Consider the following 125,697-nt stretch of genomic DNA (forward strand, 5'->3'; position numbering starts at 1 on the left):
GAGTTACCCCAATCAGCCGGGAGGGGGATAAGGAGGAGCCGGAGAAGCCAGTTCGAGAGAGAGTGAGTGAGAGAGATGCATGCAGAACTGTGTGCATGCGCCAATGTTTGTCTTGTGTCTGATTAAAAGTCTTCGTGATTGTTCACCCGGTTCCCACCTCCTCCTTTCCAATAAGCAAGAGACATTTTTGCCACACTGGTGCCGAAACCCGGGACTTTGGAGGAGGACCACACTGTCCTGGAGACTTCGCTGCTGGCTCAAGTACATGACACTGGGGATACATGATCTGGTGGTACTGGAGTGGTTCGCCAGGAGGCGGAGGAGCCCGCTGCCGACCGTCAAGAGGCAGCGGCCAAGGGACAGCTGAGCGAGTCCAGTGTCATTACCCGGCATTTCTAACAGAGGTGTTCCAACTGGCTGAGGACCGGATGGGCGGTGTGGTCGGGAACCGGAGATTTTTTTTTTCCTTTTCTCTTTTTCTTTTCTCTCTCTCTCCTCTCTCTTTCTCTATGGCTCTCCCACTCTCTCTTTCTCTCTCCCTTCTCCCTCCTCTCATTCCCAGGAGACGAGGAAGACCAGCTGGCAGCAGAACAGCTGGAAGGGCAACACCTCCCCTCCAGGAATGGTTGGGGAGTGAGTCAGGAAGGATGGTTCCCTGGCCTGAATCAGGCATTGGGGGTATGTGACAAGGAGGAGGCTGTGGCCGGGCCGTAAGGATGGACGCCTGGTGTTGAGTTACCCCAATCAGCTGGGAGAGAGAGAGAGAGAGAGAGAGAGAGAGAGAGAGAGAGAGAGAGAGAGAGAGAGAGAGAGAGAGAGAGATGCACGCGGAGCTGTGTGTGTACGTCAGTGTTTGTGTTGTGTCTGATTAAAATTCTTCGTGATTGTTCACCCGGTTCCCGCCTCCTCATTTCCGATAAGCAAGAGACCTTTTTGCCACAGATATTTGATCAATGTTTTGTCTGTGGAATGATCCAAAAACACTTTAAACTGCAGTACAGCCCATTGAAGAGATGGTAAGTCTATCCCTCACAGCCTCATTGTCATTACCATTAAAAATCAAAGATGGCGCTAGCCTACAATCTGAGCAATTCAAGCTTGGAGTACCACCTGTTTTCTCCAGGGGGCAGTAAGTGAAACTCTATCTGAATAGGCAATATTCAGCTTATACAGAGAACAGTTCACACTTACTGATAGCAGACAGCACAAGATGAGAACACGTTCTTGCGTTTAAACACAGCTTGATGGAGTGCAAATCTGAATGCAGAGATCTCAAGACATGTTTTTCCTAGTTTCAATCTACATTTAACTTGACACAGCGACCTAAAACATTTGTTTATGATGCGACACAACCGAAGTCAGACACTCCAAAAGTGTTTGACTGACGCAGGTGTACAATAACACGTCCTAAGACAACACATAATATCTCGGACTGATTGACAAATTAAATTGCAAAATAGATTGCAGTGAACTGTAGGCCAATGATTGGCTTATGTTCAATAATATGGAAATAAACAATATATTGGATTCTAAAGCCACTTTTTGTGTTGTCTTATCAAAGCTTTACTTTGCCACAATAATTAAATGAATTTTAATTATCTGAATTATAGTGTTTTATAATATCTATATTTCATATATTATCTATATTTATAATTATTTAAATATATCTATTTATAATTATTTACTCATTTTATGTTGAAATATTTTTATTTGATGGGCTTGCTTAGCAAATATTTATATATGTGATTAATTTCCTGTATTTATATATTAAATACAAATATTAAATACTTTTGGTGGTATTAATATCTATTGTTTTAGGAAATACTCCACATGTTATGTTTATTATTTTACCATATTTATGGGTAATTCATACTGAAAAATGACATTTGAAATTAAAAGCAACACTTACCATTCAGCACTTATATGAGTTTCTTTGAATTTCATTCCATTTTAACTACCTCAAATTAGTATTACAATTCTGCACCATGTTTGCTATCCTGATTCCAGTTAAATTCAAATTCAGGAATTTTAAAGGCATTCTCAGTTCAACTTTGAATTGCGCTTAACCCTGGTGGACAGCATAGTGATACTTGTGACCCCTTAACCTTTCTGCATTTTCAGGTTTAAGACAAGGAAGGGCGTATCGGTTTGGAGTGTTTCTTATTCCATGAGTAATATCCACAGAGGTGGATATGTGTGGCCTGAAGTCATTGTCCTCTCAACAACCACATGTGTGTGTGATCTCACAGACTCGTGTTCGATCTGATATTCAAAATGTTCATGGTTTTTCTAAATATAAAACCATGATGTCATGACCCTCCCTTATATAAGATGACAAGCACTATTCCAGGTGCAGAAAATCCACCTTGACAAATGGGATCATGTTTGGAGAAGTAACCAAACGGAATGCAAATACACAAGCCAATGGGAAATTAGGTGGGTAAGAAGATAGCTGGGATTCTGAAGACGTCAAACCCATATGATCTAAGCTGATTCCATACAGGATTACCTTGTAAAAAGTCCTCAACGTGTGTTTGGAGACAAATTTGTGTCAACCAGTGGTCCAAAGGTACTTCAATGTTGCTTCTACTTTCCCATATTTTCTCACAGAGGATCACATTACTGTGGTGGTGTTGTGAAGAAGTGACAGACCTCCATCCCCAATGGCAGGGTATCACAAATGGGGATCTAAGCGCTCTGATTAGTGGGTAATGCATGTAATCAGGGAAAGTTGGTGAATGGAATTGTCTCAAACCAGAGAAGACAGTAAAACAGATGACATGCTTCCTTTATTATGCTGTAAAATTCCTTGATGGTGACTGTGAGTTCCAAGAGTTTCACTGGGTGGCACATAGTCAGGGTTGGGAAGGTTACTTTTGAAATGTATTCCACTACAGATTACACAATAAATGCTGTAAAATGTAATTTGTGACATATTCCGTTAGATTACTCAAGGTCAGTAACGTATTCTAAATACTTTGGATTACTTCTTCAGCACTGGTAGATTTTTTCACTTGTTTTGACTATAAAAACAAAATACACATGTTAAAAATACATCCTCTGAAAAACCTAAATATCTTATAACTGATCTTGTTTTAAGGATTTTTAGATATTTTTACAGGAAAACAATACAAAGATTATTATCAAGAATACGATTTTTGACCTAATATCAAAGGTCTTACTTGAAAAAAAGAAATTATGATCGAACGTGAAATTTCTTGAAAAAAAAAAATATGATTGTGCCTGTTAACGTGCATGTAAAATAGCTACAAATAGCATTTTAGCTTAGCGTAAAGCTGACAATTTACACAAGGTTTATTTCTATTTCTTCTGCTCCAAACTTACTTCAAACTTACTTCTCTGTCTGCTCATATGAATGTAACACATCATAAGAAAGTGTTTCACCGCTGTTCAAATGCACTTTGGATCGCATCATTTATATGTATAAATGACAATAAAATGCAAAGTAATCTCTTCAGTAATCGAAATACTTTTTGAATGTAAATGTATTCTAATTACCAATGATTTAAATTGTAACTGTAGTGGAATACAGTTACTTATATTTTGTATTTTCAATACGTAATCCCATTACATGTATTCCATTACTCCCCAAACCTGCACATAGTTCACTGCAGGCTTGATTTTTAATGGATAGTGATTTGCATAAGAAACAAACTGCTGTTGGAGCCATGGCCAAGTGGTTAGCACATGTACTCCAAATACATTTCTGGTCGTGCAGAAAATGCAGGTTCAAATCCAACTTTTATTGCATCCCAATCCCACTCTCCATCATTTACTGCCAAATTGTTATCTTTAATTACAGTAAAATGACTGTGCTGAAGTTTCTTTTGAATCAGTTTTAAAGCTAAAATGTGTCGCCTCAAGTCAGAGGTCTTGATAATACAGTTGCAAATCTTGAACCTTAACTGAACGTAGACTAAGGCCCTGCTTTACTAAAGTTTTGCGTGTATAAAAACACGTGCAAACATGATTGCACGTGCAAAAAATGTCAGAGCTTATCCACTAATGCAGTCTTATGTGGACTGCGTCTTTCAGATGCGCAAAATAGCACGTCTTGGCAATTTTTGCCCGTTTCCCTGAAATGAATATGCAATTAAGAGGCGTGCCTCCAAATGAGCAAAAAAAAAAAAAAAAAGGGGGGCGGTGTTGATGCAAATGAATTAAATCGCTCCCACAAAATGATTTATCAAGCCTGAAATTCATTTCAGAAATGCAAACTGCAAGAGTAAATGAATACAAATGAAAGGCAGGTATTAATCTGATTTGCACTGTGTATCATGCTGTCATTGTCAAAACAGAGTCTTTAAAAATGCAGAATACATAGAAACCCATTTATGACACACAGTCATGTTATATTAAATTATTTTTTTCATAAAAAATGTTTGAATTTTAGAGATTGTATTTGGTTATTTTAGAACTCGAAATCATAACTGAAAACATATAGGCCTTCTGATGATCATTCAACTCTTAATTCTAAGATAAATATAGCCTTCTAACAATTTACGCCCAAAGTATGTCTTATTTCAATGTTTTAAACATAATTTTTAACTGGCAAAATATTTTAAGTGGCAGTTCTCTCCAGTGCTCGATAGTTGAGGGCCGGTGCACCCAATAGACCCACGCCGAACAGGTGTGTCTTTCCCTCCGCAAAACAACTTGTGAGTGTCGCTTCTCTCTCGTGAAGCCTCCGGTTTCTCCTGAGTGCAACTTCACCATGGTCAACATATCTGCGGTTTGAAATTCAGATTCCGTTTTAAAATACACCAGTGGCTTAACATGTACATAATGCTGTATTTTTTTCTTTGTGAATTATGAATTGAAGCAATTTTGTCCTCTGCTCCGTAATCGTTCTGAGACATTTCAAGAGAAGAGTGTAATACAGAGGTATTCTCATCAACTGCTCTACACTTGGTAAATATCAAACAAAAATTGAATAAAAAAATAAAATGGTATCTAGTGAGAGCCGTAATGTAGGTGAGCATGCATTTGGTGCAGTTATCCCTTGCTAAAGTCTTCTTTTTCGAGGGTGTGTCTAAAATATTTGCACGTGCATTTATTTGCAAGTTTTTTTCTAAGTAAATCACCCGCAACACACCCAAGACGTGCACATGCAATTTCATAGATTGCAAAAGCAAATTAGGACCTGTTATTTGGGAGCTTAGTAAATCAGGGTCTAAGTGTACAATATTTTCCATGAAGTGCTAATATGAGGCTTTTACACTTAATAGATACCTACAGAATACTGTTCATCAAGTATTCAGTTTCGAGCTGTTGGCAGTTTGATTGATCTGGGCTTCCCAAAATAATAATGTTGTTAGATTAAAGATTTAGAACACTAATTCTTGGAATTAAATGTATTTCCCATGGCTTCGTAGCATGCAGGTTCTGTTGAGGAACAGGAATTGTGTGTTGACCTTAGCGTGGGGGTCAGATGAGGTATGGCTCCCGATTCTTTGTAAACACTTATGAGGAGCAGCTCCTCCCGTGGCCTGCAGAGATAAGAGACCCACACCAGCAACCACTTGTTTTAGTACAGCCTTGATCAGAGAGATTAGGAGCACTAACCGAGTTGAGAACTTAAACATTCTTTCTTCTGAACAGGCAATTAGCCAGAGATCATACATCAGCAAGTAACTGGGATGGAGTCAGACTACACACGCAGGGAAACAGCACACTACAAGACAGATCGCCTGTACAAGTTTATGTTGGGAAAAAGTCAAGTTTTATTGCTTCAGTAGTCTGCAATGAAGATGAGAATCCAGTTAAAGCGTTTACTTAGTCAGTGAAGCTGTTGATTGCAATTTAATAGCTAGTATTTCACAATGCTTACTGCTGTGTGACAAACTCTTTAAAGTTGATAAGCATTGATAAATTCAAATTTGAAGCGCCCCTGAGACGGATGACCCAGGGGCGAGGAGACCCGCTTCTCTGGAGCTGGTGAGCAGACCACTCTATCCCCCGGTGGAGGGCTGGGAGGAGAATCTTTTGTTTCATTTTCATTTAATTTTGCAGCATTTCCAAGAGGCTGCGGTACCCAAAAATTCAACAAAAGAGCGGTTTTCTTGTTCCCTGGGTCACATGTCCGGTGCACACGGCCGTCATCACGACCACCGTTCACCGTCCCATCTTTGCAGGTATGGCGCTCCAGTGACAGACCCCCCGCCCCTGTGCGCCCAGCTGTGGCACAAACACGCCAACACGGGATTGTTCTGGTGGACTATGGGGACGAGACCCCCCCCCCCCCCTCGGCCAATCTTATGGTGGGCGGCAGGAGCCAGGTAAGTGCTTCGATGTTCCTGGACTCAGCACGTCCATGGGGCTCGAATCCCCTCAATGTGGCAACTCGAGCTCCGTCCCGCCACGAGACCCCACCCGCCGGTACGTCCAACATGATCATTCCCTTGGTCCCCTTCGCCCGGAGTTTGGGCATGTGGCTTGCACTTTCCAACCCGTCGCTATGGCTGACCCAGACCGTCCGACTCGGCTACGCGATTCAGTTTGCCAGGCACCCACCCAGGTTCAGCGGCGTCCGTTTCACCTCGTTGAAGGGCGAGAACACTGCTACCTTGCATACGGAGATCACTACCCTTCTGCGCAAGGGTGCAATAGAGCCTGTCCCTCCAGCCGAGATGAAGAAAGGGTTCTACAGCCCTTACTTCATCGTACCGAAGAAAGGCGGTAGGTTGCAACCAATCCTGGACCTGAACGAGCGCGCGCAGTCGGTGCTGAACTGTCTGAAGGTGTTCAGGCGGAGGACGGCGGTTCCACTGAAACTTTTTCGGAGGCTCCTGGGGCCTATGGCATCCTCAGTGGCGGCCACACTGCTCAGGTTGATGCATATGAAACCGCTTCAGCACTGGCTTCAGACTCGAGTCCCGAGATGGGCATGGAACCGCGGGACACATCGCGTGGCCATCACGCCGATATGTCACCGCCTCTTCAGCCCTTGGACCGACTTTGCATTTCTACGAGTAGGGGTTCACCTAGAGCAGGTCTCCAGGCACATAGTGGTTACAACAGACGCCTCCAAGATGGGCTGGGGCGCCTTATGCAACGGGCACACAGCCACTGGCTCCTGAACTGGCCTGTGGATGCGTTGGCACATCAACTGCCTAGAGTTGGCAGTACTGCTCGCCCTGCGGAGGTTCCAGCCGTTGATCCAGGGAAAGCACGTGTTGGTCCGGATGGACAACACAGCGTTGGTAGCGTACATCAACCGTCAAGGTGGTCTACACTCCCGTTGCATGTCACAACTCGCCCACCATCTCCTCCTCTGGAGTCAGCAGCACCTCAGGTCGCTGCGAGCCACTCACATCCCGGGCGACCTCAACACCGCAGCGGACGCGCTGTCACATCAGGTTACCCTCAGGGGAGAGTGGAGACTCCACCCTCAGGTGGTCCATCTGATTGGGAGTCGATTCGGTCGAGCACAGGTAGACCTGTTTGCTTCCCGGGAATCCTCCCACTGCCCGCTTTGTTACGGCCTGACCGAGGTTCCCCTCGGTATAGATACACTGGCACACAGCTGGCCCCCTGGACTATGCAAATATGCATTTCCCCCAGTGAGCCTACTTGCACAGACCATGTGCAAGGTCAGGGAGGATGAGGAGCAGATCATCCTAGTAGCACCCTACTGGCCCACCCAGACATGGTTCTCAGATCTCCCGCTCCTCGTGACAGCCCCCCCCCCCCCGGGGAATTCCCCTGAGGAAGGACCTTCTTTCTCAGGGGCGGGGCACCATCTGGCACCCGTGACCAGACCTCTGGAATCTCCACATCTGGCCCTTGGATGGAACGTGGAAGACCTAAGTGGCCTACCACCCACGGTGGTAGACACGATCACTCAGGCTAGGGCTCCCTCTACGAGGCGTCTGTATGCCTTGAAGTGGTGTCTGTTCGCTAAGTGGTGTTCTTCCCGATGTGAAGACCCCCAGAGATGCGCAGTCAGATGGGTGCTTTCCTTCCTGCATGAGAGGCTGGAGGGGCGGCTGTCCCCCTCCACCCTGAAGGTGTGTGTAGCTGCTATTTTGGCTCATCACCATGCAGTAGATGGTAAGTACTTGGGGAAGCACGACTTGATCATCAGGTTCCTGAGAGGCACTAGGAGGTTGAATCCCTCCAGACCATGCCTTGTCCCCTCATGGGACCTCTCTGTAGTCCTTCGGGGTCTACAGGGAGCTCCCTTTGAGCTCTTGGAGTCAGCTGAGCTTAAGGCACTCTCTTTGAAGTCTGCCCTCCTGACTGTGCTCACTTCCATCAAAAGGGTAGGGGACCTGCAGGCGTTCTCTGTCAGCGAATCATGCCTGGAGTTTGGTCCGGGTTATTCTCACGTGATCCTGAGACCCCGACCAGGCTATGTGCCCAAGGTTCCCACGACCCCATTTAGGGATCAGGTGGTGAACCTGCAAGCACTGCCCCAGGAGTTGGCAGACCCAGCCTTGGCGTTGCTGTGTCCGGTGGGAGCTTTATGCATGTATTTGGATCGCACGCAGAGCTTTAGAGGCTCCGAGCAGCTCTTTGTCTGCTTTGGTGGACAGCGGAAAGGAAGCGCTCTCTCCAAACAGAGGATCGCCCACTGGTTCATTGACGCCATCGTGATGGCATATCAGGCTCAGGACATGCCACCCCCTGCGGGGTTACGAGCCCACTCTACCAGGAGTGTGGCGGCCTCCTGGGCTCTGGTCAGTGGCGCCTCTTTGGCAGACATCTGCAGAGCAGCGGGCTGGGCAACACCCAACACCTTTGCGAGGTTTTACAATCTCCGGGTTGAGCCGGTCTCATCCCGTGTATTGGCAGGCACGAGCAGGTAAGTTCCGGGACAGCTGGCCGGGTGTACCGCTTGCACATAGCACCTTTCCCCTCCTTTGAGGCGAAGACGTGCACTCTTGAATCCCAGTCGTGTTCACGGACTGTGATCCCTGGATGACTTTCCTCCTTAGCTCTCTGGCAGTTGAGTTTGCGGAGAAACTCGCTGCCGGCCCAGTACATGTGCTAATGAGACCCTGTACTGAGGTAGGTGCTCCACATGTGCTGGTGCTCCACATGTCAGCAAACTGCATCTTCCTTGGGCAGAGACCCCTCTGCCCCGGTCGCCATGCTCTGTAGAAACTCCTCCCCCTTCGGGTAGGACCTACCATGGGACCTCTCCACATGACATACTTCCGACAAGACTCGGTAAGACCATGTGACGTATTCCACTCAAAATACCCCCCCCCTTTTTGGGTGGGGTGTGGTCTCCACGGTGTCTTCCCCTTGGGAGGGACACCCCCCCGACGCAGACACTTATGGCTCCCAGTCGGTTAACAAATTCCACTCTTTTTGGGGAGAAAAGAGAGGGAAAGAGGCCTCGGCTGGGCTTGCCTGTCCCTATCATTGGACAATTGACTTGTTCCTGAAGGACCGTTCGACGCTCATAAGTGCGTTGGGGGAGGTTACGTGACGGCCTGGTGTGCTGGCTACGAGGCACCCAGCAGTCTGCCCATCACACACCACCAGTTCATGTAACACAGTTCAGATAGTTGTGGCGTTTTGTATAGGGACCTCTGGTGTCACTACATCGACACAACGTCGAGTGAGTGACAGATAGGGAACGTCCTGGTTACTTTCATAACCTCTGTTCCCTGATGGAGGGAACGAGAAGTTGTGTGCCTCTTGCCACAACGCTGAACTACCCGCTGAAATGGCCGGGACCTGGTCTCAATTCTCATTGGCCTTTTTTTTTTTAAAAAGCAGAGGTGTTTGGGGCTCCCAAGAGTTACCCCTAGTGTCACTACATCGACACAACGGCTCGTTCCCTCCATCAGGGAACGGAGGTTATGAAAGTAACCAGGACATTTTTTGTCTTTGAATTTGCTTGCTGATGAAGAAAATAGAGGCAAAACAAAATGACAGAAATTATTTGTTTATGGATGAAAACAAAGATATTGTCATAACTTAATAATAAAAAAAATATGCAGTGCAAAATGGGTTAACTCATTCCTGATGACACATTATTAATAAATTTGCAGGTATGAGAAAAACCTATTCCAAGTGTCTTTGTTTTTATATATATATATATATATAAACATCTTCAAAACAAGATAAATTCACCTAATAAAAATATTTTTAGAGCATGTATCTTGAAAAAGAAAAGTGATTTTTATAACTGCCTTATTCTTTCACTTGTTTATAAAAACTGCACTTATATTCATTCAATATACATTCTCTGAAAATAAGCCTTTAGAGCTTCCACCTTTTGCTTATCAGGTGAATTTATCTTGTTATTAGGATGTTTACATAATTTTACTGGAAAACAAGACTTTTTTATAAATTTATTTTTTTTTTCAATAAAAAAAAAAAAAAACAAACAAAAAAAAGGTAATTGTAAAGTAATATTGTAATTGTAAGAATATTGTAATCTAGTGATAGTGCTGCATTTGACGATTTCTTCAATTGCATGTCTCTACCACAACATCTGGGCACTGTAATAAAAACTTTAAAATAAGTCGTGCAATGTAGCACTTGATGGACACGTGCGAGCACATACATTCTGTAAACTTGACCTGAACTTTACCATCAGTGAGGAAGACAGAGGATTGCTTTGACATATATAGACTTCAGTATGTGCTGTTGGTTTTGCCCAAGAATTGTAGCCTGAGACAAGCTGTCCACAGCAGGAGTTTGAGGGTAATTGCTGCTGGTGTCATTCTTCTAGCTGTCTTCAATTGATGACATCATCCCTCTTGCATGTGCCACACTGGGCTGTTTAAAGAATCAATCAAGCCATCTGTCCCAGTGAATTAGAGTAAGGTGCAAGAAAGCAGACTAAACATGTCTTTCTTCTTCTCATTTCTCTTTCTTTTCCAGACTCATGGACATGTCAAATTCACTCTCAACCTACGATGAGCCCAGTGACAGTCCGTAAGGAAATTTCCTGAAGAAGCCGATATGTAGCTCAATATTAAAAAAAAAAGTGAACCCCTGCACCCCCACCCACCCACACACACACACACACACACACACACACACACTTACACATGAACCCTCCCTGTTATCTTAAAATAGTCTTGGAAATTAATATCTTTCTGATCACATGTTGTTCACTTTTTTAAGATAGGGCTGGGTAAAAATATAGTTTTTTCGATTAATCGCAATCTTCATTTGAATGAACCAGATAGTGATTCTTAAAATCCCAGGATAGGTCTTATACTATGCATATTTGTAAAAATATTTTTGTATCGCACCAAGTTAGAAGGTTCCCTAATTTTCAGCATTAGCTGAGATAATTTTTTTTTTCATATTCAAGTAAAATGGATATTATAACCCAAATAAAGATAAAGATATATATAAAGATATATACCCAAGTAAATCAGAATTGAATCATATCATATCATATCATATCAGAACTGAACCAAGAGCTTGTGAATCAAATCAAATCTGGAAATCTGTATCGGTTCCCAGTCCTGTTTGAGATCCTTCAACAATTTGGATTTGACTCAACAATGAGTCTTTCTCCTTTATTTATCTTTGCCTATACCCCTTTCTTTTTTGTCTTTTTTTTTTTTTTTTTTTTTGGCAATCCAATTGTTGGTCTGAGTGTCCACTATAACAAACTTAGGCACTTGTGCATCTTTGAGTGTCACTGGATTCTTCTTGAAGGCGCTTGCATAGTCACTGCATGACATCCTCCCTGCTTCAGCATTAAATATTCCCACAACCATTGAAATGCCACTTTCAATTGGATGTGTTCAGCTCCCCAGGCCTGATATGCTATCAAAAGAGCCTTTAGTATGACAAATTTGAATGAGGCTGTTTTGGGGACTTGCATTCCCCCTCGGGGAGCTGATGAGCTAAGAGGCCTCAGTTATAGAAGGGATGAACTGGTCCATTGAAGCTGGAAGAATGTGACTGTGTGACATATTAGTGCTTGGTAATTATCTATTGAACTGGCTGAATAAATGCGCTGGCATTGGTTCAGCGCCGGCATTGACAAAAAAAGTCTCTGTGAGTAAATGTTTTGCCAGGCCCTCGCCGCGGCAGGATAGTTAAGACAATGAAGTGCTCATCAGTGTGTAGTTCGCTCAGATTGTCGTTGTTATTTTTGGCGGTTTTGTTCTGGCTTCTTAATCTTGTAGACCGAGTAAACCCATATGGTATGTCTCCCCCAACCCCCCTGAAACACAAAAGGAGGATTTGAAGAATCTCCAGTCCATGCAGCTCATTTCCAAACATCAAGAGTTCATAGTGACTACGGACTGTCAAGCTCCTAAAACTTGTCCAGCCTGCACGTATTTGATTTCATATTTGATTTCGGAGCTGGATGATGATTTGCCTGAAAGTGAATAATGACTTAAATTGCAGTTTGCTCTTTAAACAAAGTGATCATAAGCATCAGAAGACTTGGAATAGTCTATAGCTCACGAGTTGTATGAACTACTTTTATCGTGCATTTATAGTGCTTTTTTCTTTTTTTTTTTTCTTTTTGGTGCCTGTCCACGGAATAATAAACAGCATACTGTTTTGGAACGACATAACAGTGAGTAAATAATGACAGGATTTTCTTTTGGGTAAACTATTCCTTTTATAGTTAAATGGAGTATGTTATTGCATTTTTGTGGCACAGTCATAATCACTTTCTGTGATTTCTCCGCCTGTTTATATTCTTTAACGTAGATTACATTTATCATTAAAAATTCTGTTTTGAAATAATAATAATAATAATAATAATAAAAAAACCATCTGTCTGTGATAAAAGTTTTGAGAAACTAAGCAGTTAAAACCAGCAGCATGAATAAGATGTTTGTTTTATTGTAGCATGTTCAATGTTTACATTCCAGTAAAGACTTTGGTGCGTAGATTACACAAATCAGTTATGACGGTGTAAATATCCACAGCTTGTGCATTTCCCCGAAAACTTGAGGTTTCGCCAAAATAACATAGTGTTCGTCTTGTTGGTCTTTGAAGTACTGAACTACTACACTGTAAGCATGATACAGAGTCCCCCAGTTCAGTGGGAACCTAAAGCATTAGCTTTTTCCCTATTTCAAAATTCACTATTTTTATTTATTTTTTTTGTTTTGATTTTTTCCCCTTTTTCTCCCAATTTGGAATGCCCATTTCCCAATGTGCTTTTAAGTCCTCGTGGTTGCGTAGTGATTCACATCAGTCTGGGTGGTGGAGGATGAATCCCAGTTGCCTCTGCGTCTGAGACCGTCAACTTGGCATCTTATCACATGGCTTGTTGAGTGCGTTTCCATGGAGACATAGTGTGTGTGGAGGCTTCACACCATCCACCGTGGCAACCACGCTCAACTCACCACGCACCCCACCGAGAACGAACCACATTATAGTGACCACGAGGAGTTTACCCCATGTGACTCTACCCACCCTACCAAGCAGGCCAATTTGGTTGCTTAGGAGACCTGGCTGGAGTCACTCAGCACGCCCTGGGATTTGAACTAGCCAGCTAGCCAACTCCAAGGGTGGTAGCCAGCGTATTTTACCACTGAGCCATCCAGACCCCTTTTTATTTTTATTTTTTTAATAGTTAGGCCTATATTGTGTTTTACTTATATGGTAGTGGGACAGATGCCTATAGTTTGGACAAGGGGGTGTGGCATCAGCCCGATTTCAGTGAAATGTTTACTCATGCTTTTTACAGCAGGAGTAACCAGTCAATAATCAGTCCCCCCCAATAATCAGATATGGCCAGATTGTCCCCCCCAATAATTGATATCCTTGAGCTGTTCTACTGCAGTTCATTATGCACCACTGTTTAACTGTCATTAAGTTGTTGCAGGAATAAAATAATGGTTTAAAAAAACGTTTCATTTTTACCACACTCAGTAGTCTAACACTGCTCATCAATGTCATATGAGATTCAAATTTAAGTCAAATTTAAGAAGCTGAGCAGGAACCTTGTGGATTATTCCAGCGCCACACAGTATGCACGCATCAGTGTCAGCAATTCAGGTTAAGAGTGTTAGTGTCATGTATGATGTCAGTATATAGCTAAAGATGCAATATTTGCCCACTGTTTTATGACTGAAATGTTGTACCGACCAACAGTAATTTCCAAGGGTGCAAACTATTCACCATTTGGTGAAATTTTCCATTTTGAATTAAAAATATGTCACGTACTGTACTTGATTCATATGCCATTCATAATTTTGAATGTGAAAACATTAACAGAGCTGTTTTCAGCATATCAGGCTTAAGACAAAGAGCGAATGTGTGTATATTGTAAAGGAATTGAATGAATGTGGTTAACTGGTAAGTTTCTGAAGTACCTTTTTAGAAGATTCACTTGATATTGTCTTAGAAAATTATCTATAACACCAAGTAGAGCATTTTCACCCTAAGATTAAAACTAGAACATGGTAAGACCTGTGACTGAGTTTTTAGGTTGTGGCAAGGACAGTGTCATATATTTTTAATACAATTATTATTAGGTAATAGTTTAAAATCAATTTAAGATTTTCTAAATAATTTCTTTATGTCTTTAATTAATTCTGAATTTTGTACAGCATCTCCTAAGGATCTACTTTTAAAAGAGACACTTTTATTTTGAGGATGAGCCACCAGTTAAAGGAATAGTTCACCTGAGAATGGAAAATGTACGTTTACTCACTCATTTACTCTCCCTTATGTTGTTCAAAACACATATGCTGTTGCTTTTTCTTGGAACATAAAAATAGATATTTTAAGCAGCTCTGTTCGATAGAATCACAGTTTATAGTGAGCAGGAGCCACTGAGCTTCAAAAAGGACAAATACTATAAAGCACTGTTAAAGGTTCAGTATAAAGACATCATAAGAGTAGTCCAAATGACTCGTGCATTATATTCCAAGCTTTCTGGGGCCATACAACAGCTATGTGTTAAATGGACTACTTTTATGGTATATTAATAATGATTTTATTCTTTGGACCTTGACAGTAGTGCTCAATATGAGCTGTTTTTGTATGGAAAAGAGCAGCATTAGCATTTTTGAAGAAAATATTGTGTTAAGATTCTACTAGGGAAAAAACACAATGTGGGACAACTTGAGGGCAGTTAATAATTTTGTGTATTTTTTTTTTTTTTTTTTTTTTTGCTAGCCAGCTGACACAGTCATGTCATTTACATCAGTGATGAAAAGAAATTAAAATTACATTTGTCTTTTCTTTGATACAACACAAAAAAGAAAGAAAAGATGACTAAAACAGGCAAACAGTGGTAGTCTTGTACTGTGTGAACTTATGTGTGGAAAAAAAATTATTCAGAAAATTATTGCATTCAGTGCCTTTACTATTTTAAAGTACCAAAGAGGACAATTATATTTGTGACCTCAACATCCGTGACCCCCCACCCCCAAAATGGTTTGGTCCGCCCCAATGTTCAAGACATGGTTACAGCCTTGGATCAGGGTTATTCTGGGCCTGTTATCTTGGATCACGTACATCCAAGTTAGAAATGGCAAGAAGGTGGGCAGTTATGGGGATTACTGCACTACAGCGTTGTCTCAAAGTCAGTGTACTAAGAAGTGTTCAGTCTTTATCTGCCAACTATAGGTTGCCATAGTAGGGGGTGAGAAAAACACTTTGGGACTTTAATTGGAACTTGACCTTTGACCTTTTGTCTCCAAACACAGAATCCTGCCACCCGCTGAGTTGTGGTTTGAGGCCAGCTCTTTGTTTTTATCTTACAATAGTTGAAAGTTAAATCGTTGGTTAGGAAGCTGGTCCGATATCAATGAAAATAGGAAGCGTGCTCTAACACCATGCTGTCTCCTCTGATGATGCAGCTCCTCCATCAGGCCAGAGCTGGATTTCAGGTTTGTTTTTCTGAAAACAAGAGGGAGGTGCTGTGAATCGCAGACTTGTGTTTTTGTTCGGAGCAGAGTTTCACAATGTCACATTCCATGTGCTGTTATATATGTTTTATGAGGGTTTAAAAAGAAGCCTGAGAGATTAACTGTTTGTAATGTTCTTCTTTAGTGACCACTGATGAGAAATTAGACATTAAAACAAAGAAACACAAAGTTGGTGCTGGTCATGTAAAGTGCCAGTAGTTCAGATTTTAACTTGCCCTGTCAACATCTTGATGGGCCCCACCACAAACAAAATGATAATTTTTTATTTATTTTAGCTATATATTTGTATATGTGCCAGATAGAATTGTTACATTTACCTTTTGAAGGCTAAGTTTTCATTACCAAAAAAAAAAAAAAATGATTGTATCATTATTTTTCACACATTCTTACAAGACTTACAAGACTATCACTAGTCATTCTCACAATTTTTTAGCTTTGACAAATCCTCATCTAACCATAACAGGCCATTCTTATTTTTGAGCTCTGTAGAGGCTTTAGGTGCATTACAGAAATGAACCATGAATGGCTACTTTCTAGTTGGTTGCAGGTGGTATCAGGTGACGAGACATTCTCATTTTAGAAAGAATCTAATTGGGCAAAAATATGTGTAGTGCAAGATGAGTCATCAATATTTTTGGTCCATATTTCCGAAAAAGGAAGACCATCCATTTTAAACGCATATATCTATAAATAGTGGGTTTTGTGAATGCAGTGGAGTGCGGTAACATTGTCTATGTTTTGGTTGGTTACGTCAGAATCACTTTGTAATGCATGGCCAATGGGCATTAGAGTATTTAAGGCTACCTAGTATCCATCATAGTCGAGAACCTGCCCCCTTCCTGTTCACCGCTTTCGTGGGAAACTGCTTAAGTTAATTGAAACGTACTGTGTGTGACTGGCTGCTTGCTTCCAGTGTGCTTCATATGTACGGCGCTCCTGCTGTTTGCTGCATCAGTGCAATGTAAATGGTATCACACCCGCTCTTCGTTGCACTAAATCAGATAAAGCAGCAGCCCTGGTGTGTGTGCAAATGAGTGTTGGTTGAGCAACAACACTGAATGCCAGCTTTCCCCCGCTCTTTGAACAGTGCTGCTGTTTTGTTCTTGTTTTGTTTTGATTTTGTTTGTTTTTCAGCCAGTGCGAGCCTGACTGTTTCGGTGCTTTTTCCCTCTGGGCAGACTGTTGAGTATATTGTACCACTACTGTGGTAACTGGGCGCTTTGAAATCTTATGCAACCGTCTATCTGACCAAGTTTTCTTGGTCTCATTTTTTTGCACTTGGCTGTGTGACTACATGTTTTTGTTGTTTATTGATTTAGTGATTTTGTTGATTTTTAAGTTATTTTTGTTAGATATGTGATCTTTATCATTATTATTACTGTGTATGTGTGTGTGTGTGTGTGTGTGTGTGTGTGTGTGTGTGTGTGTGTGTGTGTGTAAAAGGTTTTTTTTTTTTTTTTGCATTTTTTTGTAATTGGTGGTTTTCTCTTTTTATCTTGCAGGTGCTGAGGGCCATAAGGAAGCGGGCTAGTTTTCTTTCTGCGCTGTATTGGTGATGGTAACGTTCTCTCACAGAGTGTTGTGTTTTATCACCCACCTTCAACTTTACAGTGTGTAGAGTGTGTGTGTGTGTGTGTGTGTGTGTGTGTGTGTGTGTGAACTGTGTGTAAGCTTGTTTCATCTGATATTTTTCTGTGCTCAGAGTGGTAATAACTAGCCTGCTCTTCCCTACTGGGAAGCCTCAGTCCTGCATTATTTATTAATTTCTGTATAACTTTTTTTGGGGTTTGTATATGTAAAACTGTTCCAGACTACTGACTAGTTAATGCTGCAGCAAGTGAAACATGCTTGTACATCTTGTCTGATAAACCAATATGGATTTTAAAGTTGCATATGCGACAATGAAATATTTGTATTTTTGTATTGAAACCCAAATCTATTGCACATTCCTTGTAGAACGAACCTGTGTGACCTTTTGAGTTAAGGTTTTTGTGATCGGGAACCTGTCCCTGGGTGTAATTCCCAGGGTGGCGGAGTCTAGCTCATCAATTGTCGCTTCTCTAGTAGCCTGCTTTTAACATCTCCCTCGTGTCACCACAATCAGATTTGTAGTACACTAGCATAGATCTCAAAGCTAAAAGACATTTACTAAAAACCACCAAATTCCAGTTTTGATTTAACTGTTTCTAATGTTCTTTGTTGGTGAACACCAATGAGAAATGAGACATTAATGCAAATGAATGCAGAATGATAAATTGTTTAATGAGTATAAATAGTTGCAAACGGAGATAGTGAAAGTGGATAATAGTTCATGTGATTGTGTGCACTTGTGTGAGGAGGCAGGGCTACTGCTCAAACGCAGGGCCAGAAAGCTTGTAAAACGATCCCTAAGCACTGGGAACATCCTCTGTGCTGGGGTCCCGCTATGCTTCACTTTCTTTTTCATTCTCTCTCTCACTTACACTCTCACGCACACATTCCTCTACAGTCACTGTGAGGGGCAGGCTCAGAGCATGCTAGAAGCCCAGAGCAAAGTCACTGAGTCGCTCAGTCACACACAGCAGAGGAAACATAAAGAGAGAGAGAGAGTGCCAGGGGAGGTCTGACAACACTCTGCAGACTACATCTTCATGGACGCTGTCTTGCTTGCTTCATAATCTTGACTGCACAGCTGTATTCTACATACATGCGGTCCCAGCGCAACCCACATGTTCAGTTTCTTAAGACTTGAGTCCTTCCCCAGAAGACCAACTTGATATTCAATTCTTTAAGACAGGAAGTGGTTGTAAGTGAGTGACAGGATCTATAATGACCTCAAGGCATTGTCTTCCACAACGGTCCAGTACGGACACAATCACCACATGCCCGGGGGCGTCAATGTATCTTGGCTCACATTGATTCCACCTGACTTTGGGAAACATCAAACGAACTTGACCTACAGCTTTGACATTTGTGACCTTGCCTCCAGCTCCTGCCATGGGGTGGGTTTGGTTTCTTTGCCACTGCTTGTCCCTGGCAGCGTTGCTGGTGGTAGCCGAATGTGGAGGGGGTGAGCAGAGAAGAGGAGCTGAAGAAGGAACCCGAAGCTCCACAACGAAAGCCGGTAGCAGCAGTAACAGTGGTCGGAAATATCACCGGATTCAACATGGACAGTGTAGCTACACTTTTATCCTTCCAGAGAGTGATGGGAGCGCTGGAACTTCGTGTCGAGAGTTTAAAGCGGGCACTCAGCATAATGCCAACGCACTTCAGCGAGATGCACCTCCACCTGAAGCGGACTTCTCCAACCAGAAGATCCAACAGCTGGAGCATGTCATGGAGAACTATACACAGTGGTTACAAAAGGTAAGTCCTTCGTAAAGTTGAGCGATGGATAATCACACAACTATCAGTTTGTAATTGTGTAAGCTGAGAGGAGCGCAGGGACAGCTGTTCTTCTAGTTGGTAGAGCAGTTAAGTGAAAAGATTATACAAAAGTGTTTTAAAGTATGTACTAAAGTTTGAAGGATGGTGTGTGAAACATACGCACAGATGCAAATGTAAGAACTGTTTGTATGTCTTAACTCATTTTTTAATCTGTAATTTTTTTTTTTTTTTTTTTTGGTTGACTAGATGTTTTAAAAAATCTAGAGTGCAAGTAGACAACTTTTGGAAGAACCTCTGACAACTTGCTAGATATTGTGTCTTGTTGTGGTGTTTAAGTCGTGCTGCAATTTCTGGGTGTTTATTTAGATATGCACCTGCATGGCAGCTTCAGTATCCAGTGGGCAAGCCTGTTTATCTCAATCTTTGCATAGGTTCCTATAGGAATTTCTAAATTGAGATATGTTGCTGTATGTAAATCAACTTTATGTGAAAATATATAGTAGCAAAAGAACTTCACAGTATGTTCTTATGAAAGATTGCACAAATAATTGTAATTAATACATTATACATTCTGGAAAATAACTCGGCTTTAATGGCTGACAGGGATCAACACTGTTCATGTTGCTGAATATTTTTGTTTTTCAACTCTCTTCCAAAGTTGTTGAAGCAATAGTGAGACTTATCAGATGTTTTCTAACTGTATTTCTTGGCTGATTTTCAGACATGTAGTTTAAGTGTGTTTATGGTATTTGCTCAGACTGTTATGTTATATCAATGAACATGTTACACCAAGGCAGAGGACAGTCTTATTAAAAACATTACCTTCCCCACTTTAGCTGTCAGAAACCTAATTTACATCTACAGAGATCGCTCTGTTGAGTCTATGTCCACTTACTGCTTGGCATGGGTGTCTCACTCGAGCAGTGTCTAGCTGATTTCGCAGATGTTCAGGTGGACTCCACACATTGTGCTGATGCTGTGTGCTGTGTTGGTTTGTCAGTCACCCAGATAGTAGTCGGCTGCACTGTCTCTTTAATGACAGGAAGTTAGGCAGACCCCTGGGAGTGCTTGAAGGAAGAGCGAGGGGGATCTGTCCTCAGATTATGAGCTAAACTTTAACTGTCCTGGCAGATAACACCACTGCTTCACAAGTATCTAAAAATGATCTGTGGCAGTTTTTTCCCTGTGCATCACGCAGAATTTTTATGAGACCTCCTACGTGATTTAGAGTTTTTTTGTTTGTTTTTTAGCCATGTATATGCAAAGATGATGGTAAAGAAATTTAAGTAGCAGCCAAAAATATTTTTACATAAATGTCTTGATCATAGGCAGGAAGCTTATTTAAGGTGTCTTAAAGAAAATATAGGCCTATACTCTTTATAAGTACAGTATAAGTACAGTGGGGACAAAAAGTCTGAGACCAATCTCAGAGTTCTCTCCGTTCTACTGACCAGCTGCTTTTTCTGTCGTGGCCCCAAGACTGTGGAATGATTTGCCTCTGTTTATCAAAAGTTTTTCTACTATTGATGCGTTCAAAGACGACCTTAAGACTTATTTATTCTCACTGGCTTTTGAAAATTTATTTTAATACCGGGTTTATTGTCTTATTTAATGTGATAATTGTTTTTATTCTATTTCTTTTAATGCAAAGTTTTATTTGATCTTTGTACAGCACTTTGGTCTACATTTGTGGTTTTAAAAGATTTAAAGCTTTATAAATAAAGTTTGAGTTTATTTTGAGTTAAGTTGAGACCACATTGAAAATCAGGTTTTTATTATTTTGTATTATTATTATTATTTTTTTTTTCTCTTTATACCTGGAAATAAACAATATTTTATGCTTGAAGAAATTTTAGGATGTAAGAATGAAGTATTTTCATTCATATATATTTAGATTTTGCACTATTCTTGCTCACTAATCAAATTTGTGACATTGACCATGTTAACTCCCTTGTAATAAAGGTCAGATTTCCATGTTTCCATTGAAGTGCACAAAATGCTCTTTGGAACATTCTCAAATTATTCTGAGAGAAAAAATTGATCATCGGGTTTATCGCAAATTTGTAGTGTCCATGCCATCTCAAGTGCATTATTAACGCAGACGGGCGGCATACTAAATACAAAGACATTCTGAAATTCATATTCATGTTTCAATTCAACATTTTGCTCAAATTGTTATGCTGATAATTTATAAAATCTTGTTTTACATTAGAAAAAAAAAAAGGAAAACAGAAGAATTTTTACAATAGTGGTCTCAGACTTTTAGACCCCACTGTATGAAATACACATCATATTTACAAATAAATTATTGAAATGGCATATTTGTAAAGATAGCTGCCTGCTTTCATAAGATGCTTGATATTTTCATTTAACAGAAAAAGTGTATTAAGATCATATAAATTATTTTTTTTAATTTTTTTATACTATAATTATAATTGTAGTTCTGTTTAATTATAATGGTTTGTGCTGCATTTGTACTTGTCAGTTACTAAGTAGTTCATGATAATTGCTTCTCAAACAGAAAAAACTACAGAAACAGCCTGAGGGTATTTGGCATGGAAAACTAATCTAAGATTGACATCACCACTTTTATTAGTCATACAAATTATACCTGTCCAAAACACACCCTTATTTATCAAAAATTGTGATCTTGGTGGCTAGACTAAGATTAATCCCTCAAACCCATCTTATTTTCATAAACATAACCTGAACCACCTGCTTTTAGTGTATGACGGATTACATGCATGTTTTATAATTAATTGTCCTTAACAATATTACTCATTAGCATAGATTTCTCAAATGTTGTTAATAATCAAGGGATCTGGGCAAGCGGCTGTATATTGCACATAAGTTTAATGCCCACTGAATGTAAACTGAAATGTTTTCAAAGGTTGTTCCCATTTCATAACTCCTTTGAAGGTTTCTGCTGGGTACTTTTTGTGTGGAATAGAGGTGATGATTGAATGTTACGTAACAAAAGAGTGGGTGGCCCCTGTCCTTCTTTAAAAATGATCTAGCATGATATTTTTAAGAATAAGTCATGACTGCAATGTAAGCAGAATGCTAATTGATCTAAAGAATTCTATCCAAACTTTAAAATCCCACATACTGTTCATAGCATTTCTGTTTTCTTCTTCATTTTACAAAACCATCACATTTAATTATTCTGACAGACATAAAACAGCTACAGATTAGTATTTCTAGACACTTGTGAGATCCCTTTTAAAAAACAAAGTCAGAAAGAAAGAAAAATAAAAATCCTTATTGAACATTCACCAGGACATGTAAACTATCAAAAGATGTACAGCATTTCAGTCTGTCGGCTCATAAAAAAAGCAGTTTGGCTGTGCATGCAGTCTGAATTCTACACCAATGAGTAAGTGGCTTATCATAAAATATACTGAAAGTAAGAGTGTAAGCAATCTTCTAACATTTGAAATGCCACTATTCCTCCTCACTAATACTGAGACCTCAACCATTTTTCATTTCAAAAAGCTAACTGGAAAAAAATACCTGCACAGTTTTACTTCAACTAGACCATATTAATAGATCACGACAGAGAAAAGTTGTATTGTTCAGTAGCTCTACTTAAGTCAAGTGAGATTTTTTCGTATTTAAACTATAGCAGGACGTATAGCACAAGAAAAGCTTTAGAGGGATGAGATATATCAATATATGGACAAGCTACTCTATTTTGAAAGCAGCTTAGATTCTTGAATAAAAGGGATAATTCACCCAAAAATGAAAACGCTGTCATCGTTTACTCACCCTTATGTTGTTCCACACCAGTATGACTACCATTCATCTGTGGAACATAAAAGGAGATATTAGGTACAATATCGTTAGCCTCAATCAGCATTCACTTTCATTGTATAGAATTTTTTTTTTAATAAAAGTGAATGGTGACTGAGGCGTACAAAATTCTGCCTAATAGAAATGGACATTTTGAGCTGTTTTGTAGTCTAGTAAAATTTTAAAACGAGCAATCAATTACTGGAAATTTAGAATTTAAATTTAACCTTCAAACTTTTAACCTGTTTTTCTTATGAAAAAAAAGAGCACTATGCATGAACAACAACTAAAAAAATAAAAAATAAAAAATTGCACTCACACATAGAAATTAATATTTCAAGTCTTCTGAAGTGATACAATCACTTTAAATAATAACATTTTGGTGTGAACTATTCCTTTAAATATGTCATGCATCCACAGCAACACCTAATGCATTGAGTTGATTTCGGTGAGAGAAACTGTTGCATTGTTGTCCATGGCAGGTAAAGACACAAAGGAAAATCAAATTGCAATATTCGAGTTGTATTTTTACTTGTCATATATTTAAAAGCTGGAAAAGTGTTTGATTAATCAGTTGCTTTTGCACAGCTCTACTGCCTAATATCCTCTTTTTGTGCTCCACAAAAGAAAATCGTATTGATTTGAAACAATATCGGAGTGTATAAAATTCAGGTGAGTAAAGTCATTTCTGGGTGAACTATCCCTTTAAGAAGTGTTGCTTGTACACAGTCCCAATTCAACCTAATTGTTCTAGTGGAACATGAGGATGCAGTTAACATATTTCATCGAACAGATGATTAAGTGTCCAGGACTGACCTATCTGTCTTAATCAAGTGAGCCATGACTGTGGAGTAATTCTTAATGCCACTCAGGCTGTAGGCTGATGAAAGACTGCAGATAGTGACTGGTCTGTTGGAGGTGCGGAGGGGTCTGTGTGGGGTCGAGTCTGTCCAGGCAATACGTTCAGTGTGGAATTCTGCCATGCCGGGGTAAGAGCATGCCCTGATAACATTCTTGTCCAGTCAAAGGTGGCTTCTGTTTGTCCAGGGATTATCCCAGGAGCAGACATGGTCCAAGAAAAGAAGACCATTGTGAATTGGCTGTGATCTTTTATCATTAGTTACAGGAAACTGACCACTTATGGACGTGGCTAGCTAATCTCAAATGTGGATTCTTTCTAAAAGGCCACTATCAGCAAAAGAATAGTTCACTCAAAAATAAATATTCTGTTATTGGTAGTAAAACCATGGTTAATTTTTGTAAGGAATAGTTAGGCATAGGGGTTGGTGTAGGGTGTCTGTGGGACTCCAAATAAATACAATAAAAATGCTGCAGTGATGCCATTATACTGTATGTTATTATTTAAACAGGGTGTAAGAGTATCTGCCACTATTTGCTCTAGAGTGCAAATAGCATCTAACGCTATTTGCACTTAGTGAAAAGAAGATTCTTTTTGTTGCTTTTTACACAGTGAAAATAGCATCTGTCGCTATTTGCACTTAGTGCTTAAGTGTATCACTTATATCTAATTATGTAACAATTTAAAAATAGATGCACATTGTTCTTAATGGGGGAAACAAACACTGTATACACCTTAACTACCTTTTATACGAATTGTTGTTTTGATAATACTGTATTATTTGTAATGAAAACATTTACATTAAATTATAAAAGAGTTTAAAATTCTTCACTGTGGCTTGAAGATGTCACAGTCACCGTGTTTCCAAAGACTCTTATTTTGAAGTTGTTTTCGTCCTCTGTCTTCTGTTTTCCCCGGACTACGTTTCCCAGTATGCACTGTCCTCATCACTGCCATCTATTCCCCATCATTGTCACCTGTTCTCGATTCTATCATCAGCCATTTTGTGTATATACAGGTGCATCTCAATAAATTAGAATGTCGTGGAAAAGTTCATTTATTTCAGTAGTTCAACTCAAATTGTGAAACTCGTGTATTAAATAAATTCAGTGCACACAGACTGAAGTAGTTTAAGTCTTTGGTTCTTTTAATTGTGATGATTTTGGCTCACATTTAACAAAAACCCACCAATTCACTATCTCAACAAATTAGAATACATCATAAGACCAATAAAAAAAAACATTTTTAGTGAATTGTTGGCCTTCTGGAAAGTATGTTCATTTACTGCATATGTACTCAATACTTGGTAGGGGCTCCTTTTGCTTTAATTACTGCCTCAATTCGGCATGGCATGGAGGTGATCAGTTTGTGGCACTACTGAGGTGGTATGGAAGCCCAGGTTTCTTTGACAGTGGCCTTCAGCTCATCTGCATTTTTTGGTCTCTTGTTTCTCATTTTCCTCTTGACAATACCCCATAGATTCTCTATGGGGTTCAGGTCTGGTGAGTTTGCTGGCCAGTCAAGCACACCAACACCATGGTCATTTAACCAACTTTTGGTGCTTTTGGCAGTGTGGGCAGGTGCCAAATCCTGCTGGAAAATGAAATCAGCATCTTTAAAAAGCTGGTCAGCAGAAGGAAGCATGAAGTGCTCCAAAATTTCTTGGTAAACGGGTGCAGTGACTTTGGTTTTCAAAAAACACAATGGACCTACACCAGCAGATGACATTGCACCCCAAATCATCACAGACTGTGGAAACTTAACAGTGGACTTCAAGCAACTTGGGCTATGAGCTTCTCCACCCTTCCTCCAGACTCTAGGACCTTGGTTTCCAAATGAAATACAAAACTTGCTCTCATCTGAAAAGAGGACTTTGGAACACTGGGCAACAGTCCAGTTCTTCTTCTCCTTAGCCCAGGTAAGACGCCTTTGACGTTGTCTGTGGTTCAGGAGTGGCTTAACAAGAGGAATACGACAACTGTAGCCAAATTCCTTGACATGTCTGTGTGTGGAGGCTCTTGATGCCTTGACCCCAGCCTCAGTCCATTCCTTGTGAAGTTCACCCAAATTCTTGAATCGATTTTGCTTGACAATCCTCATAAGGCTGCGGTTCTCTCGGTTGGTTGTGTATCTTTTTCTTCCACACTTTTTCCTTCCACTCAACTTTCTGTTAACATGCTTGGATACAGCACTCTGTGAACAGCCAGCTTCTTTGGCAATGAATGTTTGTGGCTTACCCTCCTTGTGAAGGGTGTCAATGATTGTCTTCTGGACAACTGTCAGATCAGCAGTCTTCCCCATGATTGTGTAGCCTAGTGAACCAAACTGAGAGACCATTTTGAAGGCTCAGGAAACCTTTGCAGGTGTTTTGAGTTGATTAGCTGATTGGCATGTCACCATATTCTAATTTCTTGAGATAGTGAATTGGTGGGTTTTTGTTAAATGTGAGCTAAAATCGTCACAATTAAAAGAACCAAAGACTTAAACTACTTCAGTCTGTGTGCACTGAATTTATTTAATACACGAGTTTCACAATTTGAGTTGAACTACTGAAATAAATGAACTTTTCCACAACATTCTAATTTATTGAGATGCACCTGTATACCCTCTAGTTTAATTCCTTCATTGTCAGTTCTTATTCGTTGATGGCTGTTACACTGTTTATGTTAACACAAATGACTGTCTTGTTTTGTAGCTTAAGTCATCGTCTTCTGTGTATCCTCACCTTCTTGTCATTGTCAATTAAAGGATTGCCGCACCTTGATCCCGCTCTCTCGCCTCATCCATACAACACGTGACAGAAAAACTGACCAACAAATGGACTTAGCTGGTTTCTCCTTTATTCCTTCACAGTCACCTAGCACATTCACCAAGTCATGGAGCTGACCGGTTCTTTCTTGGAATTATTCAAACAAGACCTTCCTCTCCTGCAATACACTGTCAAGTTCTGTCAACTCATCTCATCCACCACTATCTCGGACACCTACATCAGTGCCATCTATGGAATGGGCTTGAACTTTCACCGTCCCACTGCTCCTCCGGAAGTCGAGAATCTTCCCTTCTTGGAATACATCTGAGCCATGCATTTCATCCATCACCCCTCACTATCTTCCAAGGTAACTCCTCTCCATTCCTTCCCCCTAAATACATTTTCAGGGGGGCTCAATGTCTCCAAGCTCCGGTGGTTGATTCCTTGCCGCAGTCAGTGGTAGCAACCACGGAGGTGACATTTCCCTCGTACTCTGGTATTTATGGCAGGAACCCCAGGCCTCAACCAGTGCCCATGCCTGCCATGGTTAACGAGCCAGTGCCCATGCCTGTCACGGTTAACGAGCCAGAGCCGATGCCAGTAGCACTGACCATCCCAGAGCCAATACCTGTAGCCTCGACTGTCCCAGAGCCAATGACTGTAGCCTTGACCATCCCAGAGCCAATGCTTGTAGCCTTGACCGTTCCCGTAACAAAGCTCCCAGCTGTCCGGAAAAGGAGGACAAGGAAAAGGACACTTTCTTCCCAGTCTCTGCCCATGTTCACAAACACGGAGGTCGTTCCCCAGTCTCTGCCTGTACTCACAACCACGGAGGTCTTTCCCCAGTCTCTACCCATGTTCACGACCATGGAGGTCGTTCCCCAGTCTCTGCCCATGTTCACGACCACGGAGGTCGTTCCCCAGTCGCTGCCAGTGCTCACGACCACAGAGGTCGATCTCCAGTGTCTACCTGTGCTCTCAACCATGGGAGTTGTTTCCCAGTCATCCAGGGCTCTTAGTACAGAGCCCTCCATGGCTCTTAGTTCCAAGCTTTCCTCGGCCTTGCCCCTCGAGCCTCTCATGGCTCCGCATCCAAGGCTTCGCCCCTCGAGCCTCTCATGGCTCCGCCTTCCAAGGCTTCGCCCCTCGAGCCTCTCACTGCTCCGCCTTCCATGGCTTTGCCCCTCGAGCCTCTCATAGCTCCGCCTTCCGTGGCTTCACCCCCCGAGCCTCTCACGGCTCTGCCTTCCACGGCTCTGCCCTCAAAGTCTTCCATGGCTCCGCCCTCACCTCCTGAAACTCCACCTCCTGACCCAGTCTCTGTCCTGTGGCCACCTCCCAGGTCTCCTGACCTTGTCTCTGTCCTGTGGCCACCTCCCAAGCCCCCTGACTCGGTCCCTGCCCTGTGGCCGCCTTCCAGGTCTCCCGACCCTGTTCCTGCCTTGAGGCCGCCTCCCAGAACTCCCGACCCTGTCCCTGCTCTACTGCCACCTCCCAGGTCTTTTGGCTCTACCCCTGTCCTATGGTTACCTCCCTGGCCTCCTGATCATTCCCAGACTCCTCCCTGGCCACAAGATTTTCTGCCTATCCCTCCTGGACTCCATGGTCTTCTCCTGGATCCTCCCTAGTCACCTGGGGGTTAATGTCAGTCACCGTCAGACACCGTGTTTCCAAAGACTCTTATTTTGTAGTGGTTTTCGTCCTCTGTCTTCTGTTTCCCCCGGACTACGTTTCCCAGTATGCACTGTCCTCATCACTGCTGTCTATTCCCCATCATTGTCACCTGTTCTCAATTCTATCATCAGCCCTTTTGTGTATATATACCCTCTAGTTTAATTCCTTCATTGTCAGTTCTTGTTCGTTGTTAGTTGTTACACTGTTTGTTAACACAAATGACTGTCTTGTTTTGTAGCTGAAGTCTTCGCTTTCTTGTCATTGTCAATTAAAGGATTGCCGCACATTGATCCTGCTCTCTCGCCTCATCCATACAACACGTGACAGAAGCATTTTTTGTGAATCCCGCTGCATATTTGCTAGAATTGTTTTTGTTTTGTTATTCAAATAAAAAAAACACAAAATAAAAATAAATGCTGAATCAACAAAATTGGAGTACACACATAAATATACAAATAACAGTGAAATATTTTACACTGTGTCGGTCGAGTGATCTTTAATCTATGTTGATGTAATTTTGGATGCGAGTGATTCCGGATTCAAAAACCTTTCGTGTATACAGCTTTTTAGTAAACTAAGCAAAATCGCTACTGCATATCAGTGGATCTAAAATCTGGTGAGCAGTCGATTCCATATTATGCGGTTTCTTTGAAACAGATATCGGACCACGGCACGATAGAGAAGCTATCGATACCCACGATAGGGGTGCGCGGTGCGCGGTCTCGTACCACTCTCAAATACGTTGCCTCTATACCAGTGTCCGCAACTGACTAGAACGAAGCACAATGAACTTGAAATATTTTTACACTCACTAAATAGAGACGGAATGTGTCAAATGGATCAAACAAAAACCCACCTGAGAATACAAGAAATGGAATGGATTGACAAACAAGTATTTTTTTCCTGTTCTTTTTGGAAACGATGGTGTCGGAACACAGTTCTGGCCCAATGTAACCCCTGATTAAGTCAGTGGTGAGTTGAACTCAAGAACAGATCAGTTTGATTTGTGAACAAATCATGCATACCAGTTTGGTGAACAGGATCAGTCAATGAATAGAAAAGAATGAACTCAAAAGAATCATTTGTTCGTGTGTTCATCACACAAAGTATTTGTATGACTGTAAAAGATTTTAAATATCGCGTATCAATTGCTCAATACTTGAGCCAAGCTTGACAGACTGGAATCACTATTCACTCATTATATGGCAAAAAACCCCGTGAAGACTTTTTACAAATTCACCTTTTGTGTTACACAGAAGAAAGAAGGTCATGCAGGTTTGGAACAACATGAGGGTGAGTAAATAATGACAATAAATTGTTTTTGGTAAAATATTCCTTTAATTAGGGGCGCTTTTATGTGTATATTTCTCAGAAAAGAAAACAGGTCCTTCGATATCTAATCACATTTTTAAGTATACGCGTTACATAAACCTCCTTTCAGAGACTACAAAAGTCTTGATTTTGTCTAAAGCCAAAGGAATTCAGTCCGTCAGTAGGGCTTGGCCCGAGGTCCATTTTGGGCAGAGCTCAAGCTTCTGTCATGTGACATGTGGAAGTTCTCAAGGGAGTAGAAGTAATAGATCTTTACACTCTCTGTGTTCAAAGAAAACTTTTTCCAGTCTCATGTTTCCGAGGATGGTGCCTCTTGCCAAACAGCACTTTAGATTTAAAAGCATCCATTCGAACCCTGGCCCTGTGAAATTCCCATTATTCTGCTTTACCCTCATCATGGTGGCTGGAGTAAAACAGAGAGGTTAATCCCAGAGCTCAAGAGGCAAACCCATGGTTTTCCTGCTCTGAGGGTATTCATGAAGACTGGACCATCACACGGCCACACAGCATGTCTAAGAAGCCAAAGCAGGACTGAGCTATTTTAGAGGTGACTTCCTTTGTATCAGAGTTTGTTTATGCTGATAGAAGCAGCCAAAACCAACAAGCTGGATGAGGCAGTGTGAATGTACACTTAACTGACTAAAAAGCTCTTCCTTCCTGTTTGATGCATCAGAACAGTGCCACATTTATTTCTGTGCCACTAGTACCGTTGTTGTGCAAGATTCTACCCCTGCAGAATCCTATTCCCTTTGGACCCCCAAGCGATTTAATGCTAAAGTGTGAAATTTGTGTGCCACAAGCGCCACCAAATAGAACGGCAAAAATAAACATTGTTGAATGAATGAATGAATGAATGAATACTCTTTCCCGAATACTCCCCTCATCTGCTTTTGACTGAACAAACAGAAAGTCCCACCTCAATCCTATGCCATTGGTTGATCCAGTGTTGCTGTGTCAGGTGGTCCGTACGCTCAAACAAACAGAGCAAAGTTTTTAGTTTTCAATGAAATTAATCTACGAATGACTTACTTATAGTTGTCTCTGCATATGAAGCTGAGATAGGAAAAAGTAGTTCAACATTTTACACACTTCTGCTTTAACTGGCTGCAAGAAATTTTAATGGGTACCTAATTTGGTGTTTGATCAGAAATCGTACAAAATTGTATGAGTCTTTTGAAGTCATACAATATATCATAGACTGTAATTTAAGTCATTGGTAACACTTTACAAACAGGTTTTATTTGTTAACATTAGTTAACATGAAATATGAACAATATTTTACACCATTTATTAATCTCGGTTAATGTTAATTTCGACATAAACTAATAGTAATACATATACTAATATACTAATATTTTAAAATAACAATTTGTATTTAATGCACCATGAACTAACATGAACTAACAATGAACAATTGTATTTTTATTAACAAAGATTAATAAATGCTGTAAAAAATATATTGTTCATTGTTAGTTCATGATACCTAATACATTAACTTATGCTAACAAATGTAACCTTATTATAAAATGTTTCTGTTATGAAGTCATTATTTGACAGATTTTTTATGTGAACTATTTTCCTTCAAACTAACATTTTAAATATTAAATAATGAACATAGACACTAGAAATGAATGAATTTTAATTTCTTTAATGGGCCATTGAGTTTTTACACAGAATTTGGAGTGGGGCAAAGAGCCTGCTCAGCAGTGTTATCTGTGTAACTGTGTAAAAATGGCTTTAGAGTGATTCAATCTGTGTGAAATGTGAACGCAAAACAGTACACCCTGATTAGCATATATGGGGAATGAAAATGAAAAACAATGTGCCACTGTCACCATCTTTCAGAATAAATATGAAAACTGCAGCCAGTGCTGAACATTTCCATGATTTTTCAGTAAAAAGCAGGGGGAGTTTAGTCGGTTGTGATATACCACGCTGCTCTTTTTTAAAAGTAATTCACAGAAACTGTATGTCATCTGGGTCATTAGGCTATACTCTGGCATGTCTGTTTGATAAAGGGCAGCAAAAACTGCCGAAATCTATACCCTGCTCACAAAACCCAAATGAATAGGCCATTTAATGTCTTCCTAATTTTGTAAACAGACCTGAGCTGTCTCCAGTCTCATTGTAGGCAACATAATGTATTTATGAGGTCAGATTTCCATGTGTGACTTTAATGAATAATTCTCTGCTGCACACTGTATTCAGGATTAATGTGGATTTAATTGCGATTGCATTTTTGCTAGGTGTTTTGGACTTTTCGGTTTTCCCTGTTTTTGCAACAGCTTGCCGACGGCCAAAGACTAATGTGTTATGAAACTGGGGATATTCTGTTATAACTTTCGGCATTCCTGTTGCCCTGGAGCTTGTTTATTTCTTAATTTTTAATGCTGGTGTTAAATGTATCCCCTTCATTTTTGATTAAAATGTGGCAAAGCTAGCAGTTTCATGAACAGCTGTAACGTTGAGACAGTCAGGAGCAGAAGAAGACGATGACAAGGTTTGATGATGTTGAACTCAAGTGCAGTTTATTTTAAAGTGAAAAGAAAACAAATATAAGAACTAAAAAAATAAATAAAATAAATACAAAACAGTACACTAAACAAGAACAGACAAGACATGTTTCAACAATGCAGTGGTTAGCAGATTAATATAAAGTAAAATAAATGTTTTTGAAAAGAAATAGGTATGGACATATTTTTCAAATATTTGCTTTTAATTCTCTCACCATATGTAAAAGATTAACATTGGCCTTCATTTTCCATTTGCTTGGTTAAAGAATTATGGATTTTTTAAGCATTTAATATTTAATGTGTTTATCAGATACAGTATAAAATCTATGTTATAAAAGAAGTGTGTAATGCAAGTGTGCTTTTTGATTTTAGTGCTCATCAGAAGACGTCACTCCAAATTTCATATAAGGTCAGGATTTATGATTTACTGGCTCTCCATTCAGAGTAGATTTATATGGATAGTTCATCCAAAAATGAAAATGGATCATCATTTACTCATTCACATTTTGTTCCATACCCTTAAGACTTTTTTTATTTGGTGTCTCACACACACACACACACGCACGCACGCACACACACACACACACACACACACACAATTCACTATGGAAATAAGATGAAAGTTTATGAGTCATACAGAATGTTGTACAGGTTTGCTGATAGAATGAGTGTGAGTAAATTATATTAGAATTTAATTTTTTGAGGGGTGAACTATCCCTTTAAGTAGAATCAGTAGTAAAAAGTAATTAAGAATACTGCTTTGCATCAATTTATACATGAATTTCAATGCAGATTTTCATAATTGAGTTTCACATTTTGAATAGATCATTTAAATTTGCCCCAATCTACTGAAACACAGATGGAAGAACAGTTTCTCTTAGTTAACGTCTTCCGATATTATACTTCCGAGTGTTTCTCTGCATCATGAGAACTAGAAAACAACAACCATCTGACAATAATTAATCCAAGAGAAAAGAGGGACTCCATGGGATGGGATTTCCTGTATCAGCCCATGTGTGGATGCTTAATAAAGATGTTGCATTCAAAATGACTGTCCTCGTCAGTCTGCTTTAGCTGAGCAAGCTTGAGTTGTCAAGAACAATGTTTTGTCTTATCTTGAGCTTAGGTTATCTTTTCCATACATTCAAATCAAAATATCAAATTTGAGGATGCAAGTGAACTATAGACTCTTGAGCCAAACTGCAAAATTGTTAAACAAAGAGAGGCAGAGTAATGAATAAAAATGTAACCCTCCCAGTGGGAAAACAAACGGACGGCATCAAGCAAGAGCAGGAAATCAAAAATGTGCGTGTATGAGCCTATGATTGCGTGGGGCAATGGATTTGGATGAATTATATTTTCCTCCCTGCTTATCATTCTCACATTACGGTTTTTGTAACACTTGTGCTGTATCCGAGCCACAGGTCTTCCTTCTTACCAGATGCTTCCATGCCAGAACTCAGGGAGTAGTTTATTTTATCAGGAGGGTTTTTATCAGTTACTGATATTCTAGATGTTCTACACAGTGGGGTGAAAGCACATGCTAAGTTAACTGACGCCAATCTTATATTAAGATCACCATTAGCCTTGGAAACAAGAAAACTGGAGCACAGAGAGTTTTCAAATGGTCTAAAACTGTCACAGCTTGCAATTGATGAGTGCAAGGTATTTACAGAGAACTTGTCTCAAAAATTTAGTGATTTTAAAACACTCTGGTCCAGCATGTTTGCAGACCTTTTCCATTAGAGCAATGATTCTCAACTGCTGGGTCACGCCCCAAAAATTGGTTGCAGGTCTGGTCTGGGTCACGGACATCAGGGGGAAAAAAGGGCTGCTTGCAAAAAATAAAATGCAGCTAACCATATAATTGTGCATTGTTAGGATAGAAAAATAAACAAGCTTACAAAATTCTACAAGGGAAGTAAAACATTTCCTATATATTTTGTTGTTTATGTCAAAGGCCGTGCGTCCACTCTACTGTATATTGGCTGATGTCCCTTGTAAAATCTGGGTCCTGAAGCAAAACCAGTTGAGAACCACTACATCAGAAGAGATCTTTGTTGCCATGGCCTGGTTTTTTGGAACCCATAATTAGCCTTTAATGCAGGCACAAGCAACAATTGTTCACCTCATACCTAAGTACCCTGTGGTTGGATAGTATTTCTGCGTTGTGGTTTTGTGGTTTTTGACTATAAATGGTGTGATACCCACAGCCCCTCACATCTGACTCCCATATCCCCATTCTGGGGTTGGTCTGAACCCTGGCTGGTGTCATGTTTACCTTGTCTGGGCCCCCATCCAAGCTTCTCAAATTCTGACCAATACCAGGGGTGTGGCTGACAGGATGTGCTGCATATAATTGCTGAAGACGGAGGTGTAGCCCCATTAATTTGAAAGCCACCTGAACTTGTGGTTAATAGTAGCAGGTCAAAGATCATTCCATATTATACTACCAGAGGTGGAAAATGACTTAGACTTCAATAAGTAATAACTGCTTCTAATTTACGTTCAGTTACCCTTGTGATGGAGGCATTTTAAATTATTGATGTTGGTGAGAACTGTAAAAGCACAGGTAAGGGTTTGTTACAGTTAAGGTCTACAGAGCAATTGCCTCTTGCCTCTGGGGGCCAATTAGATATTAGAATTAAAGCTGCTGTGAGCAATTTCTGCACTACTAGCAGCACAAAACTAAATGGTAAAAATAATGATCGCTTCCAAACAGGTTTCCCAAACACAAACCCCATCTTCCATTATTCATGCAAACAGGTAGTCCCACCCCAAACTCGTGCTATTGGCAGAAGATACATTTTCTGATTGGCTAACATGCATGGGCCATGGTTAGATTAATTAGATTGGATTAGATTGATGAAATGAATGAATCATACTCTAGTGCACACTCTTTTTAGGATTAATGTGGATTTGATTGTGATTTTATTTTTGTTAAGTGTTTTGGGCCAAAGTTTGCTGAAGTCCAAAGCCTGATGTGTCCAGAATAAAATGAAAATATTCTGTTGTATCTTTCGGCATTCCTGTTGCCCAGGAGTATTTAAAAAAAAAAAAGGCGAAACACAGCATTATGACATAGTGATTAAGAAATATTTAGGAATCTGCAGTATGTTTAGCTCACAAATCATATGTAAACAAATTTGTGACATTTGCAAAATTGTGACCATGTTGACATCCTTTTATGAAAGGTCAGATTTCCTTCCAGTATGATCTTTGGAAAATTCTCAAATCATGCTGTAGATCTTCAAGTTTAGCACAAATTTGTGGAATCAAATTTGTCAAATTTCCAGTTTGTGCAACGTGCGGGCTGCGGACAGATTATTTGATGTGTACATAACCTAGGGCTGTCACAAAGATACGTAACTGTTAATTTTAATTATATTATTGTCAATTTCATTGTGACTATTATAATTTAATCGATTTGTCAGGTAGTAGGGATATATTATGTGTAATATTCTGAAATATACACTACTGGTCAAAAGTTTAGAAACACTTGACCAAAATGTTTCTTATGATCTTAAAAATAGTTTGATCTGAAGGCGTATGCTTAAATGTTTGAACTTAGTTTTGTAGACAAAAATATAATTGTGCCACCATATTAATTTATTTCATTATAAATCTAAAACTTTATTAAAAAAAAAAAGTTTTTGAAATTGATGACTTGGACCAAATAATAAAGAAAAGCAGCCAATAAGTGCCCAGCATATAGATGGGAACTCCTTCAGTACTGTTTAAAAAGCATCCCAGGGTGATACCTCAAGAAGTTGGTTGAGAAAATGTCAAGAGTACATTTCTGCAAATTCTAGGCAAAGGGTGACTACTTTGAAGATGCTAAAATATTACACAGTTTTGATTTATTTTGGATTTTGTTTAGTCACAACATAATTTCCATAGTTTCATTTATGTTATTCCATAGTATTAATGACTTTACTATTATTCTAAAAAAAAAAAAAAAAAAAAAAAAAGAATATATATATATATATATATATATATATATATATATATATATATATATATATATATATATATATATATATATATATATATAAAGAATGAGTGTTTCAAAACTTTTGACCGGTAGTGTGTGTGTGTATATATATATATATATATATATATATATATATATATATATATATATATATATATATATATATATATATATTATGAGCTAAGAGTAGTTTTAAAGGCCAATGCATAAAAACTCAGTTTTTAAAAACTAGTTAAAATAAAACTAAAGTCTGTACAGACTAATAGCATGGATATCAACCATCAGATGTTGGCAGAGAGCCATAACATCATTTACTACACTCCTCTTGAAACACTGAGAGAATGCATGAGGAGAGTGCATTACTGAGTGGAGTATGTTTGTGAATGGATCCCTGGCTTGTGTCTGTAAGACACAATCTTCTGTGTGTCAGTGTTTTGACACCCCTGTGTCATGCACTGATGTGTTCCTGTGCTCATGTGAGTGATACACGTATAACAGCCACACTAATAGCTGTAAAAGAGCTTGTGGGCCTTGCAACTGAATCATGGAAAGATCTGTTTTAATCATTCTGTACTATTTGGGTTAATTATGGCCTTGTGTACTAATGCAAAGGCCTTGCTCTTTTTTTTTTAGGTTTCTCCCTCTTTCTCTTACTCCCTCACACTTTCTTTCATTCACTCTATTTTTGTATCCATTTTTTCCCCTCTTCCCACCCTCTGTTTGGCTACAAAACAACTTGCACAGACACAAAAGGGACCTCTAAATTGTACAGTGTTGAATAGTATGACAACACAATGCCACAAGCTAGGCAGCCAAGTTTGTTCCAGAGCTGCCCTTGCAGAGTTCAGATAGGATTTAGAAGCCCATCATTTCTGAGCTGTGATCCCTTGTTTTAACTTTCTCTTATATTGAATATACTTTTTAAAATAATTTTTCTCAGTGAAAGTGCAGCAATGTGTATATATGCATTGACTAAGGCTATGTTCACACCGCAGCTGAATGTGTCCCAAATCTGATTTTTTCACTCACATGTGACAGATCTGTTAATTGGATGATCATGTGAACAGCCAAAAGTGCTATGAATCTGACAGTTTCATATGTCAAAATAAATCGGATACGTATCTGATTTTTTCCAATGTGTCTTCGGTGTGAACAGCCAGGTCAGATTTAATGTGATTCTTACATGAATCTACCTCACATTCATCATTTGCATGCTTGATTTCCAGTGTATATTTGCCTGTTATATTTTAAAACTTTTAAGTGTGAGTCATATCTGTCTAGTTAATGTATTCAGTTTCTTTTTAAAGAAAGAAAATAAAAGTATAGGCATCAAAAGTTGGGTTCAGCAATTCATTTAGACTGCATGTTAAATATGCGTATGAAAGGATACAGATGTAGATTTACATAACGACGCATTTTGCCTTTGCTCTCGCTCAGAAAACACAGTTTCTATAATATGTATTTCTCAAACTGTATTAAAATACGAATGCAAACCAGTCAATGGAAATATGAAATAAATAAAGATAACTGTTCTTACCTTACGTATATGTAATGCCATTTTTCCTGCTGTCTTTTGATTTTATGGTGCGTTTCGCTCATAGGTAATATTATACTTGAACTTCGATGATTATTTAAATTCCACCATATGAAGGCAAATGACTACATAAAAATACTTTCTCCATCACTCGCAGACAAATTATCAGATAGGCATGTGTCCTATCTGCATTGAAAATGGATAATTAAATTTTTCATTATTGTTTAATTAATTATTCTTACTATAATGATTAACATGCTGGAGTTTGTTATACGCATGCTCAAGGAGTGCTACACGCATGCGGGTTGGTTTAGGAGTGTCGGCTGTTCAGACCAGTGTCTGATATGGGCTACATTTAAAATTTCATGTGAACAACCTAACAAAAAAATCTGATTTGAGCAAAAAATCAGATCTGGGCCACATTCAGCTGCGGTGTGAACTTAACCTTAGAGTAGTTATCTCTATGCCAATGTAAATGCATATGTGTGGCATTTTGCTACACTTTCTCAAATAATAACCCCTTATTTAAAACTGAGACAGACTAAAGTGAGTAAATACTAAAGTTTTGGGCTCTTTATTTATTTACATATTTTTTTGCTTACAAGTATAAGTTCCAACAGGGTTTTCAAACATTTCAGTGACCACAACAATTTGATTTCAAACTGGTCGTAGAACATATTATTCCTTGCCTCCAAGTAGATGTGCAATGAACAGGAGACATGTTCGCCTGAGGAGGTTACCACAGAACAGATCTGGTATCGACAGTAGTTTGTGCAATCTACTAATCTATTATCTGTTTTTTTAAGTATTTATGTATTTTTTTGTCTGCCCAATAGCAGACAGGAGGAGTGCCCGGGAAACCTGTTTGAAAACAGTAAACAATTCAGTTTGATGATGCTAGTGCCGCAGAAATGGTATACCTCATCTTTAAATTATGCATGCATATTGCGGCACTTAATGACAGCTGCTTATTATGTTACATAATACTAATGAAATGCTGGTTGTGTTTTCTTTTGTCAGAACAGAGTCCTCTGTCTGGAATTGGCTACTTTTGTTTTTAGTTTTCTTTTAGCAAATCACGCTTGGAATTTATTGAATTATCCTTTCTGCCTAAACTATAATCCAGGATATTGTCTGCTTAGATATTTTCATACTCACAAAAGACAGCAGTTTTCTGTGGGGTTTTCTGGCAATTAGCTTAGATGTGTTTGGAATTGGAAACAGACTTCCAGACTGTTCAGTTCGGTATGTCTTCCCTTTAAAATTTGCCCAGATACCTTGGCAACCATAGAAAGAGAACTTCCAGTACAGTGTATTAAAATGTTCTTTATGTTTACCATGTAAAGAATTGAATTTAGCACATAAGCTACATAAAGTATGAACACAGCAAACATAAGAGTTATAGGCCATACACATCATACCAAGCTCAACAAAGCAGATAAAATGCCATCCATCCAACTGCCTGGATACACTGGCATAGTCACAGCTCGCACTGACATCAAACTGAACCCAACAACATTGCAAGCTTTCTGTTTTGAGTTCTGCACTAGCTGTCCATGTAATTCTCCACTGGGACCAGTTCTGCTTAGTGCTTTGGTGATGTCTGTTTTCAGCATGGCTTTCAAGTATCAAGACTGACTGGCCATGACAACAGGGATGCATGCCTCACCCTTGCCCACTGTTTGGAATAAGGCAATCAGGGCCCCATGGCCAAGTTTTGATGTAAGAGACTGTTGTTCTAGCCGGAAAGAGTTCAGACTACGTGCAAATGGGCCATGCAGGAGACCTTGCGTGAAGAGTTTGCCGTTGTAATTCCTTCATATGGTTAAATGACATCATTGTAACTGTGGTTGACGGAATGACTAGATGTTGGCCTAAAGGGATAGTTCATCCAAAAATGATAATTCTGTTATTATTAACTCACCCTCATGTTCCAAACCTGTATGACTATCTTTCTTCTGTTGAACAAAATGAGAGCCTCAGTCACCATTCACATAAATTATTTGAACAACAAATGCAATGAAAGTGTTTGGAATAACAAGGGTATGAGTTATTTATTTATTTATTTATTTTTTTATTTTTTTATCAAATACACTGTACACAGAATTTTATATCGCCATGGATATCCTTGAAAGGAAATGATTCTTTGGGAAGGTTCTCCCAAAAATAGAACCTGGATTAGACACCTCTCTGAAAATCTTTTTTTTTTGAGATAATATTCTTCAGTGTCCCTATGTGATTCCTTACTGGGTAGAAAGCATCCAAGGGGATTACCAGGCCATTTTGAGTCACATTCCTCCAGTGATCTATCATGATAGAAAAGTTCCCATGTTCTGAGTTCGGCTGTTTAGGGCATATGATTGGTTTCCAATTTTTGTTTTGTTTGTTGTGTCCTTCCATATTTTCTAAGCTTGGGTAAATGCTGACATTTCCTCTCCCATACATTCAGATACACATAATTAATCGGAGTATTTCCAGGAAATAAGAGTCATTTGAAGAACCAACTAAAATTTGCCCAGACAAAAAAAAAAAAAAAAAAATGAAATGAAATGAAATGAAATGAGTGGGGTCTTGTAACTGGAGGATTTGAGCAAATATACAGTCACACACAATCTCATTTGGAAATATTTATTCACTGTCAACATGATTTCACATGAGAGATGGAGAGATGCAGAGGAAACGTGGATCCAGATTGACGCAACATGCTATTTGATATTATTCAGATAGTTTGTGTACCACTGCATACTAGAATTGTTTTCAGCTCAGCAAATTGATAAGCTGTGGCAACTGAAATTATATTGATTTTGCTCATTTAAAACTGTAACAATTTGTTTCTTAAACTATGGGCTTTTTAAACTATGGCCCTGTTGACTTAAAATTTGAAGATTTGGAAATGATGCTATACTAATATTCTGTTTGCAAGTGATATTTACCTTGTTTTTTCTTTATTTTCTTCACACATCACATGGCTCATATTTCATCTCAAGCATATGCTATTGACTGACGCTGTTGTCTCCTTGGTAACCAAGTGCATACAAATAAAAAAAAAAGAAAAAACTGAGTATTAGTGCCAAAGATCTTGGTTGTGAAGGAAATTATGTCACAACTGTGGGACAGTGGCTTTGTTTAGAATAAAGTTTTAAAAATGTAATTCATAGTTATATTATTAATTTTCATATTGAGATTTGAATGTCTTGAATGAGGTTAATATAGAATATCTATACATAAAAGGCATTTGAAAAGTATTAAAAATAAAGCATGAAGGCATGGTAAAAGGTTTCCTAGACCTTAATGTAACCTTTTAATTTAATCTTCATAGGAAAAAAAAAAAGTTAGTTCAATCCAGGGCCGTTTCTGAGCATATGGGGGACCTAACTGAAATCATACAGGAGGCCCCTGTCACATCTAGCTAGAACTCTCTCCTTGCAGTTTCATTCTCCCTTCCCTCTCGGGCCACAAGGGGGCCCCTTATAGCTGTCTAATTGAGCTGTAGCACTACCTTGCTTTGTGGGGGCCCCTGGTGGCTCAGGACACCTAATACCGCTTATAGCTAGAAATGGCCCTGGTTTAATCAACCCCTGAAACATACTGTAAAAGTGCCCATGCTGTGCTTCAGTGTGTGAGCATAATCATTTTGAAAAGACCAAATAATCTTTATATACCATGTCTAGACAGACACTAAAAATCCATTTACAAAGTATTGATTATAATAACAAGCACACTCACGCAACCAAAATCAAAAAAAGGCAAAAGCAAACATTTCTCTTGAAAGCTCTTCAAAGCAAACAACCTCTCCTTTCCACATCTTCCTTCTATGCTGCACGTAATTTTGTTTTAAGTAGGGCTGTCAGTCGATTAAAATTATAATTACATTAATTACATGACATGTAAATTAATAAAAAAATTATTAATATAATATAAATTATAAATATAATAATTAAGATAACTAAAATCTATTATATTATTGTGGCAGACGAGTAAAGCATTGAACATATACACAATACAAAAAGTGGCTTTAGAAGGCAATATATTTATGGCCATATTATTGAACATAAGCCTATCATTGGCCTACAGTCCACAGTAATCAATTTTGCTATTTAATTTGTCAATCTGCATCATAAACATAACGTTTTTAGGTCTTTTTTTAAGTTAAATGTAGTTTGAAACTTTGAAAAACATGTCTCAAAATCCCTGAATTCGGAATTGCGCTTGGTCCAGCTGTATATAAATGCAAGAACGCGTTCTTATGTTGTGCTGATGCTAATGTCAAGAAAGCCTGTGATTTGTTGTCTGTACAGCTGCGCGATGCCTAAACAGCTGGAGTTTCGCTTACTGCCCCCTGCTGAAAACAGGTGATACTTACATTTACATTTATTCATTTGGCAGACGCTTTGGTCCAAATGTGATATTTTTTATATAATTAATCGCACTGAATTAACGTGTTAAATCTACGGCCCTAGTTTTAAGACAGAATATCAAATATTAAGGATTTTTTGATTTTGTTAAATGAAGTGTTCACTCCAAAATGAAAATGTTGTCATTATTTAATCACCATCATGTTGTTCCAAACACACATACCTTTCCTTTTTTCATTCTTCCATGAAGGGTGAATTTTCGAAGACCCTGACCACTCTTTTCCATATAATGAAAGTGTTTGAGGTATTGGGTTGTCAAGCTCCAAATGACAAATAAGCACATTAAAAGTATCATAAAAGTGGTCAATATGACTTGTGGTAAAAAAATTACCTTTTATGTTCCACAGGAGAAAGAATCATATGCGTTTGGAACGACATGAGGGTGAGCAAGTGATGGCAGAATTTTCATTTTTGGGTGAACTATCCCTTAAACCTCTGCCTTCTCTCTTGCTTTATTGGGTTAACGAAACACATTGGCGGTCTCATCAGATGGGCTCTTGTTTTGTGTTTGTCCTATTAATAGAACAGTCCGTATCAATTACAGTGGTCTTTGGTGTCTGGACAAATGAAAATGAATGAGTTGAAAGAACAGAGTGGTTATGGCTTCCAAAAAGTGATAAATGATTAAGATATTATGGATTTATGGGTTACTTGAATGATCAAAGTTGATTCTATGCTATTTATTTAGGAGGAGATCTATCCTCTCTAAATAAAAACTAATTGTTGGCAGTGGATTTGTGCAGATTTAGTTACCTTCTCTCTTGGCATCATTGTTTATCCATGCTGTGTTTGGTAAGCCCAGAAATTTTAAATAGATCAATCCAAACCATTTTAATGTATTATCACAGAATGAATTTATTTCCTATGATCAGTGCCTGTATTGTATGACATCTTTGTGGTTTATGTAAACATATTCTATAGGCTTTGTATACTTTTTATAGGTTTATAGGGTTCAGTTAGTTTTAGCGGTGTGAAGTGTGTAAATACTATTGTGCTATTATATACATTTGTGGTGCAAATGTAGGTAAAGGTGTACTACTACACTGTAACATTGAGGCAACTAATTTAAATGTAATTTTTTTTCCTTGTTAGATCTCACTTAAATATTTTGCAGTTCAATGCACAGTTCAGTACACTTCACAAGCTTTGATATAACATCAGCATTTGTTTTGAATACCAAATTTGTGGTTAGATTTCTATCTAAATTTGCAAAGCATATCTGACACAGTAATTAGTGGCCTACTTGCATAATAATTAAAGGTTGCCACAATCATGCATTAAAATGGAAATTTATTTTATTGGGATTGACATTTCAGGCCTTTGTTAGATATCTCAGGGCTTTTCAATAGAAAACAAGAGAGGGGGAGATTGTTGGTTTAGATTTGTACTTCTTACACAAATTGTAGTCTTCAAACTGTGTGAACATATAATATAGTGAAATGAACACTCTTGCATCCATAACATGCCATTTGTCATCTGCAGCAGTTTGATTGGTTGGTCACAAAGTTGGTACACACACATTCCGTGGATGAATTGATCCCTTGGAATCAGGACCTATCTATTGCCCAATAATGCACATTCATCAGTAGGCAAAATACTATGCACTGTCCACCTAAATAGTAGTATAAAAGTATATGGTCAAATACTACAAATTGAACAACTTTGTGACAAATGGACATTTACAGTGGATGCCACATGAGACCACTGGTGAACATACTTATATTTTGTTCTGTTTCGTACATTGGATTTCATTACAAATTAGCATAACAATTTAAGTTAAAAGCTGATGACATGCATTTTAGAATTTATTAGTATAGGTACAGTATGTGCCCATTTTGCACATGCACTCAAGCTGGCATGGACTCCACAAGTTGGTTCAAAACCAGATGATCCATGTTATCCCAGCATGATTGGGGAATGTTCCAAAGAGCATCAATGGCAGCAAGGAAATCTGACCTTTTGTACAAAGGTAATTAACTCTGTCAATGCCAACAAATTTGCTTATTTGTGCCATAGAAATAGTACAGAATCTTAAATAGTTTTTAATTAATTTTACTTCATAACACTTCTTTGTTTTAAATTATATTTTGAATCCCAGAATTTCAATGTGGTCTTAGAGATTTTGACTTTTTGTGTTGCGACTCTTTAGAGCTTTAGAAGATCATAATGAATTGAAAACAGAATGAACGTGAATTTAAGATTGTGTCATATTGTCTGTTTGAGTTTGTGTGTGTGTGTATGTTTTAAGAAAAGAGAGAGTTACTCAAAGGGGTGTTTGTGATTAAATGAGCATCTGTAAGCAAACCTGGGGGATTGTGGTAACAAAGGTTAACTGTGAGTGCGGCTTTAGCTGTTAAAGCAATAATCTTAATTTTCACAACATTGTCTAAGGCTAAAACTGAGTTTTATAGATCCCTACTAAACAAGAATATATAGCCCTTCCACAAAACTAGAGGTATGGTTTAAATACGATCTGTTACTTGATATAGTCCTGCATAGGTAATGTCTAACTGAACAAGCTCTCTGCATACATGCCACTGAGTGAATAATAGCTTTTTTGGAAAACCTAGTCTTAAATAACACTCTGGGTGTGCCTGCTAATCTTACCCTAATTAGACATACAGTAGTAATGGATTCTAATTTTCATCAAGCAGTAATTACTCATTCTCTGCAGTCACACATGGGCAGAGGAGATAGACCAGGCTTAAGCTCATGGTTTTCCCTTGGAGACTTCACTTATAGGTCGAGCTCCACTCTAAGTACTGTGATGTATCTCACTTTACCTTACACTTGAATATTAATTTATATCCCTGGTCTTGTGTTTAAGTGTGTTACTAAATGCTTTTACAGAGAAAACACTTCATTTATGAAACATTATAAGAAAAATTATTTATGATTTTCCAAAAGTAATTTTAAGATGCCACAATATACAATTTATTATGAACAATATTATCCGTACAGAATAGGATTCTGAGATGCTATACTTCTCACCACAATTGTACAGAGCAGAGTTACCGTAGACTTTGTCATTTCGAACCATCTGGACATTCTCTGTTGACCTCTCTCATCAACAAGGTGTTTCCATCCGCTGAACTGCCCCTCACTGGATTTTTTTTTTTTTTTTTTTCTGGCACCATTCGGAGTAAATTCTAGAAAATCCCAGGAGATCAGCAGTTACAGAAATACTCAAACCAGCCCATCTGGCACCAACAATCATCCATGCAATTATCTTATCAGCCAATCATGTGGCAGCAGTGCATAAAAGCATGCCGATACGTGTCAGGAGCTTCAGTTAATGTTCACATCAACCATCAGAATGGGGAAAAAATGTGATCTGTGATTTGGACCGTGGCATGATTGTTGGTGTAATGAGATTGTGTTGGTTTATCAGAGCTTAAAGGTGCACTCAGAAAAATGTTTGTTGATGCACAGCGGAAAAACAGAAGTTCAAAAGTTCCAGATGTCATTGTAAAAATGCAGTATTCGCAGTCAGCATTTATTAATTTCTTATGGAGTTTTTTGTTCCTTGCCAAAGTCTCCTTTGGCTGGCTCACTGGGAGATCTAAATACAAATATTGTTTAATTAAGGCACAATCAACAATCATATTTGTATCAGATAGCACAGTGATGACCAAGACATTATTGGCTTTATTTGCTGTTATAGCATAATTTCCTGTACAAGCTGCTTTGAAACGACATCTGTTGTAAAAATCGCTATACAAATAAATTTACCTTGACTTGACTTAATTTATTCCATGAGAGAAAGCATCCAATTACACTGGATTATTAGAATAAATTGAGTAATATTCAGATGGTCAGATGATCAACATGGCAGTACTCATGAATGTGCATAGAATAAAGCAGCTTTTTCTCTAAGATTGATAATGACAAGAGTCTTCATCTCTTCGTCTTAGATAACTTTAAACATTTTTCAAAAATACTATTCTATATCCCTATTTCTTTCTGTTTAGCAATTAGCAAAAAACTGAGTGCACCTTTAATGTAGCTGATTATTGCTTAAAAGAGATCATTTCAGAATTAACAGACTCATAACAGTGCTTTAAACACTCATAAACCACACTGGACAGGAGCAGGGATGAACGTGCCACTGCAGCAGTAAGAAAGGCAGAGGTTGGCATCACAGCACCAGCCATAGTCGTTATCACTGACCTCACTGTTCATCATGTGACCTGGCCCCTGTAATTCACAGACCTCTAAAGTTTTACAGCCCCATGTCAACTAGCAGTTAGGGAGATATTCCAGTCTGTTAGGCGATTATGTCCAGCACACAGATGTGAGATTTAGAGGCTCTTTAAGCAAGCTTGGCTTTGTATGGGTAAAACCCCTTTGTCACCTCCACCGCTTGATTAATGTGTATTTTTTATGATTCTGGGAGTGAGTGTTTCCTTTTTCTTCTGAAAGACTAGAATTGTGAAACCCATATATTTTCTTTTTTTATGTTGGAAAGCACAGATATTTGATGAAATAATAATCATATAATAAAATCTTCTGTGACGACTGTGATGACTGACCAAAGGTAGATCAGTTTTTAGGGGTATTATTATTATTATTTTCTTTATTAGATTATTAGGGATATTTAACATGCATGTGAACTTTGACAACCATTGCAAAGTTTTGTTTGAACTACATAAATTCAAATAAAGTAAGCCTGTCTAAAGATGGAAACCATTGGCTCAATTCATGTGACTCAAAAGGCCCTTTCCCACCAACAGTCCTGGACTTCCCGTAGTAAATTTGCAGATGAGAACTCATACAAGGAATGGAACACCCGAGGAGACTTTTCCCCTATTGCATTCACACTCACAAAGTAACCACCATAGTGACGTCATCTAGTATCGACCATTATTATTCTGACGTTATTTGCATGCACGTTTCAATAGCAACAACAACAAAATCAACAACACCGATGGAGGAAGCTGAGATCGGAGCTACACTTTGTTTGTTTAGGGCTGTTTTATACAAACTTTGGCTGCATCATAAAATCCATCCTTATGCAGCCTCCGAAGGCAGCATTTTCCAGTTTTCGGATGCAGCCTGTGTCTTCAGGTTACAGTTTAAACTGGGCTTGTGAGGTCTGCATGCGGTGCTCCATGCAGCAGCCACCAGCCGGAGTAAGAGATGAGACCAGGCAGTGAAAGCGCTGTTTAACCATGCAGCACACACTGACCTTAGTGGACAACATGTTGAAAATTCACTATAAACCTATTTATCAACACGATCTTTTACATTAAATGCTTTTATGACTCAACATAAATTACTGTACTGAAATACTCACTCATTGGTGTTTTGATGCAAGTTAACCACACAGTAACAGGCACGCAATACTTCCCTCACGTAAACGGATTTAATGATGGTTTAGTGTACAATAAAGTTCAATTACCCACTCTTGATAAGCATCTGATTATTTATATCAGTCATCCCAGGAAAAAGTTGATGTAGTAATCCAGAAATCACTTTATTTTATGTATAGTCACACAGTACAGATGCAATAAACTCATCTCATTAAAAAAAATATCGTGTCTCCCCATGAAGTCACACACCCACATAAACACATCTGAATCGGTTGATTCTCTTTGGATGCTTTGCTTGTTATGTTTTTTTTTTTTTTTTTCTCTGTTAAGGGAATTGTATAATAAGCACAATCTTCTGAGTAGCAGGCTAGCAGCTAGTAGTCTACTAATGGTGGCTATGGAGCTCCTCTCCTTTCTTAATGCAGGTTTTTGACCAATCACAGGCTGCAGCACCTCACACAGTCCCACAGTCCCTATATGCCCCAAAAATATCTACCCCGGAGTAGGAGCTAAAAATGTCCCCTAAAACGGCTTCGAGGAACTACAGTTCCTTAGGTGTGAAAGTGAGGAAAAGCACTTGTCCTGGGGAAAAGTACCTAAAACTGGCTTTAGTACTGCCAGTGGGAAAGGCCCTAAGGTCTTAAAAATGTTTTTTATCTAAAGGCTTATGCTTAAAATGAGTGCAGTAATTTTTAGAAATGTCTTTAGATAAATATAAATTGTCCCTACGTTTCTTTATAAAAATGACATTTATGTTTAACATAGCAGTATTGAACTCCTTCGACTGTTCAAAATAAATTCCTGGTGCATTCTTCATAAAGTTGTTTGGGAGACTGCCTAGAGTGTACAAAAATGTCATTTAGGCAAATGGACAAGATCTTTGCATACGAGAGTTTTGATTTATTTGAAAACATTTTTTTTAAAACTACATACTTCCCATATTTCCATTTGTGGTATTTCATGGTTTGGATGACTTTACTTGTATTCTAAAATGTGAAAAATAGCAATAGTTGTGTGCAAACTTTTGAAAATTAGTTTGAAGGTGCACTACTAAGGAAAATACCAAAATAAAAGTGTATCAGTAACTAGGGTGCAATGGGTGTGGGAACATTTTGACCTCTTAAATTTTGGTCTCTTGAACATCACTCAGTACAGCTGCCCCATTCACCTTCTCACGTTTGTGCACTTTGCAAATAAACACAATCAATCCTCAAGTCACTCAGTAAACTCGGCTGGCTTTAAACATCATAGTGATATTGATATAGACGTGACTGCTCTCAGGTCAGATTGTTGAGCGCTGATATGACTGACCTTGCCTCATTTGGCATGACCCTCTGCTGGTGGGCAGCTGTGAGATGTAAGCCAATCCCCCAGGAGCAACTCTACCAGGTTCAACAGGGTCCTACTTGATCATGCTTGGTTATACCAAATTCGCTCATGTGTGTGAATATGTCTTTGAGACAAAATGCAGGTGGCAGGTCTCATTCTGTCTCAGTCAGTTAAAGTGGGTCTCATTCAGTAATAATTGATACAAGTTGCGTACTTATGTGTGCAGAAAAGGTTCTCACAAAAAAGTGTATGCTGGATTCACAACAGGCATGTAAGCACATAAATTTGTTCTTCCCTTTTTCTTAGTTATTCAATTCTTAATAATAATATGTATGTATATATATATATATATATATATATATATATATATATATATATATATATATATATATATATATACTGTAAATAAAAATTTTGGCCTAACACATTCCATGTTTCTAAGGCTACCAGGAGTCTGTAATTTATGTGTATATACTGTATGTATGTGATCATTTGTTTCTGGATTTTTTTCCCTAAATTTAGAATGCGAACATATTGATGAGTCACGATTTCTGCGTGAAAATGTTCACACACATTTTACACACAAACTGTTCTTTTTGTTAATATTTAGTTCAAAATATATGTATCCACTACAAAAACAACTTTCGTTTATTTCTGTTTGCCATTACCTGTTTGCCATATTAGTGGGCTTATTTATGACTTGGATAAAAAAAAGAACATTACCTAATATTCTTTCTCTGCAATTCCTCATCTATTGTCTTTGGGTAGGCAGGTTTATTTATGAATGGAAGTGGGAAATAACTATACACCCACTAGAGCTCTTTTACGGTTTCCTCTATGGTATTTTTGCATGAAGTTTCTGTTTGTGTAATCTTGATTCTCCTTCCTTTGTTGCTCACATGAAACCCTAGTTTAAGACATGACACAGCCACATTTCCAGAGAAAGGCAAAGCAAAGGATCTCTGGGCTTATGTTTCTGCAGGCCACCAGAATAGAGCCCACACCCTTTCAAGGTGACTCAACTAGCTTTAAGCGCTTTGGCCAACATTGTAACATTCAACAAGTGAGCCTTCTATTGGAGCTGATTCCAAACCTCTGTTGCCTCTTAAAACTGGATCGAAGTCAAACATGTAATCCATAGAGATGGAGCTTAATGTAAGACACAGACCCACAGTGGGAAGCTTAATGTCATTTCAGAGACATAGTTCAAATGTCTCATCAAACTACTGATCAAATTGCAGCTAAACACCTCTAATGCCTGCAGTGTTTAACATTGACTTTATAATCAATGCCAAGAATGGATATTGGCCTGCAATCCTAATTACGTATGGCAAGAAGTTGCTGATGGCTAAGGCAGTAACATGTTGAATGTAATAAGCATACTGTATATTTGTTTTGTCTATGAAAATATATGTGCATTCCCAGTTGATTGTGGAGTAAGAATGCAGCAAAGTGAAGGGATTCCACACCCTTTCATATAGGACACAAATGGTTTTCCCTTTCTTGTTTTTCATATTTTAATATTTGCATCATATACATTAAACTGACAGACTCTTTTATCCAAAGTAACTTACAATGCTTTCAAGGTATACATGTAATCAGTATGTGCTTTCCCTGGGAATCGAACCCATGACCTTGGCAGTGCTAGTGCATTGCATAGCCAACTGAGATACAGGCCCACTTAAAACTTCGACTTAATATTACCTCGCCCTTGTATTTTTGTCTCCAGGATGAAGTCAAATAGTTTTTACACTTCAGCCTTGCAGCCTCTCCAAACCTTGCAGTCACAGCCGATTTCTCTAATTCAAACTCATCTTCCATTTTCTAAACAAATGTGTTTTGCTTTGCCAAGTGATTCGTTCAGCTTACATTGCATACATGAGTTTAGCTCTTTGTTACTGAACAACACTCATCGATTAGACATACACAGAACAGAAAACTTGTTGGAATGACTAATGCGGCAACACATATAATAAAATTATTAATTGAAATGTCATTTTAGTATGTTTAAGACCCATAAAACTGCAGCATGGTGTCAATCAGGTCCTTGAACTGCAGTTAAGTAGGATATGTTTGAAAGACTGGATCCTGACAAGCCATGGACAAGCCAGTTAAAATTCTGCTCCCTGAAGATCTTGCTCAAGTCTTGCTTTGTCTGTTCATTTTAATGGATTTACAAGGAATCACTCATGATGTAATAAGTGGAGCACCTTGGCCTGCTGGAATCATGGAAAAAAAAAAAATGGAGTGGGCGATTCAGTTGTCACTGTAGATTTGCACAAGTGTCTTGCAGCCACATATTTTCCGTCACACCTCAGTGGGTATAGTTTACACTTGGTGACATATCCGGATGTACACATGAACCAGTTGCATTTTACTGCTACGTTAAACAGGTTAAGAGTGGGACATACATTTCTAAGCTCTATCAAATATTTATGGATTTGAGCCAAAGCAACAAGGTTTGGAAACTGATGTGGCTGGAAAACCTGCTGACAAGACCAGCATTGACCAGCAAAAATGTCCATTCTAGTTCAGGCTGGTTTATGCTGATTTGAAGATGGTCTAGCTGGTGAATCAGTAAAAGCCAGCTAACCAGCTAAAAATGCTGGTCAACCAACATGGTATTTCTGTTGTAGCTGGTTCACCATGGAATTCTTGCTTGATAAGGGAATATTCCGGGTTCAAAACAAGTTAAGCTCAATCAAAAGCATCTGTGGCATAATGCTAATTCCCACAAAAAATTATTCTGAAATTGACCCTCCTTTTTAAAAAAAAAAAAAAAAAAAAAAGCAACAATCTGAGTTATAGTGAGGCACTTACAGTGGAAGTGCAAGGGGCCAATCAGTAAACATTGCCACAAGACGTAAACATTATGCATGCTAACATGATTTTAGTACAATAAAATCGATTATTAACCTGTGTAAAGTTATATTTTACAACTTTGTTGCCATGACGAAGTAACACTGTGAACCCTGTAATCCCGGTCAACTTTAAAGCTCAAATAATACATGAGTATTTAAGAATTAATGTAAGTAAATCATTAACGGAAGTGCTTTTATAAAATGAAACACTTTAGATTTCTGCATTTAAACCCCCCTTACTGTAACCTCGATTTGTGCTTTTTTTTTAAACAATTTTTTTGTGGTAATCAACATTATGCATTAAATGTTGCCGATTGAACTTAACTTATATTGAACCTGGAATATTTCTTTAAGGTAGTTAAGAAACCTGTTGGGGCACCAAAAAACCAGCATCCCATGCTGCGGACCAGCATTTAAAATACAACAAATGCTGGTCTTATCATCAGGGAACACATGATTAAGAACACAAAGATCCAATGGTGAAACACTTTGTCATTTCTAATGCCCTGAAAGTCAGTGTACATCTCTTGGGGTTTCATCGATAGAAGTAGTTTTGTTCTAGCCTTGTCACTTCTCCAGCAAGAAGATTAGCATGAAAGTACTAATGATAAACCTAAGCGTCCCTTGTAGCTTGATATCTACATCTCTTCCTCTCTGAGCAAATGACCTACATCTGCTTCCACCTTCCTTGAAGACTAACTTTACAAGAGTTAGTTAAAACTGAGCCTCTCTGCCTTAGATAAGAAATTCCTTTGAAATTAAGCCGACATGGAAATATCCTTTTTGTTGTTGTTGTTGCAAGATTCAACTTTTGGCTTCCTCTGCAGAGTTTATTTATTATTATTATTATTATTATTATTATAGGTTTTCTTAGTTTACGGAAGCCATATCTGTGGTGGGTTTGATTACTCCTGTGTCCTTGCGCTCAAATGGTGTCTCCTTTCATTTTATTAGCCTCTTAAAAATGTGTTAAACTCTCCCTGTGCTCTGGGTGTTAAATTGTCTGTAGGCCCATTGGAGTTGTCGAGTTAAAGGTGTTTTACCTCTGAATGGATTTAACAGTTACTGGAGTGTAGATTGTCAAGGCCTCCAAGGTCACGAATAAGCAGACACATCTGAGCTTGAATTCTTCTTTTCTTTTCTTTTTTTGATTGATTATTGGCCTTTTGATATTTTAAAGTATTTAAATCACTGGAAGTCATTGAGTCTCTGTAATATTGGTTGGCAGTATATGTTCCAAATCGACTGCTGTATACAATTGCACCAGTAGGTGGTTCACTGTCTGCACTCCCATTGGCAGTCACTGCATCTCGTTGCTGCTCATTTGCATAAAATTAAACTTGATTACATTTTGTTGACTTGCTAACAGTCACTGTCACTCATTTTGCTGGAAACCACCAACTCTTATTGAATAATAAAAGACAAAATTTTACCAGGAATTTCAGGATTTTTGCAGCCGACTGAAAATAGGTTTCTCCATATATTTCTACTATATCTATTAGTATTAGTAGTAGTTATTGATTTACAGTATTGTGCAAAACTCTTAAGTGCATTATATTTTTCACACACACACACACACACACAAAAAAAAACTATTTTACATATTCTGCTTTTAGTGTATCAGTAGAAAATATTAATTTTAGATTTCAACATTCCCTTTGCAATTGAAGTGAATAGTTGAAGAACAAAGAGCCCTACAACAGATGGTATGGCTCCCACAGAGCCCGGATCTCAACATCACTGAGTCAGTCTGGGATTACATGAAGAGACAGAGCAAATGAGACAAACTAAATAGATAGAATAACTGTGGTAAGTTCTCCAAGAAGCTTGGAACATCCTTGTGGCAGACAAGCCTCTCGTTCATCAGGAAAGGAGGAAGCAGGAACAGGACTAACAATCAAAAATACTTTAATTCAACATAAAACACTGAACTGAAACATAACAAAAGCGCACACACAAAACACTGTGTGCATCTCTCCCTCTGTTGTCCCCGGCTCCTCCTTTTATCTCTCTCCCGCTGGCAACTCAGCACTGGCGTGAATCCTCTCGGCCCAGCCACGTCCTCCTCCTCGTCACAATCCTATCTGCCAACAGCCAAGAGTGTCCAGGTGTATCTAGGAGAATTGGTGTTGTTTTGAAGGCAAAGGTTGATACACAAAATATTGATTTAGCTTTTATGTTTACTGGACTTGAATGATGTAAATTGATATATGAAAACTATTTATGGTATTATTTTTGAAGACATCCTCACTATGCAACATTTTTCACAGTGCCTAAAACTTTTGCACAGAACTGTATATATGGGTGTAGCGCATACATAGAATAGTTTGATCCATGCTTTGATCCACTGACTGATGTAATTGATGCATTGAAATTGCTATAGGCCAACACACGACACAACATTATGTACTCTCGGGTGCTTATATCTTTATGCAGCTGGATGGTAAATAGGCTAATAGCGATAATGAAAATGTGTTTAACTATTTAGGAAACAAACATTTTTATGATTGGCAATACTCTAAATAATTTTTTCACACATTTTTATAGATTTTTTTAGATTATTAATTTCAGTAAATTTCAGTAAAGAGTAAAATTTGCACTGCATGGTTGTAAGTAGGGATGTCCCGGCCAATACCGATACTGGTATCGGTATGGAGTCCGATACCACACTCATGTACTGGTACTCGTACTCGTAAAAATACTCTGATACCAAAAACGATACCATCTGATGTACGAATGTCATTACGTAAACATTCAGACCACAAATTAAAATCACATTATGTCCTAGTGAGATTATTTAACAGCAAAAGCTGCAATTTAATGAGATAAATATATAGTTTGCATGCAATACAAATTTGAGCGCTTGTGAATGTGTGGAGACAGTGTTGTGCTGACTCATCCTTTTAAGGCTCCTCCAATGCTCATACAGGGAAAACACCATCATGAGCATTCCACGCTCTGTTTGTAGCAGATGACAGTAAATGGAGTGCAAATTCACATTGTAGCACGAGGCATACAGAGTACATACTTATTTAATTAAATAGCAGCCTTTTGCGGTTTAATAATCACTTTGAGTCACGTAGCGACCGGCTTTTTCAGAGTGGGAATCTAACAACATAAGGTCAGAGCTCCTTGATTAAAACAACAAAGCAACACTTTAAAATAAAAGCTCTTTCAAAATAAAAGGTACGTTTATAGGAAAAAAGTAGGAAAGAAATATATCACTAATGTACAGTTATGTAATATTCACTGTAATACTTCTACTACTACTACTGCTAATAATAATAATAACAAATCAGTAGTAACTGTATTATACTATACTAAGTAGTATCTAACATCTGTGATGCTCTGTTATGCAGCACTTTATTTGACAAAATATAACTCCAATGTTGTATTTTGGATTGTGTTGTGAGGTTCTGTATATAAGCACTTAATTTGATAAGAAATAATACAATATTATGTTGAAAATTAATTGTTATATTTGAATTTGATTACAATTTTGATTAATTCATTTATTTAAACACCATTTTGATGATAAGGTTGAAATAAACTGTTGATATGGTGTTTAGAATTTTTTTTTTTTTTTTTTTTAAATAAAAAAAACAGGTATCAGACTCTGTATCGGTGAGTACCAAATATGAAGTATCGGTACTTGTACTCATTCTCAAAAAAATGGTATCGGGACATCCCTAGTTGTAAGTATTTCCCACACCTGCTGATATCAAAGCACTATGGCACAATGCAATTTCAAATGCAATACACAATAAGATCACTCACTAATGCCATGGTGGGCATGCCAAAAAAAAAAAAAAATGTCTTCCCTTTAAGCCATTGTAGGAGAAGAGAACACTGTAATCCGGTTGATCAAGTCGGGTTTTTTAGGAACTTCAGTGCAAACCTCCTTTCACATTTCAATAAGTCAAAGCCATCATAAGGAACTTGTAGGCAAGCCCAATTGTACTGGTTTAAAACACGTCTCGAAACACCTTTTCTGTTCGTTGTGCTGCGTTTAGCTTCTTTGTAGCTGCAATGCACGTTCGGTTTGACAACAAAGATGGGTGCGTGAAACATTCAAGAATGAAGCATTATGAGGATCGATTTTTATTTTATATACTGTATATGTACATTATATATATCATAATGTGCATCAGCCTGATAGCGGCCCACCAGCCCAGTGGGAAATGTTCCAACTCTCCCGATGGCCAATCCGACCCTGCTTCCAGTCGCTTTCCCGCTGCAAGCCGCTGTATGTTTGACTGCCCCTTTTGACTGCCCATTCTTTTATATTTTGTATATATTTTTTTGGTTTTTCCTTTCTATTTTTCCTTTGTTTTCCAACATGATCTCTTTGCTTGTCATTACAGATTGAGGACTACATTAAAGAGAGCATGAAGACAGAGATGGTGCAGTTACAACAGAATGCCGTTCACAACCACACAGCGGCAATGTTGGAGATGGGCACCAGTCTTCTCTCCCAGACTGCAGAGCAGACGCGCAAACTTACCAACGTCGAGACACAGGTATCTCCCTCCCAGGATTCATCACATGCTCCATTTATTGAACTACTTTTTTCCATATATCCTTAATATGGCCCCTAACACTCCAAGAAATGCAATAATGCCACATTAGAGGTACAGTCTCTTTTTATGTATCATGCTAATGTTTTGTTTCCTAAATGTCTTTATGACTCATTTTCTTATGAGACACAGAGGGATACAGTGAAGTTATGTTATAGCTGATTTGTCAAATAAGAGGTTGACTTGAGTGAATAACCGTTCCTAAGTGCTACCGTATGGTACTGCGGTACAGTGGATCTCCATATTCTGTTTATGACTTCTCCTGAGGTTCTACTCAGTTAGAATATGGTTTTAAGGTCTGTGTTTTTGCGGAAGGATTACTGTGTTTTTTACAGAAATATTTTTGTTTCCAGGTTTTAAATCAGACATCGAGGTTGGAAATTCAGCTGCTGGAGAATTCACTATCCACCAATAAGCTGGAGAAACAACTCATGATTCAGACCAATGAAATCAACAAGATCCATGACAAGAATGGGTAAACCCACAACAACATAACAACTCACACACACACACACACACACACACACACACACATACAAGAAATAAAATGCTGAGCTGAGCCATAAAAACACTTCACTGATAGTGTTTGAATTGAGGGGGTTTGGGTGGTCCTGGTCCTTCTGGATCCCCTATTATAGATAAGGGACCTTCCATAGGAATAAAAAAATGGTGGGGGTGGTGGAAGAGTTATTGATTTATTAAAAAAAGAACAATTATTCCAGCATGGGAATAGAACCCTCCAAGAGCTCGAACACAATTCGAACACTGTTCTCAGATACAGTAGTGACCGTGCTTAAGTTGTTTCACTGCATTGCTGTTTAATCTTCCAATAAAGACGTTTAAATCTAACTTGCTTGTGATTTTTAAGAAAAGCAGCATCTTAAGCCAAAACCACAACACAGATCATTACACTAAATGATTTTCAATTCTTGACATACGATAAGCTCTCAGACTTTAACATGGTCCCATGCAGTGCAGTGAAATGAATCTTGCCAAGATGTGAGTGATGTCTCCTGCCCCGCCGTTAAACTCAGTCCCTTATGAAGACGAACAGATGCAGTCTTGCATGTTTGCAATGATTTTGCAATGCCTAACTTTTAAAGCGCTTTCCAGTTTTCAGCGTATTGATTGGTCTAATGGGACGTGTCTCTCTTTTACTGTCAAAACGAGAATTTTAATTCCCAGTGATCTATGTATGTGCTTTGAGGACAGCTGTTGTTAAAAAAGCAGACAGGAGTTCATATTTAGTACATTTAAAAAAATAAAATAAAAAATAACTAAAAATGATCTGTCTTTGTCTGGGGTTTAGTTACCAGTGTTGATCTAATTACTCATCTTATGTCATATAACATTATGACTTTCTCCTATTTCCAACCAAAATTAATATTGCATACTTTTTAAGTTCTTTATGGAATTTTACTTAACATAATGAATAGGGCCCAGTGTGCATCTGGTTTCCAAGGTGCACAGAAAAGATTTAAAGCCTGGATCCGTTCTAGACTTATTGTAATCCCCAAAGCTGTATGATGAACTGAGAATTTGTTTGTATGTAAATTATGGAGATTGGCTAAATTCATATCAATACAGTATTTATCATAGCTGTAATGAAGATGTTTCTATTATTTGTTTCTGTAAATACTGAATAAAAGTACAGCAACATCAAGGTGAAACTATAGAGCAGGAGTTCTTAAAGGAATAGTTCATCCAAAAATAAAAAAATCTCTAATCATTTTCTCAACCTTATGCCGTCTTAAACTTGTAAGACTTTCTTTCTTCTGCAGAATACAAATGAAGAAGATATGTTGATGGAGATTTAATGTTAATATATCCATACAATGCAAGTCAATGGGCCCCAACACTTCCAAGCTCCCAAAAAACATAACGGCAGCATAAAGGTAATCTAAATTACTCATGTGGTTTAATCCGCATCTTCTGAAGTAATACGATCTCTTTTGAATGAGAAAAGACCAAAATGTAACTCCTTTTTTACTATAAATCTTGCAGTCTTCAAGGTGCTATCAGAAATCAAACCTCGATTACATTTCCTCGCACTTGACGCATGCACAGAGAGTGTTTACAGCATGTGTACATGGGCTCTCCGCGTGTGCTAAATGCTTCAGAAGACATGGATTAAACCATTTAATTTGAATGGATTACCTTTATACTGTCTTTATGTCCTTTTTGGAGTTCGGAAGTGTTGGACCGCATTGACTTGCATTATTTGGATTTATTCACATCATATCTCCATCAAAATATCTTCGTTTGAATTCCATCAAAGAAAGAAAGTCATACAAGTTTGAGACAACATAAAGGTGAGTAAATGATGAGACAATTATCATTTATGGATGAAAGTTCCCTGCACAGAACCCAGACAAGACATTTTGTGTTTATCTGATATCTACACATTCAAAACTATGCAATATCATAAACTACTGCATATATATCTTGATTCATTTCTCGATAGATAAATAAATTAAAGACTAAAGCAATTGCAATATAGACTGATTATTATTGAAATCATTATTCTTTTTAAAAACATTCTAATTAAAACTTTTGAGCATGCACAAACTCCAATTATAGATATGAAGAAAAAATTAGTTGGAACTGCTAAAAAAAAAGAATATATAATGCCCAATAAGAAATATCCATATAGTTTGATAGTTTGAATTAAACTATCACTTAAAATTATGCTTTGATGCCATTTCATGTAAACCCTACAAAGATTTATGTTAACCAGTTTCCGTCTAAAACACCACAGCCTATGTACATTCAAACTAGTATATTCAAACTTGACTTAAAACAAAAATTAAGTTTTGGTATTAGGTAAAAAAAAAAAAAAAAAAAAAAAAAAAGACTTCTTAAGCAGTTTGAAGGAGATCCCATATAAACTGAATGGTTTTAATTGTAACTATGTTATTTTGGCACAAAATCTGGCACTAATCCTTTACTTGTTTTTCTCTCTCTGTCTTTCCCTATTTATCTCATTCCTGCCAGGTTTCTGGAGTTAAAAATGCAGGAGATGGAGGACAGGCACAGAGAGGAGTTGGAGGCCCTGCGGGAGGAGAAGAGCAGTCTTCAGTCTCTGGTCAGCAGGCAGAGTGCAGTGATTCGGGAGCTGGAGTCTCAGCTGAGTCGAGCGACCAGTAACAGCACTGCTCTGCAGAGACAACAGCAAGATCTGATGGACACTGTACGCAACCTGCTTAGCCTCTGCGCCAAGGATGGAGTTACAGCACGTAAGCACAGTTCAGTTATAAAGTTTTCATTGAAGTACATTCCTAGCTTCACTGCAAAAAGCCAGCCACCTTGAAACAAACAGAAACGTAGAACACAGATACATTGCATAGCAAAAAACAAAACAAAAACAAAACAAAAAAAATCGTATTAAAGTCTTATTTTCCAGTAAAAATATCAAAACATCCTTTAAACTGTTACTAATGTATCTTGTTTTAAGCATGTTATGATATTTTTATTCAAAAGCGAGAGTAAAATACTGAGTCAGAATAAGATTTTTTGCAGTGTATGGGCCTGCGTGAACCCTAAGAACACCTGATGTGCTTGTTATTGTTCAGCATGTACAGTAGCTACCTATGAACTTTGCCTACTGCATAAAGGTATCTACCATGGTATCCAAAGATTAAGTTAGATTGACTGCATTTTTGTAATATTAAATAAATCTTTGCTGTGGCACATGACCTGACCACATAAACTGTACTACAAACATGTATGTGCAGAATGATAATTAAACTAGGTGTACTTAAAAGAATATTCCAGGTTCAGTACAAATTAAGCTCAATCGACAGCATTTGTGGCATAATGTTGATTACCACATTTCGACTCATCTCTCCTTTTCTTTACAAAAATCGAGGTTACAGTGAGGAACTTACAATGGAAGTGAATGGGGACAATTTTTTGGAGGGTTTAAAGGCAGAAATGCAAAGCTTATAATTTTATAAAAGCACTAACATTAATTCTTCTGTTAAAACTTGTGTTATTTGAGCTGTAAAGTTGTTTAAATTGACGTTTTTACAGTCATTTTAGGGTTTTAGGGTTTGTTGACATTACATTGGATAACTTTACACAGAAAAGGTTAGTACGTGATTCTATCACACTAAAATCATGTTTACACACATATGGTTTATTGGTTCTTGGTGCAATACTTTTGAAAAAGTTAGTATTTTAATGTTAAAAAAAATTGGCCCCCATTCACTTCCAGTGTAAGTGCCACACTGTAACCCAGATTTGAGCTTTTTTTTTTTAAGAAAAGGAGGGGCAAGTCAAAATACATTTTTGTGGTAATCAGTATTATGCCACAAATGCTGTTGATTGAGATTAACCCGGAATAGTCCTTTAAGAGTTCCATTCATTCAAAAACTCTGTTAACTGATTAGGCAGCTAAGTTCTGATGCAGCCACAGTTTGTGTAAAACAGCCCTGAAAAAAGTATAACTCTGATACTGATTATCCAAATATTCATACAAGCAAACTCTATGAGAGGATGTTCTGTAAAATCCAGGGTACTAAAACCAAGAATTAGTAAACTAAGTAAACCTACATATTTAAAGGTAAAGTGCGTAATTTTTTCAAAGTTAAAATAATTTCTTCTCTCCCGGCTTAATATGCAAAGACAACTATAAGCCTTTCTTAGTTTGACTTCCCCGAAAAACTGTAAACACTGTGGGTCTTTGGTGCTATCAAAACATTGCTCTATTTCTTTGAGCTTCCCAACCAGCTTGACACAACAACATTGGCTCGACTAATCATAAAAGTTTGTTGCGGGACTATCTGTTTGCTGACCAATGACACATGGGGCAGTGTTTGGGAAAACTGTTTAAAAACAGAAACTTATTTTTATACGTTTGGTTAACACAGTTGAAGCAAACACAGCAAGAAGTGAAACAAAATTACAAATGTAGCAGCCATTCTTTTCTTTTCTCTCAAATAGTTGTGCTAAAGTACAGGAATTTTTTAACATATAGGCTTTTTATGTAACATGTATGTTATTAGTGAGAACATATGCATAACATGTATGTTATCAATGAGAAAAGCTTCTTCCTTGTAGGTGCAGAATATGCGGTTGTCTGGCGTCAGACACGTTTAGCTCCAGACAGTGTTGTGAACCTCAACGGATGCAGCTTATCACGCTTCAGCATACTGCCTGTGGTTAAAAGTTGACTGAAATGTCAAACAACCCCTGATTGAGTTACAGGCCAGACTGAACGTTACCCCAGTGCAGTGGTCTGTGATCGGAGGTTTCCTAATAACCCTCATAGCTGCCTTCACACCAGCAGGAGTCAGTGTACTGAACTCATTACCCACGTTTCCCCCACTGCAACCCCAGTGTGGCCTCTTGGCCCCATGTCTGCCTGTCATCTGCCCCACGTCTTTTCGGTCACAGAAAATTTACCTTAAATGTCATAGATGCGAGTGCACAGGTCATGCAGGACCGCTCGCTTCTGATCGTACTCCTTGCAGCACTTTCTTCTTACTGTGAGGGCACAGTAAGCAACACTACTTCCTGTTTCTAACCTTTTTCCTTTGGGTTTTGAGTGGCCCTTGACTTGGCACAAGGAACCATATCTCTTTTCAGTTCACACAACAAAATAAAGCCATAAGCATAAAAACTCAGACAATTTTGTGGATTTGCCTAACTGGGTTAAAAGTCAAGGGAAGTTCACCCCAGAATTAAAATTCTGTCATTATTTACTCACATTAATGTCATTCCAACACGTATGTTGTTATTTTTGCAATGGAAAAAATAACAAATAACAGTTCACGGTTGTGAAAGGTGCACTCAGTAGTTTTTTCCTCATTTAAAAAATTTTACTTCAAAAAAATGAATAGTAATTTTGAAACATATGTATAAAATCATGACCACTCATGTGAGATGAAGAGTTCAGTCATATCAGTAACCTTATAAATGCGTTATTATTCTACATGGGGCAGGGGCGTCCTCATGGGGGCGGCCATGTTAGCATCACATGACCATCTGAATACTACTCACTTAATCTCAGTAACTGCCCTGTTTTTGGATACTTTCATTCATGGATTTAATTAATCCTGGCTTACTGTGCATAGTGAAATTCTACAATGGCACTGGTAACTGAAAACTTGAATGATACAGAATCCAGGCCACTAGGTGTCAGTGTAAGCCAATGTAAGTCACTTCGACATACTTCAAATAATTACTGAGTGCACATTTAAGCTTCAAAAATGGCACAAACCATCAAAACAAACACCATAAGATTAGTCCATATGACTTATTCTTAACCCTCCTATTGTGTTTGGGTCATTTTTGACACTGGAGAGTTAGATAATAATTTTTAAATACCACATAGTTTTTAGTACGGAATCAAAACTGCACATAAAACATTTTATTTTTCAGATTCTGTAATAAAATTGTTTACGAGATTTAACCTTTTAAAAAAGTTTTACATCGATTGCATTTGCGGGTCAATTTTGACCGGGGCAACAACTTTGGCTTTACATGTAATATTATAACGTTTTTTTTTTAATTTTTTTTTATAGAAGTCATTTTGTATTATGGTTCATGCAAGTTAACAGAATAGATTTTGTTTAAAAACCTATTAAAGAAGTACTGATGTTGTACAGTTAGGTTGTATTAGTTATTTTGATGTTGTTTAGTTAGAAAAATATCATGTTGTTTCATAAAATTTGACTACTGAGTTGTTTTGAGCAGTAATAAGTTAATAGGATATTCATCCAAATTACTAGTAATTCTCACAGATGTTTATAGAAATTTTAATTACTGTTATATTCAAATAAAATTTCATATACAGTATATGTTGATAAAAAATGATTAACATACATCTCACTGGTATGACTGCAGTTAATGTTTATTGTTAATGTCTTTGAAATGTCAAATAATTGTTTATTTGTTTTTTTTGTTTGTTTTTTAAGTAGTAGTCAATTTACATATCAAAATATGAATATTTTTACATGTATGAAAAGTTAAGAAGTTATTAATGACTTACAATATGGTTTTAGATGACAACCATCGGGTTATGAATGATTAATAAGCTTAAATTCAACCAGGTCAAAACTGACCCGAAAATGCAAAAGTTGTATGTAGATTCTGAACGTAATAGGAGGGTTAACTCAAGAACTACCTCAACCAGATCATTGAGTCAGATAGTTGAACTCGAGAACCAAATCAGTGAATGAATCATACTTTTGAGCCGGTTCTTTTCAAAGCTTCATTGCATTGAATACAATTCAGACTGATTGGTTCTCACATTGGAGTTTCACGCACTGACCCAATGATCCGTTCGCAGTGGTTCTTGAGTGAAGATTCCTCATAAAATTTAACTTTTCTGTCCACACTCCAAAAAATAACTGCATACGACTTTTGAAGAACATGAGGGTGAGTAAATAATGACAGTATTCAAATTTTTGTTTATTAATTATTCCTTTAATGTCCTCTTATAGTTACCAAGGTTTGTGTCTGTTGCTTTTCACATAGCTTTATTAACTATGATGGACATCTAGTTAAATTAAATGTTAAACACCTAGCTTCAAAACCTCAATCATTTCTTTGGTAATATCCCAGGTACCACATTTGGTTTTAAAAATGAACTATGTGTATATTTGCATGCTTTAATTCCATGATTTGACAATAAATTTTCAAACAGTAGTACCATACACTTACAGTTATCTTGAATACAAATTTGTGCATCAGCCAGTCAAGCAAAATGAACCAAAATTGGTTTTGGGCTGTTCCTGGACTAAAACCTGAATAAAACATCACAAATGTGTTCTTTCAGGGGTTTATTTGGGCATATAAAATACAGTTTGGATCCACTTTGGTTTGGCTTATTCATAAGTTTGGACATGTACTGTAGCAAGATTTCCTTGTGACATTAACAAGCAAGTATAATTGTGCACACAAGTACACATTACCAAACAAAGCTAAATAAATTAGGATAAGTGGAGATTTTAAGTTGAAATGAAAAAGAAATTACAGCCTGTATGGTCTTTTGCCCTGTGTTGCTGTGCCCAGTTGTGTGCTACAAAAGTCACTTTCCTGACCTCTGGCTGAACTACTTAAACTTAATAACTCCTATGGGAGGGCCTGTCCATTGAGGTGGCCAGGAAGGCATCTCATAGGTAGCCTGTCCAAAAGCATAACTCCACTACATTTGCAAAACAATGTTATATCAAGCTCTAAACGTCCTTTTTGGGGAAGAAAAATCAGAGCACAGTTTATCATGCTGCTTTTTACATTCTAACATGAACAGGACATTATTTAAAGTGCTTAACCTTCATGATAATAAATATCTCACTACAAGGCACTCTCATAGCTTAACAGGCTCAAATTGTCTCATCATTTTCGACAATGAAGAGGTGTGAGTGTTGCCTCCTTTGCAAAACTTTGCATTGTGTCGTTGATTTTGTCCGATCATAGTTCATAATTGCAATGCATAATAAAAATCATTAAACATTATTATTGGTGGAGCTAGCTTAAGGCACTATTGCTATTACTAGTGCTTATACTTAAGGTAAGGGATTTGAACAAACCCCTAAACTTTGGCTCATAACTTGTCTAGTACTGTTTGTGTAAAGAGTGATTCGTGAAATTGTGTGGCTTGCGGAGGAGAAGTGTTCTAATGGTTGAACCTATAGTCTTAGGGGTGGACTCTTTTGACTTAGGCCAATAAGAACATCTTGGCCACTACCCAGAACACCCATGCAACCACATCGCAATGCATCGCAAAAACCCTTCAAAACATCCATCTGATGTTGGCCATATGTGAGCACATATTTTAAATTATAGTTCATATATTTGGACATATATGTACATATTCAAATAATGGGAAAATAAATGTTGCATATATGAACAAATATGGGACTTTTTCTATCAGAGAAAACCATCCGTAAGCATAAATATTATACAGGTATATGCTGGGCGGATTATTTGTGAATTGTAATCAGGTACTGATTACAAATTACATGACAAAAATGTAATCAGTAATGTAATCTTGTATATTACATTTTTGGGTAATCTAATTAGGTGACTTTTTTGATTACTTTTGGATTATTTTCAACCTAATTCTATTTTATTTTTCATCAAGTGTATTTGAGTAGAATAATCATTTTAACATAAAAGTACAAAGAGGAAGAAAATGTATTCCATTCTTTATTTCTAACAAAAAGAGCCTCACAAAAAGAGCTCCTTATGACATTTTTAAAAAGTGCATTAAACATTAATTAAATTAACATTAAATCTAACAGCAGTGACAGTGCAATGCAAAACTTTATAATTCAAAACACTGAGACATCAAGTTCATTTTAAGTGCATAAACAATACCAACATTACGAACATTAATGACTATAAAATCAACAGCAAAGATATTGCTAGGTCAAAGCTTTCATCTAAAAACACTGAAACACTTTTAACCCTTACAGCTTACTGATGGTCCATCAACTATTCCAAAGCTGAGGTGCAAGATATTATCTTTTGAACAGCAAGAATATTCTAAAAGAGCAGAATATTTTAAAACAGCAGAGTTCCACCGAGTCATACAAGGAACAATTGTATCAAGTTTTATGTCAAGTTTCATTCAGTGGACTCCAATTCATTAACAGCAACAGCAGAGCGATGGTTTTTGTTCCATATTGCTGCACATTTTGTTGTTGAACTATTGTGTACTCTGCGGACAGGACCCTTAAAGATGGCATCCACTAGATCCTTTGAAGCAATTATGTTCAGTGTGTGACCTGCACACCACTGGTGTAATTTCATTCTTAAAAATGAAATTATCGCTACAGATCCTGGCTGGCTAGTATAGCGAGTATCAATTCTAAGTGCAATACACACAACCCTCCCCCTCTCTTCCGAAACACTCGAAGACTTATCGAATGTATATCAGTGGTGTGCTGATTTAGAAAGAAAAATGTAAAAGATTGAAAAAAGAGAATGAATAGGGTGATCAATAAATTATTATCAATTTACTGACATTGCCTTGTTAATATGTAATCATATAATCTATAAAAAAGTAACTGTAGTCTAATTACAAGTATTTTACTATTTAATTTAATCCAATTACAAGTACTTGATTTTTGTAATCAGATTACATAATCCAGATTACATATAATCTGTTACTACCCAGCACTGTGTGTTTTACATGTTGTTTTACACTGTATATTGGCATTTATCAGATTTCTGAATGGGACCTTTGCAACAGCATAGTGACACCCTTGCAACCACTCGCAACACTAGCATCATGGCAGCCACTTTTCCATGAGCAAGCACCACTCACATTTTTTTTTTTTTTAAATATAAAAATCAGTATAATATGGTTGGACTACAGTGAGCAAAGTTGTATTATTATATATAATTGTTCCCATTTGGGTGGTTTTAATTTCTACTTGCTAATGATAATTTGCTTGCTGCAGAATTGTATTATCAGACTTAATATAGGGCATCAATCATCTTTAGTGCATTAAAAGAGCACAATATTATTTTGTCTCTGAATTCAGTTCTCTAGGGACAGACGATGACTCTGTACTGCATGTACTACATGTAATTATGAAACAAGGTAATATGTCAGAGCATGAATTTTTATTTTGGGGGGTTGAGGCACACATTATGATTAGAGTGGTTTATGGCTTATGGAATGTTTTTAAAGGTACACCAAATCACTGTTCTTCTAGCTCAGCTGGCGGTCATTAGTCTCATTCCATTTGTAGGAATCATACTCAATTGTTTATATAAAGATGCAGTGCTGTAGTTTGTAGTGCAACTGCCTTTTTCAGTCCAACACACTGCGCTGGGGATTTTTATTTCTTACTTATTCTCAGTCTTAGCCTATGATGTGTCAGTGAGGCCCTAGAGAGTTCTGCTTTATAAAATTGGTTTTCCCGATCATTCTTTTTACATAAACTTGTTCCAAACAAAAGTCCCAACTGAACCACCAAGAATTCAAATGTAAATAAATATTGTGAAATGTGAATATAATTTTATGAGCCGGGGTACAAGATGTTTAATAGCTCCATGTACCATAGTTAAGATTTACATGTAAAGCATGAACATTGTTCCTGGGCATCCAAATGTCAAATGTCCCGATTTTGCAAACATAATGGTGGAGCTCTCATTCTGAATTCAGTTCAGATTCAATATGGAGACACCTTACACATTTTTTATTATTTGGTAACACTTACCATAAATCACCAATATACTGGGCGGGGGGGGGGGGGTTGCAATGTGATAATAATAGCATGATATTCTATAGGGGAGGCTCCAGTAAATATTTTTCGGGATGGGTGTACTTTTAAAAGTCACATAGCTACACACCTAGGTCATGGGACTGTGTATAGTTCATTGATCTTTTGTGACAGCCTTCCCCAATAATGTAACAATACAACTGTCTCACTATACGGGACAAGTTAACGTTATGGAACAAATTTTTGAAAAGCTTGCACACATACACCATGTGACAACCTGTCACGATAAAAATGTGACAACATGACGTGACTTTAATGAAAAATACTTTTTTTTTTTCGTAAGAACACATTTAAATGTTTCGGTAAAAATCTGCCTTCGTAATACAGTCGATTATGTAGATATGTAAGATTGACAACAAGCTTTTGAAATGGGTACTGCAGTCCAAATTAGTGATGGGAAGATCGGATAATTTTAATGACTTGAATCTTTGAGTCTGGTTCAGCAAAATGAATGAATCTTTATTCAGGTTATTTAATTCATTTTGTTCATTTGAGTAGAATTAAATTAAAATGTTACATTTTCAATAGTCAAATCTGGCAACCCGGCAGTGTCGAAATACTATTGGTGAGTGTGCAGTGGGCGGGATCACACAGGCCAAAACATAAACACAAATTCCGGCCCGGAATGGAAACTTCAATGTAGAATATACTGGCTGTAGCATTGTTATCGGAGAAGCCAGTATTTCAATTTAGCATGTTTCCTAATTCTCTAATGACATATTATGGTCATTTTATGATTTAGTACAAATATTACATATAGCACCTTTAATATTAGGGATTGTAAAGGTTCTCTGTAAAAAAACTAACCATACGTTTTGCCACCCACGGTTCGGTAAGCATTTGCACCGCGGTTCATCTCAATTTTAATGACGCATCTGGATCATTCACTTTGGCAAAGAAAATAAAGCGCCAAATAGACATGCGCAGTTGTAACCTCCGCTAATGCACCTGTATGGCTCTGTAGACATGCTCTGCCTGTTTCACGTGGGTCAACTTTCTACAGAGAGAAACTGTACTATTAACTGTATGTTAAATCAGTTGATGACATCACAGTTCTGCATGCATTAGTGGGAAGTTGAAAATGGCAAGCTGAGAAAAAAAGCCGCAATATAGTGAAGCCCCTGTGTCATTCAAGTCTCCTGTCTGGAAACTTTTTGCAGTCAGTCACAACAGCGATGGTCATAAATCCTTTACAAAACAGGCACTGTTTTCAGGCATTGCTTGACGCGAGTGCCGTAAACTGGTAATACATCGATGTTTGATTATTTATTTACGCTGACATCACCCGAGGATAGATAGCACGCGGCACACACAGAGCCGCAGGTGAGCCCGAAACTGCACCCAGACACACTACCTTCCATCTTTAAGGAACTCAGTGCTAGTTCGGACAGACATGAAACAATAACTAAAGCGCTTGGAGTGTTCATTGCCAAAGTTATGTTGCCCTACTCCGTTGATGAAGATGTGGGAATTCCGCATATGCTGCGTTACGACATCACTTCTAGCATACATTTTAACAGCAAGGTGAAGGTTATTCATTCTATAGTGATGTACAGCTTCTAAATGTTGAATATATGTTGAGTATGAAATGCACTTTATGTTGATGCATATAGGATAAATGCAGATATTAAGTTAAATGTTGAGTTAGTAATTAGGGTGGAAAAAAATTAGTGAAGGACACTAACGAATATTAACCATGGTTTTATTCAGTAATACTGTAGTAGATATATAGTAACCATGGGTTTACTATAGTAATATTGTAGTAGCCATGACTGAATTAACAATGACTGCTGTCACCATTGATTTCTTGGCAGAAATCATAGTTTTGATACAATTAACCATGATTTTACAACAGTAATACTGTAGTTTCCATAAAGTCACCATGATTTTACTCTAGTATTGTAACCATGACAGTAACCATGTTAATTTTGTGGTTACTATGATTTTACTACAAATACCATGGTTAAACTATGGTTATTGTAGTAAAACCATGGTGATTTGTAGTGAGGTCAAATCTCTTGAAGTGTTTGTTACCAAATGGAATATTTTTACTTTGGATTTGGCAGTAATATTCTTTTTTTCTGAACATAACAAATAACGAACCATACCGAAACCATGACCCTAAAACCATGATACAAACCGAACCATGATAAATTTGAACCATTACACCCCTACTTAATATCAATGTGATTTAATTGTGTTCTGTTGTTTACCTTAGAGGTATAACAAAAATATCATGATAGTGAAAATTGACTTTGGAGGATAGAATTCACAAAATTATTCTAATAATTCTAGAGAAAACACACATTTTCAGAATTGGACTTTTGACTTCAAATCTTATTGCTTAACTGTTTTTACAACTTCCCTGTGTGGCAACTAGTCCCATTCTCCCCTAATTTGGCAAATTAATTTGGTAATTATTTAGTACCATGACATTATTATCTGATAACAGTACTCTTCCATAGTACATGTAGCTGAACAAACAGATATTCAGATCATAACACTTTATTTCTTTTCTTTTTTTTTATGTTCATTGAGCTATATAATTTAAATATTTTTAGTTGTTAATTAATAAGTCATTTTAAGTAAAGAGCTACCACATGTTCACCAAAGATTAGTACAATAACTTTCTGTTTGTCTAAAAATATAACAAGCATTAATATAATAAATATAGTAAATTGCTCTTTAATATGAAGTACAACAAGAGAAAACACTAAGCCACATTCATGCAATAGTTGTTTGCGTAATGCCAAGTTTGGTCCTCGCTTGCATTGAACTTGGCTGTCACTGTGCTGTCCAGCCCTGCAGTTTTCAGCTCCTGGCTATAGACGGTAAATTGCCGTTGTCTGACACAGCTGGGCTTTTGTTGTGTTAGACTCCACAGCACGAAGTTCCCCTCTGTCAGCCTGTCACAGCAGGAGATGCTTGTCGCTGACACTCAATCCTTTACCAAAGCAGCAGAAATAATATCCCTGAATGAAGGGTTGCCCGCCCGAGCCCTCCGTCCGGCGACAAGGATCAAAGTTCTGCTTAAACACCCCTGACACGTCCCTCTTAGCAGTGACATCTCCTCTTCTTAAATGGTCCCAACAGAAAAAAACAATGGTGTGAAAACTGAGATGCTGTCTTTAGCACTTAACGAACTGAAAGAATAAAAAAAAAAAAAAAAAACGAGAGAGGAATCGGAAGGAAATTCCATCTATATAACAAGGACATAGTAAATATAAACCACTTGTTATAACAGGATCTTGAAATTTATAGCTTGTAGTATTTTGTCCACAGACTCTTGCTTGGTTTCAAAATATTGGCAGCGTAATTGTCTGCAGATGGACGGAGACGCAGCTGTCGGTTCGGAGCAGAGGGGCTTCTCTCTGGAAGCCAAAGATCAGCACTTTGATTAAAAGACTTTCACGCTTAAAATGTGTCACTCACTGGCGGAAGATCATGCCGATAACACACCAGAGATCTTGGAAGTCAATGGTGTCCTTTTGATTTCAAAATGAGTCTAACCAGATTTGAGACATCGCATGAAAACTGATGCTGTATTTTGAAATTGCCTTGGCTATGCATATTATTTATTCCATTAAGTAGTTGCATTTAATTACAAAACGTGCAATATTTTACATTTTTAATAGTATTGATATTGTACAGCAGTGCCATTCTCCGGTATGCTTACATATCTTTAATTATTTGAATGGTTTTGTTACATGAAACAGATATTAGGAAAGAACAGTTGTATACACATATCCACTGTGTAGTCCTGCTGACAGAAGCTAGAGCAATAAATACTGTATACTCCTTGTCAATCATAATTATACTTTTATAAATAATCCTCTTCTGTATATATATACTTAGAGAATGCCTTTTTTTAGGAGCTGTTTCTGGTCCAAGTCCAGAGCATTCCATCTTAAACCCTCTTTTATTAAATTCACGGCGGTTGATGCAAATTATTTAGGATTAAACTGTCATATGGCCCAGTGGATTTTGACAAATTGCTATCACCTGCCAGGTTTTGAGGAGTTCATTAAAATATCATTAGTCTATTTGTCTGCTAATAATTGCTGTTGAAATGGAAGCCATGGTGTTGACATGTTCTGCTTGGCAGAATGTGAGCCTCAGTCACGCTGAGCGAAGGGTTGAGTGGAAATCGCTTTATTTATTCAACTAAACAGGGGCAGATCCACAGATGTTCTCTAATGTGTGTGTACCAATATAAACAGCTACATTTATTACTTTGCTGGACATTTATATTTACGCTATTACCAACACGGTACTCTTTGTGTCTTCAGTGGTGCCAAACAGCACAAAGCAAGCTGACGAGGAGAGGAAGTACCGCGACTGTGCAGACCTCTACCAAACAAGGTTCCAGAAAAATGGAGTTTACACCATCAATATCAGCCCACAAGAGACTAAAAAGGTAGGGGTTCGAAATTCAGTGTTTAATTATTGTCTAATTAGGATTTAATATAAAGCACACGGACTCCATTCTGGAATAAGTGGATGCTCAGATGGCTTTGGTGAACTTGTCTGCTAAGGTATGTGGGATGGCTGGATATTTGATGGGTTATCTATATGGCACCAGGAAACACAAAGAGGTTGTTAAGTGCTATTGATTTCATTCTGTTTATGACCAGGGTTTCCAACCACGGGTCTATGGATCCCTGGGGTCCCTGAAGGTACTCCAGGGGGTCCATGGAGAAAATGGACACATGGAGAAGATAAAACATGGAATTTTAATGGCATTTCTACCTATTGACTAGTTTCTACCTGTCTTAACTAATGATCTTCAAAGCAATATAATGAAGTAATATTAATGTTCTTAAAAGGATAACCAATTCCATCACCCAAAAATTTCAATTCTGTCATCACTTACTCACCCTCAAGTTGTTCCAAACCTGTATGACATTCTTTCATCTGAGGAACACAAAATGAGTCTCAGTCACCATTCACTTTCATTGCATCATTTTTCATACAATGAAAGTCAATGGTGAATGAGGCTGTGATTCTGCCCAATTTCTCCTTTTGAGTTTCATGGAAGAAACTAAATCATAAGGGTTTGGAAAAACATTTGGGTATGTAAATTATGACGAATTTCCTTTTTTTAAATAAAAGAAAAATTCTAAATTAAAAAATCAAAAAAATGTACCCAGTGTGATAAGATCTAAATTAACTAGTTTTATTCAAGTCACAACTATTCTTGTATTTCATTATAATTTGAATTATTACTATTATATGACTGAATCAATCTAGTGGCACCAATACAAGTAATGTGTAAGAGTTAGGTGGGTTAGAAATAGCTCCTTAAGGTAAATACTGCACATTTTCACCCTTTACAGAATGAAAAAAAGCATCCATGAACGTTTATGTTCCTAAAAGTCAGGTTTCAGTGTTGGTCCAGCAATTAACACTGGATTAATTGTAACCAGATTGGTCAGTGTGTGTGTTCAGCTGTGTGTGTTTGAGGTGATGGTATTGCTCTTTACACACTGTGCTAGATTACAGCCAGGTGTCCCTGTGAACCCAGCTTTGATCTCAGAGCTGCTACTCTGCCTCTCCACTAATCACTGTTTTGGAGAAATCACTAAGCTATTGGGGATATGTGTTGTTATTGTAATGTTATAACGATCCATTAGGTCAAGTGAGGAGGTGGCTTTCTCTAAAACCTGCAAAATGCTGCATTTGAAGGCAGAATACAGAGGTAGGAAGGGATCAAGGCATGTCCAAATTCAATGCTGGCAGAATATTCTCTCCACTAAGATGTTTTCATCTGGTTATTAAAAAAAAGAAAAAAAGAAAAACATACAGTAGACGTATCCTTTGCCATCTGTGATATTCCACAATCTAGTGCATGCGGTTTGGCGGTTGGTTAAAAGAATAAAAATGATTCTGAAAAATATCTACTGAGAAATAAGCATTGTAGTAGGTTATGGTTAAAGGGATAGTTCACCCAAAAATTCTGTCATCATTTGCTCACTTTCATTGTTGTTCCAAATGTAACGGTGGCCAGCTGATAGATAGCTGTGCAATGTGTATAAAACCTCACTCTCCTGACCTCAAGAGGTGCACTAGCGACTGACGCTAGAGGCTGTAGCCTTTAGTCTCCTTGTTAGCACACCCGCCTCCCATGCCAGAGATGCCGGTTCGAGTCCCGTACAGAGCAGGTAGAACAGGAGCGTCATAATGGTGCCATGACCCGGATGGGAGTGATGTTTAGGGGGGTGAGTGTAACTGGAGCCAGCCGATAGATAGCTGTGCAATGTGTATAAACCTCACTCTCCTGACCTCAAGAGATGCACTAGCGACTGATGCTAGCGGCTGTAGCCTTTAGCCTCCTTGTTAGCACAGGCTAAGGAGGCTAAAGGCTACAGCCGCTAGCCTCCCATGCCGGAGACGCCGGTTCGAGTTCCGTACGGAGCGGATAGAACAGGAGCTTCACACAAACCTGTATGAATTTTTCTCTTCTGTGGAACACAAATCAGAATCAGAATCAGAATGAGCTTTATTGCCAAGTGTTCTCACGTACACAAGGAATTTTTTTTTGGTGATAGGAGAAACAAATAGAGATGTTAGATAGAATGACGTCTTCAGTTACCATTCATTTTCATTACGTCCTTTTCCTTCCGTACAATGAAAGTGAATGGTTACTGAGGCTATCATTAACCATTTTCAGACATGAGTTTATAGTTAGACATGCAGCGTTCATGTACATATCTCTATTGTACAGTATATGTCTGTATGTTTGATTTGCATGCCTGTCTCCAAACAGGTGTACTGCAACATGGAGTCTGCGGGGGGAGGATGGACCGTGATCCAGAGACGTGAAGATGGCAGCGTGGACTTCCAGAAAACATGGAAAGAATATAAAATGGTACACAGCCAGAATCCTCCCCTCTAACCTCTATTTCACTCTTTCTATAATGGTGATCTGTGTAGACATGATATTCATCTCTCTCTTTAGATCAGTGCATGTGGGTGATATATCTTCTCCATTCATATGTCTTTGATTTAGACTCAAAAGAGTTAGGGATAACCGTTGCTGCCAATGGAGCAGGAAGCAGATGAGTCTGTTATTGCAGCTGGAAGAGAGACAGAGAACAAGGGATTCACCCTCCACTTAGGAAAGTTAGACTGAATGTCTGGCCTGGCATATGATTGTCATAGTCATTGTTATTCTTTAATGGAGAAAAATAAGCATTATAAAATCCAAAAGCCTTAGCTGGGACGTCAGTGCTGGCGTCATTGTTGGTGCAACAGGCTGAAACTTAATACATATAATGAATTATCAAATTACTTTTAAAGGAGTAGTTCACCCAAAATGAAAATTGAGTCATCATTTACTTACCTTTGTATAATTTCTAACCCATATGGCTTTCTGTCCTTCATTTAACATAAAACTAGATGTTAGGGATAATGTTAGTCTCAGTCACCATTCACTTTCATTGCCTCTTTTTTCCATTCAGTAAAAGAGAATGGTGAGTGAGATCATCATTCTCCCTAATATCTGCTTTTGTTATCTACAAGTTCATAAACTGTTTTAGCAAAAAAAAAAAAACACTTGGCACACATAGATTTTGCCCATTAACACGATTTGTCATCGCATGTAAGCACCTCTACCAACGATCTGGCGAAACAATTTTTATTTTTTTCGAATGAGCTGCTTTTTGAGAGTCATCAGCATAATGTTTTGCATGTAAATGTATTCAGTGATTAAAATGTGTAGCAAGTAAATAGTATTTTGTACTAGATTACATTACATTTTAAAGCAAACCTTCCACCTTTAAATAATCAATATTCCATTCCATATAATATCTATTTGGTCATTGCAAAGATCAGATATGAAAAAAAAAGTATGTGTTGGACTGTGTTGGTTTAAGAATAGCAAAATTTCCTTTACCCAAGTCAGAAACACAGCACTCAGTGAAACAATAGAGGCAGTGAGAGTATAAATTCACCTACACTCAAAATAACATCTGTTGATTGACTGGATCTTAAAGTGTTGACTGATGATGTGCCTTTATTTTTAATATTCCATGTGATCATGAGTGACAGCTCAGTTTTAAAAAGCCTTGTCTTTGACCTGGACCTGTTTGAGGTTTGGGGGTATGGCCCAATAAGTCAATACTGAATCTCATTCTGCAGGAGTACAAGTTATTAAAAGCCCTTTTAGGTGAAAGAACCTCATGAGTCAAAGCACTCCTTTCTCAATCTTTTGTTTGTAATTTTCACTTTTTTCCTTGGATTGGGTCAAATAAAGTATTGGAATAACTTCACCTCTCCTCATTAAAGTGTCCGCTCCAGCCAATCGCTATCAGCTCCATTAACATTTGCACTTCTCTTTCCCCAATCATTTTCCCTGAGGAAGACAGGAAAAACTCTTCATCAGAATGGAATCAGATATTTAGTCTGTGGAAACATTTGTTCCTAAGCTTTGGCAGTGTAAGTTTGACTTTGGTCCATTCCGCTCTACAGGAGAGATGGTTTTGGACAGGCTCCTTTGAATGGCTGTTACCGGAATGATACATAGCAACCGAGTGAGTTATTGAGACACAGCTCGCTAATGTTGTGTTGTATAGAAAACCGCAAACCCTGGAGAACGCCCTTTTACACTCACAATATAAAATAACAATTAATCTTTTCCTCAACATTACTCATTATGTTCACATAGGGAATGATGTGATTTTTGCATGCAAAACACTCTCAGGGTGAGAAAGCATAAGATTCACAGGGGTGATAACATGCACAAAGGCCAGGCTTCCAAGAGGAAACCTAATCAGAGTTGAGCACCTTTAGACATACAGATGCAGGCAGGGGAAAAACAGCCATCAGGTTTCAGGCACATTACAAGGATTTTTGGAGGACAGACCCTCTCCACCCTCACAGGATGTGCTGGAGGCGAGAAGAATGTCTCGTATTTACTGCACACAGCTCTTGCCTATTAATCACCTACTCTTGGGCCTTCCCCCAGATGCGATCCCACGAGCCAGTAATTAATAAGTTGCAATTTGTAATGCAATAAGAGTCACATCATCTCTGATGCCTTGATCACAAGCAGCCATAGGCAAAATCACTTTGCACATCCCAAAGTTCATTTTAAAAACATAAACTCATATAGGCCTGTAATTATTTAAATCTGGTGGGTCACAACTAACAAAATGGATCACAGGTCTGATCTGATCCAAAGCAAAATCTATTTTCTTGATTTCTAGTAATGCTATCTTGATATTCTTGAAACAAGATTAATTTGCTTAAAAAGCAAAGTTGCATAAGATATTAAAGGAATATTCAGGGTTCAATACAAGTTAAACTCAATCGACAGCATTTGTGGCATAATGTTGATACCACAAAAATAAATTTCAACTTGTCCCTCCTTTAAAAAAAAGAAAAAAGTTACAGTGAGGCACTTACAATGGAAGTGAATGGGGCCAATTTTGGAGGATTTAAAGGCAGAAATGTGAAGCTAATGATTTTATATAATCACTTACGTTAATTCTTCTGTTAAAACTCTTTTTTTTTTAGCTGTAAAGTTATTTAAATTGTCATTTTTACAGTCGTTTTAGGGCTTTAGGGTTTGTTGACATTACATCGTCATGGCAATGAAGTTGTAAAATTGGCTATAACTTTACACAGAAAAGGTTAGTAAGTGATTTTATCACACTAAAATCATGTTTACACACATATTGTTTATGTCTTCTGGATATAATTTTGAAACATTTTAAAGTTCAAAAATATATTTTTGAAGTATTTTAATGTTCAAAATTGGCCCCCATTCACTTCAGTTGTAAGTGCCTCAGTGGCCATGTTTACATGCAGCCAAATAATCCATTTAGAATCCGACTAGCTCAGTCAGATTGAAAAGCCTTCATGTAAACACAAAAATGATCTGATTGGGCTGGATCCGAATGACATTTTCATCCGATTGAAGGGAGTGGTGTAGACCTAATATAATCTGATTAAAATAAAAATATTAGCCATGTAAACATTTGAATCTGACTACTTTCTCAATCGTATTCAAAATACCTTGCGCTCATGCGCAGATATGTGGTGCGTATGTATGTTTATACATGATACTCTTCGTGGGAACCTAAAAAGCAATGACAAAACACATTATTAAGGGTATGCAGGCTCGCACTTAATATTCTGCAGGGTACATATGTTCTTTCATGACATCACATAAAGCAAAAAAGAACGTTGTGTCATTCTTAATAGGGACTTTGAGCAGCAGGTATGGTTATGGCATTCTGTGTTCCATTGCGTGTACGCGACATCACTCACTTCCTGACGTCGAAACCATAATTTCTAAAGCATTTCTTCTTTGCCATAGTGACAGTTGATCGTACATGACAGATTAGGAAAGTAAATGTTAGAGTATGTTTTACAAGAGATGATGAAATGTTAACACAGTAAATAGCCTAAAAATACTCCTCAAAATGTTTGTTAAATTTCACACGGTTATAGACTTTGAATAAAAAAACTAAAAAATATACACTGGCAGCCAAAAGTTTGGAGGAAATTGGTACTTTAATTCACCAAAGTGGCATTCAACTGATCACAAAGTATAGTAAGGACATTACTGATGTAAAAAAACAGCACCATCACTATTTGAAAAAAGTCATTTTTGATCAAATCTAGACAGGCCCCATTTCCAGCAGCCATCACTCCAACACCTTATCCTTGAGTAATCATGCTAAATTGCTAATTTGGTACTAGAAAATCACTTGACATTATATCAAACACAGTTGAAAGCTATTTGGTTCGTTAAATGAAGTTTAACAATGTCTTTGTGTTTGTTTTTGAGTTACCACAGTATGCAATAGAATGGCATGTCTTAAGGTCAAAAATGGAAAAAAGAAATATCTTTCTCTAGAAACTCGTCAGTCAATCATTGTTTTGAGGAATGAAGGCTATGCAATGCTTGAAATTGCCAAAAAACTGAAGATTTCATACAAAGGTGTAAACTACAATCTTCAGAGACAAAGGACAACTGGCTCTAACAAGGACAGAAAGAGATGTGGAAGGCCAGAGGCCTGTACCATGAAGGTTTGCTGAACAAACTCAGGGTTTCAGTATTGGTTTCAGGTTGACAAATTCAAACCAATCCAATCAGTTTAATTGGTACCATAATGCAGGTCATCAACTTTCTCTGTCAACTCAGGCTTCGATTCTGACTTTAAGATTAGATTACATGTTCGTGCACATGAATGAGTGACGTTTGCAGCGCACAACCAATCGTGTGAGAGAACATGATTCACTTCTCATGAGAAAGCAGGATTTACCTCTCTGCTGAAAGCTGATGATTATGAAAATAAGAATTTAAATATATTTAAACTGTGCAAAAGACATTGTTTTAAAAATATATAAAACATTTAAAATAAATAAAATGCATTTACACTGCTCAAGAGTTCAGCATGAAATCATGAAGACTTAAAACACACGATTTACACAATACAAGAGATAACTGTAAAATTATGAAGCAATTAAAGACATTTAAACCACAAGAAGAAACAGCAGCTGCTACGAGAGCTCAAGAGGACTGCTGCAAACTAATTCTTAATGTGATAAAAACAATATAAAACAGCTGGTATATCAATGCGTAAGTGAATTCATATAGGCCTACAACAAGAACACACAGGCTTAAATGTATTTAAAATATAAAAGCTTTTATATTTCTTTAAATTGAAAACTTAATATATCATTCAAAACTATTACAAATAAATATAAGCTACTATTGATTACAAAACAAATAGAGAGTATAAAATGAATATTCTCCCTAAGTTTATTTCCTTTTTTCAAAATCTACTAGTTAGTATATCAAGTTAGTATAAAAGTGTTTTAGACAATGGAATAAACTACTTTGTAAATATATATGGGTTAATAGGAAACCTTAAAAAGTCTTAAAATTCTTAAAATTCTTAAAATGTAATAAATTATTATAAAGCTGCCCAAATTCAACATATATTGATTTGGATGAATGAAGAATCTTAAGTGAAATGGAGGAAGATGGAAATGTATCAAATGGGGAAACCTATTAGTATATCCCTGTTAAAACAACACATTTAAATTAATAGATAATATTTGTATTAATAGTACTTTTAAGTTGGTTAGAAAAAAAATTAAAATAGTCAAATTAAGAAAGATATAGTAAATTTACAAGAAATTGCTAAAGATCCTGATTTCATGCCAAATAGATTTAAGTTTTGGGCAGATAGAGGTCTGAAAAGATATCACCAACTGTTCACTGATAAAGGAATGGATACCTTTTCAAACCTAGCAAAAAAGTATGAGCTTCCAAATTCACAATGTTTTAATTATTTTAATTAAGATATTTATTAACAGAAGTTGAAGTAAAAGAAATTAAAAAGGAAATGCATCCAATAATAATTATATAATTGACACATACATTACAACTAATCCAATAAAAATGTTAGGAATTTTAAAGAGTACACTTGAAAGAGATTTATAGGACAATCTGAATAAAATTGTATGTAGGTGGGAGGATGAATTAAAAATATAAATTAGTCAGCAAGACTGGGAAGAAATATCATATAATACATTCCATACTACTCAATCCAGTGTTTGGAGGGAATATGCTTGGAAGATAAAAATGAGACGCTGTTCAAAGTAAATAAAATAGCATGGTAAAAGGGGATTGTTGGAGAAATTGTGGAGAAAAAAACGCTCATTACCGTCAAATTCTATATGAGTGCTTTAAATTGACAACTTATTGGAATGAAGTCAGGTTAATTTAATATTTAACTGCACAATAGAAATACATCCAGAAAACCTTATTTTGGGTAAAATGCCATTGTCCTTAATAAATAAAACTGAACAAAATATATTTAGGGTAATCAGAATAGCAGCTTTGAAACAGATTACAAAAAATTGGCTTAAACCAGATCCCCCATAATTACAAAAATGGAGAGAAACAATTTCAGAAATATACCAAATGGAGAAAGTAACATTTCAAATTAATAATAAAAGTCTGGAATTAAAATATTATTAATTAATTTAGATAGATTGTTTCCTTCAGATTCTTGATTTTTGAAAAGAATTATGAGGTATGATATCCTATTTCATTTAATAAAAAATAAAAAAAAATAATAAAAAAACTTTATTTGAAATAAAATATAACATGTAAATTAATGAATTACACATGTTATTTATCAAATATGTTGTGAATGTTTATTTGATATGGTTATTCAAAATAATGTTGTGTTTTTTATTTCTCTTTCTTGATGTATAATTTGTACATTGTCTTTAATAAAACAAAATGCAAAAATAAAAAGCATAAAAATGGCTACTATTGATTAATTAAAAAGTGAGCACTTAGAATACTGTAAGCAAAAAATGTGTATGCAATAATAAGACGTATTTGTTCTTTTTTTATAAAAGACGTATTTTGTGTACTGCTTATATTGCTTATTGCTTATATTATTATAACTTCAAGTAAAATACTGTATGGTCATCTCCATGAAAGAAAGAAGAGGTTTGGGTGGCATTCACCTTTCCTAGCAATCTTGAGCTTTTAATATTTTAAAAACGATTATTTTTTGCAGGTATCATATCAATCCATCTTACTGGCTGTTTTATAGAAAGCCTAATATATTATGTTTATATTTTCAAAAATATTTTTGCTATGGCTAAAGAGATTAAATGAAAAGCAATTAAATTTTAAATAAAATAATTTGAATTTTTAATCCGCTGAAAATCTACATTTAGATTCTCAAATATATAATTTATCATGAAGAGGTGATTTTAAGGATTTCTAAGATTTTATTTGTAAAGTGTGCTTTAAGAGACACGGGGGAGTGATTTAATTGCGTCAGAGATGTCATTTTATTCACAGCTGATTGGTTCAGCATTTTTAGCGATCTGTAATCCAGAACGAAACCTGCTATGGAGCAGGTTATCCGTGTAGTGAAAATTGCTATGGCGATGAACACCACTAAAAGCTGACCAACTTTCATGGTGCCTAAAACCTGGGGTTGAGGCAAACTAATCTAAAACTTACCTGGCTAGCCACCGAATCCGGCTTCATGGTACAGACCCCAGATGTACAACTAAACAAGAGGATAAGTACATCAGAGTCTCTAGTTTGAGAAATAGATGCCTCACATGTCCTCAGCTGACAGCTTCATTGAATTCTACCTGCTCAACACCAGTTTCATGTACAGCAGTAAAGAGAAGACTCGGGGGTGCAGGCCTTATGGGAAGAATTTCAAAGAAAAAGCCACTTTTGAAACAGAAATACAAAATGAAAAGGTTAGAGTGGGCAAAGAAACACAGACATTGGACAACAGATAATTGGAAAAGAGTGTTATGGATCTTAACCCCATTGAGCTTCTGTGGGATCAGCTAGACTGTAAGGTGCGTGAGAAGTGCCCGACAAGACAACCACATCTATGGCAGGTGCTACAGGAAATGTGGGGTGAAATGTCAATTGAATATCTGGACAAACTGACAGCTAGAATGCCAAGGATCTGCAAAGCTGTCATTGCTGCACATAGAGGATTTTTTGATGAGAACTCTTTGAAGTAGTTTAAGAAGTTCTGAAAAGTTTTTTCAAATTGTAATAGTAATTATTCACATTATTAATGTCCTGAATATACATTGTGATCAGTTGAATACCACTTTGGTGAATAAAAGTACCAATTTCTTTCCATAAGAGCAAAATCTGTACATTATTCCTCTTTTGGCCGCCAGGGTAGGTAGACTATTAATAATAATATCTAGGGGGGCCTGGGTAGCTTGAGTAAAGACACTGACTACCACCCCTGGAGTCGCGAGTTCAAATCCAGGGCGTGTTGAGTGACTCCAGCCAGGTCTCCTAAGCAACCAAATTGGCCCGGTTGCTAGGGAGGGTAGAGTCACATGGGGTAACCTCCTCGTGGTCGCTATAATATGGTTCTCGCTCTCGGTGGGTTGCGTGGTGAGTTGTACGTGGATGTAACGCGCACAACAAGGCACATGATAAGATGCACGGATTGACTGCCTCAGACGTGGAGGCAACTGAGATTCATCCTCCGCCACCCGGATTGAGGCAAGTCACTACACCACCATGAGGACTTAGACCGCATTGGGAATTGGGCATACCAAATTGGGGAGAAAGAGGAGAAAATAAAAATAAATAAATAAATAAAATAATCATAATAATAATATCTAGGTTTTAGACGTAGGCTATTTACGTATATCGTACAAGAGTAAAACTCTTCTTCTGACAGTTATTTAACACTGCGAGCATTACTTCTCTTGCTGTTTTAGATAGCCTACCTTTTTTTTCTTGAACGATTAAATGCTCTGTTTCATCGTCATTAATGCATAGTGATTTTTGCGGTGTCCCTTCCACAGATGTTGCTTAAAGTCCCTATTATTTTGTTTCCATTCCACATCTGTAAACTCCTTTAAGGACAACTCTCACACACCTGTCTTTACTTCGCACTCACATCCAGAGATGCCTGCGTTTAGATTGGAGGAAGAATGGGCATGTACATGGTAAAATCAGACAGGTTAATAGATGCTGCTTCTAATTCTTCGTTTTCTGAGTAAAGTGAGTAACATAAGAAGAAAGCTTTTCTGGCATATTTTTTAGATATCTCAACAAAGCAAAAACACCAATTACAGACTTTAGTGCCATTTTCACTTTCTCAGCCTTTCTCCGCTTCTTCAGAACACAACGACTGACGCTCCTTGCATGTGCAAAAGTTTTGTTCGGAATACATGTAATGCACATGTAAATTAATATTTGTATCGGATTGCAAAATTTAGGGGACATATAAACAGTACATTCGTAATCTGCAATCGGATTGAATTCATTCAGATTAACGAAAATTAGTGCATGTAAGCCTAGCCACTGTAACCCAGATTTTGGCTTTTTTTTTTTTTAAGAAAAAGAGGGGCAAGTCAGAATTAATTTTTGTGTTAATCAATATTATGCCGCAAATGCTGTCGATTGAGCTTAATTTGTATTGAACCCAGAATATTCCTTTAAGACTTCTTCTTTTTATTATTATTATTCTAAGCATAAATCTAACAAAATTTTGTAAAGTTTAATCTTAAAACAAGAAAAAAAAAAAAAATTCCAATGGAATAAGAAAAGTAAACCTAATTCAAGATATACATGTTCTCTTAAAACATGCCCTAATATCTTACAGAATTTTGAATCCCAAGTAGATTTATCTTGTTTTAAGAATATTTTAGACATCTTTACTGGAAAAAAAAGACAAAACATACTGATTAATAAAATAATTTTTTACAGTTTAGGGTCGTAGGCGGAGGAGAAAATAAAGCTATATTCAAATAATGAAATGCAATTTAACATGTAATAATGAAAAGTTAGGATATCAAAATAAATAGGCTAATTAACACTGAAAAGGGTGGAGAGAAAACACATCCGATATTTTTTTATGGTCGATGGTATTTTGCCACAATCTCTTAGAAGTATCTGAGAAGCTAGAAGCAAAATTAGGCATATGCCAACAAGGACAGGTTGCGTGACATGGCAGGCCCTCATCCTCAAAAATCATGAACTATACTACACAAGTTATAAGAAAATATGACTCAGCCTACATTAAATAGAGGTTCAATTGCAACAAGGATAAACATGATTTGTGCCGACCACAATGTGTTTTGTGCTTATTATTAGCTCGTTATTAGCTGCCGAGACCATAAAACTACTGACATTAAGGAGACATTTAAAAAAACTATAAGAACAAGCCTGTTAGAGATCTAAACATATCACAATAGATCATCAAAATATAGTTTATAGTAATATTAACACATTTCAATGTTTGATTTTAGGGATATTTTAGTTTACTTTTGCACAATAAACAATTTTGCTGTGGTGCTGGTTCACCACATGATGTCCCACGTAAACTCTGGGTCCTGAAGCTAAACCAGTTAAGAACCACTGATTTAAATGATACACAAATGCATGTGTATGCCTCAGATATGGCCAGTGCTCATATATTCCATGGCCTGCATTGAAATTTTGCTCATTTGGTTGGCGCTTGGAGGATTGAAGAGAAAGGTACACTAATTACAGATGTTGCTCATTCGGGCCACCCTATAGATTTGTGGTGCATTCATGCTGGGATATGGTTCTGTTACACTGTACTGTAATTATTGCTGTCGCTAGCACCTGCACTGCATTATGACATGTTTCAGAAGCCTTTCTTCAGCTGTTTTAATGAGCTGAATGGATACATTACAGACATGGAAACTGTTCCAAAATATCTTAGGGCTTTTGGACACAAAAACTCACTGTTAAATCAGTTTTTTTATTTTTCCTGTGTGTGTTTATACAACAGAACTTATACAACAGTTAGTTCTGGTCCTCTAATCTGATTGAAAAAGCATTGTTCCAAAAGTACTCATAGTTTGTATAACTGTTTGTATCACTGAATGGTGTCTTAGGGGACAGTCATACAGGAACTAACCCTTTTGGTTAGATTCTACAGTATATACCCGTTTGTGCATTGTTCATTATCGTTACACAAAAATGTAACTTTCTTCTGTCCATGTCATGTCATAATGTAGTGTGTTTTCTCACAGTCTTTCCAGATCTGATGCGGTTGTTAAACATCAAAACATGAGAAATGGCCCAGTGATTATTGATACCCTCATGTGTCAAACTTTTCAGGAAATCTGTAATTACTATCTCCAGAATAAATGATGAATTGTGGAATTCCATTCCTGTGTTGACTCTACGGAGCTTGAAATATCTTGGACCGGACTTTCTTTCCCACTGCCTCATCCAAGACCTCGCATGACCCAAGTCGATACTTGTACTGACCCAGAGTCCACCCTCTCTGTTCCAGGGCTTTGGGAGTGTGTCGGCCGAACACTGGCTGGGTAACGAGTTTGTGCACATTCTGACCAATCAGAGGCAGTATGCTCTCCGTGTGGAGCTGACCGACTGGGACGGACACCAGGCTTTTTCTCAGTACGACTGTTTCCGCATCGAAAGTGAAAAACAAAACTACAGGTATTTTCTGCATTTTTCATCCTATCATTCATGTAAATGTTTTTAATTATTGTAGTACAGCATTGTTTCAAGAAAAATATATTGCTCAACAGCTTATTACTCATTGTAGATACTGTCATAAGCACTTTTGCTGATCAGTAGCGCACTGGAATCACTGGAATTTTGGAGCTTTTGAATGTAATCCTAACCAGTTATGTACTCATCCAAGGTTATAAAAGGGTGTGACATTGCATAAACATTGATATCACGTTGATTTAATAAAAAAAAAATAAATAAATAAATTATATATATATATATATATATATATATATATATATATATATATATATATATATAGCCTGACCGATATGGGATTTTTGAGACCGATACCGATTTTAGAGAGGGAAAATTCACCGATTACCGATATGGTGACCGATATAGCTAATTTTTGAGCTGGAATGAAAACAGAACATTTCTATGTGGATTGTGCACCGATTTTGCACCGATATGACTATGCAAAGGTACTCAGAAGGCTGCTTTTTTAAACAAATATTTTTATCAAAGAACATTTGACATTATTATTATACATTGGCAACAAATTCTAGAAATGAACACTGAGAAAATAAAGAATAAATAAAAATACAATAAGTAGCTTAATAAACATCAGTACTGTTAGTATAAGTCAATTGCTGACCAGTTAAATAAAGAATAAATTAAATAAATTAAATAAAATAAAAATCAGTACTGTATGTTTAGTATCAGTTAATTGCTGACCATTTAAATAAAGAATAAATAAAATACAATAAATAGCTAAAAAAAAAAAATCAGAACTGTATGTTTAGTATAAGTAAATTGCCCACCATTAAAATAAAGAATAAATAAAAATAAAATAAATAGCTTAATTAACATCAGTACTGTATGTTTAGTATAAGTCAATTGCTGACCATTTAAATAAAGAATAAAAATACAATAAATAGCTAAATAAACATCAGTACTGTATGTGTAGTATCAGTCAAATGCCGACCATTAAAATAAAGAATAAATTCAAATAAAATAAATAGCTAAATAAACATCAGTACTGTTTAGTATCAGTCAATGGCTGACCATTAAATTAAAGAATAAATAAAACATAAAATAAATAGCTAAATAAACATCAGTATTACTGTTTAGTATCAGTCAAATGCTGACCATTAAAATAAAGAATAAATTAAAAAATAAAATAAATAGCTAAATAAACTTCAGGGGCCGGTTGTACCAGCTATACGTTACTTAGCCTAGTTGTGGTGTAAATGGGCACTAAGTCAAAATGCATGCACTACTAAATATTTGAGTGTTGCACCATTACATTTTTGTTGGTCATAAACCTACGTATAAACTAAATATTTATGGAAGCCTCCGACCAGGAGTAACTGATGGAATAAAAAAGCAGACTGATAATTTTACATCAGTGAGCTCATGTTTTGGTTGACAGGCATCAGTCCTTTCGACATATATGATGGTGTTGGCATTTACACTCATGTACATTTATGAGAGAGAAAAAAAAACATACTTTTATGCGGCTCTTCAGCATGAAACCGATCTAATGGTGCCGTTTTTAGGGTGCGTCACCCGGTGTCAAGTTTCAACACATTCAAATTATATATAGGATATTAAAATGAATAAATGTCTATTTTTGTATTAGTTGTATTAGTATTTATCACCCCTCATTTATTTTAGATACAGTTCCTATATATTATTATTTACACAGGGCAAATATACTATTTATTAAATCTACTTTTATTACGTATCCTATTTTAATGTCTGGAAAACCAGACTTTTAAATATTACATTTTGTAAATGCAATGACTGGAATTGTTCGGTTGAAGGGGTTCCAAACTGTGAATCCTGAACAAAACAGTTTGGTGAATACATGTTTACACACTGACAAGGTATGAAAGTAGCTACATGGTTAGCTAGTTAGCTGTAAGCTTGTTGCTACGGAAAGTAAAAGATGGATTTTATTTACTTTCCAGCATTGTGTCTCACCAATTAGGTAACAGCGATGCATGAAATCAACACTCACCACACACAATCCACCACCGCACTGTTGTCTGCTGAGCTGCAAAAAGATGCTCTGAGGCTTACCTTTCAATCTGCTACATTATCCGATATATCGGTTGGGAGAATTAGAGAATTATATATATATATATATATATATATATATATATACATTACCGGTCAAAAGTTTTGAAACACTTGACTGAAATGTTTCTCATGTTCTTAAAATCTTTTGATCTGAAGGCGTATGCTTAAATGTTTGAAATTAGTTTTGTAGACAAAAATGGTGTGCCACCACATTAATTTATTTAATTATAAAACGAAAATTTTATAAAAAACAAATTTTTTTTGAAATTGATGACTTGGACCAAATAATAAAGAAAAGCAGCCAATAAGTGCCCAGCATATAGATGGGAACTCCTTCAGTACTGTTTAAAAAGCATCCCAGGGTGATACCTCAAGAAGTTGGTTGAGAAAACATGTACATGTCTGCAAATTCTAGGCAAAGGGTGACTACTTTGAAGATACTAAAATATAACAGTTTTTATTTATTTTGGAACATAATTCCCATAGTTCCATTTATGTTATTCCATAGTTTTGATGACTTTACTATTATTCTAAAATGGAAGAAAAAAAAAACAAAAAACAAAACAAAAAAAAAACATTATAATAAAGAATCAGTAAGTGTTTCAAAACTTTTGACCGGTAGTGTGTGTGTGTGTGTATATATATATATATATTAGTAACATTTTATATATTTCTTCAAACTGAATTCTAGTCCTAATTAATTATCCAAACTATTCAGATGAAGAATTTATTTTGATGATGTATTTGACATAAATGGGTGACTGTTAATTTTTTATATGGTTTTAATATTGTGCCTTACAAAGGTTGATTTCTGACACTGGTAAGAACCCTTTCGTTAATTTATATTTAAAATTGAAGCTATACACATGATACACCTGATTTGATGATGTTCTATTTTTTTAAAAAGTTAATCGGTGTAGACCAAAGACATGGAAAAACTCAAAATGCATCTAATCAAATTCCTGTTATAAAAATCAGGGAAAATCCAGGTGTGAGAAGATCAAAATTCTCATATTTCAGCCTTTCTTTGTCTGTATTTTATGGCACACACAATGATGTCAGGTGCAGTCCAGAATAGGGAGCTATGGACCAACATGTCATATTCCATGTGTGGAAATATCATTGATGAGATGATGAAAGTGTAATGATTCCCCCAGCCTAACGTTAACCTCCTTTGCTCATTCACATTGATTATTGCAGTGGGATGTATAAATGCTATTGGGTAAAACTATGGGGAGGAATCAAGCTATTTGTTTTGAGTCAATCTGAGGTGGAATTGGGTTTATGTGTGTACAAGAGCTGCATTAAACGCCAAATGTTTCCTTGTTTTCAGGTCTATCAATTATTTTCTTATTTTAAAACAAGATTAGAATACACTTTAGAAAATTCTGTTTGTTCACAGCACATATAGCAGCTCATGCATGGGCAGGTATAGCACAGACAAACACACCCTCACACACAACTTCAAATCTTTCTAATCTTAAAGACCCTATTAAATCCAAAATTAAGTTCTCTGACTTGTCTGTCGTAGTCTATTTTGTACAGTATGTCCTGGCCCAACTTCCCAATTTCAATAGGAAATACGTCAAAACAGGAAATAATACTGCTCGTCATGACATTTCTTGGGGTCTTTAAAACTGGACTTTGCTCCGTGGCATCTTACACACTTGGCTGGCCTGTGCTTGTTAAGAGTTTCAGGAATCTAATCAGCATTCTCATCACTAAAAATAGATTTGTTCTTTTAGACTGTTGCGGTATGGTAATCACACAATGCCTCTTGCAAATGTTGGCCAAAACAAACACTTTTTTTGGCCCAAGACAAAGTGTGCAAAAGGTTGCCACCTCTGGCAGTTCAGATTGCACCCTCAGATTCCAATCTGAAACAAACGTGAAAAGGTTTTTAGCTTGTTTATATAAAGAGCACAACCAGTAGGTGTAGCAGAATCTAGTATGTTCCCAGCAGCAGCAGGATGTTTATAGCTGTCCTTGCACACATACATTAGCACATGTGCATTATGCATGTACATGTATACAGTGGGATCCTAAGTCTGAGCTTACATTCAAAATCTGGCCCATTTCTAGGTCACCAATAAGATGGAAGCAAATTTGTAACATTGACCATGTTAACTCCTTTGTAGAAAAGTTGAGATATCCTTGCTTCCATTGAAGCACAAAAGATGCTCTTTGAAGCGTTCACAAATCATGCTGTGATGACACGGATCATCAGGTTTGCTCTCATTAAAGCAAAAAACAAACATACCAGTACTATAACATTTTGAAATTCATGTTAAATGATCAATTCAACTTTTCACTCAATTTATATGCTGATAATAGAATTTGTCATGAAAAATTTGAATGAATTTTTTTTTTAAGCAAAATGAAAAATAGAAGCCTCAGGAAGTCTCAGGCTTTTGGACCCTACAGTAAATGTGCATGCACATACCCACAACTATAGTCTATGTAGAGACACGACGCATAAAGGTACTTCAAAATTCTTGACAGACATTTGCTGCCCACAATCCACTCGCGTGTACATGAATCCACAAAGGATAATTTAGAACTTAACATATTATGAAGAATAAGCATTTCTATTTAGCGGAATAAACGATGGAGACTTTCCTGGCAGGAAATATTTTCCTGACTGCCAGCCAGATGTATATGCCTGAATTTAAAGCTAGACAGGAAGAGAGTAGGTATAAGAACAGCAGTAATTGCACAGAGAAATAGGAGTGTAATCCCAAAACCTAAATCATGAAAAGGACTAACCGTCATGTTTATTACACTTATTTGGCCCTAATGATTTCCAAACTACATAAAGATTGAAGGTTGATGTGAGCAAATAGCACTTGGCTGAATGTATACCATGCTCAGCACAATAAATTACAAATAATGAAGATCTTTTCCCTTTCTTTGTTTTTTCACATAACCAAGTTTCTGCAATAATTATGGTTATATGAGGGCAGTGGGGTGAAGTGTGATCCAACAAATCAGTCAGTATTATTAGACAGTAATATTACAAATGCATATTAGTTTTGACACTTTAATAATTTCAATAGTAAATCTTTAATGTTATGGTCAAACTGAGATCTTCACTCATTTCAGTTTTTATATATAATTCATCTTTAATTTATTACTTTTGCTTTCCCTCATCAAAGCCACTGATATGAAGTGCTCTTGGATTTGACACAAAAATAATGAGTTAATTAAGGGTTGTTGTTTTTTTACAGTGCAAAATAATATATTGCAATGTGCTTTCAATGTTTTCAGGTTTTCAAACATGTGAAAATCTGACCTTTGCATGGAAAAAATAACATTTGCAGTCATGTTTTTTCTTACATGCATTCTTTTGGTAAACCTCAAGTATAGTTATCTACAGCTGTCACAAAGTAATGCTATATGCCTCAGTGATACTAACTGACCACAGCATTGCCCTCTACACAATTTTCCCCTTAAAGTTAGTTTAAAAACTTGATCTGGGCTTGTGCAATGGAAACTGCAACTGGTTTCAGGATTACTAAACAGTGCGAATGAACAATACCAATGACACTGTGTTACTAAATCTCAGTCCCAGTCTTATTATCATTGTTTAATTCTGACTGGTGGGCAAGAAAGATTAGTGATTGCAGTGCATCATACCATTTACTAGTGGTGTTACAGTAACTGATTTACAGACAATAATGAAATAGCAAGTACGTTTTTACAGCTGTTTGTTCATTGTTAACTGCTGTCTCTTAGTAATGTTCTGTCTAATAGTACCATGTTCATTTCCCTATTCTTATTATGAAATGGATTTACTGATGTCAGATAAACATTTGTATGTTTTGTGATTATGTATGGTATAGTTTTCCTACACTATGATGTTATTATCTTTCATTTTTATACCATATTTTCTATAATAGAGAAAATTGTGATTGCGAATGTCAAGAAAGCCCAATTTGAACAAGAAAATGAGATCAGGCAAAAATGGAAAGAGAAAAGTGCAATACAGAATGAAGAAAATTACCCATTACTCAATTTATATCATGTGTATGATTTCCGTAATGTGGTTGAAGATTTTGGATTGCTGGTGAAATTCATTGGTTCCTATTACAGCTATGTTTACACAACTTATGGGTCTTGAAGCTCCTTAATTTCAGGGAGTGTAACAATCAGCTGAATGGATCTGGAGCGTAATTGCTTCAGAAGATCAACACTGTCATAATGTTAGCTTGGCAGCTAGACAAGACTTTACATCACTACAGTATATTGAATAGTGTGGTCACATATTACTTTGGAAATCTCCTCAAGCAGAAGCATTTTGTCCAGCTCTTTTAATTAGCCACTTATGAAAATTATATTCAACCATAATTCCAAGTGAATTCGATTTTTGCATTATATGGATGGTTTACAGCATTTTTTTTAAATTTTTTTTATTTATGTATTTTTTTTATTATTGTGTAAGTTAGAATTGGGAGAGGCCATGGAGTTTCATGTTTTGCTTCTGAATTGGACCTACACAAGGAAAGTTATGGAGTATAGGGGTCATTATCTGGGGGGGTCCCTGAAGGGACCTGACAGTGCTGTTTTTCCACTGGGACTGGGTCATCACTCAAGGGTCAGCCTTGTTCATGTGCCTGGGCTGAGTGCCACTGACCCAGCTCCAATGCCCACAGCACATACAGACATTCAGTCTCTGCCTGTGTTTACATGGCAGCTCTGTATATTTGATTAAGTGGAGTGTTTGTGAACAGTGAGAAGTTTGTGAGAGAATATGTGTGTGTGTGTGTAGGTAGAAAGTGCATTAAATTAATAGTTCACGCAAAGCTGAAAATTCTGTCATTATTATAAAACTGTATGCTGTTATTTATATACCTGGAACACAAACGTAGATTATTTATTTATTTATTTATTTATTTATTTATTTATTTATTTGAAGAATTTTCACCCAGCTCTTGCCACACCATGTCAAGCTCCAAAAAAAAAAAAAAAAAAGGAAAAGCAATGCCATAAAAGTAGTCCATAAGTGTTATAAGTCTTCTGAAGCCATACTACAGCTTTGTGTGAGTAACAGACTGATATTTAAACGGTTAGTTCACCCAAAAATGAAAATTCTCTCATCATTTACTAACCCTCATGCCATCCCTGTTGTGTATGACTTTCTTTCATCTGCTGAACACGATCGAAGATTGTAGGTCCATACAATGTAAGTGAATGGGTGCCAAAAATGTGAAGTTCCAAAATCCACATATGGGCAAAATAAAAGTACTCCAGATGACTCTGGTGGTTAAATCCATTCTGAAGTGATTTGATAGGTGTGTGAAAAACAGATCAGTATTTAAATCCTTGTTTTACTATAAATTCTCCCTGCTCAGTCAATTTCCACTTTACTTTCACATTCTCCTTCTGTTTTTGGTGATTCACATCCTTCTTGCATATTGCCCCCTACTGGGCAGGGAGGAGAATTCATGACAAAAAATATCTTCAATATTGATCTGTTTCTCACCCACACCTATCATATTGTGTGACATGGATTTAACCACTGGAGTCATGTGGATTACGTTTATGCTCCCTTTATGTGGATTTTGGATTTTCAAAAGTTTGGCACCCATTCACTTGCATTGTGAGGACCTACAGAGCTGAAATATTCTTCTAAATATCTTAATTTGTGTTCTGCAGAAGAAATAAAGTCATACACATCTGGGATGGCATGAGGGTGAGTAAATCATTAGAGAATGTTCATTTTTGGGTGAACTATTCCTTTAAGTCGGTACTCACTGATAATCTTCATCTCCACCAAAGCTCGTATTTAACCTCTAGTCCATGTCTAAATATTAAAGTGGGGCATTGATTTCATTGACGTAATGACATGTTTTTGGAATGACATGAGGGTGAGTAATGATGATAGAATTAAAATTTTTGGGTGAACTACTCCTTTAAGCTTTATTTAACTAGCTTAGCATTTTTCATTTCCAAAATTATTTTAAAGAAAAGTAGCAATTACCTATGGAGCTGCTATAGATCTTGGACTTACTAAAACCTGAAAGAAGCTGCGGTAAAGAGTAGGAGAGGGAATGAGGTATAAAGTAACTCTAGGAAAAGAAAATGATTAGTGAAAGATGTGAACAGCAGTTTCAAGCCAAGAGAAATTCTTTGGGTTGGAATTACTCACTAGAACAGCGATATTTGCTTATTTTATTGCTCACAATGTCCTTGACTTTATTTTTAAAATCCGTCTTAGAAATACAAGGCCTACTTCACAGCGCTTTTTGGTCCAGTACATAGAGTGACAAAAACAAAACTAGATTCAGAAAATTGAATGGCACAAAAAGAAGAAAAATGTCCAAATTTTTATTTGGATTAAAGGATCACATAACACGATAAAGATAGCAGAGAGGTTGACACAGCATTACTTTGAAAAGAAAAAGTGCCTTAATTAAATAAGTACATTGTCAACATTTGGCTTTTAAAACCATTCCCTGTGGCTTTAGTAAAGCAAATGGATCCTTGAAATATGTTACTAATATCACTTCTCTAATACCATGAGTGACTTAGCATATGCCCTATATGTTTATACTTGCAGAAAATGCTACATCTTTATTTAATATCTGTCTCCTTCTACCAGCCAAGTTTTAGATCCCTAGATTTTGCTTTATGGTAATGCAAGATCTATTGAGCTGTGGCTGATGTGAATTGTGTTTGGAGGACTTGGCACCCACATTGCTGAAGGCTGAAGAGTGTATACTCAGCTCGAGTCTACCAGAAACTTCACAAGGTTCATCCAAAGTGTTGTCAGCAAAAGGGTCTGCAGACAAACTTCAAAAGTCTTCTTTATTAACAGTTAACCTTTGTACATGATTTGTGGAGTGCTATAACCAAATGAGGTCAAAAAGTAATATCGGTGAAATCAATTTTAGGAAGTACCACTTTCTCGTGAATGGACTTTCACATGAAGTGACTTCTTTGTAAGAAGTTTGCTTCTGCTAAGGCATTGTTGCATACATACAGTATACTGTACACTGCAAAACATTTTTTCAGTTAAAATATCTAAGCACCCTTAAAAGAAGGTTAGTACAAGACTATATAGTATCTTGAATTAATTTTATTTTTCTTATTTTTTAGTCATTGGTTTAAGCATAAACTTTTTATAACAGAATTACAACAAATTCTTGTTTGATTTATGCTTCTCCTGTGTAACAAAGGGTACGATGGAAAGGAGGAGGCAGGAACTGGACGAACCATCAAAATAATGTTTAATGAGAAATTAAAACATAAACACAAAACATAAACACAAACGCACACACTGCAGCTGCATGTGGGCTCTCTCTCTCCCGAACTGCCGTGTTCCGCCGCATTTATCCCTCTCCTCGGCCGATTGGCCCGATTGGGGGCCTGGCGTGCGTAGTCATGGCCAGGCCCCACCCTCCTCCTCTTCATACTCCTCCCTCATTTGCCTCAGGCCGGGGAACCCCCGGCATGACGTACATCCCCCCCTTCCTTTCTGGGGGGTGGGGGGTGCTGCCCTTTCGGCCCTGCCTGCCGGCAGGCTTTCCCCACCTCTCTAGGGCTGGGGAAGGGGATGAGTGAAGGGAAAAAAAAAAAAAGAGGAGAGGGAAAGGGCAAAACGGAGCGACAGCGAGAGAGAGAGAGGAGAGAGAGGAAATACCTGGTTTGCCGGCACCCAGATACGCTGTCACCCAGCCCTCAGCTACTCCCCAACCTCTGGTGGACGACAGCTTGCTCCTTCCCAGGTGGACAGTAGTGGATCCTCCGACCCCGGGCAGATGGTCACGGCTGCTCCTGGGTTGGCTGGTAGTGGCGAGAACTCCACGACAGCGCATCCCTCCCCCTTCCCGGGCTTCGGCACCAATGTAACAAAGGGTACAATGGAAAGGAGGAGGCGGGAACCAGACGAACCATCAAAATAAGGTTTAATGAGAAATTAAAAAATAAAGACAAATCATAAACACAAATGCACACACTGCAGCTGCATGTGGGCTCTCTCTCTCTCCCGAACTGCCGCATCCCGCCGCATATATCCCTCTCCTCGGCTGATTAGCCCGATTGGGGGCCGGGTGTGCGTAGTCACAGTCCGGCCCCGCCCTCCTCCTCGTCACATCATGTAAATATCAAGTTTGTTCTTGATATTTTTACTGTAAAATAAGACAGAAATATTGATAAAGGGTATGAGTTTTGAAGTTTAGTGTGTTTATTTAAAATGACATTCTAGGTCACCTTTCTGCATAACCAAATGGACACAGTAAATGTTGTTGGAGTAAATTTTGACATTTTTATATATATATCCCCATATATATATATATATATATATGTTTCCAGATGCATGGGTTAAATTACAGAGTAACATTAATTAAAGAAATATTAAAGAATTAAAAAAATATCACCACTGTACTTAGATGGGTTTTGACAAGTCCCACAGCCGTGGAGAGGAAATGTTATTTAAGCCTTTATTTTCATCTTTGGCTAGGAATTCTGGTTTGACCAAAAGCGGCTCTGACGCATGAAGCCTTATGGCACGTGTGACTTAAAGCACTCGAGTTGATGTTTTTCCACTGCTGTAAAAGAGCTATGTTTGTTCTCCCTGCTTAAGCCCCCTTCACAGGCTGTGATGTTGACCAGCAGTTTAGGTTTGTTCCCAAAGAAATAGAGCTAGCTCATGATGATTATGTTGTTACCTGAAAAGGGAATTGGTTCATATTTGTTAATGGAAGGACTTCTGGTCACATTGTTTATTTATGCTATTGGTGATTAAAAAGCGTATTTTTTGGGATCATATTTGTGATGAACTATCTACGTTGAGAAAGCTACTTTGAAACAACCTACTCATAATTTAAAGTGCAGTCAAGTGCTACATTTGAAAAGGTAGTTTACCACACTACAAGCTACTAATACAATTTTGCTAACTATTCTGAAGCTATTTAAGGGGACAATGTAAATGTAAATATATATCAGATCATATAAATAATTTTAACAGAGCATATTTATATATATATATATATATATATATATATATATATATATATATATATATATTTAGACATATTGATATATTTTATCATATACAGTATATCACATATTTCTATAATTTTATGTTTATTTTTATCAGAGCAGTAGTATTCTGGCACAGGATCTTAAGTGTGGCAGCATTAAATTTGAACAGCTTTACTAGAAATTTTTAGAAAACTAGAGTCAAAATCATGATAAACATCAGCAATTATCTACATAATTTACTATAAAATAAGTCATAGGGGATGTCTGCACAGAGACTCAAATGAATAAAAGCATTTTTTGAACAGGTTTATTTCATGAACCATCTGGACAAACAAATTCACTGAATAGAATCATAATGCTACATATGAAAGAGAAAGAGGACATAGGAGAGCATGTTTGATTATAGCCTTAATCGCTTGGTTGTAAAGCTACAAAGCTCTATATATACGCATTTCAAATTCGTAACAAAAATGGCATCAAATTTAATTGAATAATCTTCAACAAAATTAAATAGATAAAACTTACATTTATTCAAGTTTTAATTATTTAATTTGGTTAAAAGTTACTCAATTAAATTTGATGGAATTTTGTTCTGAAATTGAATGCATAAATGTTAAAAATATGTTTTTAGTGCATTTTGTCACTACATCGCTGCCTGTTTGAAAAAGTTGGAAAAGTTACACTATTGTAAAACTGCTGAACTTCTGTCACTGCTGGAAAAATAAAAGTTATTTTTACTACTAAGTTACTCCCCTATACTGCAAGCTATGCTCATAGGCCATTTTCTCATGTAATCATTTACACAACATTTGAAACCAACACATAAACTAGAAAAATCTTAACCATGCATCCTCTTTCCCTCTGAATAATTGTCACATATCCGGAGAAGAACACTAACAAACTGCCATCATTTCAAATGGGGAACATTAGTGGACCGGACACCTCCCCTGGGTTCTGTTGTGAAAGACCAAATACATCTCATTCCATTCTCAGTTTTCAGCAGAGCCTTTCCTGGTACATCTTGGCCTGGTGTATTCTGCAAAAGTTCAGTGAGGCTGGTGAGAAGGAGCCTAGAGGAACTGTAATGGCCGTGCAGATGTTTGAGCTCAAAGTGAAACAAAGAGCATAGTGACATGCAAAAATATTAGCGAGACAACAGAGTAACTGAACAATCAGGAAGTACATCTCAAGCTCTTATATGAACTGAGACACTTGGAATAGGCCTAGTTGTCAGCTTCCAGATGTTGCAGCGACCAGAGATGAACAGGTGTTTATTAATTCACCTGGCCTTGTGTGTGTGTGAGAGACCTGGTGTTTGCATGCCTCAGAGATTTTTTTTCTATGCTATACACTTTTGTCCCAGTGGACGCCAAATTTAATTTGATGCAAAGGAAAACAAGGCTGTGATAAATATACAGGCCGGTCAATATGTTGCACTGTATATATTTTTGGAAAGTCGTATTTTTAATGTTTTGTTCGCTAAACCATCAACACCAAGTTGCAAGTTACTCTGTTATGCAAATTATATATATATATATATATATATATATATATATATTTATTTATTTATTTTTTTTCTAGTTTTATTAGGTAATATTTTGTAAACATTTGTATTTTCAATTTAATGTTGCCCACTAATTGGGTCACACTTTATATTAGGTGGCCTTAACTACTCTGTACTAACATTAAATACATACAGACTATGTATTTACTGTGTAACTACATGTTCTGCAAAATTCTCACATTTGCTGCTACTGAGGTTGAGGTACGGGTAGGTTTAGGAGTAAGGGTAGGGTTAGGGTTAGGATTAGGGGTTAGAGTTAGGTTTTGGGTTAAGGGTTGGGTAAAGTTAACAGTGTAACTACAAATGTAATTAAATGCAAGTACTTTAAATGTAATTACAATGCAACAACATGTATGTACATAATAAGAACATTGTATCAAATGGTTAAGTGCATAGTAGTTATTAAAATATATAAATATGCAACTTCAAAAACAACTTAAATGTAATGTAGACCATACATACAGTTCAAGTCAGAAGTTTACATACACTTAGGTTGAAGTCATTAAAACTCATTTTTTTTTACCACTCCACAGATTTCATATCAGCAAACTATAGTTTTAGCAATTCGTTCAGGACATCTGCTTCGTGCGTGACATGAGTAATTTTTCCAACAATTGTTTACAGACAGATTATTTCACTTTTAAATGACTATTTCACAATTCCAGTGGGTCAGAAGTTTACATACACTAAGTTAACTGTGCCTTTAAGCAGCTTGGAAAATTCTAGAAAATTTTGTCAAGCCTTTAGACAATTAGCCAATTAGCTACTGATAGGCTAATTGGAGTCAATTGGAGGTGTACTTGTGGATATATTATAAGGTCTACCTTCAAACTCACTGCCTCTTTGCTTGACATCATGGGAAAATCAAAAGAAATCAGCCAAGACCTCAGAAAAAAAATAGCGAACCTCCACAAGTCTGGTTCATCCTTGGCAGCAATTTCCAAATGCCTGAAGGTACCACGTTCATCTGTACAAACAATAGTACGCAAGTATAAACACCATGGGAACACCATGAGACAGATTCTCTCTCCTAGAGATGAACGTAGTTGGGTGAGAAAAGTGCAAATCAATCCCAGAACAACAGCAAAGGACCTTGTGAAGATGCTGGAGGAAACAGGTAGACAAGTATCTATATCCACAGTAAAACGAGTCCTATATCGACATAACCTGAAAGGCTGCTCAGCAAGGAAGAAGCCACTGCTCCAAAACTGCCATAAAAAAGTCAGACTACAGTTTGCAAGTGCACATGGTGACAAAGATCTTACTTTTTGGAGAAATGTCCTCTGGTCTGATGAAACAAAAATTGAACTGTTTGGCCATAATGACCATTGTTATGTTTGGAGAAAAAAGGGTGAGGCTTGCAAGCCGAAGAAAACCATCCCAACCGTGAAGCATGGGAGTGGCAGCATCATGTTGTGGGGGTGCTTTGATGCAGGAGGGACTGGTGCACTTCACAAAACAGATGGCCTCATGAGGAAGGAAAATTATGTGGATATATTGAAGCAGCATCTCACGACATCAGCCAGGAAGTTAAAGCTCTGTCGCAAATGGGTCTTCCAAATGGACAAAGACCCCAAGCATACCTCCAAATTTGTGGCAAAATGGCTTAAGGACAACAAAGTCAAGGAATTGGAGTGGCCATCACAAAGCCCTGGCCTCAGTCTGATAGAAAATTTGTGGGCAGAACTGAAAAAGCATGTGCGAGGCCTACAAACCTGACTCAGTTGTACCAATTCTATATGGAGGAATGGGCCAAAATTCCAGCAACTTATTGTGAGAAGCTTGTGGAAGGCTACCCAAAAAGTTTGACCCAAGTTAAACAATTTAAAGGCAATGCTACCAAATACTAACAAAGTGTATGTAAACTTCTGACCCACTGGGAATGTGATGAAAGATAAAAAAGCTGAAATAAATCATTCTCTCTGCTATTATTCTGACATTTCACATTCTTAAATTCTTAGTGATCCTAACTGACCTAAGATAGGGAATGTTTTCTATGATTAAATGTCAGGAATTGTGAAAAACAGAGTTTAAATGTATTTGGCTAAGGTGTATGTAAACTTCTGACTTCAACTGTATCTTTGCATTGTTCCTGTTTGACGGAGTGTAAGCAGTTCGTGGCAGCCAAGCAAAACTGCTCATTATCATGCTGTAGCTTTTAATACTGCAACCCCCTTCACAGGAGATTCTGAAGGGTTCTGTAATTCAGTTGTATTAGCAGAGTGATATAAAATCTGATGAAATAAATGTATTATTTTCACCTTGGGGGTTGGGTGTCAGCTATCTGCCCCTTCACAGCTCTGATGTTATGCATTGAATCAACATAAATCTAAAAAGTTTTCCTTCCTGCATGCGCATTTACATCTCTAATTGAGGCTATGATGAACAGCTACAGACAGAGCAAGCAGTCTTAAATCTGTGGAGGATTGAAGGGTTACCCGGTTCATGCACCGCACACCACTGTTCATGACATGCCCTCATCCTTAAAAACCATGAACAGAATATACCACCCAGACTACATTAAATACAGATTTACTTGCAGTGAATTTGAGTGCATGTTCAAGAATGTCCACTGCTTGTCTTTTTCCTCTTAAAATCTGACTCCAGCAAGTTTGACACACCCTCCTTGAATGACTGAAATTATGCATAGTAAGTTATGTCTTTCTGAACGAACATGTAGCATATACAGCTTTCTGTATATATTCGTTGCACTTGTGCTTTAACAAATTAATATTGAAAAGCAGTCTTATATGTCACTTAGGAACAGAATACATCGCTTTGGCATCAAGCGTAAACGGAAACTGCAAACATCTAGCCTGTTTACCTTTGAATAGAGATGGCAACAATGCATTGTACTTCAGCATAATAAGCATGTTTGCCATCAATATGTTATTTGTGTGTCTTAAAATAAGTAGGCATCCTGTTAGAAGAATGTCCATATGATGGATGAAGTGTTAGGTACAATAAAAAGTCATCAAGAAAAAAAGTTCCACTTAACAATAAAACAGATAACCACACAATCGCAGATTTGGCCACTAATGCATTACATGTGTTGCATCACAGACTCTCTTTAGACATCCCTGAAAGACCAAAAATACAATACATTTTCCAAGTCGTTTTCCAAGATTTTTCTTAGAAGAGATTTATAAAGCTCTTCAGGAGGCGGGAGGGGAGATGATCTTCAGGAAATGATTTTGTGGGGATGTGCATGTTTCATTTGGTATTCCATTCCTTGCTGGCGTGGCTATGCAGTCATGTTTTTTGGCTAGGTGAATGACACTTGGAGAAAAAAAAAAAAAAAGGTAATAAGAATTGGAGAGGTTAAGACCCTGGGCAGAACTATTGATGACACAATGAAGTGACTGCCCTTTAACAACCATACTCTGGGCACTAGTGCTGCATATTATTAAACTTTTGCTTTTGAACATGGTCCTGCATTAAGTGAGGGTTGAATCTGTGGTTGAAATCCTCAAGTGTGGATGACTGGACTGGAGTTCCACACTCTGTGTGTTTTCTGAGTGTGATCTGGTGTCTGGATTATGAGGTATGAGGTTTCCCAGCCAACGCACTCAAATACTGATGTAAATTCTCAAAAATTGATACATGGGTCATGAATGTGAGCGTAATCTGCATAAATCTCTCACAATGCTCTCAGTATATGGATGTTTCTGGCACTAAATCTTCTTGTCTAAGGCCTCCTTAATGTTAAAACCCCATTTCTCTCTGCTCTTATTCCCTTTTCTTCCCTGTCCTCCCTCTGTCTCAGGTTATTCCTGAAGAGTCACAGTGGAACGGCAGGGAGGCAGAGCAGTCTGGCCATCCACGGTGCTGACTTCAGCACAAAAGATATGGACAATGACAATTGCACGTGCAAGTGTGCATTGATGCTCAGCGGGGGTAAGGCAGAAAATCTTCATTTTTGCTCAGTTCTGTTGTTCTGTCAACACCAGTTTGTCAACCAGCTTTAACACTAACCAGCATGAGGTAAAATTCATGCTGGTCTAAACTGGTCTAAGCAGGAGTTACAATGAAGACTGCTACTATTACAATGTTTAGGCTTACTTTAACTACTAATAAGTAAAGCTGGCCTGAGTGTAATACAATGTAATTGTGCACAACTTTAAAGGAATAGTTCACCCAAAAAGGAAAATTCTATCATCATTAACTCACCCTAATGTCGCTCAAAACCTGTATGACTTCTTTTCTTCAGTGGAACACAAGAAAGTTAAGGTTAATCCAGTCATCACTGGATTTATTAGCTATAATGAAAAAGAAAAACAACAACAACATAATACCACCATAAAAGTAATCAATACAACGTATGCACTATATTCAAAGTTTTCTGAAGCGATACAATCACTTTGTGCAATGAACAGGATTTAAGTGTTTTATTAACGTGATTTGATTTGATTTGAGAGTGAATTATGATTTAACCATCCTATTTCATTCGGGTCATTTTTGACCCGGGACAGGTAGATTATTTTTAAATACCACATAGTACGGGAACCAAACTTTGTGACTTTGTCAAGACCATCAAAATACACATAATAGTTTTTTTTTGTTTGTTTGTTTTTTTAGTTTTTTTTTAGATTTTTTAATAAAATTAAGTGATATAACCATAAAAAAAAATAATTAAAAAAAAAAAAAAAAAATACATCTTTTGCATTTGCAGGGTCAATTTTGACCAGGGCATCAATTGTGGCTTTACACATGATGATATGTAGATTTCTTTGTATATCTATGAATTAAAAATTTTTCTTATATACACTTCACTTACATGTTAGTGATACTTCATACTCTCTCACACACTTTTCTCTCACTGGGACTGCATCTTGTTTACAAACATGCACACACACATACACAAGCAGTCACACATAGACGCACACACATTCCTTTACAAAACAGACATGACAGATTTAACAAACATAATAAATAAACTAAATCAAAGGTACTACTGTCTAAAGGGTGTGTGGCGAGAGCAAAAGTTTATGCACACTTTAGTCTTAATAGGGCTTGAAAGAGGAAATTGTCCACATTTTACTCTTCAGTCACCTGATGATGAACCAGTTTACAGCATACCCATGCATCAACATTCGGCAGTTCATGCAACTAAATAGAATAGATTTTGCTTAAAAAAAACATAGCAAAGAAGTATTAATGTTGTATACTTGTGTTGTACAGTTGTTTTGATGATGTTTAATTAAAGAAGTATACGTTGGTTTCATAAGTTTTGACCACCAAGTTGTATTTAGCAGTTATGAGTAACAGCACATTCATTCAAATTACTAGTAATTCTCATATTAGATGTTAATATAAATTGTAAATGATGTTGCATTAAGATTAAATTGTACAGAAATGTTGATAAAATCACACTGGTTTTGCTGTAGTTAATGTATATTTTAATTTCTATATTTTATCATTTTAAAAAATGCATATTAATTAAAGGAATATTCAGGGTTCAATACAAGTTAAGCTCAATCGACAGCATTTGTGGCATAATATTGATTACTAGAAAAATTTATTTTAACTATCCTTTTCTTTAAAAAAAAGCAAAAATCTTGATTCCAGTGAGGCACTTACAATGGAAGTGAATGGGGCGAATCTGTAAACGTTAAAATGCTCACTGTTTCAAAAGTATAGCCACAAGACATAAAGGATATGTGTGTAAGCATGATTTTAGTGTGATAAAATCGCTTACTAACCTTTACTGGGTAAAGTTATATCCAATTTTAAAACTTCGTTGCCATGACGATGTAATGTCAACAAACCCTAAAGCCCTAAACTGACTGTAAAAATTACAATTTAAACAGCTTGACAGCTCAAATAATACACGAGTTTAAACAGAAGAATTAATGTAATTGATTTTATAAAAGAATAAGCTTCACATTTCTGTGTTTAAACCCTCCAAAGTATTGTCTCCATTCATTTCCATTGTAAGTGATTTTTGCTTTTTTTTAAAGAAAAGCATGGACGAGTCGAAATTTATTTTTGTGGTAATCAACATTATGCCACAAATGCTGTCTATCGAGCTTAACTTGTATTGAACCCAGAACATTCCTTTAAATAACTTTTATATTTGTCAGTTAACATGCCAAAAATAGCAATCTTTTGACATGTATGAACAGTTAAGAACTTATTAATGACTTAAAATATAGTTGAAAACCATCGAGTTATGAATGGTTTAGAAGCTTGAATTCCACCAGGTCAAAATCGACCCCGCAAATGCAAAAGGTATATGCAGATTCTGAATGCAATAGGGGGGTTAAATTTCAATTCATCACTCAAAGTGATAAAGTAATCAGTGCTTTGAAGACTTTTCAAAAATTAACCTTTTGTGTTCCAGTTTTATTTCTAGGTTTCTATTTAGGGTGAACTATTCCTTTAAGAGCTTCTGTAATGTTACTCCACATACACACTTGTCCCATTGTTGTTTATTAACGCTTTCAGACCCCGTAATCATTCCGATGGACAATACATTTCTCTGGTATTTTTAAAGGTTTTTATAATTTGGTGCGACCCAAATCACAAATAATTATTAGATTAGATGCTAAGTCAAACTATGAGTGTTAAATCATAGGCATTATTACTTTTTGAACAGAAAATCTTCCTTTGAAATGAAGCATGGTGGCATGCGATATAAGGCAAAAAAAATAAATAAAAAAGGCATAATTCGAAGTCAATGTAATGAACACCATAAAAAACTATTAAAGCATTAAGATAAACTGATTTTTTTATTATTATTGATTATAATTTATAGCTGCATATAGAGTAGAAATAAAGCATGGTCTCTCAGCTGGTAGAGTAATGCTTGCAATGCCAAGATTATTGGTTCGATTCCTAGGGAACACACAAACTGGTAAATGTATTCCATAAATTGCATTGGATAAAAGTGTCTGCCAGATGCATAAATGTAAATTAATTAGTTTCCAGTCTAAACAAAGCGCTATGTACACAGCTAACTGCTGCATACAGGACAACCTCTTGCTGTCTTTAGGCAGAGGATCTGCATAACGCATTGAGCTAATAAGTAATGAGGTCTTTGTGGACTTCCACATCCTGTGAGGAGTCTACCAGAATGGGCTGAGGACCAAGTATCTATACGTCTACACAGGACTCCCTTAGTCTCTCAGTGGATGCATACCATCAGCAACTCTCGCTCTTCAGTCAGGAAGTTCTTAGCTCTCAAATCACTCAGGTACATCATTTGAAAATCTACCTTCACCTTGATCAGTCTGTCAATAGCTCATCCTTGCTGGCCAAATGCTAAATAGCACCCTGACAGTGATTCATCTGCTATATATTAAATATCAGGATGAGAATAAATATGATTCTTACAATTGGGTGACATTTATAAATCTGTTGTGTGTGCAAAGGGAATTGGGCAGTGGAATTAATAAAATAGAAAAGGATCTCAGTGAAAGATTTTTAATGAAAGTTTTCTAATGAAAAAGATTTGGCTCAACAGTGCGGAAATGTTTAAAATTGTCCGTCTTAAAATAAAACATTCTAAATTCTGTATTGTAAGTACTTTAATGAAAGACATATTGGTTCTAGGTCTGGTTTGTATCATGAAGTCAAATTTTTATCATTCTACTGCCTCATTTCTTGTTATGCAGTGTGGTTAACAAGGCAATAAAAACACATACCCTAGAGAGCCAGAGCACTTACCCAGCCAGAGGCTTGGGATGCAACAGCATGGTATCAAGCAGAATCAGCATCCAATCAGTTTTCAGTGTCAGAACAGCCATGACAAAGGGCAGCATAGTTGGCTCATGGAAGGCTGTTAAAATGTCACAGATCACTCTGGCATTTTAGCCTGTGAAGTGAAGCTAGAGTCCAGACGTGCCAAAGCGGGCACTCTATGGGCACATTCTGTGTGTACGTGTCTACTCAAATGCACTGGCCAGAAGAGTTATATTTAATGGGCTGAGAAGTGACACAGTTGACAAGCTTTCAGGGCAACACTGATCTTCTCATGGCTAGATGATAAGAATTAGCCATAGCTTGGTGAACAACGAGAAGGCAAAACACCACATAATACAGCTTTTATTTTCAGGCCCTTCATATCGGGTCATCTCTCATTCTGGGGGACTTACAGTACTATTAAAAGCAACAGCAAAACCTGATTGGGGTTTTTTTTGTTTTTTTTGGCCCACGTAAATAGGGACGTAACAACCCCAATTTCGTTCTGCAAGTAAACACCTTTGGCTGTTTATGTTTTGTTGACAACCCCCCCCCCCCCAAAAAAAAACAACCTTGAAATATTTGACAGTTTCGACGTCAACTGTTGTGTCGCGTAAACCTGCTTTTCCTGTTTTGTCATGCTTTTTGTTTCTGATAGTTATTAACATTTTGTTGAACAAGTATAAACAACCAATTACGAATGCACTAAACAGTTGTGCCACTTTTGCGCATGGTATTACAGTGCAAAAACTCTGCATATTGAGTATATTAATTAATTCATTATTGTTCATTTCTGTGCAAACACGCCCCCTTACTATGTAAATAAGGCTTATTATAGATTACGCTTCTTTCACAAACTATGTGCTATTTGCCCAGCGCAATAAACATTGCGTTATTACCACTCGAGAAAGCAGGTAGTAAACTGAATTTTATTTAAAAGAGATGTGTACATTTTATATTGATAACGTGGCAGCAGTAATTCATCAAATAATGATCAAATGGCGGAGAAGAGTATCATAGCCTATGTCCAGATGCATGGTGTAGTTAAGTACACTTTCGCCATGGTCAAGAGATGATTCAGGTGTCTGGATCATAGAATTAGAATGATGCTGTTCAGTCCCGGCTGAGTGAGCCAGATTGCGGTGGTCTTCTGTATGCTTCTGTAAATACTCTTCCCCTTAAAGGTTATTAAATGCTAAATCCGCTCCACATCAGGCAGTGCCACTCACTTCTCACCAACACCACACGATTACATAGCACCAGCATACTGTTGGATCCAGAATAAAAGTTGTCTACATTGCCATGACTAATAGACAGACAAAGAACAGAGTGAAGTTTATCATATACAATTAATAATAAAGGACAAGTTATACTCACTATGGTCCCGTTTAAACATGGTAATAAGATGTGTTTTGGGCAAACCTTTTGAAAAGGGACGATTTTAAAGACAGGTGTACAAAATGTAAAAAAATGCGTTAAACCACATTTGGAAGTGGTAAAATATGGTCAAAAAGTTATTGAACCACATTGGGCCCGAAGTGTAAATGCTCATCCGTTTGAAATGCACCTTTCTTTCTAGTGCAGAACACAAACAAAGATTTTTAGAAGAATATCTCAGCTCTGTAGGTCCTCACAATGCAAGTGAATGGTGACCAAAACTTTAATGCACAAAAAGCACATTTAGGCAGCAGTCTCCTGGGCGATCATGGTTTGAAGCTCGATTACACTTCCTAGCGCCATCTAGTGTGCTGTGCATGCGTCAAGAGCTAGGACATGTAATCGAGCTTGAAACCATGATCGTGCCTAGAGACTGCAATGGCAAGATGTACAGTGTAAGAGTAGTTAAATTTTTTAAAGAGTGTTTTTTTTAATTATTTTTTTTTATTATTTATTTTTTATTTTTTTGTGCTTCAAAGTTTTGGTCACCATTCACTTGCATTGTATGGACCTACAGAGATTAAATATTCTTCTAAATATCTTCGTTTGTGTTCTGCAGAAGAAACAAAGTCATACACATCTGGGATGGCATGAGGGTGAGTAAATGATGAGAGAATTTTCATTTTTGGGTGAAGTATTCCTTTAATACAGGTATTCTAAAATGTCTAAATGTTTGTGCTTAGATTAAATGCTAGTTAAATGCGCTTTTTCTTTTTTTCTTCTTCTTTTTTGCACTTTATTATCATTCAGTAATGCACTGACATAGTGATAGATTTATGTTGTCATTAAATCAGATTCCTTGACCTCAAAATCCAAACACAATAGGTCAAAAGAGATGCATATTACAACCAGATGTAAACATCGATATGTCTCGCCTATCCACTGGTAATCGGATCGCCAAGGTGCCTATATGGTTTTGATATAGGATTGCAAAAACGGTTAACAGTAGTTAACAATTGTAAATGTTTGTGTGTCTTAGGATGGTGGTATGATGCCTGTGGCCCATCCAACCTGAACGGGATGTACTACAGACAGGGACAACATGTCGGAAAATTCAATGGAATCAAGTGGCACTATTTCAAAGGCCCCAGCTACTCTCTCCGAACCACTGTCATGATGATTCGACCAATTGACTTCTCGTAGTCCTCCTTAATAACCCAAAAAACCTGTGGATCCATTTTGAAAAAGAAATACTTTTTGGTCCATAACATTATCAAGTGATGCTGTATAAGTGGTCAGCTATTTGCCGCCTGCAGAATGCAGCATTCTTTTGAGATAACACTTCTGCAGGAAACCTGTGAAAAGGAGGTTGTCCTATCATCAATGTCAGACTATGGGAGATGGTATGCTCCCTAGGAATGTAGGGCAGGAGCTGAGTTGGCTGGTCTTTGTTTTTAAATATCAGAGGTATGAAGTGCCATTTACTTGTCACTCAGGACCTGTGAACTGCTGAGACAGGCACATCACCTTTGATGTAGCGGACTTGGCTGCATCGCCTAGTTGCCCTTGGCTTTTGAGTCACCAAGTGAATTTAAAGCAGCTTGAATGTCCTTCAATATCCTAAAGGGAACCAGTAAAGTTTAATACAAACACGTTGCACAATTACATTTGGATTGTGATACTTAATTTCAATTTTGTATGCTTTTTTATCCCAGTATTTTTTTTATTATTATTATTTTGTACATTATTGCTGTCAAAGTGAAGAAAACCATAGCATGCAGCATTTAAAGTTCACTTGCAGTACTATTTACAAGGAACATTTGTTGAATGTTAACAGCAGAAACAGCCCTCGAGTTTGACTTTATTGATTAAAGTGCAAAATGCCATGTTATCATTGAACTTTCATGACCTTTAACTGTTTCATAGCTTGGCATCAAAATGGGAATGCATGACAAAGAGCACAGCTGTTATCAATACAATGAAAATATTGTTACATCTAATATTAATAATCTTATGGAGTAAAGCCAATGGCAAGAACAGCTAATAAATTGTATTACAAATACTGTAATAACAATCCATTAGGTTTTAATTCATTGCATAATTAATGCCACGTGTCTTATGTGAATTTGTCATAATAAGAATGTTTGCAAATGTAAGTTTTGAATGTTGCAGCTCAAAAGCAGCAAGTTTGTGACTGACAAACTTGGGTTATCTTATTTTTCAATTTACCCTTAAACCTAAGTGTATAGGTTTGAAGAAATTTAAAGTAATGGTGAAAAACTGGGTTAAATGAAGAAAATGATTTCATATATGTGGTCAGGTAAGCATCCGAGCATCTGTTTAATATTTTACATGATGTTTATTTGTAGCAGTCAGTTCACTTTACAAATGTACAGAATTATTTTTAACAGCGGTACAGTTTGTTGAAAAAAACAAAATAGTGTTTGTTTGTCAAAAAATGTTTTGTAAAAGCTCTTTTTGTAAGTCAATTGTAGGATTGTGATGAAATATTATTTTAAGCTTGCCTACCGCAATGTTCACCGGATATCTTTAAAAAAATCTCAAGTGCCCACACAGTCATTAGAATAGCATCGGACGTTCCACTCTGTTCTGTCTTTCATCGCACAAGTCTGAGAATATCTTCTAGTAGATCAACAAAGAATGAATGTATTTTAGCCTACCATGCAGTGGCGTAGCCAAGGGTGGGCCAGGGTGGGCCTGGGTCTACCCAAAATAAGCCCAGCCCACCCAGAATATTAGACATTAATCTTTGACTTCAAATATATATTTATAATATAGTTTAAAAAAATGCATTAATTCTGATTTCTGTTGTTAAGAAAAATTAGGTCAAAAACAAAATTGGGGTGAAAACTTGGCTCATCCATTTTTATTGAAGCCCACCCAAAAGTAATTTCCTGGCTACGACCTTGATACCACGACTGTCCACCATCATATAACTACTACCAGCATGGAGCATTTTACTGGAAACAGATACTTCTCTTGAAAATCCATAAAGTTTCTGGATTGTAAAAGCTTCAGAATGGCATGTGTATTATCACACTTAAAAATACTGTAAAAGTGTTTGAAATTGCTTTCTAGATGAAAGCACTGCTTTATTTTTTAGCTCAGAACCATGGATATGTTCTGAATCATAAAGGATGTCACTTAAATAGCATCAGTCAAACATCGAAGCCTTTTGTACCTCATTAAAGTGTTTCAGTTACCATGTTATTTAAACACCTCATCCTTTGTAACATTGTTCCAAATCTAATAATGTTAGTTTAAATAAAAAATGTGATGTCCCATTCTTGTAGTTTTATAACTTGCTCTGGAATCTAAAGCCTTTATTTTGCCTTCGCGCTACCATTCAGCATTTTTCATTTGAGTCACATTGGTCAAAAGACACAATATTTACACATGCCAAAAGGGAAAAATGTAAAGGACCACAGTTTGGAGAGAATGGATCCTGAGAAAGCTGAGCCGCCTTTGAATCCAGAGCGAGCAGACTGCTAGTTCTCCGGCACTCTGCCGTGACAGATTGCAGAGGTGTCAAACGAAGCTGTCGGGACAGCCAAATCCCCCCACAGCTGACATTCCTACACCCTAATCAAAGGGTTAAACAAACGGCGGGCACTTGTTAAATGCTGCCAATACTTCATCACCTGAGCTGACCCACTACACCCTCCGGAATGCTGCCACCATCAGATGGGCATTGAGACAATGGAAGACCAACCAGACCATGTACAGCACTGAAACGAACACACACGGAAGGAGAATAAAGAATTAAATGTAACATTTCTCCTAGGATTACTCGGGAGGAAAATTGGAGAAACAGAAGACAAAAATTTGTATGAGATGGCTGAAATCGTAAGATACTGTATTGTACGACTTGGCTCTTACAATAAATGACTTTATTCCCATAGGTTTAGGATTGGGTTAAGAGTTAAACTTCAAAAATCGTACAAACATTTTTTGTTGGTTTGTTTATTTTTCTCTAGGGGAGTAACGATTTCTCGTACTATTTCTAACGATTTCGCCATCTCTTACTTTTATTAGGATTTCTCAAGAGACCAGGTTGTGACACTCACAAGTTTTCATTGGTTTTCCATTTCATCACATTACTGTCTAGGTAAAACAATTGAGACATTAAAGCAATCTTATTTGTCATGTTTTTTTCTTATGGGAATCCAGAAACATTATCCAAGTAGTTCTCATCTAGTTTTGTTTCAGATTCCACATTACACGCTGAATGGTGACGTAACACAGTCCCGATTTTTCTTAGCATACAAGCCAAAATATCCTACAGTTTGAATTGAATTTCATTAATGTAACCATAAATTGTATAGCTAACAACTTGTGTAACCGGTCCTGCACGACCCGCTCCGTGCTGGATTCGAACCGCATGGGAGGTGGGCGCACTAACGAGGAGGCTAAAAGCTGCAGTCACTAGCTTCAGTCGCTAGTGTGTCTCTTGATGCCAGGGAAGTGAGGTTTACACATAATATACAGCTATCACGTACCAGCTGGCTCCCGTTACACTCACCCCCCTAAACCTCACTCCCATCCATGTTACGGCACCACTATAAGCGGTCCTGCTTGATCCGCTCTGAGCGGGATTCGAACCGGCATCAGCAGGCATGGGAGGCGGGCACGCTAACGAGGAGGCTAAAGGCTACAGCCTCTAGCGTCAGTCGCTAGTGCGCCTCTTGAGGCCAGGGGAGTGAGGTTTTACAACTACCGCACAGCTATCACGCACCAGCTGGCTCCGGTTACACTTTATTAAAAAGATACAATTATTAGAAAGATATTAGCTGATCATGGTTATGAGTATCTCACGCAACTTGAGTATCTCCACCTAATTTGGCTAGCTTCTACGAAGTTACAGATACATTTGCGTGAAAATACATTGAAGTTTGATTAGATGTGCGGATAGAATTATGACAGAAGAGGTGAGGTTTAGTTGCTTTGCATTTCTGAAAAATATTTTAACATATGTATTGATGACACATTGATATCATCCAGAGCTTGAAAGAAGCGCAGGTTTAGTCTCATGTGACCAAGAATGCTAGGTGAAAACTGACTCAGATGCTCCCTAGTCCACTGGCTTTTCTGAAGACAGATCATTTCCTGTTTGCACAAGGCGAATAGGGGGACAGGAACCCCAGAGGAGGAATAGGAATGGGCTGCTGAAGAGTATCGGGCATGAGGTCAACCAGAAGAAACATCTCAGGCTCAAAAGCAACATCACACTCCAGAACATGATAAATAACCATCAAATTTTGGAACACTGTCTGGTTAAAAAGCACTTCAAAACCATGGTTTTGTATGTTCAGATTTCCAGAAATAAACCAGATACAACCTTATAATAAATTATGGCAACAGTTCAGCAATCACTGTCTTTTCCCGCAAGTCAGATTCAGAAAAGCTGGCTGCAAAATTAATGTTCTGGAATTTCTTTGGCTCAAGAGAACTTGTTCCCATGGCAGGTTTAAAACATGCTGAGGCCTAGGATTGATCTGTTCGCAATGTTCAAAAATGTTTTTTGAAAAATGTTTGAGCTTATTGAATTTATTGGATTTTAACAACTATGACTGTTTTACCCGATTCCTTTCAGCCTTTGTTCAGATTAGGATTAGTACAAACATAGTGTTGTAATAAAACAAAACAAAACACTGCAAAGCACTGCTTGCTTATCAAATGCAAATAGGTGGTGTCAACCCTTCAAAATAGTATTATATTCCACAGAGACCTTAAACCTAATAGATGGATGCACTATGAATGTAAATCACATGGATATTAATTATGGTGTTTGAGATTGTTACTAAGCTAAGGCAAGCACCATTGTAAGCAATGTGTTCCAGCTAGCTGAACTGAAAACGTGTGACTCTATCTAGCTATCAAGTTCATATTTCTGGACTGAAGTCTCACAACTGAAGTGATACTGTTTATGTTTGGTGCCTACCCATTACGTAATTTTGATATAACATAGCCATATAATTTCAGTGAGAATCATTCAGATACAGAAGTGTCAATAGAGTGGTATCTAATTCAGACAAGTTAATATAGTTTGCAGAGAGTGGTCAGAGAATCCTCTAAAATCAATGTTAATGGAGAAGATATGATGAAATCTGCAGTAACCAATTTCTGGATGAATAATTCAAATACTATGAAGTTCTTAGATGGATAGTTCCCCCAGAAATGAAGATTCTCTCATAATTTACTCACCCTCATGATATCTCAGGTGTGTATCACTTTCTTTTTTCATTAGAACACATTTGAAGAAAAATAGAAAAATATCTTAGCTCTGTAGGTCCTCAAAATGCAAGTGGATGGTGATCAGACTTTTGAAGCTCCAAAAATCACAGACAGCCAGCAAAAACTTCATCCATATGACTCCAGCGGTTAAATTAATGTCCTCTAAAGTGATATGATCACTTTTGGTGTGAAAAAGATCAATATTTAAGTACTTTTTAACTATAAACTATTGCTTCCGGTAAGCTTCATGAGAGTGCCGAGTTCATATGGTGAGTTACGGACGTAATCTCACGTTCTTCCCTCGGTTCAGAGACATCCAGGATAAGCACACAAATGCACCATTGTGAGTAAACAAACAGATAAAAATACAGATCTAAACCAAAACCAATAAAGCTTTTGTACAGCGTTCCTCCTACAGAGTTGTAAACAGCGTTGCTCTACCGGACGTGTCGAATATGCCTCAGTTCTTACGTGTCTCACATGTCAACGTGATTACATCACACGCGCATACCGCTGCTGACCGGAAGCAATGGATTATAGTTAAAAACTACTTAAATATTTATCTTTTTCTCACCAGAAGTGATTGTGTCGCTTTAGAAGACATTAATTTAACCATTGGAGTCGTATGGATGACTGTCGGTTCTTTTTAAAGGACTACTGTACTGATATTTTCTATTTTTCTTACAATGTGTTCTGCTGAAGAAAGAAAGTCATACACACCTGGGATATCATGAGGGTGAGAAAATGATGAGAGAATTTTCATTTTTGGGTGAACTAATCCTTTAAGAGGTTTGTTGTACTACCTTTGGCACACCACCATGCAAAAGTAAACAGTAATCTATTAAAATCCACAATCTCATGGTGACACCATAATTAAGCTAATTTTTAATATATATCAAAAGGTCAACTCATCATGAACTGAGACTCTTTATATTTTAAGTAGTGGTTATTGGCACATCCTCAGTTTTGGAGTCACAGATACTCGACAGCTCTATCAACAGCTTGGTTGCCCTGGAGACTTCCCTGCTGTGGCATTGTAAGGCTGCATTGATTTGGAGCTGAAACGGAGTCATTTAACAAAATGGCCTGAAAAGGAAATAAAAGTGTAAACACACAGTTAGTGGTTTGAAGGCCCTTATGGAAGTCCAGTAGGTGTTCATGGTGATGGATATATAGAGAAAGTGAGAGATGTTTGCTTTAGAAGCTGATGGGAGAGAGGGAGTGGGCTGAGGTAATGCAGGAGAGTTGGCTAATGGTAGGAGGGAGATATTCAGAAGAGTTATGATGAAGCCGCAGGCCATGGGGCTGTGTAACGCCTGTTCATCAGACTCCCTATCCTCCTGTTAGACAAAGCTGAATCAGACCCAAGGGAGTCTGATTCCCCCAGTCCCCGTTGAGGCAAGTGAAAAGAGAATTTACACTCTGAAAGACAATTTTTGTTTGTTAGTTGAGTAGCATTAACTTTTTTTTTCACATAAAGTCAACCTTCAGATTCTAGAGCTTCACAGAGTCAAATCATGAGTCGAAGCAGTGTTTGCTTTCAGTGACTTTGTAGCGGTTTTGCAGCATAGCTTTGTATTCCAATCACATAACAAGGAAAGACTCGAGTGGAGACTTGGGGCCATAATAGTGTGCAGGTGACCTGGGTGCTAGACCCACTATAGGCAAACCTTTTCTGGATTTAAATGTGGTTAAATGAAAAAGTACTACACTCTTATTGGCAATTGAAATTTTTTAAATATACATATTCTTTGATCATTTAATATCCTGTATATTTATATATTTATACTATACATTGTGTTATATTACCCTGGCATTTATGGGGAAAAAATCAGCAACTCATCACCACTGTTGCAATGGGATTTCAAATACAGCTTCTGAAGGAGTGACAGTAAATTCATGATCTTTCTCTCTTTCTGACTGCTGTTATACATCTGTTGCTATTTTGTTTCCTCTTTTGGAACTTTGTAACAGTGGACTTTTTTTCTGTTGCTGTTGGAGCAAATGGGAACGCAATAATATTATTTGCTATGACCTCCCATTTACCTCCTTGTCTGATGGCATTATGGCAGTCTGTTCTGCATGTGCAAAGTGAAATTTGGCCATGTCTCTTATGATGAGGTGTTAGTGTTGAAAGAAGGGCTTATATGCAGTGTAACACTTCTTTTAAAACAACATCAAGTTCTTTGAAAAAATATGTGATGACATAAACATGTCTTTCTGCAGTTACATAAACGTTAAGAGAAGGTTTTTAAATACTCTTATGATCAGCTTAATAAGACAGTTAAGTCACGAGGGGAATATTTGTGTGTAAGCTATGTGAGGGTGTGAGAGTAATGTTCGATTAATTATGTTGCAACAATGCAACCATTACAGCACAGAAAAGACATGAGAGTAATCAGTCATTTAATGCACACAAAGAAGTAGCAAGAACTCTTAATTTCACCACAGTACAGAGGAAAGGATGCTTGTTTACACGTTTTGGCTCTGTCCTCCTTCTCAGATCTGTAACCAAAGTCCCAGATTTTATCTTTATATATATATATATATATATATATATATATATATATATATATATATATATATATATATATATATATATATATATACGGTTATATTTTATGGTGTGCTTCTCAGGAAGATTTATAATGGATGTATGTACTGACTCTGTACCTCAAGAGATTTAGTGTTTGACACACAGTGCTTTAGCATGAGGTCATTTCTTGCTGAGTTTGCTTAACACTTCTCCATAGGGATGCTGACTCAGGGGCAAACTCATAAAGATATTTTCTGAGATTTCTGCAGATAGATGCATTAGATTAAACAGCAAACACACAAATATTAAATGGGAAAGAAAGAAAGAAAAAAAGAAAAAGAAAGAAAGAAAGAAAGAACAGTTCCCTTTCTGCCTTTGTGAAACAATTTTTCACAGTACAATTTAGTCCAAATATGTATTGGTCTGTAATTAGTTAATAAGAGTGAGTTTATATTATTTGCGGCTGGTATGTAATATGCTTTGATTTACCTTTATTCACACGAAGGCAATGAAGAACAGTGATGATTGCTGTTTATGACTCAGAAATATCATGGTTTGTTATTGGGTTCAGACAAGCCAAACATTTTATCTGAATACTGTTTTTTGTTTAAAAAAAATTGGGTTGGATATTACATCAGAACAACTACCCTGATGTCCTGCTGACCCTTGTGCCAGACATGTCACGCTCTGTCAGTTGCGGTGCGGGAGTAAAAACAAACAAATGTGATGTTTCGAGCTCCACCTCATAACTCTTCCTTTTTTCGCTTATACTTGCCCCTGAAAACAGATATATTACAGACATGTCTAATAAATTAAAATTACCAGAGCCATCGTGCACCTCTTAATTCGTAATGAGCTCATCTGATTGCGCAAGCCCATTCAGTCTTCCTGACAGTAAAAATGTGCGGGAGCAGAGATGGGGGTGGGAAAGATTTGCTTCTGAACCTGATCACGTCCTAGCTAATTTACCATCCATTTTGTATTTATGAGGGTGCTCCAGATGGCCAAACGCAATCAATAATGTTCATTGCAGCAGAGCTTTATTGGATTAGAGAAATATTTGAAACCCATAAGCTGACACTGTTGACTTTGGAGGGTCCAAAAAGTTGAAGGCAAACACTTCACTCAGGTCATTATCCATAAAGATAAAAAAAAATTTTAATTTTCTGTTGTTGTTGTTTTTTTTTTTTTCCTTCATCTACTTTTCTTGTCCTTTTTTTTTTCTATTGTCTAATTCACTTCCCTTTCTCAATGTTGACTCCAGATTTGGGCACTGTTTTACTTCTACTGTACGGCCCACAGGTATTTTTTGTCTGTGGTTGGCAGTATAAGTTGGACAGCTACTCCAAAAACAACATTATACAACATGATTCTCACAGTACAAATTTTCTATTATAACTATGAATATAACCCTAGAGTATAATTCTTCAAAATTGTTACTTTCGAGGCAAAAGAACAGTTGTTTCAACTGCATTTACAACCCAGTGCTTTCCATAAAACATACTGCAAATATTTTGAAAACCAAGAGCTTTGTCCCAAACTCAAGTTAAATGCCAGAGCACTGTATTTACCTCATTTTTTTAATCAGCATTTAGGACTTAATGGTGCCTTTAATCAGAGACAGATTACCACACATAAATCCTATTACCCTGCTCAAAATGATACACTGAGCTTTGACTTTGTAAACCGGCAACTCTTGGGTTTCAGATGGTGCAACAAGGTCTGATTCTGCTCAATTAGCTGTGATGGCCAAACAAAACAAGCTCAGGAACGGTTGTAGGCTCAGAGGAATTGAAAGGCAAACAGAAAGGCAGAGAAACAGGGAAGTACGACATGCATCAGCATGTACAGGTGCTCTCACTCTGACTCTGGACCCTACAGTCTGCCTTGACCAAGAGAGGTTTTCAGCCCAGATGGACCAAGGAACCAGTGCCACATTCATCTGGAGCAGAAAGCTGTACCAGACGTTTGGAAAGTTGATTCACACCTGGCTTTTTGGATGAGGTACCCATCCATACCAATGATGAATGTAATAAATCAGATCAGCCTTAGTCGGAATGGATCCCATCTGAAGGGTAAATATTTGTGTACTAGATGAGAGCCTGGTTCTATTATGGCATTTAATTTATTGAAGTACAATGGAAAGAATGCAATGTGTACAGAGCGTGAACTGTGTTTCAATTAGACATTTCAATTCATACAGCTCAGGGTGACTTCAGCTGTAAAGTGCACAATTCAAACTGTGTGCACATAAGGCAGCATAAAAGTAATCCATACGACTCCAGTGGTTAAATCCATGTTTTATTAAGCGATATTATAAGTGTGGGTAAGAAACACATCAATATTTAAGTCATTTTTCACTATTAATAGCCACATTCACTTTCATATTCTTCTTTGTGGATATCGCCACCTACTGGCCTGGGATGAAAATTTATAGTTAAAAAGGACTTACATATTGACATGTTTCTCACCCACACCTATCATATAGCTTCTGAAGACATAGATTTAACCACTGGAGTAGTATGCTGGCTTAATGTGCTTTTTGGACCTTCAAAATTTTGCTACTCATTCACTTGCATAATGGACCTACAGAGTTGAAATATTCTGTGTTAAATGTGTTTGTGTTCTGTAGAAGAAAGATGGCATGAGGGTGAGAAGAGAATTAGGGGCCTTGACATTTGACCTGCATTGCAGAATGACCTATCATATATCATTCGTTCTGGATGATCAGCCTTATCTCAAGGTATGCACATGTGTGTTCTGTGTTCCAGTTATAGTATACTGCATTTTGTTTGCTTAAATAACTGCAAACACATATCAACTTTAACATACTGATTATGTATTGATTTGCAATGAAATATTTCTTAACATATTAATAGAAAATGTTTGCATTAATCATTTAAAATTCAATTTACTCTCTAAAATTAATAAAGATATGAAAAATTATGCACCAGCAGCACAAGAGGTGAAAGTAAATACCACAGCAAATTAATTTAGCAAAAAAACTCAATTATTTATGTTAACTAATTAGATGGATTTGCTTGTTGCAGGTAATGGAGTTCTGTTGGTGTATGAGCCTTTTTACAGCCTGTCAGGCAACCAAAGTGGAACACTTTTACTCTGAGGACCTCTGCTGGCAACAGTGAACACAGAATTCACAAACACCAGCAAACTACTTAACTTGTTCTGAGCCAGTCCTAAGATTTGATATTTTCCTTAGCAGCTTAGGTCAGGAGTTTTCAAACTTTTTGATGCCACGCAAGGCCCTTAAAATATGATAATCGCCTTGCGAGGGACCCAGTCCTAAAATATGAAGGCAAGTACATATGTCTGAAAAAATATATTACTGTAAGTGTCAGCTAACATGTTGTTTCTAAATGCAAATAATTGGCTTTTATATTGTCATTGTACTAAAGCCATTATATATATATATATATATATATATATATATATATATATATATATATATATATACACACACACACACACACACACACTGGTGGCCAAAAGTTTGGAATAATGTACACATTTTGCTCTTATGGAAAGAAACTGGTACTTTTATTCACCAAAGTGGCATTCAGCTGATCATAATATATAGTCATGTTAATAACATGAAAATGTACTACTACAGTTTAAACTACTTCAAAGAGTTCTCATCAAAAATCCTCCACGTGCAGCAATGACAGCTTTGCAGATCCTTGGCATTCTAGCTGTCAGTTCCCTATCTGTCACTCGCTCGACGTTGTGTCGATGTAGTGACACTAGGGGTCACTCTTGGGAGCCCCAAACACCTCTGCTTTTTTGAAAATAGACCAATGAGAATTGGCGAGTGGAATTTGCATGCCACTCCCCCGGACATACGGGTATAAAAGGAGCTGGTATGCAACCAATCATTCAGATTTTCTCTTCAGAGCCAAGCGGTTCTATTCATTGAAGCTGAATTCATCCGCGAAGTTCATTCACCTCATCTGCTGGATTCTACAGCGCATTACAGTGGCTGGGCACTTTGGCAGACACAACTAAAATTGTATATTCTAAAAAAAAAAAAAAGAGTATATTTTCTTTCTAAAAGAGCGGCACACACAGAACGTCTTTTTAAAGATGCCTTTCCGTCTGAGTGTTATTCCTGGTTGCAGTTGATATCTTTCCGCTTCTGACGGCCACGATCACTGACTTACGTGTCTGGGTGCGGCCCACGCGGAGACATTGTTTGTGGATGGGTCTTGTCCTCACTGTGAGAACATGACCATGGCAACGTTGCGGTCGCGGCTTGCATTCGTAAGAAAGCAAGCCACTCCAGCGGTTCCCCGCCTCAGTCCTTCTACCTACGGGTATGAGGCCGTGCCGGTTAGCACTGGGGGCGATTTGGGGACATCAATGGGACCACCTCAGCCGGGTATCCCCCCACGGACCTCCCATTCCCAGCACGCTCGCTTGCTCCGGTCGGGCGCTCGGATGAGATCATCTCAGGGTGAGTTCAACATCTCGTTTGGAGCCCGGGAAGAAGACGAGATATCGAGCGCAGAATCGGAGAGTGGACTTGTCTTGTCAGACGCAAAGGCTTCGACTGGGCTTCCACCTTCGGGAGTTGTCGCCCAGTCCCAGGCCAATGGGCTAGAGTGGAAACCTCTGCTCTCCCCTGAACCCTCGCGGCTCGATGATTGGTTCCTGGGCTTGGGGAGCTGCCCACGGCCACACCCCGCTCCCGTTCCTTTCTTCCAGGAAGTGCATGAAGAGCTGACAAGATCGTGGTAGGCACCTTTTACTGCCCGGTCCCAGTCTTTCAGCTCCCCCACTCTCGCTACCCTCTATGGCAGAGTGGCCAGGGTGTATTCGGTGATCCCCCAGGTGGATAAGGCACTCGCCGTGCACTTGTGTCCGTAGAGCACTGCCACCTGGCGTGGGCGCCCGAAACTCCCATCCAGGGCCTGTAGGTTTACATCGTCCCTGACAGCTAGAGCCTACAGTGCCACTGGACAAGCCGCCTCCGCCCTGCACGCCATGGCTCTCCTGCAAGTACACCAAGCCAAGGTCCTAAAAGAACTGAACGAGGGTAGTTCTGACCCGGGATTGATGCAGGAACTGCGCTCGGTGACCGACCTCGCTTTCCGGGCAACGAATGTCACGGCGCGGTCTCTCGGGAGCGCCACCTTTGGCTCAACTTGGTTGAGATGCACGAGGCTGACAAGGCACGGTTCCTTGACGCCCCATCTCCCAGGTTGGGATATTCGGCGACAACGTCGAGGACTTTGCCCAGCAGTTCTCGGCGGTGAGCAGCAGACGGAGGCCATACAGCACATCCTGCCCCGGCACAGCTCAAGACCCCTCACTCCGCCTGCAACTATAACACCGGCACCGCAGCAGCCCGCCCCCATGGCCCGGCCCCGGCGTGGAGTGCAGCGCAGGAAGCAGACACCACCCGTCTCACGGCCGGCCGCCATGAACCTGAGGAAGGCTTTGAAGCACCCCTGAGACGGGCAAACTAGGGGCAAGGAGACCTGCTTCTCCGGAGCTGGTGAGCAGACCACTCTATCCCCCGGTGGAGGGCCGGAAGGAGAATCTTTTGTTTCGTTTTCATTTAATTTCACTGCATGTCCAAGAGGCTGCGGTACCCAAAAATTCAACAAAAGAGCGGTTTTCTTGTTCCCTTGGTCACATGTTCGGTGCGCACGGGCGTCGTCACGACCATCATCCACCGTCCCGTCTTTGCAGGTATGGCGCCCCAGTGGCGGCCCCCCCGCCCCTGTGCACCCAGCTGCACAACATGCCCACACAGGATTGGGTCCGGTGGACTACGGGGACAAGACTCCTCCTCCCCCCTCCTCAGCCAATCTTATGGTGGGCGGCAGGAGCTAGGTAAGTGCTTCAATGTCCCTGGACTCAGCAAGGCAACAGGGCTCGAATCCCCTCGACGTGGCACCTCGAGCTCCACCCCAACGCGAGGCCCAACCCGCTGGTACGTCTGACATGATCATTCCCTTGGGCCCCCTCATCCAGATTTTGGACACATGGCTCGTGCTTTCCAACCCGTCACGGTGGCTGACCCGGACCGTCCGACTCGGCTACGCTATTCAGTTCACCAGGCACCCACCCAGGTTCAGCAGCGTCCGCTTCACCTCAGTGAAGGGCAAGAATGCCGCTACCTTGCGTGCGGAGATTGCTACCCTTCAGCGCAAGGGCGCGATTGAGCCTGTCCCTCCAGCTGAGATGAAGAAAGGGTTCTACAGCCCTTACTTCATCGTACCGAAGAAAGGCGGTGGGTTGCGACCAGTCCTGGACCTGCGAGTACTGAACCGGGCTTTGCACAGACTCCCGTTCAAGATGCTCACGCAAAAACGCATTCTAGCGAGCTTCCGGCATCAAGATTGGTTAGCGGCGGTAGACCTGAAGGATGCGTGCTTTCACGTCTTGGTCTTACCTCAACACAGATCCTTCCTGCGGTTTGCCTTCGAATGCCAGGCGTACCAGTACAAGGTCTGTACTTTGGTCTGTCCCTGTCCCCTCGTATCTTCATGAAGGTCGCAGAGGCTGCCCTTGCCCCGCTTAGGGAAGTGGGTGTCCGCATCCTCAGCTATCTTGATGACTGTCTAATCCTAGCTCACTCTCGAGATTTGCTGTGCGCACAAAGGGACCTTGTGCTCCAGCACCTCAGCCGACTGGGGCTTCAGGTCAACTGGGAAAAGAGCAAGCTCTCCCCGGTTCAGAGCATCTCTTTTCTCGGTCTGGAGTTGGACTCAGTCTCGATGACAGCGTGCCTCACGAACGAGCGCGCACAGTCGATGCTGAACTGTCTGAAGGCGTTCAGACGGAGAACAGCGGTTCCACTGAAACTTTTTCAGAGGCTCCTGGGGCATATGGCATCCTCAGCGGTGGCCACACCGCCTGGGTTGAGACTGCTTCAGCACTCGCTTCAGACTCGAGTCCTGAGATAGGCATGGTGTGGCCATCGCATGGCCATCATGCCAATCTGTTGCCACCTCTTCACCCTTTGGACCGACCTTGCATTTCTACGGGCAGGGGTTCCCCTAGAGCAGGTCTCCAAGTGCATCGTGGTTACAACAGATGCCTCCAAGACGGGCTGGGGTGCCGTATGCAGCGGGCACACAGCCGCCAGCTCCTGGACTGGCCCCGGCTGCGTTGGCACAGTTGTTGGCAGTACTGCTTGCCCTGAGGAGGTTTTGGCCATTGATCCAGGGCAAGCACGTGTTGGTCCAGATGGACAACACAGCATCGGTAGCATACATCAAACACCAAGGTGGTCTACGCTCCCATTGCATGTCACAACTCGCCTGCCGTCTCCTCCACTGGAGTCAGCAGCGCCTCAAGTCGCAATGTGCCACTCATTTTCCGGGTGACCTCAACACCGCAGCGTCAGATTACCCTCATGGGAGAGTAGAGACTCCACCCTCAGGTGGTCCAGCTGATTTGGAGTCGATTCGGTCGAGCACAGGTAGACCTGTTTGCTTCCTGGGAATCCTCGCACTGACCGCTTTGATACACCCTGACCGAGGCACCCCTCAGTATAGATGCGCTGGCACACAGCTGGTCCCCTGGACTACGCAAATACGTGTTTCCCCCAGTGAGCCTACTTGCATAGACCCTGTGCAAGGTCAGGAAGGACGAGGAGCAGATCATCCTAGTAGCACCCTACTGGCCCACCCCGACGTGGTTCTCAGATTTCACGCTCCTCGCAACAGTCCCCCCCGGCAAATTCACCTGAGGAAGGACCTTCTATCTCAGGGACGGGACACCATCTGTCACCCACGACCAGACCTCTGGAATCTCCACGTCTGGCCACTGGATGGGATGTGGATGACCTAAGTGGCCTACCACCCGCGGTGGTAGACATGATCACTCAGGCTAGGGCTTCCTCTACGAGGTGCCTGTATGCCTTGAAGTGGCGTCTGTTCATTAAGTGGTGTTTTTCCCGACGCGAAGACCCCCAGAGATGCGCAGTCAGATCGGTGCTTTCCGTCCTGCAGGAGATGCTGGAGGGGAAGCTGTCCCCCTCCACCTTGAAGGTGTATGTAGCCACTATTTTGGCTCATCATGATGCAGTAGATGGTAAGTACTTGGGGAAGCACAACTTGATCATCAGGTTCCTGAGAAGCGCTAGGAGGTTGAATCCCTCCAGACCGTGCCTTGTCCCCTTGTGGGACCTCTCTGTAGTCCTTCAGGGTCTACAGGGAGCTCTCTTTGAGCCCTTGGAGTCAGCTGAGCATAAGGCACTCTCTTTGAAGACTCCTGACTGCACTCACTTCCATCAAAAAGGTAGGGGACCTGCAGGCATTCTCTGTCAGTGAATCAAGCCTGGAGTTCAGTCCGGGTTACTCTCACGTGATCCTGAGACCCCGAATGGGCTATGTACCCAAGGTTCCCACGACTCCTTTTAGGGATCAGGTGGTGAACCTGCAAGCGCTGCCCCAGGAGGAGGCAGACCCAGCCTTGGCATTGCTGTGTCCTGTGCAAGCTTTACACACCTATTGGGATCGCACGCAGAGCCTTAGAAGCTCCGAGCAGCTCTTTGTTTGCTTTAGTGGACAGCGGAAAGGAAGCGCTGTCTCCAAACAGAGGATCACCCACTGGGTCATCGACGCCATCACGATGGCATATCAGGCTCAGGACGTGCCACCCCATGTGGGGTTACGAGCCCACTCCACCAGGAGTGTTGCGGCCTCCTGGGCCCTGGCCTGTGGCGCCTCTTTGGCAGACATCTGCAAAGCAGCAGGCTGGGCAACACCCAACACCTTTGCGAGGTTCTACAATCTCCGGTTTGAGCCAGTCTCGTCCCGTGTATTGGCAGGCACAAGCAGGTAAGTTCCGGGACAACTGGCCAGGTGTACCGCTTGCGCATAGCACCTTTCCCCTCCCTTGAGGTGAAGATGTGTGCTCTTGACTCCCAGTCATGTTCACAGACTGTGATCCCTGAATGACTTTCCTCCTTAGCCCTCTGGCAGCTGAGTTTGCGGAGAACCTCGCTGACCGGCCCAGTACATGCGCTAATGAGCCCCTGTACTGAGGTAGGTGCTCCACTTGTGCTGGTTTCCCCCGAAGGTGACCCCATGTGTTATCTTCCGCTTAATTGTCTTCCTTGGCAGAGGCCCCTCTGCCCCCGGTCGCCATGCTCTGTAGAAACTCCTCCCCCTTCGGGTAGGACCTACCATGGGACCTCTCCACATGACATACTTCCGACAAGACTCGGTAAGACCATGTGACGTATTCCACTCAAAATACCCCCCCCCACCTCTTTTTGGGTGGGGTGTGGTCTCCGTGGTGTCTTCCCCTTGGGAGGGACACCCCCTGACGCAGACACTTATGGCTCCCAGTCAGTTAACAAATTCCACTCTTTTTGGGGAGAAAAGTGAGGGAAAAGAGGCCTCGGCTGAGCTAGCCTGTCCCTGTAGTTGGGCAGTCGACTTGTTCCTGATGGACCGTTCGACGCTCATAAGAGCATTGGGGGAGGTTACAGGATGGCCTGGTGCGCTGGCTATGAGGCACACAGTAGTCTGCCCATCACACACCGTCAGTTCATGCAACACAGTTCAGCTAGTTGTGGTGTTCTGTATAGGGACCCCTAGTGTCACTACATCAACACAACATCGAGTGAGTGACAGATAGGGAACGTCCTGGTTACTTTCATAACCTCCGTCCCTGATGGAGGGAACGAGACGTTGTGTCCCTCTTGCTACATCACTGAACTACTCGCTGAAATGGCCGGGACCTGGTCTCAGCTCCTCAGCACAAAACCTGAATGAGTGGTTGCATACCAGCGCCTTTTATATCCGTATGTCCGGAGGAGTGGCATGCAAATTC

The 125,697-nt window shown here is 38.1% G+C and overlaps 1 protein-coding gene across 1 annotated transcript; it reads left to right on the plus strand.

Annotated features, from left to right (window-relative positions):
- The first annotated feature begins 18,269 nt into the window (after positions 1 to 18,269).
- LOC127420633 (angiopoietin-1-like) lies at positions 18,270 to 110,396 on the plus strand. The gene is made up of 9 exons (XM_051663041.1): positions 18,270 to 19,196; positions 55,946 to 56,101; positions 56,512 to 56,633; positions 59,153 to 59,394; positions 71,691 to 71,818; positions 74,168 to 74,269; positions 85,215 to 85,381; positions 101,800 to 101,930; positions 108,133 to 110,396. Exons 1-9 carry the CDS (start codon positions 18,828 to 18,830, stop codon positions 108,294 to 108,296), a joined length of 1,581 nt encoding a protein of 526 aa, XP_051519001.1. The 5' UTR covers positions 18,270 to 18,827; the 3' UTR covers positions 108,297 to 110,396.
- Positions 110,397 to 125,697: the final 15,301 nt, after the last annotated feature.

This window comes from Myxocyprinus asiaticus, chromosome 30 (genome assembly GCF_019703515.2).
Source record: "Myxocyprinus asiaticus isolate MX2 ecotype Aquarium Trade chromosome 30, UBuf_Myxa_2, whole genome shotgun sequence".
NCBI classification, from domain to species: domain Eukaryota; kingdom Metazoa; phylum Chordata; class Actinopteri; order Cypriniformes; family Catostomidae; genus Myxocyprinus; species Myxocyprinus asiaticus.

What these genes read in the sequence shown, in the direction of transcription:
- LOC127420633 (XM_051663041.1), top strand. Translation starts at nt 18,828, where the DNA reads ATGGGGTGGGTTTGGTTTCTTTGCCACTGCTTGTCCCTGGCAGCGTTG. An exon ending in TTACCAACGTCGAGACACAG is followed by an intron (nt 56,102 to 56,511) that starts GTATCTCCCTCC and finishes TTTTGTTTCCAG; the next exon opens with GTTTTAAATCAGACATCGAG. An exon ending in CAAGGATGGAGTTACAGCAC is followed by an intron (nt 59,395 to 71,690) that starts GTAAGCACAGTT and finishes TTGTGTCTTCAG; the next exon opens with TGGTGCCAAACAGCACAAAG.